The sequence below is a fragment of the Aethalodelphis obliquidens genome, unplaced genomic scaffold, assembly GCF_003676395.1.
Source record: "Aethalodelphis obliquidens isolate GAN/ISIS:26980383/991018 unplaced genomic scaffold, ASM367639v1 scaffold69, whole genome shotgun sequence".
NCBI classification, from domain to species: domain Eukaryota; kingdom Metazoa; phylum Chordata; class Mammalia; order Artiodactyla; family Delphinidae; genus Aethalodelphis; species Aethalodelphis obliquidens.
In genome coordinates, this window is record NW_020838013.1 from 2,785,919 (window position 1) to 2,913,720 (window position 127,802).

The 127,802-nt window shown below is 50.3% G+C and overlaps 12 protein-coding genes and 1 long non-coding RNA gene across 19 annotated transcripts; 8 read left to right on the forward strand and 5 right to left on the reverse strand.

The window, feature by feature from the left end:
- Positions 1-5,215: 5,215 nt before the first annotated feature.
- LOC113611439 (sororin-like) lies at positions 5,216-10,633 on the reverse strand. The gene is made up of 6 exons (XM_027090375.1): positions 10,474-10,633; positions 10,161-10,255; positions 10,014-10,079; positions 9,892-9,927; positions 7,065-7,508; positions 5,216-6,872 (listed from the first exon to the last, which is right to left on the reverse strand). The coding sequence occupies exons 1-6, from the start codon at positions 10,517-10,519 to the stop codon at positions 6,792-6,794; spliced, it is 768 nt and encodes a 255-aa protein (XP_026946176.1). The 5' UTR covers positions 10,520-10,633; the 3' UTR covers positions 5,216-6,791.
- A 115-nt stretch (positions 10,634-10,748) lies between these two features.
- ZFPL1 (zinc finger protein like 1) lies at positions 10,749-14,865 on the forward strand. 2 transcript variants are annotated; one of them, XM_027090374.1, is made up of 8 exons: positions 10,749-10,909; positions 11,227-11,336; positions 11,647-11,758; positions 12,962-13,155; positions 13,248-13,320; positions 13,395-13,541; positions 13,791-13,914; positions 14,403-14,865. In XM_027090374.1, exons 2-8 carry the CDS (start codon positions 11,235-11,237, stop codon positions 14,587-14,589), a joined length of 939 nt encoding a protein of 312 aa, XP_026946175.1. In that variant the 5' UTR covers positions 10,749-10,909; positions 11,227-11,234; the 3' UTR covers positions 14,590-14,865. The 2 variants fall into 2 exon arrangements, with proteins under 2 accessions (XP_026946175.1, XP_026946174.1); XM_027090373.1 differs by lacking the exon at positions 10,749-10,909 and adding an exon at positions 11,004-11,141 and having other exon boundaries at positions 14,403-14,863.
- CATSPERH (catsper channel auxiliary subunit eta) lies at positions 14,834-20,499 on the reverse strand. 2 transcript variants are annotated; one of them, XM_027090378.1, is made up of 4 exons: positions 20,323-20,499; positions 15,293-15,564; positions 15,088-15,187; positions 14,834-14,987 (listed from the first exon to the last, which is right to left on the reverse strand). In XM_027090378.1, the coding sequence occupies exons 2-4, from the start codon at positions 15,464-15,466 to the stop codon at positions 14,911-14,913; spliced, it is 351 nt and encodes a 116-aa protein (XP_026946179.1). In that variant the 5' UTR covers positions 15,467-15,564; positions 20,323-20,499; the 3' UTR covers positions 14,834-14,910. The 2 variants fall into 2 exon arrangements, with proteins under 2 accessions (XP_026946179.1, XP_026946178.1); XM_027090377.1 differs by having other exon boundaries at positions 15,293-15,583; positions 20,323-20,497.
- Positions 20,500-20,550: 51 nt separating this feature from the next.
- On the forward strand, positions 20,551-44,332 carry VPS51 (VPS51 subunit of GARP complex). The gene is made up of 10 exons (XM_027090367.1): positions 20,551-20,902; positions 21,394-21,523; positions 40,309-40,455; positions 40,537-40,756; positions 40,859-41,576; positions 41,969-42,184; positions 42,384-42,602; positions 43,054-43,175; positions 43,267-43,354; positions 43,968-44,332. Exons 1-10 carry the CDS (start codon positions 20,678-20,680, stop codon positions 44,226-44,228), a joined length of 2,346 nt encoding a protein of 781 aa, XP_026946168.1. The 5' UTR covers positions 20,551-20,677; the 3' UTR covers positions 44,229-44,332.
- A 125-nt stretch (positions 44,333-44,457) lies between these two features.
- Positions 44,458-49,070, forward strand: TM7SF2 (transmembrane 7 superfamily member 2). Of its 3 annotated transcripts, none has more exons than XM_027090370.1 (10): positions 44,458-44,713; positions 45,066-45,326; positions 45,429-45,744; positions 45,899-46,093; positions 46,172-46,275; positions 47,481-47,600; positions 47,694-47,862; positions 48,069-48,149; positions 48,236-48,358; positions 48,678-49,070. In XM_027090370.1, the coding sequence occupies exons 2-10, from the start codon at positions 45,165-45,167 to the stop codon at positions 48,836-48,838; spliced, it is 1,431 nt and encodes a 476-aa protein (XP_026946171.1). In that variant the 5' UTR covers positions 44,458-44,713; positions 45,066-45,164; the 3' UTR covers positions 48,839-49,070. The 3 variants fall into 3 exon arrangements, with proteins under 3 accessions (XP_026946171.1, XP_026946170.1, XP_026946172.1); XM_027090369.1 differs by having other exon boundaries at positions 45,130-45,326; XM_027090371.1 differs by having other exon boundaries at positions 45,130-45,326; positions 45,429-45,483.
- Positions 49,071-49,214: 144 nt separating this feature from the next.
- Positions 49,215-52,735, reverse strand: ZNHIT2 (zinc finger HIT-type containing 2). Its single transcript, XM_027090372.1, has one exon. It carries the CDS (start codon positions 50,458-50,460, stop codon positions 49,261-49,263), a length of 1,200 nt encoding a protein of 399 aa, XP_026946173.1. The 5' UTR covers positions 50,461-52,735; the 3' UTR covers positions 49,215-49,260.
- A 113-nt stretch (positions 52,736-52,848) lies between these two features.
- FAU (FAU ubiquitin like and ribosomal protein S30 fusion) lies at positions 52,849-54,452 on the reverse strand. The gene is made up of 5 exons (XM_027090376.1): positions 54,265-54,452; positions 53,917-53,999; positions 53,686-53,830; positions 53,185-53,240; positions 52,849-53,019 (listed from the first exon to the last, which is right to left on the reverse strand). Exons 2-5 carry the CDS (start codon positions 53,989-53,991, stop codon positions 52,894-52,896), a joined length of 402 nt encoding a protein of 133 aa, XP_026946177.1. The 5' UTR covers positions 53,992-53,999; positions 54,265-54,452; the 3' UTR covers positions 52,849-52,893.
- Positions 54,453-54,525: 73 nt separating this feature from the next.
- MRPL49 (mitochondrial ribosomal protein L49) lies at positions 54,526-58,260 on the forward strand. Its single transcript, XM_027090797.1, has 4 exons — positions 54,526-54,638; positions 55,644-55,788; positions 56,614-56,738; positions 56,848-58,260. The coding sequence occupies exons 1-4, from the start codon at positions 54,561-54,563 to the stop codon at positions 56,992-56,994; spliced, it is 495 nt and encodes a 164-aa protein (XP_026946598.1). The 5' UTR covers positions 54,526-54,560; the 3' UTR covers positions 56,995-58,260.
- On the reverse strand, positions 58,173-65,350 carry SYVN1 (synoviolin 1). 2 transcript variants are annotated; one of them, XM_027090795.1, is made up of 16 exons: positions 65,223-65,350; positions 64,231-64,379; positions 63,913-64,005; positions 63,671-63,823; positions 63,500-63,548; positions 62,981-63,084; positions 62,205-62,331; positions 62,008-62,107; positions 61,865-61,930; positions 61,652-61,768; positions 61,394-61,557; positions 60,979-61,107; positions 60,729-60,881; positions 60,455-60,641; positions 59,478-59,629; positions 58,173-59,401 (listed from the first exon to the last, which is right to left on the reverse strand). In XM_027090795.1, exons 2-16 carry the CDS (start codon positions 64,360-64,362, stop codon positions 59,295-59,297), a joined length of 1,833 nt encoding a protein of 610 aa, XP_026946596.1. In that variant the 5' UTR covers positions 64,363-64,379; positions 65,223-65,350; the 3' UTR covers positions 58,173-59,294. The 2 variants fall into 2 exon arrangements, with proteins under 2 accessions (XP_026946596.1, XP_026946597.1); XM_027090796.1 differs by lacking the exon at positions 65,223-65,350 and adding an exon at positions 65,018-65,211.
- A 256-nt stretch (positions 65,351-65,606) lies between these two features.
- Positions 65,607-78,549, forward strand: LOC113611584 (uncharacterized). The gene is made up of 4 exons (XR_003429508.1): positions 65,607-65,911; positions 72,865-73,307; positions 77,999-78,051; positions 78,528-78,549. It is a non-coding gene; the product is annotated as an uncharacterized LOC113611584 (long non-coding RNA).
- Positions 78,550-87,267: 8,718 nt separating this feature from the next.
- On the forward strand, positions 87,268-91,152 carry SPDYC (speedy/RINGO cell cycle regulator family member C). Its single transcript, XM_027090388.1, has 6 exons — positions 87,268-88,181; positions 88,431-88,489; positions 88,752-88,837; positions 88,942-89,113; positions 89,197-89,539; positions 89,718-91,152. Exons 1-6 carry the CDS (start codon positions 88,040-88,042, stop codon positions 89,750-89,752), a joined length of 837 nt encoding a protein of 278 aa, XP_026946189.1. The 5' UTR covers positions 87,268-88,039; the 3' UTR covers positions 89,753-91,152.
- A 6,545-nt stretch (positions 91,153-97,697) lies between these two features.
- Positions 97,698-125,068, forward strand: CAPN1 (calpain 1). 2 transcript variants are annotated; one of them, XM_027090404.1, is made up of 22 exons: positions 97,698-98,228; positions 98,957-99,224; positions 99,344-99,413; positions 99,678-99,796; positions 101,312-101,445; positions 101,533-101,701; positions 102,547-102,630; positions 102,971-103,056; positions 103,413-103,487; positions 103,616-103,776; positions 118,088-118,272; positions 119,166-119,177; positions 119,970-120,181; positions 120,282-120,321; positions 120,898-120,963; positions 121,054-121,111; positions 121,902-121,966; positions 122,366-122,434; positions 122,692-122,770; positions 123,394-123,510; positions 123,802-123,860; positions 124,228-125,068. In XM_027090404.1, the coding sequence occupies exons 2-22, from the start codon at positions 98,958-98,960 to the stop codon at positions 124,252-124,254; spliced, it is 2,154 nt and encodes a 717-aa protein (XP_026946205.1). In that variant the 5' UTR covers positions 97,698-98,228; position 98,957; the 3' UTR covers positions 124,255-125,068. The 2 variants fall into 2 exon arrangements, with proteins under 2 accessions (XP_026946205.1, XP_026946204.1); XM_027090403.1 differs by lacking the exon at positions 97,698-98,228 and adding an exon at positions 98,332-98,711.
- Positions 125,069-125,558: 490 nt separating this feature from the next.
- LOC113611452 (solute carrier family 22 member 20-like) lies at positions 125,559-127,185 on the forward strand. The gene is given in 3 exon segments (XM_027090405.1): positions 125,559-126,925; positions 126,928-127,049; positions 127,051-127,185. Coding segments are annotated over 3 exon segments (327 nt in total). The 5' UTR covers positions 125,559-126,825; the 3' UTR covers positions 127,156-127,185.
- The last annotated feature ends 617 nt before the right edge of the window (positions 127,186-127,802 follow it).

Sequence of the window (127,802 nt, forward strand, 5' to 3'; positions counted from 1 at the left end):
GTTGGTACCCATCAGAGGAAACTGGGAGGCACGAACAGCTTCCTGGTTACCAGTTAGTAACCAGGAAGGATTGGAGAGGTGGATGACTGGAGATCTAGGTGTGTATCTGAACAATCAGCGATACAGGAAGTTGTAATAAGATAGGGAGTCGAGGGTCACTAGTTCTTTGACTTCCCTCGGTGCCCCCACCGGCCTTCAGCCTGGCTAACAGCTGACTGTACGCAAGCTCTCTCCCCGCAGTCCGTGGAGCTCTTCCCCAGAGAATGCCTGGGGTTCCCTTGGTGCCCCCTCAGGGTCCCACTAGCCAAGCTTAGACAGGTGCTTCATTCAGATTTAGAGAGAAGACAGCTCAGAGCTGAAAATCCATAAACCCGGGTTCAAGTCCTGCTCTGCCGTTCAAAGGTGGGGCAGCCCCAGGCACTAGGCTCAATTTCCTAGCCTCTAGAATGGGTATTCAACTCCACAAATATTTACAGAGCCCTGATTTTATTCAAGGCCTTGCTCTGAATGTGGGGAGGATACAAAAAGGAATTTCCTCCTTTAAGGAGTCAGTCATGGACTGAGTACAAGAATACTAGCAGTCAGTTATTACACTCTATCAGGTGCTGTGCATGTGACCATCAGCCTGGAAAACAATCCCCAGAGCAATTCTGTAATAGAGGTAGAATTAGCCCCACTCGGGACTTCCCTGGTGGCGTAGCGGTTAAGAATCCGCCTGTCAATGCAGGGGACACGGGTTTGATCCCTTGTCCAGGAAGATCCCACATGCCGCGGAGCAACTAAGCCCATGCGCCACAACTACTGAGCCTGCATTCTAGAGCCTGCGAGCCACAGCTACTGAGCCCACGCGCCACAACTACTGAAGCCCACACGCCTAGGGCTCGTGCTCTGCAACAAGAGGAGCCACTGCAATGAGAAGCCTGCGCACCACAACAAAGACCCAATGCAGCCAAAAATAAAGAAAGAAAGAAAGAATTAGCCCCACTTTTCATAAGAGAAAAGTGAGGCTTGAAGAAGCTAAGTGACTTGCCTATAATCTCAGAAGAGTCAAAGCCAGGGTTCAGACCCAGGGCTACCCGGGCCTCCACCTGATGGCTGTCAGAGAGTTTGACAACTTGCCAGCCAGGAGATGGAAATACGTGAGGGGAAGGCAGCCTGCTTGAAGCCCGTATGTTGGGAGGACCACCCGGGCCTTGGGCCAAGGCCTCACCTGAAGGTTGGCGGTTGCAGGGGCTCAGGACTCAGGCTGAGGAGGCGAGGGCCGTGGTTCGGGTAGGGAGCTGTCCTGTGGAAGAGGGAGGGTGCAGTCCACTCCCAGGGCCGTGGGGGTCAGTGTGAGCCCTGGGGCTGGAGCCAGGATTCATGCTGGGGGAGGCAGAGGCCCCATGCCTGAGTGCAGGCCACCCAGGGGCCACTGCTCCTGACTCCACCTGCACCTCTCTCTCCTCCAGGGCACCCAGAAGCTCTCAGCCCCTAGCTCCTACAGGAGGGTGTGAGCTGCTGTGGACCAGGCTGGAGGGAAACCACCACCCCTATTCATCCATGATGCGCCCGGATGCTGGGGGGACAGAGACAAATACGATTCTGCCTCCACGCTCGGAGCTAAGACTACCGTGTAAATGTGTGTGCCCCACAGACAGACTCGAGCTTACAGGAGCTGTGAGAGAGGTCCGGGAGTCAGAAAGGAGGGAGTGGTCAGGTCTCCCTGAAAACAACTACTGTTCACCAAGTACGTATCACGTACTAAGCACTTTACCTGTATCATCTCCTCTCTCACCTAAACCCCATGGGGTGGGGAAAGGTATCCCCCGCTTTTCCAAAGTTCACTTTATGCCAGTCACTTTTACAAAAGACCTAACATTAGCACCTGTTTTTGCTAACTGAAAGAAATCTGAAGACAATTTTCATTTTTAGGGAAAAAGCGAAAATAGCCTCCAGCATCAGTTTTGCCGTGTGCCGGTAGAGGCAGCTCACACCCCGAGCAGACAGCGTGGCCCCGCCAAGCGCCTCCACCGGGAACTGCACCTTACATCTCAGCATTGGGAGCGTCTGTGCTTTAACCTCGATTTATGCTGTGTATCCGTTAGCAAGCGGTTGTGACCTAAGGTAAATTGCGTCTTTGCTTACGCCATTTCGGCTTACAAAAGGTTCACAGGAATGCTCTACTTTCAGATAGCGGGGAAACCTGTACTATTATTGTTCTCATTTTACAGATAAGGAAACTGAGGCACAGAGAAATTAATTAACTTGCCTGGGGTCTCACATCTAGAAACTGGCAGCGCCAGGATCCAAAGTCCATTGAACTCCGGAATCTGTGCTGTTACCCACCATGCCGTTGCTGCAGAAGGGACAGGCAGGTAGGAAAGACTGAGCAGAGGTGACGCTTGAGCCAAAGCCAAACCTAATCAAGTCAGAACTCAGCAGGTGAGACAGCACTGGGAAGAGTAGGTGAGGCAGAGAGCAGTCTGAGCAAAGGCTGGGAGGGAGGACCTTGCAGCAGCTCAGGGTCTGCACCGGTTCTGTGGGCCTCAGACTGGAGATGTGGCCACCAGCCTCACCCTGGAGTCCTCATGAGCCCTGCCAAGCAGTCTGGAGCAACAGCGCTCTGGGTTGCAAACAAGAGAAAACAACATTGGTTAATTTGAGCAAAAAAGGACTTTATTGGAAGGATACTAGGGAGTCGCGGAACTCATAGAACAGACTCAAAGGGCAGGAAGTATGGGATGCTGGCTGCCAGGACCACATGAGGACCCTGCCACAGGAGCCAACGGTAGTGTTCTGCCATCTCCACACTGGACGGCGGAGGCCCAGGGCTGCCGCTGGACACGTGAGGCCACCACCTCGCTGAATCCTCAATTATCTTTCCCTCTCTTCCTGGTCCTCGTTCCAGGTCCTCATGCAAAATCTGATTGGCTGAGCTCAGGTGAGATGCCTATGTCCTGGTTGCTGGGATCACGGGGAGCAAGTGTCTGGCCTCTTCATGCCCATGGAGGGAAGTGGCGTCTTGCAGTCAGCGCATTTGTAGAGGTTGAGACTGGGCAGCCAAAACCCAATAACCATCCATTACACGACTGCACGGACAATGGGAAGTCGCCAAAGGGTTTTTTTTTTATTATTGTGGCAAAGTACATAAAATTTACCATTTTAAGCATTTTAAGTGTACAGTTCAGTAGCATTAAGCATACTCGCATTGCTGTGCAACCATCACCAGCATCCATCTCCAGAACTTTTTCATCTTCCCAAAGTGGAACTCCGTCCCTGTTAAACAAGAACTCCCCATTCCCCCCGCCCCAGTCCCTGGCGCCTACCATCCTACTGTCTGTCTTGATGCATTTGACTGTTTCAGGTATCTCATACAAATGGAGTCATACAATATTTGTCCTTTTGTGTCTCATTTCACTTAGCATGTCTTCAAGGTTCATCCATGTTGTAGCATGTGGCAGAACATCATTCCTTTTGAAGGCTGAATATTCTATTGTACTTCTATATTGCATTTTGTTTATCCATTCATCCATTGATGGGTATTTGTGTTATTTCCACCTTTTGGCAATTGTAAATAATGCTGCTATGAACATGGGTGTACAAATATCTTAAGACCCTGCTTCCAATTCTTTTGGGTATCGTACCCAGAAAGGAATTGTATCAAAGGGTTTTAAGCAGGGGAGAAACAGCATATTTTTGTCTCCTAGAAAACTCATTCTGGCCGCAGCGTGGACAGTTTGTAGAGGTGAGAGTAAAGGGAAGAAGACCCACTAGGCCAGAGCAACTGTCCAGTGGCCATGGGGATGGAGGGATGTTGAGGGTGGGGCTGATGGGATGGGGTAAAGGAGAGGGTAGAGCTGCAGAGGACCCCCAGTTTCCTGGCTTGTGCAACTTGGGCCAGCTGGTGGTGTTGCTAACATCAGGGGGAGCACAGGAAAAGGCAAGCTGGTGGATGAGCTGAATTTGCGATGACTTCTGAGTTGAGATACAATTTTTTTTTTTTAACATCTTTTGAGATACAGTTTTAGAAGACAGGTCTAGATTCCAGTTTGAAGCCCAGGAGGGAGGTATGGTTTGGAGATAGACTAGAAAGCCTTGAGCAAGGAGGCAGCCCAGAGAGAGCAAGCAGATCGGAAAGAGGGTCCAGGACTGGACCTGGGTGTCCTGATATTTCAGGGGAATCCAAGAAAGAGGGGCCAGCAGTGCCAGGGCCCCAAGAAGGTGTTTTCCGCTAAGGCTACAGAGGCCCGAGTCTTTAGCACTGGGCATTAGGCGGTCACTGGTTACTTCTGCCCAAGCAGTAAATGGAGTGATGAGGGCACCCAAAGTAAATGAAACAGAAGCAGAAAGCAGTTTTTGAACATTTTTCAAGGAGCTTAACCTTGAAAGGCATAACAGTAGCTGAAGACAGATGCTGGACAAAACTTTTTGGTTAGGATTAGGGTGGTTGTTTTTAACAATAAAATGAACATAAGCTTGTTTAAGGCTTGTAGGAGAAAGAGGAACACGGTCTCAGAGATGAGGGAACTGGATCAAAAGCCAAAATGCAAAGCTTGGCCTTGAAAAGAGGAGCCTGCTCTCCTCTGGGTAAGGGAAGGAGGTAGAAGTGGGGAGGTTTAGGGAGAATTAAAGAATTTAAAGGCCTTAATTTGTTCTAAGGACTAGGAGGCAAGGACAAGTGTAGGAAGGATGAGGGGAAGGACAGTGGTTGTGACACCTGCATCAAGGTGCACGTATGTCCCTGGGCCTCCTCTGGCCGAGTGCCATAATTCCTGGGAATCGCACCTTTGACTAGCTCCCCAGGGGGTTCTGCACCCACTGCTGTAGAGCACCCAGGTTGGACCAGTTGTGAGGAACTGGCTCCTTCACAGGAGTCTGTCAGGAAGAGGGGGCGGGGAATAAGAGCTGGACTCGGGGTGTGGTGGAGGGTTGGTTCCCAGGCACTAAGCGAAGCTCTTAGCAGCCTCACCGCAGACAGACTTCTTTCCTCCTGGGACAGGAGGGTACAGGGCTCCCCTTCTTAGAGGAGTGGGTGAGTGACTGGACAGAAAAAACAGACCTGGGGGTGGGGTGGGGGTGGGAGTGATCTACCACAGGCTACTGGAGATCTACCACAGGCTACTGGCAGCCCCCCATATAAAGGGACAACCCTGGTGACACAGTCCAAAGAAGGCATGGCTTCCTGGGTCCCACACCTTCAGCTCTGCCTTTGACACAACAAAGAAACAGTCTATGAACAGGCAGAAACTCTTTAATTGTTTTCTTTAAAAAACAAACCCCAGTTTTTCCTTAAACTCCATTCTTAGTTTTTCAGGGACAAAGAGAAGTTGCAATCATGACATCAACTCAACATCATTTGGCTACTCCCGATTCTGCAGGACTAAGACATTTCCCAGGAGTTGTCCCGCCAGCCAGCGAGGGCAATTGCAAAGAGTTTAACTAGCACCCACCAGGCCCGTGCCATTTCAGGGACCCTAACCAAGCAAGCACTCATCTTCCCTGATATTCTCTGCTATCCACTAGCCTCTCCACACTCCTCTTATCCCCTACTTCCATGAACCTGTAAACATCAAAAGGCACAGAGGCCTGGGCTATGGAGGAAGTTGTGGTTGGGCAGCCTTTGAAAGCTCACCTTTTAACAATATTGAGAAAAGAGAAACAGGGGCTAGGGGAGTGGGGATCCCCAGAGACAATGAGATGACCCCACCCTCCCCCTAGTTCAACTCCTAGCACCTACCTCAGGCAGTGTCCTCCTGTGAGAGGACACTAAGGAAGCTGAAAGTTAAAACTGCTATCAACCCTGGCCCCTTTCTGGCACGTGAGAAAAGCTTCCTAGAACTTTACGAAATGCTAATGTCACCAGGACCATTCAACCCCTAAGTTCTTCTTCTAGAGCTAAGTAGACGCTGAACACTTTGTTTTGTAAAAAACAGGTATGAGTGATAAGAGGGGGGGCCTCCTGCCATGGGCCCCTTCCTGCCCTCTGCAGTTATCCGTCCATATGCCCTGAGCCTCAGGTTCTGGGGGGTCTGGAGACACCTTCCCTCCCCAAGCGGCCACTGCTCCATCAACCTGCATTTAACCGAACATCTCAGCAACAGCACACAGAACTATAAAACACAGCTTCTGTGCAGCAGACATTTATAGTCTGAGACCCAACCAAGGCTTCCCTCCCTCCTTCAAAACTTAAGACTATAGGCTGAATATTCTGCTTCTTCCTCACAGACAGAATTGTCTCCAATCCATGGCGACAGTCCTCCCGGACCATCTACAGAATCTAAGAGGAAACCCAAGCCTCGTTACCTAGATGCACTCATGGCTGGGAACCAAGCCTCAGCAGAGGCAACTCAGTAGAGAAAGCCCGAGGCTGGCTGTGGCCCTCGGCATCCAGCTCTGGTGGGGCTGCCGCAGAGCGGCCACATTTCCCCACAAGAGCAGAGGTGCTCTCTCTCACCCCCAGCCCCCAGCCCTTTAACCTCTTCTGGCTGGGCCAGTGATTCCTACTCCCTAGTCTGAGGCCCGACTGGAAACAGGCTGGGATACTCTGGGACGTAGTGGGGAAAGGATGGTAGGTGACTGACTACAGGCAGGACACCAGTGCGGGGCTGGGCCAGGCGGGCCCCGTTTCCTCAAGCTGAAACGGCCGCTGCCGCTGTGCCAGCCCTCAGAGGACAGGCCTCATGTGCAGCAACAGCGCGTGCACAGGTAACAAGACCAGGGGAGGGGACCCCAAGTGTCTTCTCCACAGGGAGAGGGGACTATGTACAGGGGGAAGAGGGGAGTCTGGCCAGGGACAGCCCCACTTCATCTCATTCAACCAGGAGATCAAACTGCTCAGCAGCTTCAAACTCAGCATTCATGGCCGCGGCCCACTCATCCAGCTCCGATTTCTGGGGGAAGAGAAATGGGGGGCAGGTGAGTGGAGAAGCGGGCACATTGGCTGGAGCATTTCCACCCATACCCTGCAGGCGCCGCCTTTCTCCCGTGACAGCCAGGGCCGAGCCCCGGCCCTGCACGTGTCCCGGTGCGTCTCCCCGTGTGTCTGGCATGACGGCAGAGGAAGGCCCCTGCCCCTCACTCACCAAGATCTCCGGCACCTTCCTCTTCTTTCGTTTCTCTTTCACAGCCGGGGGAGAGATTCCAGGGAGAGTTGTGTCTGGGGCCCAGGGCTTCACAGGGACCCTGGGGACCTCAGTTAGCTTTGAACCCACCACAGGCGAGACTCCAGCCAAGTCTTCTGTGGCCAGCAGCCCCTCAAAGCCAGAGCAGGACCAGCGACCCGGGGTGGAGGTGGAGGCGGAGGCCGAGCCAGGAGTCTCCAGGCGGCTGTAGGATCGCCTGACTTTCTTGGACATTTCCAAGTCTCTGGCGTCCAGGTCTCCTTCCCTGGAGTCGGACTCAACATTCAGGGAGCACAGCGCAGGAGTGGAGGCGGAGGTGACCCGGACACTGCGTGTCGGGAAGACGTCCTCCCGAGTAGGCTCCTTGCTAGGAGGGTTGTTTTCTTTCTCCAAAAAAACAGCGATCTGTACCAGGACAGAAGAGAGAACGCCTCCCTGTTACTTGGCTGTGTTACTTACTTCAAGAAAGGCGCAAGGAGATTTAGGGCAGAAAGAAAGACCCACAGGACCTAAAATGTCCATCCAGTCAATAAGTCCTTACTGGCCATCTGCCAGGCACTGGGAGTAGAGCAGGGAATAAAACCGAGAAGACCCGTCTCCACAGTGCTGCCACTCTGGTGGGGAAGATAGAGAATAGGGAGAATCACGTCGTATGTTAAGCACTTTGGAAAAAAACAAGAGGACTGAGCATACTGGGTGGGGGAAGGGTTTGGAATTTTAAGTAGGTGTAGGTCAGTGTAGGCCTCACTGAGGTAGCACTGGAGCTATGACTTGAAGGAGATGAGGGAGTAAGTCATCTGGAGGAGAAATGTTCTAGGCAGAGAGAACAGAAGGTGCAAAAGTCCTGAGGTGAACGGGTACCAGTCAGGGTCAAGGAACAATAAGGCTAGCGTGGCTGAAGTGAGAGGGAGCGAGGCGAGGAACTGAGCATGGGGTTCGAGAGGTAATGGGGGTGTTATAGGGCATTTTGCAGGCCACTGTAAGGGGAGACCCATGGAGCCCCTTGCTCCGAGACCCAGGGAGCCATGGCAAAGTTCTGAACAGGAAAGCACTTAATCTGACATGTGTATTAAGAGGTTCACACACTGGCTTCTCATAATTCCAGTCTCAGCTGAAGTGCTGCCTCCTCAGGGAGGCGGTCCCTTACCGTGGAACGGAGCAGCCCCTCCTCACCTTTGCTAGTCACCCTCTGTCACAATGACCTCTTTCCTGAACAGTGAGCATCACTATCTGATTGTGGCTGTTCGCTGGGTGACTGTGACGCCAACTAGAATGTGCGCGTCACATGTGAGCATCTTCATCTGTCTCGCTGACCTTGCCTGTGCCCAACACCTTCAGCAGAGCCCTGTGTGGAGCCGGTGTTCCATAAATAATCACTGAGTTAACTTTCACAAAACTTGACACTGAGCTTTGTGCCAACCAAGACAAGGCGAGAAACAAGACAAATTTAGGGCCCTTGTGGTTTAATAGAATTATATTGGTTATCAAGAGAGACATTTCCTGGCTACAGATTCTGGGGAATCTGCCCCATAAGTCTTAGTAAAAGGGATACTGAACAAAATGGGAGTCACCCAGACGACTTCTTCTTCAATCCCTACAGCCAAGCAGTCATCGAAGTCCTTGTGCATTTTTTGTTCAATATCTCATGAATCTATCATTCAACCAACAAGAAAGAGTGGCCACCATAGGGGAGACAGAAGTCCCTGCCCCTAAGACAACAAACATGCAAACAAAATACTCTCGGCTATTCATAAGGCCTATGGAGAAATGTATCAGGCAGGCTTCGGGGAGGCAGTGCCCTTTGAGCTGAGTCCTATGTGATGCGGTGGTCACGCGGTGAGCCAGGGGAAGAAGCAGCACTCTGCCTTTACCTAACTTCAGGCTCCCACCATCTCACTTCGGGATTCCTTTCATGCCCGCCCACCTGGTCTGGGGGTCCCCAGAAGGCTTTCTGCAATCCATTCTCCACCCAGACCCTAAAGAGATCTTTCTAAAATACCCAAGCCTGCCTCAGTCACTACCTTAAGACTCTCCAAAGCTGCCCACAGAACAAAGGATGAAGTCGAAGCTCATCCTCATGCCTCATCAGGATCTGCTCTGGCTTGGCACGCTCCCTCCCCTGACAAGGTCTGGGGCAGACACATCAAAGCTGCTGTTCCCCAAACCTCATGCTTTTCCTTGTGGACTCCAGGCATCTGCAAACACAGCTTCCTTTGCCTAGAACACTCCTAACTTGTCTTCAAAGACTCAGTTTAAACACTTCTTCTGTGAAACATTCCCTGAGCTACCTGGTCTGGGTTAGGTGCCTTTACAGCATCTAGTACTTTCTTCACTGCAGTCCTCAGCACACTATGTTATCACTTATTTGTCTTTCTCCCCACTTGACTGTAAGCCCCGTGAGCCACTCAAAGGCAGTTAGTATTTCTCATTCATTATATCTTCAGGTACAGATCTCCTTTTAATGAGACATCCTTAACAATAACTTCTGCTAAAACAGTTAAGGACATTATACTACACTGAGAACAATAGACGAGGAAGAAGAAAGTAGTTAAGACACAGCTCAACTTTTAAAGGAAAATGGTAGAGAATACAGGGCATCAATAGTTAAACGCACCAAGTGTGCAGGAAGTAAGCAAGACTGGCGATACACATAGGTGTCCAAAGGCAAACTGTTTCAAAATACAGCAAACAGCTCCCTGGGCAGACGTGAGCAGCCATTATATTCCGCCTCAGCTCTAGACTGTCTGTCCTGGATTTCCCTTAACTAAGAAAATGAAAATGAACTTACCCGGGGGCTCCTTCGAGGCGAATGAACAGACGGGATCTGTGGAGACAACACTAGTTGATCACATCAACACTAGTTGATCCCACTTCTGGCTCCCCACCTACAACCCCTCTCTCTGTCCTCACCTCTACAGTATGGGCCACGATCTTCTTCAAGACGATGGGCTTTCTGACGGGAGTCGCCTGGGGTGCCTGGAGAAGAGGGGTGAACTTGAGCTCTACATTAGCCCAGGGGCCTCCGGGGCAGGAGGAACTGAGGAACCCGGGGCTCACCTTAGGCCAGATTTCCGGGAGGATGCTTGGGAGATCAGAGCCTGATTTCCGCTGGGACCTCCGCAGAGACTGAGTGGAAGTTGGGGCGCTGGGCCCTGGAAAGAGACAAATTTAGCAGGTAGGGGAGGACTCTAGACCTCAGAGTCTAGAAAGAACAGGAGCTGAAGAGAGCGAGAGTTCCCAAACAGGCCCTTTGGGGGCGCCTTCTCGGGAGGGGGACGAGCCTCCTAGGGCGGTGGGGGGAGGGCCTTCCTCACGGAACTGCGTCCCACAAACTGCTCAGCCCCATCTCTCCCGCGCGCCCTCCGCTCACCGGAGCACTGGGCGGCCCCTCCGGACCGGGTTCGCCTCTGGGACATGTCTAGCCTTGGTCTCGAGCTCTACTGCCGCAGCCGCCGCAGCCACCGCCGCCAGGGCTCGCGCCAACCCGAAGGGCAAACGTTCGAATTACCCGCCTTACCCGGGAGGAAGTGGAAGTGACGTAAAGCGGGAGGGCCGCCGACCTCTGGTCACCCCTTTTCCACCCGCCTCCACGTCTAGCGTCTGCAGGGGCGGGGCCAGAGGCGAGCTGGTGTCATCAGCGCGCGCCGCACCCGGAAGAGACGTGGCAGTGGAGGGATAATCGGAGGGTTCTGAGCTGGAGGGAGCCGAGCGAGAACTCGGCTGAGTGCTGTCTGACCTTCCGCACCTCGGACCGGCGCTCGCGCCCTGGGGACGAGTGCCGCAGCCGATTCGTAACACACAGTGGGGTCTGTGGGGAAGGTGGGGGCGGGGCTTGGAGGGGGTGGGGCTCGGGAGGGGCCCCTAGGGGCGGGGCCGGTGGTATCGGAGAGACTGATGGAGGGGCCTGGCCAGGTTTGGGATGCGGGAGGCATCTGGGGTCTCCGGAGGTGGGATTTATGCAGGGGGCGTGGCCGGAATGGAGAGGGACGGTGGGCAAGAGTTTGGGGTTGGGGCGAGTACGAGAGGTGTCTAGGGCAGGTAAGAGTGGAAACAACTGGGCTGGTGAGTGCGTTGTGGCGGCCACCAGAACCTGGTTCCCTGCCAACTCAGACCCCTTCCTCAGGGTCGACTATGGGGCTTTGCAAGTGCCCCAAGAGGAAGGTGACCAACCTATTCTGCTTCGAACACCGGGTCAACGTCTGCGAGCACTGCCTGGTAGCCAATCACGCCAAGGTGAGTGTTCAGAGGAACGGCTGAGCAGGGCACTAGGTGGGCAGGCAGTATTGACTTCCTCCAAATCCATGAAGGGCCTGGCCCTAGAATGGAAGCTCCACAAGGACAAGGACTTAGTTTATTTTGTTCACTGTTGTATCCCCAGTGCTTAAGTCAGAGTATGGCACACTGTGTGTGCTCAATAAATGTTTATTGATTGGTCGAACAGAAGTATCAATCTCCTCTGTGATGAGAAAAAGAGGCATCTGGGCTTTGGGGAGATGGGCTGTGGAGTTCTTGCTCCAGTTGTGACCTCTTTCTCCCACTTCAGTGCATCGTCCAGTCCTACCTGCAGTGGCTCCAAGATAGCGATTACAACCCCAATTGCCGCCTCTGCAACATACCCCTGGCCTCCCGGGAGACGACCCGCCTGGTCTGTTATGGTGAGGCCTGGGCACCTTATGGGGGGATCAGGACAGGCCCAGCGTGACCAGTTTCCAGGCACTCCCCAAGCAGCAGGACAGTGACCTCTCAAGTCTGGGAGGCTGGAGCCCCAGGTTCTGGTCCAGCTAGGTTACTTACCTGCTGTGTGAGCTCAGGCAAGTCATTTCCCCTTAAGAGGCCTTAGTGTTTTTCCCTAAAAATTAAAGCTTCTAGCTTCTTCCCTGCCAATCTCTAGGGTTGAGCGAGAGCAGTCAAACTTGTGGGTGTGGTTGTAGCTGTGAGCAGTAGCTGGCCATACCAGCAGTGAGCTGAAAGCATGGGGCTTTCAGACATTCAGGATCCATTTCTGATTCCAAGATTAAACAGAGAGGAACTGCATTCCTCACAGTAATGTCAGCTAAAGGAAGTCAGCAGGGGCATGTGTCATGACCTTGACCTGACTCTGGTGTAAGAGCCTTAGCTCCACTTTTTGAAGGAACTAGTGTAAAAGAGTGCGCTCCATGTATGTGTTTCTCACTGTGTGTTTATATGTGCATGAACTGAACGTGCATTGTGTCTTTACATAAGTGTTAGTGTATTCATTAGTACTATGGGTGAATGAATGGGTAACTGTTGTATGTGAACATATAAGCACAGGTGTGTTGTGGGGTTGCAGGAGAATTCCTAGGTGAGGGTGCGTAAGTGTTAGCAAACGTGAGTGTATAGATGTGTATGTGAGAGTTAGTCTGCCCGTATGTGTGGATGTAGGGGATGGCACCTGCGTTTGACATGTATATAAACACGTGTATATCTGTGCCCATGGATGTGTACACCCATACGTGTTCCTGTGTGTATGTCTAGTAACCTTTTCTGAAACTGTTCTTGATGAGCTGTTAGCCCAATGAGCTTGTGATGAGTGCGAGTCCAGAGAGGACTCATGGAAAGGGTAGGTGGCATCTTCTTCCCACCCACCCCCACCCCCTAGTGGGCTGGGAAGTTTGGTAGCATCTGCCTTAACTTAGTCAGATAGTGGTGGCCAGGAAGGCCAAAGTCTTAGGGAATACTGAGGAAGTGGACCTGGGGTGAGGATGGGCAAGAGAAGGCCCTGGGCTTACACTTATGTGTGCATGTATCTCTGCAGCAGGCTGGGGGCTCTTGCTGGGCTAGGGGTCCTAAGTGTCTGCTTCTTCATGTCTTTCCTCCACTACTTCATGGGCCCTCAGATCTCTTCCACTGGGCCTGCCTCAATGAACGTGCTGCCCAGCTACCCCAAAACACAGCACCTGCTGGCTACCAGTGCCCCAGCTGCAGTGGCCCCATCTTCCCTCCAACCAACCTGGCCGGCCCCGTGGCCTCCGCACTGAGAGAGAAACTGGCCACAGTCAACTGGGCCCGGGCAGGACTGGGTCTTCCTCTGGTGAGAGCCTGTATCCCCTGGGTCCCACCTGGGCCAGGTGGGTGGGTGGGGACAGCACTGGGCAGGCTGGTGACATCTGTTCTTTCCTCCAGATTGACGAGGTGGTGAGCCCAGAGCCTGAGCCCCTCAACACTTCCGACTTCTCTGACTGGTCCAGCTTTAATGGTAAGTGGTGGTCTCCACCTGCTGTTGGGGCCCTTGCCTCCCTGCTCTGCTGACAGCTCTCTTCCTGCCCACAGCCAGTGGTAGCCCCAAACAAGAGGAGACAGCCAGCGCTTCTGCTGCCCCAGCCTTCTACAGCCAAGTCCCCCGGCCCCCTGCTTCCCCGAGCCGACCCGAGCAGCACATGGTGATCCACATGGGCAATCCCGAGCCTCTGACTCACGGTGAGCCGGGGAACTGTCCAGGCCAGAGGAGGATAGAATGGGAGTGGGGTGCTTTGCGTGGAGGGAGCTCGGGGGTCTGGACACCCACCCACAGGGACCCTTCCTCACTGCATCACAGACGTTACCTCCCCACAATTCCGAGATGCTGTTAGGCTGAGAAGGGCCGGGATCTCCTGCCCTCCCCTCTCCCCACCCCGCTATGGGCCAGTTTTCCTGAGCCTGTGGATGCCGGTGGCTCTGCCCCTGCAGCCTCAGCCCCAAGGAAGGTGTATGACACGCGGGATGATGACCGGGCGCCAGGCCTCCATGGGGATTGTGATGATGACAAGTACCGTCGCCGGCCTGCCCTGGGCTGGCTGGCCCAGCTGCTCAGGTACATGGGGTCAGGTGGGGCAGGATGCCAGGAAGGGGGAGGAGGGGAAGTGAGAGCCAGAGACCCTGGCAGGGCTATTTCATGACAAAAGGGGCTTGTTCTGGGTAATAGTGGGACCTGGTATAGGGGCTGTGCACCGAAGCCTGGGCTTGGGTCTGCCCCCCTCTGGGTGTTTCCTTGCGTGCTACGTATGAGGTTCGGACTCGGGCTCTTTGAGGCCCCTTCCTGCTCTGACACCCCCCAATCTTTGTGACTCTCCTTATGCCCGACACATTCCAGTTTCAGAACACAGTTGTTGCCTCAGCTGGTTTGAGCTGCATAGTCAGCCTGGTAGTGGGCAGGCGCAGGGATGACCACCCTTGAGGAAACCAGGCTCAGGGATGGTGGCGCTGGGGCCGGAAGACGAGCGTCATGGCTGGGGCTCCTCTCCCGGCTGCAGGGGCTGCCAGGGACTGGAGGCCTGACCTGACTTCCCCTCATCCCCCCAGGAGCCGGGCTGGGTCTCGTAAGCGGCCGCTGACCTTGCTCCAGCGGGCAGGGCTGCTGCTGCTCCTGGGGCTGCTGGGCTTCCTGGCCCTCCTTGCGCTCATGTCTCGCCTGGGCCGGGCTGCGGCTGACAGCGATCCCAACCTGGACCCGCTCATGAACCCTCACATCCGTGTGGGTCCCTCCTGAGCCCCTGCTTATGGCTGGGCCAGCCTAGGAGCTGGGGGCCTGAGGGTGGGTAGAGGGGGAGGTCCAGGGGCCCTTCTCTGCTCCTCTTCCTCAAGCCTGAGACACTAAGATCCCAGGCCCAAAGCCAAGTCCACCAGAGTGGCTGCAGGCTAGGCCTGGGGTTCCTGCAGATCAAACATTTGTCTTGACCTTCTCCTCCTGGGTCTCCAGCTTTCCCCCTCCCTCCCCCAAAGGAGCTGACAGGTGGAAATAAATTACAGACTTTATTAAAACACCCGAAGCAGCCTTTTCCTTCCCCCTTCTCAGCCTGGGCCCCAAGCCTCAGTGGTACTCTTCCCGGTACTCTATGGCCAGAAACTCCAGGGACAGGCGGTTGAAGAACATGGCTCCGTTGAGCACTGGGCAGAGGAGAGAGCCCCCATCAGCCTTGCCTGCCCCCTCCTTGCTGCATCTCAGGGTTCCAGAGCTCCCCCCTCCCGCTGCGTACACCCTACTCACTCAGGACGGTCAGGGAAAAGCATCGACGAAACTTGTCATGTGTCATCTCAGCGTAGAGTGACCCCATGGCGGCCCAGCAGATGCCGATCACCTGGGAGAACTGTAGGCCCCATCCCGTGGGAGAGTGGCCCCCTGACACACAGGGGGGTTTCCATCAGCCCCTGGGCCTCCTCTGACCAGCCCTCGAGCCCCTGCCCTGGCCTACCATCAGGACAACTGTGTAGCGGAAGCTCATGCGGTCATAGTGGTGGGTGATACAGAAGTTGTGCACGTCACTGGCGAAGACGGTCAGGTGTACGAAGAAGAGCATCAGAGCAGCCATGGTGAGAATCATGCCTTGTGGGAAGAAGAGCACGGCCACGCGGTCCCGCCACCGCATCCTGGCGGCAGCACAGACTCAAGGCAGCTGGTACAGCTTGAGCAAGCGGACACTGCCCAGGAGGAGCAGCCGACCCCTCCGGTTCTGGAGCGCACAGTCTGGAATAGCCGTAGGATTCTAGAATCAGGAGGACATAGAGAACAAGATTCTCGAGCACAGGCTGTTTCCAGCCAATACAGGAGTGTTTCATGGGTGGCCAGGGCAGCTCTGAACTGTGGAGGGGGGCTGGGCTAAAGGTACAGAGCAGCGGGGCCCTACCGTGTTGAGGGAGGGACAGTGTACCTCACCATCCCAGCCCACACACTTTGTGCTCTTGGGCAAATCTTTTCACTAAGTCCTCAACAGTTCCACGCAGGAGGTAGTGTGGGCACATTCTGCAGATGAAGAACTGGGGCTCAGAAAAGCGAAGGGGGGACTTCCTTGGTGGCACAGTGGTTAAGAATCCACCTGCCAATGCAGGGGACACAGGTTCGAGCCCTGGTCCGGGGAGATCCCGCATGCCATGGAACAACTAATCCTGTGTGCCACAACTACTGAGCCTGCAAGCCACAGCTATTGAAGCACACATGCCTAGAGCCCATGCTTCATAACAAGAGAAGCCACCGCAATGAGAAGCACACGCTCCACAACGAAGAGTAGCCCCTGCTCGCCGCAACTAGAGAAAGCCCGCGCACAGCAACGAACACCCAACACAGCCAAAAAAAAAAAAAAAAATGTGAAGGGGCATGTAGGTCCTCAGCAAGTCTTAGGCAGATGAGAGGTCAGGTGTAATCTCTCCTAATGAGATCTCTCCAGTAGAACTGGAGGATGTAGCCAGGTGAGGGCAGGCCTGGGCTGGATCACAAACTCTAAGTATTTGTTCCAGCCCCTAATGGGGAGGAAGTAAGGGAAGGGACAACAGATTCTCCATAGCTGTCCCAGGACCTTCCCACATCCTCCCCAGGTGGGCCCTGGAGAGCAACTGGCTTTTCCATCTTCTCCCCAGATGTTCTTCCAACACATGATGCTGACCAGCTCTCCCCTCTGCTGCCTTCCAGCCCTCAGCATCTTAACACTCATTGTCTCTACCATTCCAAGAGTCCCATGAGAAAGCTGGGACTGGTGGCACAAATCCTATTTTACACACAAGCCTGGGGCACAGAGAGGGATTGTCAGCTCAAGTTTTCGCAGCCAATGAGTGAGGGAATCAGTACTAAGACTAATATCCACTTCTACCTGAGGCTGTGGAATGGGTAGGGACAATTAGATGACAAGAAAAAAACATTTCCTCTGTACGTGTGAGAGGTGAGAACTCCAGGACTGTCAACAAAATAAGTCAGAAAACTGGCCAGAAATGGTGTGGAGGGACATGCAAACTCCCAGGAACTAAAGTATTGTAGAAGAGTTGATGTTGAACTTGGCCAGCCCCATTGCCTCCTGCCTGACTGTCTGCCCCAGAAGTCAGGTCCCAGGTCAGGTCAAGACCGGAAGTCTCCTGCCTGGAAGCAGTAAGGTTAAATAAAGCCTGACACCACCATCCATTATTGCTGCCCAGTGTCATTAATCACAAGAGACCCTCAGACCCCCATCTTAACACATTGAAGGGGTGATGCCCGATGCCCAGCTGTGTTCACACCATTGAAACAATTGTTTGCACTTTAGTTCTCATTTGAATACAAACGAATGTTTTTATGTTAGGGCTTCTACCTGAATGTCATTTAAAAAAAAAATTACCCCCAGGGGCTTCCCTGGTGGCGCAGTGGTTGAGAGTCCACCTGCCGATGCAGGGGACACGGGTTCATGCCCCGGTCCGGGAGGATCCCACATGCCGCGGAGCGGCTGGGCCAGTGAGCCATGGCCGCTGAGCCTGCGCGTCCGGAGCCTGTGCTCCGCAACGGGAGAGGCCACAACAGTGAGAGGCCCGCATAACGCAAAAAAAAAAATTAATTAATTAATTAAAAATTACCCCCATAGTGTATGAATATGTTCTTGTAAAAGATTTGCATCATACACAGGCATACAGAGGAGAATGTACCAGTCTCCCCCCTCCACCCCCACACCTACGGAGGTAACCCCTTCAACAGTTCGGTGAGTGGGCATCTTTTGAGTTCCTTCTTTTTAAAAAAATTTTTTTAAATTTATTATTATTATAATTTTTGGGTTTTTTTGCGGTATGCTTGCCTCTCACTGTCGTGGCCTCTCCCGTTGCGGAACACAGGCTCCGAACGCGCAGGCTCAGCGGCCACGGCTCACGGGCCCAGCCACTCCACGGCACGTGGGATCTTCCCGGACCAGGGCACGAACCCGTGTCCCCTGCATCAGCAGGCGGACTCTCAACCACTGCGCCACCAGGGAAGCCCTATGATTATTATTTTATTTGTTTAATTTATTTATTTTTGGCTGCGTTGGATCTTCGTTGCTGAACGCGGGCTTTCTCTAGCTGCTGCAGGGGCTACTCGTTGCGGTGCGCAGGCTTCTCATTGTAGTGGCTTCTCTTGTTGTGGAACATGAGCTCCAGGCACATGGGCTTCAGTAGTTGTGGCATGCGGGCTCTAGAGCGCAGGCTCAGTAGCTGTGGCACACGGGCTTAGTTGCTCCGCGGCATGTGGGATCTTCCTGTACCAGGACTTGAGCCCGTGTCCCCTGCATTGGCAGGCGGATTCTTAACCACTGTGCCACCAGGAAGCCCTGAGTCCCTTCTTGATGTTAACTTCATACACCTACGTGTACATCTACATGCATAATTTAAAAAACAAAATCACACCATGTGTACTGTCAAAGTATAATTTTCAGAAAGTTAAAAATATGATCTCTAAATAAAGAATAAACATGTAACTAAGATGTCTTAACTCATCGGTGAAGGGTTCCCCCTCAGTAAGGTAGGAATGCGTCTTGAGGAGCTGGATATGGATAGGCATTTAAAGAGAAATATTAGAACATGATTACTAGGTTAGATACAAAATTGGCTGGTGTCCTACAGGGCAAACAAACCAAATTTTGAGGTTATTTTTCCATTGGATATAGATGTTTTGCATCTCTTTGGGACAATATCTAAATAGCAAGATCAAACAAATGTACACTCCTATAGGTAATTAAATAATCCTTGGGTGGGCTTGTGAAACAATGCCCCAGTATGATATTGGAAGGTCATGCTACCGTCTGTATTCCAAATTTTGGATAATTTTTCTTAACAGTATTCTGCAACTTTTTTTTGAAGTTTATAGATTTCTTGGAGTAGATCTACATCTTTCTACTCTTTTTAAAGACTATATTTATTCAGGCTGTGCTGGGGCTTAGTTGCGGTGGGATCTTCGTTGCAGCATGTTTAGTTTCGGCACGTGGGATCTTTAGTTGTGGCATGCGGACTTCTTAGTTGCGGCATGAGAACTCTTAGTTGCAGCAGGCATGTGGGATCTAGTTCCCTGACCAAGGATCGAACCCGGGCCCCCTGCATTGGGAGCGCAGAGTCCCACCCACTGGACCAACCAGGGAAGCCCCTAAATCTTTATACTCTTTTCTTCATTTTTCTTAAGATTATAGCTTGATAAGCTTAAATCTTCATGTATATTTTTTATACAGCCTCTGAGTATCCCATAGAGTCAGGGGTCAGCAAACTTCTGTGAAAAACAAGATAGTAAATGTTACAGGTTTTGCCAGCCGTACGTCTCTGTTGCAATGACTCAACTCTGCTGTTGTAGTTAAAAGTAGGCATAGGGCTTCCCTGGTGGTGCAGTGGTTAAGAATCTGCCTGCCAATGCAGGGGACGTGTTTGAGCCCTGGTCTGGGAAGATCCCACATGCCGCGGAGCAACTACGCCCGTGTGCCACAACTACTGAGTGTGCACTCTAGAGCCCGCAAGCTGCAACTACTGAGCCCGCGTGCCACAACTACTGGAGCCTGTGTGCCACAACTACGGGAGCCTGCGTGCCACAACTACTGAAGCCTGCATGCCTAGAGCCCGTGCTCCACAACAAAAGAAGCCACCGCAATGAGAAGCCCGCGCACCACAATGAAGAGTAGCCCCCGCTCGCCGTAACTAGAGAAAGCCCGCGCGCAGCAACAAAGACCCAAGGCAGCCAAAAATAAATAAATTAAAAAACCAAAAGCAGGCATAGATAATATGTAAATGCATGGGCATGGATGTGTTCCCATGGACACTGAAATATGAATTTCATATGATTTTCACATCATGAAATGCCATTTTTTTTCAACCATTTAAAAAAGAAAAAAAAAAAAAGCTTACAGGCCATATGAAAACAGGTGGTGGGCTGTGTTTGTCTGGCAGGACCCCTGCCAAAGAATAAAGTGGTTTCCATTCCATCCCTGGCCCCCCCAGCCCATCATAAGTAATGTTTCAAGGACCACACTGACACAGTCTTTTTCTCCTTTTCATCCATTCAAACTTGGCGTGTCTCAGTTTGAACTGCAAGTCTTTCCCTATCTTCAGCTCTTCACCTGGGTGAACAGCTGTACCTTTGTCCCAATCGGAAACCTGAGAATTATCCTCAACATCTCCACCTAACCCCTCCGTCAGCACATCCCATCAGTCACTTAAGATGTGCCAACTGTGTCTTCTAAGCGGCGTATAATAGGAGTTCTCAAGTTCAGGTGCACCAGAACTGCTTGACTTAAAAAAAATAAGCTAGGTCTGAGGGGAGCCCAGAGTCTTTGCAACACGCCACAAGTAATTCTGAAGGCAATTCTGATGCACGTCAGAGGACCAGGCCTTGAGAAACACTGCGCTAGAGCCACTGTGCAGCACTGTACATGCATTTAATCCTCGCAGCTCCCTTGTGAAATATGTACCCCAATATTAGGAATGGGGGAAACTGAGCTGCTACCCCCGTAACAAGGCAGTGGCAGGATGCCAGACATACCCTCTCTGGCTCCACGGCCCGCGCTCCGTCCACTGCATCTAGGGACATATTCCGCAGCCCCTGTCTGCGGGGGTGCAGGGTTGGAAGCCACGACTCGTCCTCCTTCTGGGAGGACAGCGACTCGACCAGTTCCACAAAATCCTTCCTGCAAAGCTGGGGGAACCCAGGGCTCTGGCGGAACCTCTTCGCTCGGGGAGGAAAGGTGCGGGGGAACTCCAGTCTCGAAGGACCCAGGGCTGCAGGGGGACGTTTCACCCGAAGGACTGCCTTGTTTCAACAACAACTTTATGGCTCCCGGAAGTACCTCCTCCCTATCCCCTGCCCAGCTTCACTCCTGTGGGCTGCACTTGGAGCCATGGCGGCGGCAACCGCAGGACGTGGCCCGGGCTGTGGACCTGGGGACTCCCCAGAGGGGCCCGAGGCGGAGGCTCCGGAGCGTCGGCGGAAGGCGCACGGGATGCTGAAGCTTTACTACGGCCTCTCGGAGGTGGAGGCGGCGGGGCGCTCCGCGGGGCCGGACCCCTTGGACCCTACAGATCTCAATGGGGCGCACTTCGACCCGGAAGTGTATCTGGACAAGGTGTGTGTATCGGGAGGGGGAACAGGCCCCCGATATATTGCACCCCACATCACGCCTGCGACTTTGTTGCGGGGGGGAGGGTGGGGCGAGGGAAGAGGTGTTCATAAAAGCAGGATGACCCTGGGCCGGGCAATAGGGGCAGAGCTGGAAGATAAGGGGTCGTGGGCAGACTTGGACTGGCCTGAGATGGTGCGAAGTCTGAGGTCTCCTGGGCTGAGGTTCTGATAGACCCGATATAGGGGGCGTGGCCCAGGCGCTGACAGGCGTAGGACTGGGCCTTGGCTGCAGCTGAGTATTTCAAATGCCGACAAACCCCAAATAGGGTCTGACCTGGTAACTCCTGAGCTATGCCACTTATAGGTTCCTTGTCTGATATTCCTGGCAGGGGTGGGATCAGGGTTTTCTTGCACCAAAAGCCTACCAGTTAGGGGCAAGGCTGGGGGACATGAGTGCCCCCTTGTCCTGGATACTAACCACATAATTTCCTCCAGCTGCGAAGAGAGTGCCCACTGGCCCAGCTGATGGACAGTGAGACGGACATGGTGCGGCAGATCCGGGCTCTAGACAGCGACATGCAGACCCTGGTCTATGAGAACTACAACAAGTTCATCTCAGCCACAGGTGATTCCTACTGGGGCACACTCCTCACAGTCCCACATCCCCCAGTTTCTCCTATGTTGGGGAAGCCAGTAGAGGATTTAGACAGAGCAGACCCAGATTCTAGTCCTGCCCTGACACTAATGCACTCTCATCTTTCTCGCTCAGAGCTTTCGTGGTTTGATGACTATTGAGGTGATAACTGTTCTCAGAGGGTTGTTTTGAGGACCAAAGGGGAGAAAAGGACAAAATGATATTTTAAAAAGAAATGAATTTACCTGAAGTACTTAGAATCTCTGACACTAAGGTTGTGTCACTAATCTCTGACACTAACCATGCCTAAGTAATGGTTAGTTTCTCTCATTAGTGGTAGCTTTCTTCTCTGTTTCAGGTCTTTCTCGAGAATGGGCTTATCTCTCTTTCATTCTCTCTTTTTTTTTCTTTCTTTTCTTCCTTTCTCTCTCTCCTTCTTTCCTTCCTTCCTTCCCCTTTCCCCTTTTCCCTTTCTCTCTTTTTAAATGAAGCAGAGATAGAAAATGTATGACATTAAGGGACAAACATCATATAAAGGTTTTTTTTTTTTTCCCTTCTGTCCCCTTTATTCTCTGTTCAAGATGGTACTAGACAATGTTCAGTATCATCCACACTAGCTTTTGTCCTGTGTTGGTGAAATGCACTGTTCAGATTTTTGGGACCCACATGTACTTAGTCCTAGAGGCAGATCCTGCAGGTCTACCTGCAGTCTATGGGAATGTCTGTCCTCTGAGTGAGATGAACAGAAGAATGGGGTGACCTGACTGTTGTTTTAAAAGGATCCCTCTGTCCACTTGTTGAGAGTGGACTATAGGGAGGCAAGGATGGCAGAGACACCCATTAGGAGGCTATTATAACAGTCCAGGCAAGATGCTGGTTGTATGGACCAGGGTGGTAACCGAGGAAAAGTAGAATGGCTCAAGATTCTTAAAAATTTGTTAGTTGAGGGATCTGGAATTCAGAGAAGGCTGGAACTTGAGGTACATGGAACAAGATGATCTCTCCTGGGGGGAGTGTACAGAGAGAAGAGGTCTGAGGACTGAAGCCTGGTGCATCCTAACATTCAGAAGTCATGAAAAGAAGGAAAATCTCACAAATCTTCTTTCTCAAAGAAACAAACATTTGGGAATGTTTGAGAACGACCCAGACCATGGCTGTCTTAGAAGATAACGAAGAAGGCATTCCAAGAAATGGAATTGATAAGCTTGACCAATACATTAGCTCACGGAGTGCTCATCAGTGGTGCAAGAGAGGGAAGAACTGCAGAAGCAAAGTCCTCAGGAAAGAGGGAGGGGATTGAGCAGTGCACATTGGAGAGGCTGGCCTTAACAGGAGGTCAAGAGCTCATCTACTGTAGCAGGAGGGAAAGCAGACTGTGGGCAGAGCTAGTCAGGTGGATAGGTGTGGTAGAGTTTAACTAGAGACCTTTCAGAACACATTAAGGAATTTTCCATTTATCTAAAGAGTACTTAGCTAATCAAAGTGTTTAGACAAATGAGTGATGTGATGTGTGTTTTGAAAAGATCCCTCTTGTCCCTGGCTACATTGAAAGGAATAGATTGGAGAGGTGGCTGGAGTGAGGCCATTTCAGCAGTCCAGACCAGAGATTCTGGGAGCTAACACCAGGATGATAATGGGGGGGATGGACAGTGATGAGTGAATTGAGAAGTGTTAGGAGGCAACATCGACAGGACATGCTGTTGAGGAGCTTTGGGTGTACAGAATGACCTAAGTTTCAACTTGAACAGTGGATGGTGGATGTGGTGCCCAAGAAACTGCAAGAAGATCAGGTGTAGGAAAAGGAACATAATGAGCTAGGTTTTGTTTTGTTTTGTTTTTTTAAGGGGAGCAAGGCATGAGATAAACCTGGATGAGCCTGTGGGGCCAGATCATGAAGGCCTTTGTAGACAAAATAAGAAGGATTTTGGTCTTAATCATAAGAACTCTAGAGATCCATGTCAGATAATCACAGCATCTCAGTATGGAAGGAAGCTTGAGGGGGTCTAGTCCAATCCATCTCTTCTTTCCTCAGAGTATCTCTAAGGAGTGGCCTTCTGACTCTTGCTAGAAGTGGGGAACCTTTACCTAGTGGTGAGAACTCATAACTCTTTGAAAGAACTTTGAGGCTAAGGGAGCTAGGTTTTGAGGTTTTGGAGCTGTGCATAAGGAGCTAACAAGAAGGCAGATGCATATGTGGCTCTGGAGCTCAGAAGAGAGATCTGAGCTAGAGGAATAAGCCTTGGAGGCAGCTGTGAAGAGGAGGAGAGTTTAAAGGGAAGTGTGGGCAGGGTTGCTTAAGAATGGGATAGAGCCTGAGAAAAGAAGAGAGCCCAGGACAGAGCTTGGAGGAGCACCTCCGTTTGATGGCCATGGGGAGGAGGAGGGTGAGCCTGTGATGGAGACAGGAGTGGTCATAGAGGGAGAGTGGTGTCAGTATGAATATACATTAATTCAACTGATTCATTCATTTATTCAATCGCTTGTCAAATATTTGCCTGTGTGCCAAGTACTATTCTAGGCACCAGGGATATAGCAGTAAATAAGACAGTTTCTCAGCTGTCACAGAATGTACATTCTAGAGAAAGAGACAGATAATGAAGAAAGAAAATAAGATCAGTTCACTTCAACAAGAGCTCTGTAGAAAATGAAACAGGATAATATATTAGAGAGTGGGTGGTTGGGACTGATATAGAGAGAGTGGCAGAGAAAGACTTTTCTAAAGAGGTCACAGTTAAGGTGAATGATGAAAAGTTGACGATGGGAGGATTTGGGGGCGGAGTGGCCCAGGCTGAGGAAACAACTTGTGCAAAGGCCCTGGAAACTCTACGACCAGAGCAGGGAGAGCAAGAGTGTGGGGGTGAAGGGAGCGGGGTCTGACTGCATAGGATATACAACAGGGGTGGTGAGGTTTTTCTTTTCTTTTCTTTTCTTTTTTAGGTTTTCTGAAAGGACCAAAAAGTAAATATTTTAGGCTTTGTGGGCCATCTGGTTTCTGTCACAACTACTTATCTCTGCCATTATCATGAAAGCAACTACAGACAGTATAAATGAATGAGCATGGCTGTATTCCAGCAAAACTCATTTACAAAAACAGCCCTGGCATCCAGAGTGACGTCAGCAAAAATAGTGGAGTAAGTGCATTTGAAAATATCCCCTCCATGAAAGCAGCCCTGAACTGGCCAGAATGGTTACAATAAGCTTTCTTAGAACTCTGGAAAGTAACCAGAGGTGTGCAGCAATCAGAGGAGCATTTATTCAAGAAAAAGAGCTGAATCATGGTAAAAATAATGAATCCTATGGTATTTTAGCTTGTCCTAGCCCCACCGTTTTCTCTTAGCAGTAGCCTTGAAAAATAGCCCATACCCCTAATACTAGAGGGAGCAGAACAAGGCTGGAGTTCTTTCAAAGCCTCATGCCCAAAGAATTGTCATTATTTAACCTGTCTGGTGGTTTCCTGAAACAGTCTACCCCATAGGTTTGTCTTGACCTGGAGGTCACCCAGTGCTAAAAGTCTCTCACCAGGGCTTCCCTGGAGGCGCAGTGGTTGAGAGTCCACCTGCCGATGCAGGGGACACGGGTTCGTGCCCCGGTCCGGGAAGATCCCACATGCCGCAGAGCGGCTATGCCCGTGAGCCATGGCCGCTGAGCCTGCGCGTTGGAGCCTGTGCTCCATAATGGGAGAGGCCGCAACAGTGAGAGGCCCGCGTACCGCAAAAAAATTTTAAAAAAGTCTCTCACCAGAGTTGTTTGTCAAAAACAATTACAGGCAAATGGTGTGTCTGTCTGCAGTGATAGATAACACTTGGGCAAACAATAGTACCAACCCAAACGCTTAAAAGGAAAAGCTGAGGAATGAGATGTCCCTAGGGGCTTTGACAAGCTCTGACACATTATTAGGAATCTTGAAGGCCACAAATGTGTGCAGTAGTACACATACTTAGAAAGACCTGAGAGACTTCCCTGGTGGCGCAGTGGTTAAGAATCTGCCTGCCAATGCAGGAGTCACAGGTTCGAGCCCTGATCCAGGAAGATCCCATGTGCCACAGAGCAACTAAGCCTGTGTGCCACAACTACTGAGCCTGCGCTCTAGAGCCCATGAGCCACAACTACTGAACCCATGTGCCACCACTACTGAAGCCCATATGCCTAGAGCCCATGCTTCCAATGAGAAAAGCCACCACAATGAGAAGCCTGTGTACTACAACGAAGAGTAGCCCCCGCTTGCCACAACCAGAGAAAAGCCCGCATACAGCAACAAAGACCCAACGCAGCCAAAAATAAAATAAAATAAATTAATTAAAGAAAAAATCCACCTGCCAGTGCAGGGGACACGGGTTCAAGCCCTGGTCTGGGAAGATCCCACATGCTGCAGAGCAGCTAAGCCCATGTGCCCCAACTACTGAGCCTGTGCTCTAGAGCCTGCGAGCCACAGCTACTGCACACCCTGAAGCCTGTGCTCAGCAACAAAGAGAAGCCACCGCAATGAGAAGCCCGTACACCACAACAAAGAGTAGCTCCCGCTCGCTGCAACTAGAGAAGGCCTGTGCGCAGCAATGAAGACCCAACACAGCCAAAAATAAATAAATAAATAAATAAAATAAATGTATTAAAAAAAAAAAGGAAAGAAAGAAAGACCTGAGAACGTCCTAAGCTCTCACTTCTGGCTTACTTCAGGCTCAGTGCAAGCAGGAAGTGAAGGTTAAGGGAGAGTTGTAAACCTCCTGGCTGAGTGTTTAAGGTATGCCCCAACACACACACACACACACACACACACACACACACACACACACACAGCCCCTCAGTAAATACTAGGAGATTTATTAGTACTAGATATTTAAGGAGATCCTTGTCCAGTCATTAGCTAATCACTAAGCTAACCAAGTAAAGGTTTCAGTGGCTAGACACAGCAAAGAATACAAACTTTACAGAGTTGGTTCAGAAACAAATTAGTACAGGTTTAGTAACTCTGAAAAATAATTAAACAAACAATAGCAACAAGGAGCAACAACAAACCCTGGGGAGGAGAGAGGATCTGGTTTCTAGAGTTGCCATGTTATATCAATATTATCTAACATGTCTGTTTTTTCAATAAAAATTGATGAGGCATGCAAATAAAGTAGAAAGTTGGACCCATACACAAAAAGCAGTAGAACCTGTCCCTGAAGAAGCCCAGAAGTTGAATTTACTACGTAAAGATTTAAATCCACTATTTTAAATATGTTCAGAGACCTACAGGAAGCTGTATCTAAAGAACTAAAGGAAGGCATAAGAATGTTTCACCAAATACAGAATATCAAAGAGAAGAAATTATTTAACAAAAGAACCAACTAGAAATGATGAAGTACCACAATGAAAATGAAAAATTCACTAGAGGGTCTCTATAACAGATTTGAACAAGCAGAGAAAGAATCAGCAAACTTCAAGATAGGTCAGTTGAAATTATTCAGTATGAGGAATAGAAAGAAAAAAGGATGAAGAAAATTGAACAGAGCCTTAGAGACATGTGAGACACCAAGTGTACCCACATATGCATAATGGGAAGAGTGAGAGGAGAGAGAAAGTAGCAGAGGAATATATGAAGAAATAATGGCCCAAACCTACCCAAATTTACCGAAAAACATTAATCTACACATCCAAGAAGCACAACAAACTCCAAGTGGGATAAATGCAGGGAGATTCACACCTAGGCATATCACAGTGAAACTGCTAAAAAAAAAAAGAGAGAGAGAAACTTGAAAGCATCAAGAGAAAAGTGACTCATCACATACAAGTGATACTCAATAAGATTAACAGCTGATTTCTGGTCAGAAACCATGGAGGTCAGAAGGCAGTGGATTCACATTTCAAAGTGCTGAATGAAACAAATGTCAACAAAGAATTATATACCCAGTAAAAATATCCTGTAAAAAAGAAAGAGAGGGACTTCCTTGGTGGCACAGTGGATAAGACTCCGCGCTCCCAATGCAGGGGGCCCGGGTTCGATCCCTGGTCAGGGAACTAGATCCCACATGCATGCCGCAACTAAATTTGCATGCCACAACTAAGGAGCTCACGTGCCTCAACAAAGGAGCTGGTGAGCCGCAACTAAAGGAGCCCTGGAACCGCAACTAAGGAGCCCACCTGCCGCAACTAAGGAGCCCACATGCTGCAACTAAGACCCAGTGCAACTAACTAACAATAAATAAATATTTTTTTAAAAAAGAAAGAAATTAAGACATTCGCAGATAAGTAAAAACTGAGTTCATTATTAGTAGATCTTTACAAGTAAAACTAATTTATTAATAGTTATATATAATAGCAAGTTTAACTGGTTAATACTAGACAATATTTATTGAGTGTTTAATATAAAACTACACTGATTGAACTGCTTACATATATTAATTAATTTAATTCTTACACATCTATGAAGTAGTTAACTATATCTCCATTTTACAGATAGGGAAACTGAGGTAATGAGATGCTAAATAACTTGGTCAAAATCTTATAGATAAGACATAATGTTTAATGCCTTGTTTCAAACGCAAAACAAGTCCAAAAATAACTTTAAAAAATCAGATTTTTTTGTTCTAGTACCTGTAGAAGGAACTGCATTTCTATAAAAGACAAACATTATGCATAATAAATAAATCCCTAAATGAATAAGTTTTATGTTAGACTGTTGTTTAACAAGTGAAAAATAAAATCATGACAATCAGAGAGTAGACAAATAGACTAAAAAAAAATACTGCCATAAAGGAGAAATAATAATTCAGGAAAATCTAGTAACCTGGGACCACTTGGTGTAGGAACCAGCAGCTCTGTCAACATCTGCAGTCACTGGCAAATCATTATCTTTGCAAAAAGTTTATAAAGTTTATCCAGAGTCAAGAAAACAGTCTAAATTATATCCACAATATTATATTTAAGAAAATAGAGGCAAGATTTATATATTCAAAACATATTTAATGAAAACCCCTGCCACTCACTTCCTACAGGGGAAAAAAATCCTTAGTATTTGTGTGAGTGTCCTGTGGTTGCTATAACAAACTGTCACAATTTTGGTGACTTAAAATAACAGAAATTTTAAGAAACTAACAGAAATTATGGTCTCATAGTTCTGGAGGCCAGAAGCTCAAAATCAAGTTGTCAGCAGGGCTGCACTCCCTTCAAAGGCTCTAGGGGAGACTCTCTCATGCCTCTTCCAGGTTCTGGTTGACTTAAAACATTTCTTGCAGTTGCACCACTCTAACCTCTGCCTCTGTCTCCACATGGCCTTCTCCTGTGTCGGTGTCTTTATTTCTTTAATGTCAAGTGGCAGTGAGGTGGCTAGATGATAGGTCAGATTTTGCCCTCTAGTCCCATTAGTTGTGGCTGGGAGTGAAGAGGTGGCAGTCGATGACTTTATGGTGTAAAACCTTTCTATTGCAGGAGAGAGACTTGTGGATCAGGAATTGGAATATGGCCAGGGCAGGTAACAGTGCTTTGACACCCGCTAGTATTGGAGGGTCTCCTGCTAAGGTGGGGGCCGGCTTTGGCTCACTGTAGGGACAAGGACACTGGCAGTGGCAGTTCTTACTGGCGTGAGCCCTCGTGAAGGCTGCCGTTTTCTCACCCATATCTGGCCCCACATAACAACCTGTAGGCTTCTGTAAATTGAATAGAATTGAGTCCAGAAATAAACCTGTACATCTGTGGTCAGTTAATTTTTTTTATAAGGATGCCACAGTTACTCAACAGGGAGACTAGGTTTTTCAACACATGGTTGGGATACCTGGATAGCCGTATCAAAAGATTGAAATTGGATCCCTACCTCACACGCTATACAAAAATTGACTCAAAATGGATCATAGACCTAAATATAACAGCTAAAACTAAACACTCTTAGAAGAAAACATGGGTGTAAGTCTTCATGTCCTTGGATTAGACAAGAGTTTGTTAGATATGACACTGTGATTTGTGATTTATAATAAGAAATATACATTTGGTCTTTGTGCACCACCCCTGGAATAGCTCCTAACCCCTTGTAATTTCCTATATAAGAGCCTTGTTAACAGTATTTAGTTTTGTTTCCAGTTCCTGAAATAGCTCTAGTGAAATAAAGTGACATGGATGTCTTTTGGTATTTATATAACAAGCCCGTTTCAACCACACCTGAGTTTATGTTAATGAGGTGATATTTGGAAAACTCCTAGATAACCCACGGATGGGGGCAGGTTGCCAGCAGAACCAACCATGTGATTAGAGGGTTGGAACTTTCAGCCCTACCCCCCAGGCCTCCAGGAAGGGGAGAGGGGCTGGGGATTGAATTCAGTCACCAATGGCTCATGGTTTAATCAATTATGTCTATGTGGTGAAGTCTCCATAAGCACCCAAAAGGATGGGTTGGTGAACCATGTGGAGGTGTTGGGAAAGTAGCATGGCCAGAGAGGAAATGGAAACTCTGTACCCCTTCCCACATGCCTTGCCCTATACATCTCTCCCATCTAGCTGTTCCTGAGTTGTTTCCTTTTGTAATAAAACAGTAATCTAGTAAGTAAACTGTTTTCCTGAGTTTGCTGAGCTGCTCTAACAAATTAATTGAACCTGAGGAGGGGGTCATGGGAACCTCCAATTTAGAGCCAATCAGTCAGAATCATAGCTGACAACCTGGACTTGTGATTGAAATCTAAAGTGAGAGAGGATAGTTTTGTGGGACTGAGTCCGTAACCTATGAGATCTGATGCTAACTCCCGGTAGATGGTGTCAGAATTAAGTTAAATCATAGGATGCCCAGCTGATGTCACAGAATTGCTTGATGAGTGGAAAACCCACACATCTGGTGTCAGGTGTGAAGTAGTGTTGAGAGTAGAGACACACAGGAGTGGGTTTTTACTTTATAGACACCAAAAGCACAAGTAATCAAAGGAAAAAAATTGGATAAATTGAACTTAATCAAAATTAAAATCTTGTGCTTCAAAGGACACTATAGAGAAAGTGAAAGGACAGCTCACAGAATGGGAGAAAATATTTGCAAATCATATAGCTAATAAGGGTCTAATATCCAGAATATGTAAAGAACTTTGATTAAGTCAGCACTAAAAAGACAACCCTGTTTAAAAATGGGCAGGGGCTTCCCTGGTGGCGTAGTTGTTAAGAGTCTGCCTGCCAGTGCAGAGGACATGGGTTCAAGCCCTGGTCCGGGGAGATCCCACATGCTGCGGAGCAGCTAAGCCTGTGCACCACAACTACCGAGCCTGTGCTCTAGAGCCTGCGAGCCACAACTACTGAGCCCACGTGCTACAACTACTGAAGCCCACACGCCCAGAGCCTGTGCTTCGCAACAAGAGAAGCCACCGCAGTGAGAAGCCCGTGCACCACAACGAAGAGTAGTCCCCACTCACCGCAACTAGAGAAAGCCTGCACGCAGCAATGAAGAGTCAATGCAGCCGAAAATAAATAAATAAATAAAATAAATTTTTTTAAAAATGGGCAAAAGATTTGAATAGACATTTCTCCAAAGAAGATATACAAATGACCAACGAGCACATGTAGAGGTGCTCAACATCACTGGTTATTAGGGAAATGCAAGTCAAAATCACAATGAGATAACCACTGCACACCCACTAGGTTTTCCAGAAAACGGAATAAAACAAATGTTGGTGAAGATGTGGAGGATTTGGAACCCTCTGCATTCCTGGTGGGAATGCCAAATGGTGTACCCGAAAACAGTTTGGCCATTCTTCAAAAGGCTAAGCATGGAGTTATCATGAGGCCCAGCAGTTCCACTCCTAGGAATATACCGAAGAGAATTGAAAACATATGTTTACAAAAACACATACACAGTTGTTCATAGCAGCGTTATTCATGACAGCCAAAAAGTGAAAGCAGCCCAAATGGCCACCAAGTGATGAATGGAAAACAGGTGTGGTCTATTCCATACAATGAAATATTATTCTGCCATAAAAAAGTACGATGTACTAATACATGCTACAACTTAGATGAGCCTTGAAAACATGCTAAGAGGGAGGAGATATGGGAACATATGTATATGTATAACTGATTCACTTTGTTATAAAGCAGAAACTAACACACCATTGTAAAGCAATTGTACTCCAATAAAGATGTTAAAAAAATAAAAAAAAAAAGAAAACATGCTAAGTGAAAGAAGCCAGACACAAAAGGCCACATAGTGTATGTAATTCCATTTATTTTATTTTTTTGGTATTATTATTTATTTATTATATTTATTTTTGACTTCGTCGGGTCTTAGTTGTGGCACGCGGGATTTTTGTTGAGGCGTGCACGATTTTTCGTTATGGCGTGTGGGCTCTTCCTTATGGTGCGTGGGCTTCTCTCTAGTTGTGGTGTGCAAGTTTTCTCTAGTTGTGGCGCACAGGCTCCAGAGCACGTGGGCTCTGTAGTTTGTGGCACATGGGCTTAGTTGCCCCACGGCATGTGGGATCTTAGTTCCCTGACCAGGGATTGAACCCACCTCCCCTGCATTGTAAGGCAGATCCTTTACCACTGGACCACCAGGGAACTCCCTAATTCCATTTATTTTAAATGTACAGAATAGGCAAATCCATGGAGACAGAAAATAGATGAATGGTTGCCAGGGACGGAGGTGAGAGTGAAATAGGGAGTGACTGCTAAGGGATACAAGGTTTCTTTCTGGGGTGATGAAATAAAGAATTGGATAGTAATGTTGGTTGTGCCATCTTGTGCATATAATAAATATACTAAGAACCACTGAATTTTATGCTATGTCCATTATAGCCCAGTTGAAAATCAAAAAGCCAAACCGCTATCAAGCCAGGTTTGACCCGCAGGGTATATAGTTTGCCAACCTTTGGCCTAGACACTGCGTTTGTTTATGTAATAATGCATTTATCTGTTCCAAAATTGGAAAGGTCCCAAAGGTTGTATAGTGAAAAGGCTCTTCCCATTCCTTTCCCCAGGTAAAGACAAAACAGTCTTTAATGGTAAACTTTACTGAAGATTAACAGAAAAGTACACAGGTCATAGTGGCCAGCCTCTGGAATTTCACAAATGGAACACCTCTGTGCAGTCAGCACCCCGGTCAATCAACAGCATGACCAACAAGGCCCCCTCCAGCCTCCTACCAATTACCACCCACTCCTCCCAAGGAGAGTTTGCTCTAGTTGCAAACTACTTATCTTAGCAAGCCTGAAAGAGTTCGGGGATGTACAGTGTAGTCTTTATTACTCAGTGGTGTGGATGGTTTTTTGTTTTGCCGTGGTGCAACTTTTATTTCCATTTAAATGGCTCTGTGGCTGTGCATTCAACAGCAATGCCACCAGTACTAGGTTTTCTTTTTTTCTGTTTTAATGACAACTTAGTTTTTGGATTTTTTTTTTTCCCTTTGAAAGTCAGATTCAAGTTTCCTTTCTGATATAGTACCTAAATGTCACGGTCCCAAACACCCACTCCAAAACGAATCGGCTCCTCTGATGGTAGCATTTGACAGCCCTGGAAGGAGGTTGTGTCATAGGTTAAATGGTTTGTAAGCAAAAACAAGAATTCACTGGGGGAGGACGAAACGCCTCATGAACTTCCAAGCCTCTTCATGATCGTCAGCCCGTGAGCCTTCTGGTACCTGAGCTTCCATCTTTTGCCTTTGCTCTGGTTTTATTCAGTTGGTTTTTTTGTTTTGTTTTTTTGGCTGCATTGGGTCTTTGTTGCTGCGCCTGGGCTTTCTCTAGTTGGCCGCAAGTGGGGGCTACTCTTCGTTGCGGTGTCTGGGCTTCTCATTGCGGTGGCTTCTCTTGCTGTGGAGCATGGGCTGTAGGCGCATGGGCTTCAGTAGTTGTGGCTTGAGAGCTCTTGAGCACAGGCTCAGTAGTTGTGGTGCACGGGCTTAGTTGCTCCAAGGCATGTGGGATCTTCCCGGACCAGAGGTCGAACCTGTGTTCCCTGCGTTGGCAGGCAGATTGTTAACCACAGCGCCACGAGGAAAGTCCCTTTTATTCAGTTTTTAACTGCACGGCACTGTCTGTGCTATGTCCATTAATTCATTATTTGTGAATTGGCAACAGTCACTATTTTCCAAAAAAATATAAGTAACTCCAACCAGTAGCCCCAAAGAGTAGTACAGATGTTTCATATTATGGGACTTTATTTTTTTAGTTACCTTCCTCTCTGTGGAATCTAAGAAGGGTGAATGGTCTTGTCCCACAGACTGTGTTGCTAACATGAGAAGTTCATTTTGTGATTCTTGGTCTACCTCTTCGTGTAACTGTTTAAAAAATCTCTTAATTGTTCTGTAGGTGTTAGCTCTGTGAGTTCTTGTGCATTTTTTTGTTTGATTTTTTCCAGCTATTTTTTCCCTGCATATTTTGTGTCTGTCTGTTCCTTTTTATTGTCATTATCATTGATGTTTTTCTCCTCACTTTGCCCAAGTTGGGTTGCTGCCCCAATCCTGCTCAGAGAACATTCCCACAGTCCAGGAGCCACACACAGGCCAGGTGTGGGTGTGCGAAGGCTCACAAGTGACTGCTGTTAGATATTGCCATATTCTTTTCCGTAGAAAATGACCTGTTTGCACAACCACCAGCAAATAGGAGAACAGCTCTTTCCATACACCCTGGCCAACACTAAGTTACTAAAATTTTCAGTCTTTAACAATCTGAAAAGTAGTATCTCTGTAGTTTTTTTTAATAAGGTTATTTTTTTACATATTTATTTATTTGGTTGCACCAGGTCTTAGTTGCTGCACGTGGGCTCCTTAGTTGTGGCAGGCAGTCTCCTTAGTTGCAGCTCATCAGCTCCTTAGTTGCGGCACATGGGCTTCTTAGTTGTGGCATGTGAACTCTTAGTTGCGGCATGCATGTGGGATCTAGTTCCCTGATCAGGAATCAAACCTGGGCCCCTTGCATTGGGAGCGCAGAGCCTTATCCACTGTGCCACCAGGGAAGTCCCTCTGTATAGTTTTAATTTAATTTCTCTTGTGAGGTTGAACATTCTTTGTATGCTTAAGAGCTATTTGATATCCTTGTCTGTGATGTCCTTTTCCTATTTTTCTATAGAGTTGTTCTTTTCTTCTTTTTCTTTTTGGCCATGCTGGGCAGTTTGCGGGATCTTAGTTCCCCCCCCAGGGGTTGAACCCAGGCCCCAGCTGTGAAAGTGCCAAGTCCTGACCACTAGACCTCCAAGGAACTCCTGAGTTGTTCTTTTCCATAATGATTTGTAAGAGTTCTTCACATATTAGGGAAATGTAGCCCTGTATGGTATGATTTGCAGTTCTTTTAAAGTTCGTTTTGATTTAGCTCATGGTGGTTTTTGTTGATCAAACAATTTTATTAATCTCTTCTTTGATAACTTCTGAGTTTGAGGTGTTTCTAAGCAAGACCTTTTCCATTCCTAATATTATTTTAAAATTCTCCCTGACTTTCTTCATGTACTTTTGTGATTACATTTTAAAATCACATTTAAACTTTGATCCCTCTGCTCTGTGTGTATATATAAGGTGTGAGGTCTGAGTCCAACTATATATATATATATATATATTTTTTTTTTTTTTTTTTTTTTTTGCGGTACGCAGGCCTCTCACTGTTGTGGCCTCTTCCGTTGCGGAGCACAGGCTCCGGACGCGCAGGCCCAGCGGCCATGGCTCACGGGCCCAGCCGCTCCACGGCATGTGGGATCCTCCCGGACTAGGGCACGAACCCGTGTCCCCTGCATCAGCAGGTGGACTCTCAACCACTGCGCCACCAGGGAAGCCCCCAACTATATTTTTATTTTAAATGGCTTTCCAGTTGTCCCAACACTATTTAATAATTCATCTTTTCCCCACTGACTTGAAATGTTACCTTTATCATAATAGTAAATTTCTTTATGTTACTAGATTTTTGAAAAACCTTCTGTTTTGTTCAATTTATCTCTAATTGTCCATGTACCAGTGCCACACACTTTAAGTTACTGTAGCTATAAAACTGCACGTTTTAAATTCTAGTAAAGCTAGTTCCTTCTTACTCTTTTTCACTTCCAAATTTTAGTTCCCCCTTCTTATTTTTCCACCTGTTCATCAAATTATACTTTTTAAAAAAAAGGAGGGGGGTCTCTTAAAATTTTACTGGATCAAGTTAAATTTCTAGGGAGAATCAACATCTTAGGTTTGGGGGCTTCCTGTCCAAGAATGTGGTATGTCTTCACACTTCTTCAGGCCTTCTAGTATGTTCCTCAGCTTATAAAGGTTTCTTTATGTAAATGTTGAACATTTCTTAAATTTATTTCTAGATATTTTGATCTTTTAAAATTACTATTTAAAATGGGTCATTTTCTACTGTATCTTCTTATTACTATGTGTGAATGTTGTTGCTTAATTCTATAGGTTTTTTATATTAATTTCATGTTCAGTCACCTTACTAATCTCTTATTGTTTGTAGTAGTATTTTCAGTGATTTGTTTTTTAGAGTTTTCAATTTATGCAATTATATCATCTACAAATAGTGATAATTTTACCTCCTTTACAATTTTTGTATCTCTGTAATATATTACCTGAGTAATTGTGTTGGCTAGTACCCCAGAACAATGTCAGACAGCAGTGGTGATCATGAACCTCCTTGCCATGTTTCTGATTTTAATGGGAATTGCTTCTAGCATTGCCTCATTAAACATGATGCTGGTGTTTGGAGGCTAGGGAAATATTCAGCTGTTCATATTTTATTGAGAGTTTTTTTTTAAAAATCAAGAATAGCCGTTGAATCGTCTTTCTTTCATCTCTTAATATAGTGAATTATTATCGAGATCCTCTCATATTGAGCCGTCCTTGCATTCCTGAAATAAAAACCATTTGGACATATTTGTCAATTATTCTTTTAATACATTGCTGGATTCTGTTTGTTAATTTATATGTGTATCTCCATTTATTTAATTAACTTAATGTATCTATGCATCTCAATTCATAAGATATGAATGTGTCACTTTCATTTTTGAGCTATTTTTGTCACATTTTTGTATCAGTGTTATGTTTCTTCCACAAAGTTAATGGGAACGCTTTTCTAATTTTCTCTGCTTGAGTACTTCTTACACAGAGCTTTGGAATGAGCTGTCCTTCAGAGCTATGGCAGCACCCCCATGACATCCTCTGGCACCTTTGTGGGGGGGGAAGGAGAATCTTTCTTTTTTTTTTTTTTTAATTTTTAAATTTTTGGCTGCATTGGGTCTTCATTGCTGCACGCGGGCTTTCTCTAGTTGTGGTGAGCGGGGGCTACTCTGTTGCGGTGCACAGGCTTCTCATTGCGGTGGCTTCTCTTGTTGCAGAGCATGGGCTCTACGCGTGCGGGCTTCAGTAGTTGCAGCATGTGGCCTCAGTAGTTGTGGCTCGCGGTTCTAGAGCACAGGCTCAGTAGCTGTGGCGCACAGGCTTAGTTGCTCCATGGCATCTGGGATCTTTCCAGACCAGGGCTCGAACCCGTTTCCCCTGCATTGGTAGGCAGATTCTTAACCACTGCAACACCAGGGAAGTCCTGGAGAATCTTTCTTTGACAACATTCTCAGTTCTCTCTGTTCATGTATTCTTGCTCTTCTGGAATCCATTTAGGTAAATTCTGTTTTTTTGTGGCAAATTATCCATTTCATCTAGGTTTTCAATTTCTTTACACAGAATTGAGCTAAGTTGTATCTTGTGATTTTTTTAAATATCTGTGTATTTGTGATTGTTTCTCCCCTTATTTCTTATTTTGTGTATGTTTTTTTCCCCACTTAAAGATTAGGGTAGCTCACATTTTATATATTTTGTTTTTCATTTTTTTTCAGTGACCCTGACCTTTGATCTATTTATTAGTTCTCCCATTTAAAAAAATAAATTAATTTCTGCTTTTAGCTTTATTCCTGCTTTCTTTTTTATTTTTCTGCTTTCTTTTTCTGGTTTCTTTTGTAGTGCTTTTTCTAACTTCTTGAGTTGAATGTTTATTCTAATTAGTACTATAAGAATTTAGGACTGCTTTCCTGTGAACATTGCTTCAGCTATATCCTATAGGTTCTTATAGTGTTTTGATTATTGTTATTTTTTACATATACAGAAATTTCAGCTTTGATTTCCTTTTTGATCCAGTAGTTGATAATAATGAGGTTTTCTCTAAATAATGGGATCTCTTTATTTTCTAGTTTTGTTATTAATCTCCAATTTCATTGCATTGTGATCAGGGAATGCTTTCTGTACCATTTAGTTTCTTTTCTTCTGTAAATTTATTGAGATTTTTTGTATGACCTAATATGTGGTAAGGTTTTGGTGTATTTTATGGAATCTTGAAAAGAATAAAAATCAAATAGGTCTTCCATATTAATGATATTATTTAGGACTTCTGTAGCTTCATTTGGTTTTTATCCTTTTGGTCTGTCACGGATTGACAGAAGTGGATTAAAGTCTCCTATAATAGATATGTTTCTGCTTCATCCTCATTGCTTTCATTTATGCATATTGATGGTGAGTTCCAGAGTGGAATTAGGGAAATTAGTTGGGAAATGTTAGTAGTAGTTGGACAAGAGATGATGGTGGCTTGGAAAGAAAATGTTGGAGGTAAACCTTATGCAACTTGCCGGTGGACTGAATGTAAGGTAAAGGAGAGATAAGAATCAAAGATGACTCTTAAGAAATGGCCAGGAGGGCTTCCCTGGTGGCACAGTGGTTAAGAATCCGCCTGCCAATGCAGGGGACACGGGTTCGAGCCCTGGTCCGGGAAGATCCCACATGCCACGGAGCAACTAAGCCCACAAGCCACAACTACTGAGCCTGAGCTCTAGAGCCTGTGAGCCACAACTACTGAGCCCGTGTGCCACAACTACTGAAGCCCGCATGCCTGGAGCCTGTGCTTCGCCAGAAGAGAAGCCACTGCAATGAGAGGCCTGCGCACCGCAACCAAGAATGACCCCCGCTCGCCGCAACTAGAGAAAAGCCCGCGTGCAGCAACGAAGACCCAACCCAACGCAGCCAAAAATAAATTAATTAAATTAATTAATTAAAAAAAACAAGTAAAGAAATAAATGAACAGGAGCCAAAATGGAAAAGGTTAGTGGAGGAACAGGTTTGGGGAAAGTCAAGAATTCTGTTTTGCGTATGGACACCAAGGCGGGAAAGTGGTGGGGAGGGGTGGTGGTGGGATGAACTGGGAGATTGGGATTGACATGTGTACACTAATATGTATAAAATAGATAACTAATAAGAACCTGCTGTATAAAAATAAATAAAATAAAATTCAAAAAGTTTTTAAAAATTCTGTTTTCAACATATCATATTTGAGGTGCCTGTTTGCCATCCACATCAGGATATTAAGTAAGTTGTTAGGCAGGGCTTTGGTCAGGACTGGAGGCAGAAATGTCCAAGTCATCACAGCCGTGGGACAGGATGAGACTCCCTCAGGGATCTATTCACTCTGCAGGTTTGGAAGGCGTTGATGTTTGCTTGTATTTTCTCTGTGAAGTGTGAATCAAGGTCACCATTTGAGAGTTGGGGGCATGTACTGGCGTTTTGAGAACTGAGGACAAAATGTTATTTTGGAAAATGGAAACACAAGACTCACTAGAAGGTTTGGAAGGACAGCTGACCAGTGTGCAGTGCTGCTTTGGGACTTAAAGTCCTAACTTAAAAGGGAGGCCAGTTGGTATGATTTTGTGGCTCATTTTCAGCTGTCATTCTTAGGGAGTGGGTTGGTAATTGGGCTTAACCTGTGGTAGGGTTCTGCCGACAAATAACGGGGGCCAGGGGGCAAGAGATGCAAGGGGGCTTGCAAATGGGTGCTGATGCTCGTGGAGGACCACAGATTCTAAGAGGAGTGAGGAAGGAAGTGCAGCCATGAGAGGTATTACAAACAGTGACCAAGTGGTAGGGCCGCTGGGTCTGGAGTTACTGAAAAGGCCAAAGGATTGTTAGGGCGGGGTCAACAGGGTGAATGATCAGAAGGTTGTGAGGCTTGAAGCTAAGGTTTTAGAGGATGCAGTTCTTAGCAAGGGCAGGGAGAGTGTGGCACAGATGAGGCAGATGCAAGAATGGATGGAGTTGAGGAGGTCAGCAAACGGAGAGTCAAGAATGTCCAAAGGCTCATCCTTGTGTATGCTGATGTCCACGAGGAGGTGTGGCCGTGATCTGGAACTGAGGGGCGTGGCAAAGAGGACAGTAGGGATGGCAACAAGAAGGGGTGTAGTTTGATGTCATGGTCTTCAAAGAAGCTGGGGTCTCAAAGAGAGGAGGAGTAGAAGCTATCTAGAAGTGTTAAGGGGCCAGGCCCTGAGGCATCTGGGTTGAAAGGAAGAACAGCCTCCTTAGGCAGGTTTCTGTCAGGACCAAAGGGAAAGAACCCTTCAGGGAAGGTCAACCATGTTCTAGAAGGCAGAGTGAAAGGGTTAGGGAATTCTGGGAAAGAGGTAAGACTGAACTAGTATTTACTGTGTGTCCCATGGCAGGCAGGGTGCTGGGCATGGAGGATGCCCTTGGGAACGAGCAGACAGGTCCCTGCCAAGTGCCCTGGGCCCTCCTTTGGATCTGGGCATCTTCTGAGATCAAGGACTGCGGCTTCATGGGCATCTCCCCACTGCACTGGGGCTAGGGGCACACACGGGGTGTTCAGAAAACGTCTGCTGCACTGACATAATGACACCTCACCCCCATTTATAGTGACCAAGCACCACTGCAGTCCTTTTCAAGCACCTAATCATCAATGTGACCCTCGAGGAGTGAGCTCAGGCGCGTTTGGGAAGGGGGCGAGTGTGTGTGAGGGCATTTGGACTACCTCTCAAGCTGAGTGTTCTGCCTGTGCCCCTAGTCATCTGCCTTTCCCCCTCTTGCGCCCTTGTCCTCCTAGACACTATCCGGAAGATGAAGAACGATTTCCGGAAGATGGAGGATGAGATGGACCGGTTGGCCACCAACATGGCAGTGATCACGGACTTCAGCGCGCGCATCAGCGCCACGCTGCAGGACCGCCACGAGCGCATCACCAAGCTGGCAGGTGCGGCCCGCCCCAGAGCGGGTGCTAAAGTGGGCCACCCCCAGGGAGTTGGGGCTAACACCACCTCCCCCTGTCCCCCAGGGGTCCACGCGCTGCTACGAAAGCTGCAGTTCCTCTTCGAGCTGCCCTCGCGCCTCACCAAGTGCGTGGAGCTGGGCGCCTACGGGCAGGCGGTGCGCTACCAAGGCCGCGCGCGGGCCGTGCTGCAGCAGTACCAGCACCTGCCCTCATTCCGCGCCATCCAGGACGACTGCCAGGTCATCACGGCCCGCCTGGCCCAGCAGCTACGGCAGCGCTTCAGGTGTGGGCTCTGGGCCCTCATGCCACACCCGCTGGTCTCCTGGGTCTGCCCCCGCCCCGAATTCTGTCTTCTTGCCCTTCACCTCCCTCTCCCTTCCCGCAGGGAGGGTGGCTCTGGCGCCCCTGAGCAAGCCGAGTGCGTGGAGCTGCTGCTGGCCCTGGGCGAGCCTGCGGAGGAGCTGTGCGAGGAGTTCCTGGCTCACGGCCGAGCGCGGCTGGAGGAGGAGCTGAGGAGCCTGGAGGCGGAGCTGGGGCCCTCCCCTCCGGCCCCCGACGTGTTAGAATTCACTGACCGCGGCGGCAGCGGCTTCGTCGGGGGCCTCTGCCAGGTGGCGGCGGCCTACCAGGAGCTGTTTGCGGCCCAGGGCCCGGCGGGTGCCGAGAAGCTGGCAGCCTTTGCGCGGGAGCTGGGCAGCCGCTACTTTGCGCTGGTGGAGCGGCGGCTGGCTCAGGAGCAGGGTGGCAGTGACAACTCCCTGCTCGTTAGGGCGCTGGACCGCTTCCACCGGCGCCTGCGGGCGCCCGGGGCCCTGCTGGCCGCTGCCGGGCTGGCAGAGGCCGCCACAGAGATCGTGGAGCGAGTGGCCCGCGAGCGCCTGGGCCAGCACCTGCAGGGCCTGCAGTCGGCCTTCCTGGGCTGCCTGACGGACGTGCGGCAGGCGCTGGCCGCCCCTCGAGTTGCTGGGAAGGAAGGCCCCGGCCTGGCCGAGCTGCTGGCCAACGTGGCCAGCTCCACCCTGAGCCACATTAAGGCCTCGCTGGCCTCTGTGCACCTCTTCACTGCCAAGGAGGTGTCTTTCTCCAACAAGCCCTACTTCCGGGTACGATCTTCCCCTGGGCATCCTTTTTCTTTTTTTCCTTCCTTTTCAGGGCATTCTTTCGTTTATCTTGCATGCAGGTTGGCAGCTACCAGGGCACACAGTCCTCGCCCCAGGCAGTCTGGATGTGGTTTCAGGCTGCCTTGAGAAAGGCTGGCATAGCCTGGAGGGGTGGGGCAGGCTCTGAGGGCATCTGCAAGCAGGGTCCCCAGTGCTGGCTTTGCCCCCCTGCACTCCCTTCCCACAGCAGGGGAGCTGCTCTGGGGTTCTGGAATGCGGGGTGAAACTGTCCCTTGGAGAGAGGCCAGGGCACTTCAAGTCCCAGTAGAAGGTCACTAGCAGCCTCTGCCTGGAAGGTTGGACCTGCTGTGTATCTGGGGCGCTCCTCCTCACAGGGCGAGTTCTGCAGCCAGGGTGTCCGTGAGAGCCTCATCGTGGGCTTCATCCGCTCCATGTGCCAGACAGCTCAGAACTTCTGTGAGAGCCCTGGGGAGAAGGGGGGCGCCACGCCGCCTGCCCTGCTCCTGCTGCTTTCCCGCCTCTGCCTGGACTACGAGACCGCCACCATCTCCTACATCCTCACCCTCACCGACGAACAGTTTCTGGTGCAGGTGAACTGCTAGCTCAGAGCAGGGTGGGGGGAGGTGATGCTAGGAACACAGGAGGCTGGGCAGTGCCCTCATGGTCAGGGCTGCCTGTGCCCAACTCAGCCTGCCCCTTGCCCAGCCTGTGCCCAGCTCCTGGTGGCCAGTGGCTGCAGAGCTGCCCCCAGTACCCACTGCCTGTCTGTCCTCTGCATCCCTGGCTCAGGACCAGTCTCCAGTGACACCTGTGAGCACACTGTGTGCGGAGGCCAGGGAGACGGCACGGCGGCTGCTAACCCACTATGTGAAGGTGCAGGGCCTGGTCATATCGCAGATGCTGCGCAAGAGTGTGGAGACGCGGGACTGGCTCAGTACCCTGGAGCCTCGGAACGTGCGTGCTGTCATGAAGCGGGTGGTGGAGGACACGACAGCTATCGACGTGCAGGTGCTGCCCTGGGCTGGCCAGGGGAACTCTGACGTGGGCTGGGGGTGCTGGGGGAACAGGCCTCTGAGGATCATGACAGGAGGGGCCAGGCAGTGCCTGCATCTACGGCCTTCCTCCTCAGCCATGGTGGCCTCATCACCCGCATTTCAGCTAGGAGGAGGAAGCTGAGGCCCAGAGTCACCCAGGAAATCAGGTCAGGGTTGGCCCTGAAGATTTGGCCTCAGTACCAACTCTTATGTTCCACTCTTGCCCCACTCCACTGGTTCTGTAAACAGTGACTGGGTACCAACTAGGTACAGGCCCTAACTACCCTGTGGTTTTTATAACGGTTGTGATTCTTACAACAAATGAGTGTGTAACTTAGGGCATCCTTGGCCCTTGCCCAAGGCACCTGGTGGGCTGCATGTTCCCCGTGCCCTGGCCTCCTTGCAGTTCCTCCTTCCACCACCAGGTGGGGCTCCTGTATGAGGAGGGTGTTCGCAAGGCCCAGAGCAGCGACTCTAGCAAGAGGACCTTCTCCGTTTACAGCAGCTCTCGGCAGCAGGGCCGTTATGCACCCAGCTACACACCCAGGTCTGGCTGGTCAGGGTAGGCGCAGGGAGGATGGAGAAAGGAGGACCGGGGTGCAGGGGTGGGCTCTGATTGCTTGTCTCCTCCCATTCAGTGCCCCAATGGACACCAACCTCTTGAGCAACATCCAGAAGCTGTTCTCTGAGCGTATTGACGTGTTCAGTCCTGTGGAGTTCAATAAGGTCTGAAGTCCATAGTGACCCTGCCTTCCCAGGGCCCCTTGGGAAGGTTGGCTGAAGCAGCCCCGCACTGGCCCAGGGAGCCCTAGGACTCTGACTCCCCCCCCCCCCACCCCGTCTCTGTTTCTGAGAGATGTTTCTAGGAGTGAGTGGTCATCCAGAGCCCCGCCATCACCATCTCATAGCCCTCTGCCCGCGTCTGGGTGATAATCTAGTATACCTCTTGGCCCTCGTCCTTATCCCTACCATAGCCCTGGGTCCTCCCCAGGGATTCCTAGTCACACCATGGGCCCTGCCCCAACCCAGCCCGTGCTCAGGGACCTGATACTCTCCCTCCAACTTAGTAAGCTTTTCCCCTCCCCATATCAGTGCTGACCCCCATCTCTGCCTCAGGTTGCTGGGCCCTCCCCGTCCACTCTCCTCCAGATGATGGGGCCAACCTTGTGTGGTCCCTCTCTCTTACCTGGGTCCTGGGACTTTCCACCCCATCACAGCTACTGGCATTTTGCCGTCTCCTTGGCCCCTGCACAGAACGTGGGTGCCCTTCCTCGGGGATCTAGTGCCCCTCCCCAACACCTGCTGTAGTGGGTCTGCATCCCTGTGTCCCTACGTGCAGGTGTCGGTGCTGACCGGCATCATCAAAATCAGCCTGAAGACACTGCTGGAGTGCGTGCGGCTGCGCACCTTCGGGCGCTTCGGGCTGCAGCAGGTGCAGGTGGACTGCCACTTCCTGCAGCTCTACCTGTGGCGCTTTGTGGCTGATGAGGAGCTTGTGCACCTGCTGCTGGACGAAGTGGTGGCCTCAGCTGCCCTGCGCTGCCCGGACCCAGTGCCCATGGAACCCAGTGTCGTCGAGGTCATCTGTGAGCGTGGCTAGGCCCGGTCACACCAATCCACTCATCCCCTGGTGGCCCGCCCTGGTGGCCCGCCCTGGTGGCCCTTCCCCTCGGGGCCTGCCTAATAAAGACGTGTTGTCTCCTGCTCCCTGTCGCCTGCATGGGCGGGGCTTGTGGGGGGAGGGAGGTGGAGCTGTGAGCCTGAGACTACAGAGGCGGCTTTGGAGGCGGTCCTGTTGGTCTCGCCCCTGAGAGACGATTGGCTGACCTGCTGGGCCCAGGATGGGCCGGGGGCGGGTCCATTTAAAGACCTCGGGACAAAAGCGGTCGCTGTCTGTGCTCCGTGCCGAGACAGGTGCAAGCCCAGCTGGGCTGGGTCCTCCGTGTCACCGAGCCCATCTCCTGGGGGATGGGGTGGGCTGTGTTTTCTTGACGGATTTTTGAGAGCCCCCAACCCCCGGCGGAGCGGAGGATACCATGGTCCCTCAGGGCTCCCGGGCTGAGCTGGAATTCGGAGGACCCCTGGGTAATGGGGCAGAGAGAGGGGGTATTTGGGGCCAGAGCTATGTGAGGGAGAACTGGAGGGTTGAGCTATGAGCGGGGATGGGGGCAGGGTCTGAGGATGAAAGGCTTTGACGGGTATCGGGAGTCAGGATCTAGGAGTGTGCGGGGAAGCGTCTGGAGAGGGGGCTGAGGAGGAGCCAGTTCTGGCGGCTGCAGAGCAGGGGATATGTGGCATGGAGGACCGGGCGAACTAGGGGGAACGCGAGCAGGACCCTCGAGGGGACCAAGACAGTAGTCATAGAAGGGGGCCGAGCGCTGAGAACGGGGTGTGGAAGGCGGCGATGGGAATGCTGACGGGGCCCTGGCTATGACAGGGCGCCTGTGGGGGTCCGGGAGAGTTGGAGAGTGGACCCCCGACGCGGCTGCCCCCTTCCCCAGGCGCTGCGGCACTGCTGCTGCTGCTCCCCGCCACCATGTTCCACCTGCTACTGGTAGCCCGCTCGGGCCCGGCGCGCCTCCTGGGCCCACCCCCTTACCTGCCGGAACTCGAGGAGCTGTGGAGCCCTTGGGCGCTGTTGCTGTGTCTCACCTGGCTCGGCCTGCAGGCGGCGCTCTACCTCTTGCCGGCGCGCAAGGTGCGGACTCGGCTCGCGGACGCGCGGGGGAGGCGGGCGGAGAGAGGGGGCTCGGCGAGAAGAAAGACAGCCTCAACCCTTAGCGCCCTTTTGTGCCCACAGGTGGCCGAGGGGCAGGAACTGAAGGACAAGAGTCGACTGAGCTACCCCATTAACGGTGCTTGGGGGCTGGGTCCTTGCGCGGAGTTGTGGGGATGGGGTTGGAGCCCCAGGCCCGGTGGGGAGGTCTGTGGAGATGAGCCCGCGACCCCAATTTCTATTTTGTGCCTCTTTTACGCCCAGGACGTAGGGGGTTCCACTGGCTCCCTCCACACCCTTCCTCCCTCCACTCCCAGCATTGCTGCCACTCTATGCACCAGAGAAGTGGCTGGGGTGACCCTCCGAAAGCTAAAGTGTCTGACTAATGGCTCGGGACAAGGTCTGCGACCTCCCTGGGCTTTAGGATGTGTGTGTGTGCGTGTGCGTGTGCGTGTGCGTGTGTGTGTGTGTGTGTGTGTGTGTGTGTGTATTTGGGGGGTGGGGGGGAGGGGGAGGGGCGCAATCCCCAGGTCTCACTGTGTGCTGTGGTTCAGGCTTCCAGGCCCTGGTGCTGACAGCCCTGTTGGTGGGCCTGGGAGTGTTAGCCGGGCTGCCCCTGAGCGCGCTCCCGGAAATGCTCCTGCCCTTGGCCTTTGCGGCCACCCTCATCGCCTTCATCTTCAGCCTCCTTCTCTATCTGAAGGCTCTGGTAGCCCCTGCCTCTGCCCTGGCACCCGGGGGGAACTCAGGTGAGAGGAGTCCCAGTAGGGTGTAGATGGAGGCAGATGGGGGTGCTTGCGTGCACCTCACCCTCCATTATTCTCTAGGCAATCCCATTTACGACTTTTTCCTGGGACGGGAGCTCAACCCGCGCATCTGTTCCTTTGACTTCAAATATTTCTGCGAACTGCGGCCTGGCCTCATCGGCTGGGTATGCTGGGCATGGCTAAGTGGGCTTCCAGCCAGGAGGAGGGGTGGGATGGGTGAGCAGTGCCTGGGCAGGGCAGGGCCAATATTGTGCTGACATAAATCATTAATCATTCATTCCACAAATAATTTGTTGAGTCCACATGTACCCAAGCACTGCTCTAGGTACTGGGAGACAAAAGAAAGAAAAGTTACAGGAAAGAAAGAAAAAAAATCTCTGTCTTCATGAAGCCTGCATTCTAGTGGGGAAAGACAGACAAAAAATAAGTAGAATACGTATCGCATGTCAGGGGATGCTAAGTGCTACGGAGAAAGAGCAGCGAGGGAGTTGGGGGAGCAGGTGCAATTTTAACTAAAGCCATCAAGCGCAAAATCTATTTCGAGAAGAGTGATCCTGTGCTGCTTGCTGACCAAAGCGGTGCAGAACTTCAAACTGGTCACTGGGTTTAGCAACCTGTCTGTCACTGGTAGCCTTGAAAACAGGCCAACTGTGTTTTTTTGGTTATAATCACCCATACTGGACTGGTCAAGATTTCCTGAAGGGTTTCTTGGGCAAGGTCCCTGTCACCTTGGAAACTACCTCATCCAGAGACGGGAGTAGTGCTGGGCGCCCGTCACAGATCTGGTCTTCAAGGCTGTTTCCTCATGTGTGAAATGGGATAAAGTAAGAGCTTCCTCCCAGGATTACTGTGAGGATTAGAGGTGGTAACCTGATTGGCAGCCTCAAGCCCAGTGCTACCAGAATGGGGGTGCTCAGTACAGGCTGGCTGCCAGCTAATCATTATCGAGCACTTACTAGGTGCTTAGTGCTTCACACACATTATGGTCCATGATTATCTCCCTTTTCTACATGGAGGTGGGGAAAATACGCTTTAGAGAGGGTAAGCAGCTTGCACAGGTGGCAAAGCTGAGATTCAAAACCAGGTCTGTTTTAACTCTCAAGCCTGAAGTATGCAGTCGCTCCCTACAGCGCTCTCCCAAAGGGAACACTGCAGGACACGGCAAGAGAAAACAGGTCAGGAGGTGGTCCAGTGCGGTCTCTCTGCCCCTGGGTACAGGGGCCGGAGCCACTCAACAAAGGCCTGGAGAGTTAGTGACGGACAGCTGAGAGAAGGGGACAGGCTGGCCACTGCCTTTCCAGGCGCTGCCACATCTGTGGAGACGGACTGGGAACAGACTGCCCTGTCTCACCCTCTGTGTAACCCCCAGGTCCTCATCAACCTGGCCTTGCTGATGCAGGAAGCAGAACTTCGGGGGAGTCCCTCACTGGCCATGTGGCTGGTCAATGGCTTCCAGCTACTATATGTGGGTGATGCCCTTTGGCACGAGGTGAGGCAGGACTGGGCTAGGGAGGGAGAGGGTGCTTCCCACGAGAGGACCTCGTGGGGACTGAGCCAGTGTGTCTGGGTCCTGTCCCGGCAGGAGGCGGTCCTCACCACCATGGACATCATACATGACGGGTTTGGCTTCATGCTGGCCTTTGGGGACCTCGCCTGGGTACCCTTCACCTACAGCCTGCAGGCCCAGTTCCTGCTGTACCACCCAGAGCCCCTGGGGTTGCCCCTGGCCTCGGTCATCTGCCTCATCAATGGTCAGTCAGGAAGGGGCAGCGCTCTCCCTCCCCCTTTCATTCGTTCACTATTTATTCAGCACCCACTAGGTAGGTGCTAAGCCTCACACCCTTCTTTAAAGCCAAGGGCTGGGTCCTGGCTCTCCTGGCAGACTGAGTCCAGGCTGTGGGTAGTTGGTCAGGGTCAGAGAGAAGGCCCCTGACTGCCTGCTCACACTTTCTCCCAGCTGTTGGTTACTACATCTTCCGTGGAGCCAATTCTCAGAAAAACACCTTCCGGAAGAATCCTTCTGATCCCAGAGTGGCTGGTGAGCTGGGTTTCTGGGGTGCCATGAAGTGAGGTTGGGCAGCTGGACTTCCAGGGGGTCCCCCATCCCACTACGTCTTTCCCCAGACCTTGAGACCATCTCTACAGCCACAGGGCGACGGCTGCTGGTGTCTGGGTGGTGGGGTATGGTCCGCCATCCCAACTACCTTGGAGACCTCATCATGGCTCTGGCCTGGTCCTTGCCCTGCGGTGAGTGGTTTGGGTTGGCGCACGGCAGGGGCCGTTAAGTGTGTGAGGGGCAGAGGTGGAGTGGTGAGCACAGGATGCCCAGTCTGGGTGTGGAATGGAGAACAGGGCTGCACCCCAGTGGGGGGAGTAGTCAGGGAGCTGGGGATGGACTCAGGGTGTGGCTGGGCCAGACCTCTGTGACAGCCTAGCACGCCAGCACTCCCTGCAGACCATGGACCTTTCACCATGGAGCCCTGAGGGCCCCGTGAGCCATCAGCTGTGGAAACCTTTGTGAACCGGAGGGCTGGCTGAGTGGTCACAGAGACCCCTTTCCCCACAGGGGTGTCCCACCTGTTGCCCTACTTCTACCTCCTTTACTTCACTGCGCTGTTGGTACACCGTGAGGCCCGGGATGAGCAGCAGTGTCTGCGGAAGTATGGCCTGGCCTGGCACGCATACTGCCGGCGTGTGCCCTACCGAATCGTGCCCTACATCTACTGAAGCAGCTCCACGTGTCCCAGGTCAGGCCACGTGCCCACCCAGCTGCCAGCACACCCAGCACCAGGAGCCTGGACTCACCTGGCACTCAAGGGCCTGCACCCTACCCTGCTCTGAGCTCCGACAGGCAGGGGTGAACAGCCTGATAGGTGGTTGGAGCAAAAGGGGAAAACGAAGACAAAATGGAGTGGAGGGGCTGCTCTTCCTCCTTGGATAAACATCTGGAATGCCTGGTGCTGCTTCTCTCCCTTTCTGGGGCCAGGTTGCTTAAAAACGGGCTGGGTCAGCCCCGATCAGGGAGAAGCTGACAGGTGCTCTGTGGCCACAAGCGTCTGGGGGTGGGTGGCACAGCAGCTGGCACTCAGAAATGGGCACTGGCGACAGGGCAGACCAGTCACAGCTTTATTAATGACAGAGTGTCCAGTTCAGTCAAGGAGCTCCTCAATGAGAGTCCTCCGGGCAGGTGGCAGGGGGCCTCCCCAGAGCTGCTCCAGCTCCCCAGTGAGGGCTGCCACCTCCACGGCTGCCACAGCGTGGGCTCGGTGGGCCCTGGCGCAGTCTAGAGCCAGGGGTGTGAGGGCCTCCTCATTTTCGTTGGTCCAAGACAGCAGGAACTGGCACTTCTTTCGGGCCCGGTAGAGGCAATCTCGTTCCTCAGGGGCCACAGCTCGTTTCCGGGCTCGGCCCAGGGTCTGTGTCAGGTCCCCCAGTGCTGCCAACGTGTAGCCTTTCTGGTTGGCCGGGCCCTCACCCAGCAGGATGAGGGCGGCCTCGCGCATGGCACCCCGTGTGCCCAGGGGTCCGGGGGGATGCTCGCCTGCCTCCAGCACGTGGGCTGCGGCCTGCAGGGCCTCCTCGGTAGAGGTGAAGACTTGCTGGGCGCCCAGGACTCCAGAAACGCTGAGCAGCGTGGCACAGAACTCAGAGAGCAGAGCCTCGTCGCCGCCGTGATACAGGGCAAGAGTGTGTGCGTAGGCGAACAGCACGTTGGGCAGCTGGAAGCGCACGAGCGGCGACGCCCGGCCCCTGCTCAGGCTGGCCAGCGTGGGGATGAGGGTGGGCACGGCGGGAGGGCAGGCCCCGGGGACGTCTCCGAGAATTGGCTCGGCAGCCGCAGGCTCATCCTTCTCGGGTTCCGGTGGCGTCCTCGCAGGGGAGGGCTCCAGCTCCTCGGCGTCACAGCCCGGGGCATCACCCAGCTCCTCCAGAAGCCGCGGCCCGGCGCCGCGAACCCACCACCATGGCCGCCACGGGGGCAGCAGCCGCCCGGCCTCGCCTCGGCTCAGCAGCCGCTCGAAGGCCGCCTTCTCGGCCGGTGCCAGCCGCTCCCAGAGTCCTGAGAGGCCGCCGGGCGCCGGACCAGGCCTGAGGCCTGCGTCCTCGGGCTCGTCCTCGGTCTCACGTTGCTGACGCAGCCGCAGTAGGGCGCTGGCCAGGCGGCTGGGAGAGGCGCTGCGGCCGCGCAGCTCTCCCAGCACCTGGTCACGGTAGAAGTCTTCGGCGCAGGTGCCATGCGCCCGGTAGCAGCGCAGCGAGCAGTAGGGCACGTTACAGCGAGGGCAGGTGTAGCGCGCTGGCTGGGCCTCCCGGGTGGGGCAGAAACCACAAGGCCCGGCCGGCTCCATGGCAACTGGCGCCGCACACCACACGGGAACGCACAAGGGCAGCAGATCACAATCTTCCGGCGCTTCTCGGTTACTTCCGCCTCTTTGCGGGGCCGACGGAGTGCTTAGTCAAAGCTCTTCGAGGATTCTCGTCAGTTTCCGCCCACACTCGGAAGCCAAGCCCCACCCATCTCTTGAGCCGCGCTTGGGCTATGCGCCGGAACCGGTGGGGAGGTACGAGCTCAGCCCCGGCTTCGGCGGAGCTCGGCCCTGCGCGGTGGGAGCGTAGGGAAAGTGCTTCCGGCGGACGCTTCGCCGGTACCAGCTCGCGCCCTAGTGGTTACCTTTTGGGCACTATAAAGCGCTGCGGCAAAACCCAATCTTTGCTAACCTTAATCTACTCTGGGCCACTAATTGTGCTAAACCCATGGGAGATGAGGCGTCCCTGCGCTGAAGGGGCAGCCATTCTACTAGAGGACACAGACAAAGGGGAGGGTGGAAGAAGGCCAAGGCGGGGTGCCTAGACTAGGTGTGTTGGGGGCATTTCCCTCTTGAGAAGAAGCGTTAACAAATATTTGAGCTCTTGCTCGACTTCCTCATCCAACTTTAAAGCGCAAACTTCACACTAGGCAGCGAAAACACACTGAAGAGAAAAATGAGATGAGGTTCCTGCCCTAATGGGCCTTACAGTTTGTGGTAGAGTGCAGGTGACGACTCACAAACTGTGCCAAGCGCTGTGAAGACTTGATCCATGGCACCCCTAAAAGTAAGCTCTGGTTCTTTGGTCCCTCACCTCACTCATACCCAGCCCGACCTCTAGTCAGCTCTGCCTTCGAAATACCTTGTCTCTATCTCAGTTTGGGTCATCCGTTTCCCTACCACGACCTGGATGGATTTGAAGAGTCTGCTCAGTTTTGCATCCCCTTCACCACTGGTGGTCTAAGCTACTTGCTCAACTGGATGACACCAGCTTAACTGGTTTCCTTTTTTCTTGCCAGCTCTCCAGAAAAGTCAGCCAGAGAAAATACTAGATCACCAGTCAGATCACATCAGGCCCTTGCTTAAAACCCTGACCTGCACTTGGACTCAAACCAAACTCCTCTCCACATCTGACAAGACCCTGCAGGATCTGCCACTCACCTTTGCACACAGGTCTCTTAGCTGGAACTCTCACCATCTCACCACTTGATCAGCTCCTGTTTCAGGTCTCACACACATCCCATCGTCAGAGACCTCCCCTAGGACAGTTACCTACCTGTCACACTCCCTTCTATCACAGCACCCTGCTTACTTTGTGAGATCATTAACGCTTGTAACTAGTTTCCTTGCTTTCCGCACAAGAATCTAAACTCCTAAAAGGGATGGGGGCCAATGTCTTTCTAGGAAGCTCACTGTAGAACTCAAAAATAGCCAATATATTTGTGCACTTTCTAGAGGGCAGGTGCTGATCTAAGCACTTCCCATAAAATCCTCAAAGCAACTCGCAAGAGATGATGGCAATGGACTTCCCTGGTGGTCCAGTGGTTAGGACTCGGCGCTTTCACTGCTGGGGCCCCGGGTCGATCCCTAGTGGGGGAACTAAGATTTCACATGCTGTATGGCACAGCCCAAAAAGTGTCAGCCAGCCAGTGAATAAATGGAACAGGGATCCAAACTCAAGGCAGTCCAAGTCTAGAGCCCAAGGTCTTTACCCCGTAGTATGCTGTATTCCAAGAACCAGCAGGTTCAAAAAGCTTAGCAGAATGAATGAATGGGTATGCATGTGTTGCTAGGAGGAAACTTGAATCAGCCCCAGAGAACTCCAATTCTGGGAACACTGCAACAATCAACTGCGCCACCTCACCTGTGATTAGGTTAGCAAGGCCCATCAGGTAATCAGAACAAATAAGATCACTGCAGTACTAACGTAATCAGGCAATACTTTCTGAAGCTGGGGCAGACCAGATTCCTGGTCTGGATTCTACTAAAGCCACAGCTGGTTCCAAGTGCACGGAAATGGCACACTGGTGTTCCCTGATACATCTTCTACTCGATCAATCTCCTCTCCATTGCTGCCCCTATAAAATCTCTCCCACAACGATGGTTCCTGCTATCTTCTGTTTAAAAGAAAAAGACCAAAAAAAGAAAGTATTTGGAAGTTAATTATCAAGTTATTTAGCATTGGGATTGGAATTTTCCTCAACTCTCCATCTGAAGGGCTGGCATTTATGGTTACCAATTTTCATAGGAAGCTTTTTTTGTTGTTGTAGTTTACCACTCATCCACCTCCACCCACACATCCCTGCCAAGCTGCTGACTCTTGACACCGCCAAGAAAACCAAAATGAGGCCTCACTGTTCTTCATACCACCAGCCTGAGAAGCCACATCTATCCCTGAGGCTCTGCACATGAAGATGAAACAATGAGATGATTGGGTAAGTGACTTTATTAGAGAAAGCCAAGATGACAACACACTTAAGAGTTGGCATTGGGGCCCTTCTTCTTGCCAAAGGTAGGCACAACGTTGACAAAGCGCCGGTTGTACTGCATACGCCTCTTGGCCCGGCCCGTCTTCTTCTTCTTTTTCTCTTGTTTGGCCACCTGGGAAAAGGGAGGGATGATCAAACCTGGGGTGCCTCTTCCATGCCTTCCCTCAGGTTCATCGCCAGGAAGGGAGAAAGCAAACAGGGCAAGGGCCAAGGGTTTTGGCTTAGCTGTGCCACAAGAAAACAAAGTCCAAACAACACCACTAATACTCTCACTTACCTTCGGTGTCTGACCTCTTACTTTCCCGGCTCGGGCCAGGGAACCATGGACTTTACCTGTGATAGGAAAGGAGAACAGCAAGCAGTTAGAACAAGAAGGCCCCACCCAGCAGAACCCTTTCTCCCTCAACTCAAGTTTAAAGGCAAGATGGGCCCAAACAGGGAATGAAAACAAAGTCACAAAGACTTGAAATCTAAGAATGTCTAGTCTGGTACATTCTGGGGTGTCACTTCAGAATTTTCCAACTACTGACCTTAAGGCCTAAAGAGCACTTTGGAGATCTGGTCCGACCTCCTGATTTTAGTGAGTAAATTAGGACACAGACAAGGGTTTTATCTAGTAAGTGACTGAAATAGAATGACACTCTGGCTCAGTCTCCCATGGACCTCTCAAAAAGTTCGTTCTGAGAGATGTAAACAGGAAGAACCACCCTGGACTGAGCACACACCCTACACCCATGAGCTTACAAAGCAGTTCAAAACACAGACCTCCCCAACTCACCTCCAAGCATGCGGCCGGCTACTTCCAGAGTGCTCAGAGCCTCCACCCCACACTGGCCCAGGGTAGCCTCATCCTCTAGGGGTGTGCCTGCCATAAGCAGGACTTGATCTTCTGGAGCGATGCCCTCCAACGAGGCTACGTGAGCCTACAGGGAAAAACGAGACTCAGCGTTCCCGCGGCGGGCGAGGATGAAAAACACAGAAGACCCCAGGGAGCACCACGGAGCCTTACCTTGATCTGGGCGACCGTCTCCTGGACGGTCACCTCGAGAGTGTGTAGCTCCTGGGCGCGGACAAAGAGCTGCATGTTGGCGACTGAAAAAAAAAGGGGGGGTGCTGTTAAGAGAAAAAATACTCTGGGCGAGAGGAGGGTCAGAAAATGGGTGGCAGGCCGGGGACGACGGCGCCGAAAAGTAGGTGGTCTCGGGGTCTCACGTGGGTAAGGCCGGGCCTGCCAGGGAGGTCGGACGGGGACTGGCCTGGCCCCCAGAGCAGCCCTTCTTCCCCCGTTTTTCCCGCGTCCTCCAACCTCGCGGCCAACCTGCGAGCCCTTCGGATCCATCCGTGGCACAAACCTTACCTGAACCGCGGATACCGCTGCCGCTACCGCGAAGATGGAGTCGAGAAAGAGGAAGGAGCTAGGGCGGGTACGGCCTCGTCGCCTGCTGCGTGTCACGTCACTGCTGAGCGACCGACAAGGCCTCTGACTTTTGTACCGCCCTAGGCCGCCTGGCTCCGCCTCTTTGTGCTTTGCGCAGGCGTTCTCTCGGTCCCGGGGTGGGTGGGGGTGGGGTGGGGGTGGGCGCCGGGCGAGCCGGAAGGGGCGGGACCAGGTTGGTTGCGCGCGCAGAAAGCGAGTGTACGGGGGAGTTCAAGATGGCAGCCACCATGTTTCGGGCTGTGCAGCGAGGCTGGAGGACCGGTGTCCTGCCGGGCTGCGGGCTGCGGCTACTGGTGAGAGCGCTGACCCTGAAGCTGGGGGCAGAGGGCTGGGTGGAGGCTCACCGTATTTCTTGTAGTCTAAAAACCGCGTCCCTATCTAGGGGGCACTTTTCTGGAGCTCAGATAAAAGATTGACAGGGAAGGTGGCAGGGCTTGGAGCGCGTTTCGGAGTGTGGGGCTTGAAATATGATTGGAGGACAACTTGAGTTAGTTGGAACTGGGAGGTGCTGCACATAGACTCTCGCTGCCTATTTTTTTGAAGGGGAAACCGTACCAGAGTGTGGGAATTGGCCCCAGATCGTTGGCGACACTTCTGAGAACCTAGGACTCACGATATATAGGCCACTTCATCTTCTCATTCTCATTGTAACCCTGGGGCCTATCAGGAGTCCAGGGTATCTGTTGGGAGAAGTATAGGAGGACAGACTCCGGAATGTGACCTTAGGTAGATTGTTTGCTAATGTCTTAATCTTTCTTGGATGTACACCGGGGGGTAATAAAATACCTGACTTGTCGAATTAAGTTGTAAGCACTTAGTGCCTGGTGGTGTCCATATGAGGCCGAAATATTCCAGGTGAGGGAGGGTCACATCGGATGAGTGTGAGTGGGAAATTTTCACGATTGCTGAAAGAGCCTAACCCAGAACTAGAATATTTCAGTAGAATCTTCACAGGAAACTTTAAAATACTGAAGAATGCCGTATTGGTCACACTTACGGTTACCCAGCTTTTCAGATGTATACACACACTTCTCATTTGAGTCCCACAAAAATCCTGAGGGAGGCAGGCCCTTCCGAGTTCCTGAACTTCTTTTTCAGACCTACTTGTACCCTGCACTCTAGCAAACTGAAGTCTGGTGCTTTCCTACCTCCAGCCTTTTATATTTATACTATTCTCTCTGCTTGTCATGTTTCTTTTTTCTACTTAACTGAAGTTCTCCCTATTCTGGGGTGGTGGGTGGGGCGTGGGGGATGGGTAGGCTGATGGAGAGATTTTTTTTTCCCCCCCTCGGAGCCAGACCCAGGGGCCTCCTGATTACCCCAGCTTCGTGGAGTCTGTGGATGAATACCGTTTTGTGGAGCGCCTGTTACCCCCCACCAGCATCCCAAAGCCCCCAAAGCATGAACATTATCCCACTTCTAGTGGCTGGCAGCCCCCCAGAGGTGAGCTGGGTGATGGGGATGGCTTGAAGGCTGCAGGGAAACATCCCCCTACCTAGAGATCTATCTGCCCTGGCTGAGGCTCTGTACTCCCCAGAGGGTTCAGGACTTGTGTTGAGATCTCTCAGAGCTAGCATCTGTCTTACGTTCAACAAAGGGCCAGGGATCGGAGACCTGTTTGGCTAATACCCATCCATCCACACTACTGGGGTGAGGGCTTCCCATGTGGGAAAAGTGAAGCATAGAGAGAAGACCCAAGAATTTGGACCCCCACCTCCACCCCCGGCCATAATTGAGAACACAGCTTGGGAGGTGGGCAGTTCTGGGTCCAAATTTGGCTTTGCTGTCTATTGCCAGTATGGTTGAGTTAGTCACTTAGCTTCTCCCAACCTCAGCTGCAGCAAAATAGAGATCATCTGCTCAGCACATAAAGCATGTCATGCAGAGCCCAGCCTGTGGTAGGTGTTCAGTTCTTATAAACCCCCATCCCTTTGTGCCAGAGATTGATTTTAGCCTCCCCTACCCAGTGGAGAAGGGCAAGGATTGGCTCCAGAGGGGGACTCAAAGATCCCGGGAGGCATAGCCCTGACCTCATTTCTTCTTGAGCACCTTCTGGTGCCAGGCCTGTGCTGGGCCTTGAGGTACCAGGGTGAACAAGCTGGTCCTGGCTCTAAACTTAGGGAAAGAGCAGGTCTCCTGATCTGAAGTCTGGAGGTGGCTTTGCTGTTAGGTTCACTGACCCCCTGCACACTCTGAGGAGAAAGGCCTTGGCTGAGGTGAGATGAAGTCTGGGAACATTTGACTTATCACTGTCCCTCTCTGTCATAGACCCCCCACCCAACCTGCCCTACTTTGTGCGACGCTCTCGTATGCACAACATCCCAGTCTACAAGGACATCACGCATGGAAACCGTCAGATGACTGTGATCCGGAAGGTGGAGGGGGACATTTGGGTAAGTGGGTGGGTGGGTCAGGGTCCGGTTCTGACCTTTCAGGGCTGAAGGGATGGGAACCCTCTAGAGGGAAAGGTCTTACCAGGCCTGATTCATCATCTTCCCCCAGGCCCTGCAGAAGGATGTGGAAGATTTTCTGAGCCCGCTGCTGGGGAAGACACCTATCACCCAGGTCAATGAGGTGACAGGTACCCTTCGGGTCAAGGGCTACTTTGATCAGCAGCTCAAAGCCTGGCTTCTGGAGAAGGGCTTCTGAAGCCCAGCTGAGCAGCCTGCACGACCAGCGTCCCCCTGCGGCTGGAGTGCCGGGGATCTCAGGAGGAGGGGAGTGGCTGTTGAGGCAGCTAGGGGAAAGGGGCACAGAGACCAGGGCTGAGGGCCTTGGAGCAGGCCTTGTTTGCATAAAGGAGGAAATGGGACTGTATAGGTGCCAGCACGGGGGGAGGGCTGTCTAATATTGGAGACCCACCAGGAACGGCCAAGCTAGGGGGGAGCATTAATTCCTCCGCCCCCCCACTTTGGCGTGTTCCTGCTTTCCCTTCATTGGAGCTCCTTGGACTCAGCTATTCAAGCTGTAGAGGTGATTGACTGCCCCTCTGTTGGAAGCAGTAGCCCAGCCCAGTTTACGGGAGGGTAGCACAGGGCAGACCCATTGGGCACATTCCTTCCTTGGCCCGCAGACCCTCACTGCGGCAGAAAAATCCCTGAGCCCTTGCTCTAGGTCATACCTGACTTGGTAGAGGCTACAGAGAACACAACACGACTCAGACGTGGGTCCTGGAGGTCTTCAGTTCCAACTGTAGTGCACGTCAGCCCCTTGGCTCATTCCTTTTACCCATGGAGAGGCAAAAAGGCCAGTTACCTCTATTCCATTCCATATTAAGAGTTGGGTCTGACTGGGTTTCCAGCTCCAGCAAATTAAGTGATTAGCTTTAGCTGGTCTGCCCACAAGGGGCTCCTTGAGAGCTCCTAGCAGCCCAGCACAGGGCCATCCTTCCCAGGTTGCTGACCTAGTATCAAGGCTGGACAGGGGGTTTGCAGGCAGGAAGATGCTGACCTTTTGTCCCTGCCATCCCATCCCACCCCGGCCAAGGAACCTTCACACCTGCCCCATCCTTGGGAGTCACAAGGGCCAAAAGCCAGAGTTCCCACCCCATCTCAGCAGCAAGCTGGCTTAAGACAGGGTTCAGAGCCTGGCTCCCCTACTTGCTCTGACCTAAGGCAGGGTACTTAACCTTTCTGGGGTTCAGTTTCTTCATATATAAAATGGGTATATCTTTCTAATACCTTAATATTCAACATTGTGCCCAAGAACAGTGCTGGCTTGTGTAAGTAAACCCTCACTCCTGGAGATTCCAGGCCACTCTCGAGTCTATGGCCTGAGTTAAGAAAAAGGAGCATGGCACACTGATCCTATCACACCAGTTCCACCAGTCATTAATGCAAGTTTTTATTTGGCTGTATATACAATTTAAGCTATTAAAATTTGTACAATATTTACAAATTAAATAATCATCTGAAACTGTCTCCAGCAACTCCTGTAACACAACACTGAGGGGCAAAAGGCAGGGGCAGGCAATGCCTTGGCTCCTGTCGTCCCCACCTGGCCCAGAGCCTTTTCTAAACTGGAAAGACAGGGAGCTTGGCACTCCTGCTCCCCTTTCCTGGGGTCAAGCATTCAAATTCAAAGACAAAATTTAAGCCAAAAGACAATAGCAAGGAAGTAATTCCAATTCTTCTAAACTCAAGAAAAATTCTGTAAGTTAAGAAGTTGCCTTCTGTAGGTTCTGGGGCTTGCAGTGGTTCAGAAGCAGACACAAGAGCCCTCAGCCTAGACTGAGGTTGCACAGTGGCTGCTGGGTGAGACCAGGGACAGTCTCACCTCAGACAAACTGCAGGGAGAAAAGGGCCTGGGGGGGAGGGGCAGAGCAGGGCCCTTCAGTGCTGCCGGCCTGCTTCTCCACCCCAGACACTCCTTTCCCTGAGCTGTGTGGTTGCCAGTAAGACATGGAAATGCCACAGGGCACAAGGGGCACAGCCACCACCACAAAGGGCTCCTGGGGAGTTCGGGTAAGAAAATGACATCAGTACCAGTCTTCGTGGGTGGGCCCGGGAGCAAGTTCCTGGCCTACCTCCAGCCCCTTGAGTCCACACTTGGGAACAGGAGCTAATACTGTTCGGCACTGCAGCGTGACTCCACACACAAGGGGGGCTCGGAGGGGCTCCCCTTCTCCCAGAAAGGGACTGGGTGGGTCAGAGGGCTTCTCAGACACTGCACCTTTCTGTCTTCGTGGCCCCAGCAGAACACAGGGCTGAAGGGTTGGAGAGGAAGGCTGGAACTGACCCAAGATCCCCATGGCTGCCTGGGACTGTAAGGGCTGGAGTCAACTGGGGCCTCAGGCCTCTTTCCACTTGGTCAGATGCCACCTCCTCTGTGTCAGAGCTGGGGGTTACTACTCCCTGGTGCAGACAGAGAGGGAGCTGCCACTTGGTGGCAGGACGTGTTCCAGCGCGGACTGCTCAAGAGTGGGGGCAGGGGCCAGGACTGGGGCAGTGTCAGTGGGCAACAGGGGACTCCAACTTCTGCAGGCGACGGCGGCGGAGCTCTGCTGCGTCAGGCTCCCCATCCTCAGGCAGCTCCTCGGTGCCCGCTGACTCAGGAGCTGGGGACAGAGAGGTCCAGAAGCGGAACCCAGAGAAGTCCCCTGCCCCACCCCACTGTAGGCTGACCGCAACTACCTGAAGGCTTTTCAGGTTCAGGGGCTGGTGGGGAGGCTCCCAGGGATGGGGTGGTGGCCTCAGAGCTGGGGGTGCTGGTGGAGAAGGCAGCAGCGACAGCTGTAGGGGCAGTCTCCTCAGTGGGGTTGGCTGAGGTGGCAGGCCGGGGGGGCCTAGGAAGAGAAGGGACAAGAGGAGGGCCTTGGCATCCTGGCACGACTCGAGAGATTCTGCCCTCCGTGAGCCTTGCGGGGTGCACTCCAGCACCGATGTGCCTCGCAGCCCCAGTGACGCAGACACGACTGAACACGTTGACTGATTCTTGGAATTCTATACCACAGATTGATTGTAAACCACTTGCGGGCAGGGACCGTTGGCCTTGTTCACTGTTATACTGCAGGGTTGCCACTCTGAGATGCCAGGCACCTTCTAGAGTACCAGCTAAGACAGTGCACTGAATAACACAAAGCACGCAAGTCTCAGACTCAAGCTCCCCTCCAAGTCTGTACCGACATTGCTGGGTGCCAGCACTTTGTCTATATCCCCTGCGAATAGGAATCAGAACTCTATTCAAATAAGGTAATGGAGGTCACAGAGCAAGTGAGTAATAAGATCAGGACTTGAATTCGGGCCAAGCTGGCTCCAAGCGACTTTGTATTTGCTGTCTCAGATCAGGAGCAGTGACTCCCAGTCAAAGTGTTGCCCTGTGTCAAGAGAGTATACGTGATTAAAGTACTGGGAATTATATACGAGGACAAGATTCAAGGATAGCTCTCTGATAAACACCACTCCTCCTCAGATCCAGACAGGCCTTCTGCAGTGGGAAGATAAAAAGGAATCAAGAACCCCGACACCTTGGGTGTGCCTAGAGATAGAATGCCCGAATCGACACGTATCACAGGGTGGCAGGGGAGAAAAAGGCCCAGAACCACTGCTGGGGGCCTTCTCTCGGCAGCCCCACACCCCTGCTGCCCACCCTGGCCCCCGTGTAGGCATACCCGAGGGAGGCGAGCACGGTGAGGTACTGGTTGATCTGCAGCATGGCGGCATCCAGCAGCGTGTGGATGTTGCGCAGGCTCTGTAGCCGGGCCTCCAGGTGCTGCCGCTCGTGGCCTTCCAGAGCCCGCAGCTCCTCTGGGGTCAGCCCAGCAAAGCCGGCAGGAGGCACAGGCATCGGGGGGAAGGCTGGAGAGAGAGAGAGGCTCAGCCTGGGCTGCCTGGGCCTGACACCCCCACACCTCCCAAAACAACCCCACGAGCGGCCCAGCTTACCAAAAGGTGGAGGCAGCGGCATGCCCATCCACGGGGGAGGGAAGGGGAAGCCTGGGGCAGGGCCAGCGTCAGGGGTGGAGGCCGAGCCAGGTGCTGGGGCAGAGGCAGCAGAACCAGCTGTGGTTGTGGCTGCTCCACTGGGCCGAGAAAGGGCTGCGAAAGAGCAAGAACAGGAAGTTAGTCCGTGCTGAGGGGCCTCTGCTTCCCTTCCTTCCACCGCCCTGGCTGGCGTGCTACCCAAAAGACTCACCTGCACTGGTGGACGGAGGGGCCACAGCGTCTCCAGAGCTGGGGGGAGGTGGGACAGGAGGAAAGGGGCCCATGGGGGGCCACAGCGGGAACATGCCTGGGGGGAAGGGAGGCAGGAGGCCCTGGGCGACTGCAGAGAGAGGACGGGGTGGTGAGAAAAGGTCCAAACTGAGATAGAGCCAAATCGCAGGCAAGGGACCAGGTATTGGGGCTCTGTCCTCTGCTCCCACAGGCCCTCTCTGAGCCCAGCACGGATCAGACATGACGGCAATCATCTGCGTCTCTTCCCGTGACCAGCCCCCCGGCCCCAGACTGAGCTTCGAGGGCAGGGACTCTGATTCACCTCCGCATTTCCCACTCCCAGTCTGGGGCGAGAACCCAGCAGTGTGCTGGATGGCCAGATGAGTGCCACTCACAGTTGGGGGGCTGGGGCAGGAGTGGTGGGGGGTGGGGGGCAGGTGGTGGCCCCTGATCCGCAGGCTCAGGGGGCGGTGGTGACTGGGTCGGCAGCGACGCCCGAAGGACATCCATACGGCAGGTGGGGCAGGTCTGCTGCCGCTGGAACCAGGAGCGCAAGCAGCTGGGGGTCAAGACCAGGCAACAGTTAGCAGGTGCCTCGGGGTCTGCCTTCCAAAGCCGCTCCCTCATGTGCAGGCTGCTCAGGGCATCTCCACCTGGTGTGGAAAATGTGGTTGCAGGGCAGTCTCTTGGCACCAGTCACCATCTCTTCTCGGCAGATGATGCAGACGTTGTCCATCGCCTGGAGTTCCTCTGGGGTGGCGTCTGGATACCTGGTTAGGACAGACCAAGGACACGTCAAGACCAGAGCTGGAGGCAGGGGCACCTGGGGCACAGCCTGGGCGAGCAGCTAGGACACGCCCACTTACAGTGTGTTCATGTTGCGGATAGCTCGGCGAGACATGATGGCATCTGTCACAGCTTTCTTGAACTGCCTGAAAAGACAGTTTCAGTAGAAGGAGGGAGACGGAGGGGAGGGGTCAGAGCTGTGGCAGGGCAGGGCTAGGCTCACCTCATGGCCAGGTACATAGGCCGGATGGCAAAGAGAGGGAAAGTGTGCACCTTGATCATGATGGTCATGAAAGCCATGTACAGCAGAACCTTGATAAAGCCTGGGGGCAAGGGGTGCAGAGAGTGACAGGTCACAGGGCCTGGTAGGCAGGGCTGGGGACACTGGTGCAGGTCAGGGGAGGTCCAGGCCTGTCTCACCTGTAAACAGCTCCGTGTAGAGCATGTACACGGCCTTATTGTCCCAGGGATTCTCGCTCTGGAGGTCCACAGAGTGCAGCACGTACTTGATGAAGATGGTGAGCACCATAGTCATCAGGATGGCATACTGGGGGTGGGGGGGTGGACATATGAACACAGGCCCCGGGCTCCAGCCAAACCGCTGTCCCCAGGCCTGTGCACAGCGGAGGGCCACGGTACAAGCACAGGCTTGGACACAGCCGGGGTCCTCCTAGCTTCTCCACTCACTAGCTAGTGTGACTTTCAGCAACTCGTAGACCTCTCTGAACCTCAGTTTGCTTGTCTGTAAATGACAGAATTAACTGTTCCTTTATAACAACGTTGTTTTGCTGATTGAAAGAGATGCAGGTCAAGTGCTCAGCACAGGGCCCGGCATACAGTAAGCACTCAACAGACGTGAACTGTTGTCACTGGACACGTTCTTCCTCTGCTGGGGACACACCTCCCCAGCTGTCCATCAAGCTAATTCCTTCTGTCCATCGACAGCCAGCTCCTCTGGCATCAACTTCCAGGAAGCCTTCCCTGAGCGCCAGGTCAGGGCTCCTCCTCCACACGCGCCTTTCTGCGCCGTCCCCGCTCTCCTAGGAGTGCGTAGAGGGCAGGGGCTGGGACTGACTGATGGCTGCTCCTTGGTGGCCCACACGGGCTGGCCACAGAGCAGGTGCTCGATAAAGGTTTGTCAGGGCACAACAGTGCCACCTTGGGCTTGTCCTCCCAACCTCCCAAGCCAGTTTTACCTCAAAGCCAAACACCAGCTGCACAGAGGCCCCACGGGTCAGGATGCTGTGATAGGCATGGCTGACGAAGAGGAAGTCCAGGATACCCAGGAGGAACATAAGGGCTGTGGGGACCCCCCAAATGGGAGGTTGGTGGGGTCAGCCCAGGGCCTGACAGCCACTTCCTGCTCTAAGACAGCTCCCACCCTCAAGCCCACCACGGCCCTAGCCATCTAGTCAGGTGGGTACACTCCACTGAACCCGGCCCCCTGGGAACTCCAGTTCTGCCTAGGGGTGGCCCAAGCTCCAGGTGAGGAGGCAAAGAGCTAAGGGGCTAGGCAGTTGAGAAGCCCTGGAGTGGAACAGGCAGAGATGATGCAAATTAACTTCCTAAATTATCTTTCCTGTACAGCTGAGGGCCGAGGGCAGCCTGTGCTCTACGGTACAGGTCCATGGTTAGTGACTTTTCATGTTCCAGTCCTTCATGGTGCCTCTTCTCCCTCCAGCTCCCTCCTCTCCGCTCCCATGGGTCTCACTCACACACAATGCGGCAGTGAAAGAGCCAGGAGATATTGGGGCTGCGTTCCATCTGAGGCAGAGGAGAGAGGGGGCCCGTCAGGAAGGCTGGGGCTCACTCCATGTCCCCAACCCAGCCATCACTCCACAAGCCAGCCCTCTGTCTGCTCCAGAGAACCCCCCGACCCAACTCACAAAGTCCACACGGTCCTCAGCCAGCCAGTGAAAACACTTGAGGAAGAGAAGGAGAGTGAAGAGTGCCACAAAGCGGGGGCTAAAGTCATCCCGAAAAACAGTGAAGGCCAGACAAGTCTCAGTGACAGCATACCAGGAACGTTCCAGGAGATGCTGCAGGTTGGGCAAGGAATGATGTGGAACTCAGACATTCTGCTTGCCCAGCTCCCTGCCCCTCACCTTTGGAGCCATGAACATCTCACCTCCATCTCTGCTGCCCTCAGCTGTCCGAAGAACACCTTGCCCATCACCTTGCCCAAGAGGAAGACAAGGACGAAGGCCTGGATGTACAGGACCTAGGAGTGAGGGGAGGCTATGGTTTGAGGTCACTTTCTGCTTTGCTCTGTCCGGGGCTCATCACTCAGGAGCCTCTCCACATCCCCATCACAATTTGTTCAAAGTTAGGCCTGGCAGCTACTTCACTTGTCTCCCACTTACCTGACCTTTAGCCCCACCCCTGTCTCAAACAGACTCCTCCTTCCCTCCCAGGGAGTTCCTCCCTCCCTGAGCCCTGAACTCACTGCCATGCTGGGGCTAGACTTGGTCAAGTACACCACGGTGGGGTAGAACTGGTGCTTGAGGTAGTAGGCATGAGCCACCACGGCCCCGGTCAGCGCCAGGCTGGCCGCCATCATCACGGCGGTGCGGAACATTGCCCTGGCCTAGGGACCTGCGGGGGGAAAGAACGGTGTGATGCCCAATACTGTGCACACCTAGCACAGCGCCTGAGACGCAGCGCTAGTAAACAGGAGAAAGCAAAGGAAACCTCACTTCGTCCTCACCATCATCGCATCAAGAATAGCATATACTCCCCCATTTTACAAATTAGAAGACTGAGACTCAAAGGGGTTAAGTGATCACACTGACGCAAGGCCAGCAGCCTGGGTTAGTCTTGTTTCAGATCTAGGGCTCTTTCCACGCCGCCTGCCAGACCGCCGCCTCCAGGGAAGAATGAGGAAAGGCAGCAAAGTCGGAGGAGGAGGGAACTGCTCCCAGTGTCCCTAAAGTGACGGTGATGGAGTGGGATGCAAAAGCAGAAATCTCCCGCAGCGGGAACGTGCGGCCTGGACCGGGAGAAGCCAAGGCGCTGGGGGGCGCAGCCGGGCAGGCGACAGCGCCGGTGACAGCTCCGCCAGGGTGGGCAGCTCCGACGCGCGCCCCGCGGGAGCGGGCGGGGTACGTCAGGTTGGAACCCTGGCGCTCCCCAACCCCCGGGCAGTGTCAACTCGGGGCACCGGAGAAACGGCCGACCGTCAGGATGCAGGGGCGGGACGGAGAGGGACCCGGGTCGCCTCCACGTTCGCGCACCTGTAAACGCCAGGAGCTGCGAGCGTCGCAGACGGGGCCGAGACTCTGAGAGCGGCCGCGCGGGAGCCTGTCTACGGCCAGATGACAGGCCGAAAGCGGGCGACGGGGCTGAGGGGGCGCGCCGACCCCGGAGACCTGAAGGGGAAAGATCCAGGTCCCGACTCCAACCCCAACCCGGGCCCGACCCCGGCCCCGGCCCACTCACCAGGTGCCCAGCACCGCGAGCCCGCTCAAACCCCGCGACTGCGGAGGCGACTCCGATTAACAACACTCCCCACCCACTGCGAGCCGGAACTTCGGGAGTGAGACACCTCACTTCCGGCGGGGCGGGGCGGGGAATGGATCGTACCAAGTGCTGCTTTCCCTTGCCCGCGCAGCGCGCTCCGCGCGGTGCCGGGAACAGTAGTCCCACCACGCAACTGGGGTTCGTGCTCACGGTTCTAGCGACAGATGGGAGAGGTGGTCTAAGCGGAATAGGCAATCCGGAGAGGATTACAGACTCCCTATTTATTAGTCACAGATGGTATCGTCTCCACCTCTGAGTGGACTCAACCTAGCGGAGGACTCTCAAAGCGGCTGGATTGGGGGGGGGGGGCATTGTGCGGGCCGTACCATTTGGAGGGGTGAGTATGCAAGGAACAGACATTACAGGCCTAAGAGAAATAAAGTGTCTTAGAGACTCATTCCAGGGGGATTCACAACAGTTTGACAAATCAGATGCTTTCTAAGAGAACTGGATTCAGGAAAGAAACATATGTCTCCTCCTAGATCACCCCCAAGTTGTGTGGGAGTGAGTTGGGTCCCCGTGGCCGCTACTGATTGCTCGAAATAGAGTTACGCGGACCAGTAAGAAAAAGAAAGGAAAATCGCTGGCCTATCGAAAGAGAAAAGCAGGTGAGCTAGGGGCGGAAGGTAGCGTTGCCTAGGGCCGGGTCCAACCCGGGTGGGCCGAGAGTAGAAAAGGTGCAATCCGTGGGCGGGTGTTCCGAGTCTGCCCCAGGGGACGTTTGTTGCACTCTGAGAGGGAGCTGTGCCTGGGACTGAGGAGAAGGCAGAGCTTTCATTCCGGCTAATCTTGGGATGGGAGTGTTCTGTGCAAAGGGATGGATTTCAACGTCGCAGGCCCGCACCCCTCCCCAAGCCTACAGCTTTGCTGTCCTTATATCATTCATTCCTGGGCCGTAGGCGCAGCTCCCCCTGGTCTTGGCTGTCTATGTCTGTCTATGTCTGCTTCGCAGCCAACCCAGTCGGCTCGTTGACAGAATGGAGCTAATGCACCCACTTTGTGCCTTGCGTTTTCCTCCATCATCTAATTTAATCATCAGTCACTAAAGTTAATAAGCTGGGTGGTGCTATCCTCATTTTACGTGGGACCAATTGAGGTTCAGAAATTTAACAAGTCCTGGCATTGGCACCAAATCTCTCTGACCCTATATTCGTGTACCGTTAACCTCAGTTACCTTTACCACCACCTGTTGACCTGAATTGGCCTGACCAGTTTAGCTTGTAACCTGTCACTGAGTTGGCTCCCCCATAAGGCTGTCTATGACTTTCTAGTGACTGCGTCCAGTAGCCAGCTTTCAGTTCTTGCCTGACTCAACCTCTCTCTCCTTAAAAGTCTCCTCCCTGAGCTTCTGTGACCCCACATGCCTCTGCTTTTCCCCCCAGCTATGTCTCTGTCCCCTTCCTTTTATTTAAATGCTGTCCACATTGGCCACTTCTGTCTGCTTTCCCTGCATGATCCTCTCTGCTCCTGTGGTTTCAATACCCCTGCCCTGTTGCTGATGACTCCCATGTGAGGTCTTCAGCTGGGCTCTCTCCTGCTTTAAAAAAAATTCAGTGTCCCTAGTCCTCCACCGCAACCCCAGCTCCAGAAACGTGGGCATCACACTCGCCATCTCCCTCTCGATCTGCCCCCCACATCCAAACTGGTAATTAAGTTATTTATTCAGTTGTCTGCCAATACGTATCCCATGCTGCCTGTTCTAGTAACTTAGGATGTCAGTGAACAAAGCAAAGATCTTTGCCTTTGTGTAGTTTCACCCTAGTAGATGGGGTGGACAATAAACCATATACATAATGTAAGTGCATTATCTAATATGTTGGAAGGTAAGAAGTGCTGTAGGGGAAAAGTAGAGCAGAACAAAGGGGACCAGGAGTGTGGAGGGGTGCTCGAAGCAGGTTGCAGTATCAGCGAGAAGATGACATTTGAGCAAAGAGTTGAAGGAGCTGAGTGGATGTCTGGGTAGAGTTGCAGCTAGGTAAGGGTGGACCAGTCCTGGTTTGTTGGAGGAGGTGAATGTGGCTGGAGTAGAAATAGCAAAAGGGTGAGCAGTAGGAGAGGGGGGCAGGGCCAGAAGGTGTTGGCCATTATAAGGACTTTGACTTTTACTCTGAGTGACATGATGAGCCATTGGAGGGTGTTGAGTAGAGGTGTAACATGTCCTACTCCAGCTCCTGTGCTGTGGGATGTTGTGGGGTGGAGGACAAGGGTTTGGAGCAAGGAGATCAATTAGGAGGCTCTTGCCGTACATCAGGCAAGATACTGGCTTAGAAAAAATGCACAACGTGAGAGTTGCAAGTTAAGTTTTATTTGGGTCAAAGTAAGGACTGCACCCCACGAGACAGCATTTCAGATAGCTCTGAGAAGCTGCTCCGAGGAGGCAAAGAGGGGGAGCCTGGTTATATAGACGTTTTGCAACAAAGGGCAGGTAGTCTGAACATCAAAAGATTATTGTTAATTAAAGAAAACCAGATATATCAAGTTAAGGAATTTAGTGCTTTTCTATGTATGGGAAGATGCAAGAGTCTGGGCTCAGTGAAATCATTCCTTTGATATGCACCTCAGCTAGCTGGGGCTAGTATCCTGTGTTTTCACATCCCGAGCTTCCTCAGGGCTCACTGGCTCATGTTGGAGGGCTGCAATTGTTGATGGCTGTGACATCCTTTGTTTACTGATATGGCAGGAAATATTCCAGTTATCAATATTCCATTTATCGATATGAAGTTCTATTGAGTCTACCTCCTGAGTGTCTCTAGAATTTATTCTTTCTCTTCCATCTTCATCTCCTAGTCCTAGTTCAGACCAGCATTATCTCATGCTTGGGCAAATGCAACAGTCACCTAACTGATCTCCTTTCCTACACTCTCCTCCCTATTAACTGTCCAAGCAGTGGCAAAAAAGATCCTCTGACATCTCAGTACATATCTTGCCTCCCTTTCCCAAACACTGCCCTTCAGGCCTATGCCCCACTTCTGGGGGCTCCCGATGCACCATACATACCATGACCCAAGTGGGACCCTCAACTTTTTTTAAAATTAATTAATTACTTTTGGGGTGCTGCGTTGGGTCTTCGTTGCTGCACGTGGGCTTTCTCTAGTTGTGTCGAGTGGGGGCTACTCTTTGTTGCAGTGCGCAGGCTTCTCCTTGCAGTGGCTTCTCTTGTTGAGGAGCACGGGCTCTAGGCACATGGGCTTCAGTAGTTGTGGCATGCAGGCTCAGTAGTTGTGGCACGCGGTCTTAGTTGCTCTGTGGCATGTGGGATCTTCCCAGTCCTGGGATAGAATGTGTGTCCCCTGCACTGGCAGGAGGATTCTTTATTTTTTATAAATTTATTTATTTAATTTATTTATTTTGGCTGCGTTGGGTCTTCGTTGCTGCGCACAGGCTTTCTCTAGTTGCGGTGAGTGGGGGCTACTCTTCGTTGTTGCGGTGCGTGGGCTTCTTATTGCGGTGGCTTCTCTTGTTGAGCATGGGTTCTAGGCACGTGGGCTTCAGTAGTTGCGGCATGCAGGCTCAGTAGTTGTGGCTCACAGGCTCTAGAGCACAGGCTCAGTAGTTTTGGCTCACGGGCTTAGTTGCTCCACGGCATGTGGGATCTTCCCAGACCAGGGCTCGAACCCGTGTCCCCTGCATTGGCAGGTGGATTCTCAACCAGTGCGCCACCAGGGAAGCCCTGGCAGGCAGATTCTTTATCCACTGCATCACCAGGGAAGTCCGACTCTCACCTTTTGTATAGGCCTTTCCTTCTCCAAAGACTGTCTTTCTCTTCAATTATCAACACAGTAAACATTGCTTAACTCCTCAGTCTGGATGGGGGCCCCTTCCATGCGTTCCCACAATGCTTTGTGTTTCCCCATCATGGGGCTTAGCAACCTGTGCTGACTTTAGCAATGAACTTAAATCTCACTTGCAGAGGCCCTGAGCTTAAGGATGGAGGCCTGAGCCTTTTTTCCTCACACTGAACAGAAGAAGTAGATTTCCAAGCAAAGAATATCACCAGTGTTAAAGAAGGTCATTTTATTATGATACAGGGGTCAGTCAATCAAGAAGATATATAACAATCCTAAACATTTGTGCACCTAATAACAGAACTTCAAATTACAAGTAACAACTGATTGAACTGCAGGGAGATATAGGCAAATCCATAATAATAGTCAAAGATTTTAATAATCTTCTTTCATTAATTGATACAACAACAAGTAGGCAGAGAACCAGCAAGGATAGAGTAGACTTAAGCAATACTATCAACCACTTGACCTGATTAACATTTACAGAACACTTCACCCAACAAGAGCAGAATACATGTTTTTACTAAATGTACATAAAACATTTACCATGACACACATATTTGGGGACATTAAACAAGACTCAATAAATTTAAAAGAATTCAACCCACATAAAGTATTTCTATGACAGCAATGGAATTAACTTAGAAATCAATAAGAGAAAGATGCTTGGAAAATCCCAAAATTTTCGGAAACAAAACACTTCTAAGTAAGTAATGGATTAAAGAATAAATCAAAATGGAAACTAGAAAGTCTTTTTAACTTAGTGAAAATGAAAACACACATAATAGGATTTGTGGGATTCCACTAAAGAATTTTGGGGAAATTTATAGTACTAAATTCTTATGTTAGAAAAGAAGAAAGGACTGCTTATGACCTCAGCTTCCACCTTAAGAAACTAGAAAGAGAAGAGAAAAATCAACCCCCAAAGAAGCAAAATAAAGGAAGTAATTAACTCCAAAAAGGAAATCAATGAAATAGAAAACAGAAACAAAAAAAATAGAGAAAATCAAAGAAACCAAAAGATGGTTCCTTGAAAAGATCAATAAAATTGACAGACTTCCTAACCAGATTGATCAGGAAAAAAAGAAAAAGATACAAATTACCAATATCAGGATTGAGAGAGGTGACATCGCTATAGATTCTACAGATATTAAAAGGGTAATAAGGGAATATCATGAACAATTTTATGCCAATAAATTAGACGAATTCTAAGATGAGGAGCAAGGCAAGGGTGTCTGCTTTTCCCACTTCCACTCAACATTATACTGGAGGTCCTTGCCAGGGCAATAAAGCAAGAAAAAAAAAAGCATACAGATTTTAAAAGAAGAAATAAAACTGTCTTGGTTCACAGACAACATAATTGTCTATACATATAATCCTAAGGAAGCCACAAAAAAGTTACTAGAACTAACAAGTGAGTTCAGCAAGGTTGTAGGATAGAAAGTCAATATACAAAAGAAACTGCATTTCTAAATACAGTAAACAATCAGAAATTAAAAATTTTAAAATACTTACAGAGCATTAAAATATGAAATGCTTAATGATAAAATTAATGTAAAAATATGCAAGACTTATACAGTGAAAAGTATAAAACATTGCCAAGAGAAATTAAATATATAAGTAAATGGAGAGGTATACTGTGTCTGTGGATCAGAACACTTAACACTTCTATGATGCCAATAAAATAGAGAAGATTAATGAAGTTCAAACCTGGCTCTTTGAATAAGCTAATAGGCAAAATTCTGGCAAGACTGATCAAGAACATAAAGTGAAGGTAAAAATGAACAATATAATGAATGAAAAAGGGAGATAACCACAGACACAATGGAGATTTAAAAATAATAAGTGTGGGGACTTCCCTGGTGGTGTAGTGGTTAAGAATCCACCTTCCAATGCAGGGCACGCGGGTTCAATCCCTGGTCAGGGAACTAGATCCCACATGCATGCTACAACCAAGAGTTCACATGCCACAACTAAGGAGCCCGCCTGCTGCAACTAAGACCCGGCGGCAACCAAAGAAAAAAAGAATATTCATCCTCTAACAAAAAAAAAAAATAATAAGGGTGTAGTAGGTGCAATTTTATGGCGACAAATTTGAAAACTTAGGTGAAAGTAACAATTTCCTAGAAAACAAAAGATGTGTAAAACTGACCCAACATGAAATAGAAAACATGACTAGACCAATAAATATACTTTTTAAAGTTGCTAAGGGAGTAGATATATTTTTTTGATATTTATTTATTTATTTGGCCGTGCTGGGTCTTAGTTGCGGCACATGGGATCTTCGTTGCAACAGGTGGGATCTTTAGTTGCGGCATGTGGGATCTAGTTCCCTGACCAGGGATGGAACCCAGGCCCCCTGCATTGGGAGCGCAGAGTCTTAACCTCTGGACCACCAAGGAAGTCCCTCATGCCTGTTTCATAGATGAGGAAACTGAGGCACAGAAAAGTTAAGTGACTTGCCCAAGGTTTGCACAGCTAATAGGAAAAGGCAAAGTCAGGATTTAAAGCAGGCAGTGTGATCCCACAGCCCCCCCTCACCCTGTGTACTTTGTAACATGTCCATTTTCTCAATCCCCGTGACAACGTGTTGTTTCATTCATGAGAAAGCGGAGGCTCAGAGAGGCTGAGGGACTTAGGCTCAGTCACCCTGGAGAGTGGCCGAGCTGGGACTGTCTGGTTGCCTCACACACCACAGCCCTCCTAGTCAGCTGCCAGGTCCCATTGCCTGGTCCCCACTCCCCCAGTGCCTGTGAGGAGTTCCACCCCCCAATTCAAGCAGTGTCAGGGGGCTGAGTCATTCCCAACAGTCTCTGGGCAAAGCCGCGGAACAGCCACCACAAGGCTAGACAGCTTGGCCGTCCTCGGAGGGCAGAGCCGGGTCAGAAGCCCAAGTCTCTGCCTGCTGAAGGGCGCAGGCAGCCAGGTGTGAGGCCATGTCAGGACGCAACTCGGGCCACCATGGGCTTCAGGGAAAGGGACATACATTACAGGGGACAGCACCTATCACCCAAGTCTAGTTCAGACAAAGAAAGGTGTGGCTTGGGTAGTCAGCTGGCACCCGGCCAATCAACACACTTTTAATGGAACCTGTTATGTGTCAGACACGGGGCTGGGTGCTGGGAACTCAGGTGTGAGTAAAAAGACACCTTCCGCCCTCCTGAGCCTTCTTGCCCAGGGTAAGAAATCTGGGGCACACACCTTTCCTCCTACGTCTCGCTTGCTCCTGCCTCCTTCCCCTTAGAATAGATGGAGTTTCCCTCTTCCCATGGATTCAGTTGTTTATTCATCCAACAAGTATATAGTGAGTCCCCGCCATCAGCCAGGCCTTGTTCTAAGCGTAGAGAATGCATTTGTGAACAAAATAGATAAAAATCCCTGCCCTCACGGAGTGTACAGTCAATAAAAGACAACAAATACACAAAGAAACACACAGGGAAGTGAAGACTTTGGGAAATCAAGAGGGTAGGGGAGGTGGGGCAGATGAGGAGGACCCTGAGTGTTTGAAAGGAGGAGAGACAGTTCTATCTGAGCAGGAGGTGTGTACAGATGTGGATTCAGGTAGATTCAGGGGCAGGAAAAGAGAAAGAGTGTTGGAGGTGAGGAGTGAGAAGTTGTGATTAGTTATCTCAGAAAGAGGGAGTAGGAACTTTGTATCGAGCTGCATTAGGAGTGCCAGGAAGCATGAGTGTCCAAAGAATTTTATGACCTTAGAGCCCTGAGTTCAAAGTGAAGCAACCCTCTGGTTATCTGATTTGTTTTCTCCTCTGTTGCAGGTACCAAGTAGGTGGATGGAAGGGTTCAGCCAGAGTTGGAGTCTCCTAGGCGTGGTAGTTTTAGGATATGTCCATACATTCATGATACCTCTCTTTTCAAGAGGTGGACCCTAATTCCCCTCCCCTTGAGTATAAGCTGGACTCAGTGATTTGCTCCTAACGAATAGAATAAAAGTGATGGTGTGAGACTTTGGAGGCCTGGTCACGAAAGGCACTTTGGCTTCCTGCTTGCTCTGTCTTGGGTCAATCGCTCTGGAGGAAGCCAGCCGCCATGGCATGAAGACACTCAAGCAGCCCTATGGACAGGTCCACATGCTGAGGAACTGAGGCCAACAGCCAACAACCATGGCAGTGACACTCTGGGAAGGGGATCCTTCAGCCCCAGCCAGGCCTTCAGACGACTGCAGCTCTGGCCAACTTCACTACAAATCTCATGAGAGACTGTGAGTCAGAACCTCCCAGCTAAGTTGCTCCTGAATTCCTGACCCACAGAACAGCGAGATGAAATGCTTTTTGAAAAAATTTAAACCCCAAACTTCTGGGGTAATTTTTACACAATAGTTAACTAATACCCCAGGTGTCTTGGATAGAGTGAGGAGCGATTGGAAGGTGGGCTTCTACCTGGTAATTCAAGAACCCAGGCTCCTTGTATCTGGTGGCCCTACCATTCCCTAGGGACCCTTGGAGTTACCTGGAAATCTTCTGCATTTGGCTGGAAGTCAAATAACAGTGAGGCAGATCGTAAGAGAGGGAGGTTTTCAAAGGCCATACCTGGTCATGAATAATAAAAAGTAATGAAAAATGGGATGAGGAACTGACTTTTAAGATGGAACGAAAAGATGATTAGAAGGTAGGAAGAGAGAAAGGAATAAAGGTCAGTGGGAAGACCTCTGGCCTGAAAGTCTGGGTGTATTTTAGGAAGTAAAGAGAATCCCTGGAGCTTGGGGAGAGAGGCTGAGAATGGCTGAAAATGAGTCTGAGGAGGTGGGTGGAGCCAGATGGCGCAGGGTCTTGTAAACAGCCTCTTAGGACTTTATCCAGGGTCAGTGGGAAGAAACTGCGGGTTTCCGCAGGAGCGCCGGCCTGGAGGAGGGAGGGGAGCCTCAGCTGGAGCTGGAAGAGTGGTCAGGAAGCTGCTGCAGCCGCTCAGGGAGAGATAAAGACAGCCCGCTCCGGGCTGGGCAGGGTGGACGGAGATGCTGAAGGTATGAAGGGCCAGGAGGCAGCATTTGACTAAGTGTGTGTGTGGGTGTGTGTGTGTGTGTGTGTCGCGGGGGGAGCGGGCTGGCCAAGGGGAGGGAAAGGGCCCCAGCGGGCCCAGTCTTCTATGTGGAAGGTAGAATGATTCTCAAGGGCGGGGGAATCCCAGAGACAGCAGGTTTACAAGGCAGCATGTTGAGTTCACTTTGTAAAATAATGCAATATTTGATACGTACAAAATAATTGATGTCAAATATACATAAGCAATAGAGTGAAATAATAAACACCCAACTTGAGAAACAGACTATTAGCAACATCGCCGTCTCCCATCATGTCTCCGTCTCCCACCACAAGATACCACACCCCTAATTTTATTATTTTTTAAAATACCTTTATATAGTGTATTCCTTCAGATGTATCCTTTTTTTAATTTTATTTTTTAAATTTTTGGCCGAGCCACTCGGCGTATGAGATCTTAGTTCGCAACCAGGGATGGAACCAACACCCCCTGCAGGGGAAGCGGGGAGTCTTAACCACTGGACCGCCAGGGAAGTTCCCTATTATTTTTAAATATTAATTGTTTTTAAACTCATTACCTTGCTTTTATTTTTCTCATAAACCCAAGTGGTTATTTTATTATAAATATGCTTACAAAAATGTTCCAGTTAATTATTGAAAGGATTTTCTTTTTCAGTGCAAAATTTTTTTAATATACATTTAAAAAAAATAATATACATCTTTATTTTTGGCTGCGTTGGCTCTTCATTGCTGCACACGGGCTCTCTAGTTGCAAAGAGCGGGGGCTACTCTTCCTTGTGGTGGGCAGTCTTCTCATTGCAGTGGCTGCTCTTGTTGCAGAGCACAGGCTCTAGGCTCACGGGCTCAGTAGTTGTGGCTCACGGGCTCTAGAGCACAGGCTCAGTAGTTGTGGTGCATGGCCTTAGTTGCTCCACAGCATGTGGGATCTTCCAGGACCAGGGCTCGCACTGGTGTCCCCTGCACTGACAGGCAGATTCTTTTTTTTTCTTTTTTTTTTTTTTTTGCGGTAAGTGGGCCTCTCACTGTTGTGGCCTCTCCCGTTGCGGAGCACAGGCTCCGGACGCGCAGGCTCAGCGGCCATGGCTCACGGGCCTAGCCACTGCGTGGCATGTGGGATCTTCCCAGACCGGGGCACGAACCCGTGTCCCCTGCATCGGCAGGCGGACTCTCAACCACTGCGCCACCAGGGAAGTCCCTTCAGTGCAAAATTGACTGCACTCCAGGTAAAGCTGCCAATAACTTGATCCACCTCAGCAACTGGCTCAGACTTTCCGCCCAGCCACTGCCCCTCCCATTGCTTTAACCACTTGTCGCCTACAGCCCCATGGGATCTGTATCACTGGGCAAGGCAAGATGTGCCTCGGCATTCATTGAGATGGTGCAATTTTTCTCCTCTAATCTATGAAGGGGGTAAATTACATTAATTTCCTTGTCTCTAACCTTGCAGTTTTGGAGTAAATCCAACTTGGGCACCGTGTGTTATCTTGTCTCTATATTACCAGGTTCAGTTTAATCATTTGCTTAGGGTATTTTACGTCCGTGTCTATGAGCCTGCAGTATTTCTTTCTTTTTTAGCTTTTGGTATCAAGTATGCTACCTTTATGACACGTGAGAGGGAAGGTCCCTCTCTATATATACCCTGGCAGGATTTGTACAAGATAGAATTGTTTGTTCTTTGAATGTTCGGTTAATCTTACTGTTGGAGCCATATAGGCCTGGGGTTTTCTTTGTGATAAGATTAAAAAAAAATTATTTGATTGAAGTGTAGTTGATTTACAATGCTGTGTTAGTTACTACTCTACAACAAAGTGATTCAATTATACATATATATACATTCTTTTTTCAAAATATGCTTTTCCATTATGGTTTATCATAGGATCTTGAATATAGTTCTATGTACTGTACAGCAGGACCTTGTTGTTTATCCATTCTATATGTTTGAGGTAAGATTTTATCTACTGATTCAATTTGTTTAATATTATAGGACAAATCAGGATGTATATTTCTACGTGTTTTAGTTTTGCTGAGTTTTATTTTTCTACAGAGACTTGTCTATCTTTATATAAATATAAATAAATTGTATAAAGTATAAAAGTTGGCATAAAGTTGTTCATAATATCTTCATATTTTTATTGTCGAACGTATCTCCCTTTTTATTCCTGTTAGTTAATTTGTGCCTTCTCTTTTATTAATTTTTTTATTTTCATTTTTTGTTGTGTCTTCTCTTTTAAAAATTACTCTGAATGCATCTTGTCAGAAGTTTGTCAATTTTATTGGTGTCATCAAAGAACCAAATTTTGACTTTTCTGGTTCTTTCCATTAGTATATGTTTTCTATTAATTTCTGCTCTTTATTACTTTATTCCTTCTATTTTTAATTAGGTATATTTTTCTGCTCTTTTTAAAAAGATACTTATTTTGAAATAACTTTAGAGTTACATAAAATTGCAAAAACAGTGCAGAATTCCTGTATACCCTTCACCAAACTTCTTTTGATGGGAACATCTTACACAAGCATATGACAGTTGTTGAAGCTAGGAAATTAACAGCGATATACTGGTATTAGCTAATCGATATATCTCATTTTAATTGTGCCAGTGGTCCCACTGATGCCTGGGACCAGGATCCAATCAGGATTCCAAATTGCGTGTAATCAGTAATTCATTGTTGTGTAATAAACACCCTAAAACTTAGCAGCTTAAAACAACAAACATTTATTATCTCCTAGTTTCTGTGGATCAGGAATTTGGGAGCTGCTTAGCTGGGTAGTTCTTGCTCAGGGTCTCTGATGACATTGTACTCATGATGTCAGCCAGGACTGAGGTCATCTGACGTCTTAACCAGACTGGGGGATCTGCTGTCAAGATGGCTTATTCACAGAAGAGCAGGAGGCCTTGGTACCTCACCACGTGGGTCTCTCCATAGTGATGCTTGAGTGGCCTCATGACAAGGCAGCTGCCTTCTCCCAGAGAAAGTAAGGTTGAAGTTGCAAAGTCTTTTATGATCTAGCTTCAGAAATCACAGGGTGTCATTTCCACAACGTCCTATTGGTAAACGGGTCAACCCTATTCCGTGAATACCAGGCTCACTCAGAGGCCACCTGGGAGGCTGGCTACCACAGCTGTCCTGTCTCCTTGGTCTTCTCCAATCTGGGGAAACATCTCAGATTTCTTTTTCTTCTATGAACTTGACACTTGTGGAAAGTATCGGCCAGTTATTTTGTAGAGTATCCCTCAGTTTGGATTTATCAGAAGTTTTGTAATGATTACTTTGAGGTTATTCATTTGGGAGAAGAATAAAACAGAAGTGGGGACTACCCTGGTGGCGCAGTGGTTAAGAATCCGCCTGCCAATGCAGGGGACACGGGTTCGAGCCCTGGTCCAGGAGGATCCCACATGCCATTAAGCCCGTGCACCACAACCACTGAAGCCCACGCACCCTAGAGTCTGCCTGCCGCAACTACTGAGCCCACGCACTGCGACTACTGAGCCTGCGTGCCACAACTAATGAAGCCTGCACACCTAAAGCCTGTGCTCTGCAACAAGAGAAGCCACCGCAGTGAGAAGCCTGCACACCACAATGAAGAGTAGCTCCTGCTCGCTGAAGCAAGAGAAAGCCTGCCGCAGCAACGAAGACTGAACGCAGCCAAAAATAAATAAAATTTAAAAAAGAAAGAATAAAACGGAAGTGATGTGTGCTTCTCAGTGAATCATATTGGATGGTATATGATGTAGGTTTGTTTTATTACTGGTCATGTTAACATTGATCACTTGGTTAGGGTGGTGTCTGCCAGGTTTCTCTTTTTCCATTTGTGATGAGTAAACATCACGGGGGGAGATACTTTGAGTGTATGCAAATACCTTGTTTCTCATCATACTTTTGTTTACTAACTTCAGCATCCATCAATGATTCACGCCTGCAACAATTACTACTGTGGTATTTGCTTAAGGTGAATTTATTTATTTATTTATTTTTGAATTTTCTTTATTTTTGATACCACAGGTTTTTATTACCTATCTATGTTATACATATTAGTGTATACATGTCAATCCCAATCTCCCAATCATCCCAATTCATTTTAAATTTTTAAAAAATTTTCTTGTTCCCATGGTTATTTTCCTCTTGTCATTTATTTGCTATATATGTGCTTTCCCCCATTTTCTTGAAAAATTAGCTAGTTGTTTGTCTATTTGTTAATTTTTCCAAATATTCAGGCCTAATTTCTGTTCTCTACGGCATTAATCTTTGCTTTTATCTTTATTCTTTCCCTCTTTGTGCTTTCTTTTGGTTTACTTTGATGTTCTTTTTCTAGTTTTCTTAGAGCTGGGAATTAAACTCATTTCTTTTCATTCTTTTCCTTTTAATGATATACGTGTTTAATCCTATGAATGTTATTCTAATCATTGCTTTAAATGTATCTCATAGGGCTTCCCTGGTTGCTCAGTGGTTAAGAATCCGCCTGCCAATGCAGGGGACACCAGTTCGAGCCCTGGTCTGGGAAGATCCCACATGCCACGGAGCAACTAAGCCCTGGCGCCACAACTACTGAGCCTGCGCTCTAGAGCCCCTGAGCCACAACTACTGAGCCCACGTGCCACAACTACTGAAGGCCATGTGCCTAGAGCCCATGCTCCGCAACAAGAGAAGCCACCACAATGAGAAGCCTCTGCATCGCAATGAAAAGTAGCCCCTGCTCGTCACAACTAGAGAAAGCCCATGTGCAGCAATGAAGACCCAACACAGCCAGCAATAAATGAATAAATAACTTTATTTTAAAAAATGTATCTCATAGAATCTGATATGTAGTATTTTCATTATCATTATTTTTTGGAATTTTGTATTCCAGTTTTTCACCTAATTAATTTGTTTTTGTCTTTGTTAATGATTTCTCATTTTATTACATTCTGCTCAGAGAATATTGTTTATAATATTTCCATTTTATTCAGCTTACTGATGATTTCTTTGTGACCTAATATATGATTAATTTTTTGTGATATTTTGTTTCTTTGGATTTATGGTCGTTTTTTTTCAGGGGGAAATTTCCTCAGTTAATGTGTACTGGATTTTATTTTCTGACTATTTTTTGGTTTTTAATAATAGTTCCAGATGGATCTGTTACTCCTTTTCTTGTTCATTTTTTGTGATATTGGGGTGTTTTACAAGATTCCTAGCTCTATAGCACACTCTTATGTCAATATAGCAAAGTCCAGACACTTCAGTGCATTTTTTTTCTTTTTTTTTTTTTTGCGGTACGTGGGCCTCTCACTGTTGTGGCCTCTCCCGTTGCGGAGCACAGGCTCTGGACGTGCAGGCTCAGCGGCCATGGCTCACGCGCCTAGCCGCTTCGCGGCATGTGGGATCTTCACGGACCGGGGCACGAACCCGTGTCCCCTGCATCGGCAGGCGGACTCTCAACCACTGAACCACCAGGGAAGCCCTACTTCAGTGCATTTTAATTTGTTTGTCTGGTTGGGGAAAGGGGTTTGTGTCCTCCAGTTTCTTTGTTTGTTTCTCTTTTGTCTTGCAAGACCCTAAATTTTTCCCTTTTGCTTTTTCCCCCTTCATCACTCAATTGCCCAAAGACTCTTCGACCATTTGGTGTTTTTATTTTTCCTTTCCCAGAACCTATGTATTTTAAAGACTGACGCTTCAAATCCCACATATCTTTTAGTCCCTTCCCTGTAGTCTGAACGCTGATCCCCCAGGGCATTTTCCTGTTATTTACAGACTGCAGATGACATCGTCTTCCTGATGGAGGTTCTAGATCGACCTTGGGCCCCATTGCCAACTCCCCTCTTCTGTCTCTTCCCCGTTTATCTTGGTACAGAGCCTGGTGGTAGGGCTGTGTGGGGCTGGAGCGCAAGAGGTCCGCACAACCCTGTGGGGGGCTTTCTTTTTATTTACAGTTATGTTGAAGTTTGGACATTCTCTGCTTTCAAGTTATGCTGAAGCTATGGCAGAGTTTTATTTCCCATTCTTGTTTCGATTTGCTTGGGAAGGAAGCACTGAGAGATGGGGACATAGGCAGCCGCCCCGGAAGTCCCGTTGCTTTTCCTTTGAAACTCAAAAAAAAGTTACAGAGGAACATTTTTTTTTCTTTTTTAAATTTGGCTGCGTTAGTTCCCCTACCAGAGGTTGAACCTGAGCCCTCAGCAGTGAAAGTGCGGAGTCCTACCAACTGGACCGCCAGGTAGTTCTCCTTCCTTTGTAACTTTAAAAAATATATATATATTTATTTAGGCTGTGCTGGGTCTTAGTTGTGGCACGTGGACTTCTCAGTTGCAACATGCATGCTGGGATCTAGTTCCCTGACCAGGGATCGAATCTGGGCCACCTGCATTGGGAGCCCGGAGTCTTACCCACTAGGGAAGTCCCTTCTTTGTAAGTTTTTTTTTAAATGAATTGATTAATTTATTTATTTTTCTTTTTGGCTCTGTTGCATCTTTGCTGCTGCATGCGGGCCCTCTCCAGTTGTGGTGAGCAGGGGATACTCTTTGTTGCCCTGCCCAGGCTTTTCATTGCGGTGGCTTCTCTTGCTGCGGCGCACAGGCTCTAGGCCCACGGGCTCAGTAGTTGTGGCTCACAGGCTCTAGAGCGCAGGCTCAGTAGTTGTGGAGCACGGGCTTAGCTGCTCCGCGGCATGTGGGATCTTCCCAGACCAGGGCTGGAACCCGTGTCCCCTGCATTGGCAGGTGGATTCTTAACCACTGCGCAACCAGGGAAGTCCCCCTCCTTTGTAACTTTTAAAGACGGAGTTTAGCTCATTTGTTTGGACCCTTTCTTATTTTCCAATATATACAGTTGAGGTCATAAATTTCTCTCTAAGAATTTTTAGCTGGGTCCTCCAACATGGATATACGATATTTTCATTACGACTGTAATCTAAAACAACACAAATTTATAATCTATTTTCTAATTTCTGTTGTGGTTTTTTTTCTCTTGGCCCAGACATCTCATAAAATGTTTCTTAATTTCAAAATAGGTAGGATTTTTTTTTAATCTGTCTGTTGACGATGTTTAACTTAATTATATTGTGGTAAAAAACGAACAAACGACAGACTGAATGATTTTAACTCTTTGAAATTAGTTCAGTTGCCTGATGATCTAGAATTTGATCGATTTATTGGGAAATGTTCTGCATACACTGTTCTGCATTTAGGTGCAATGGTCCACTAGGTCAGATTTGTTAACCATATTCTTCATATCTTTTATACCCTTGCTAATTTTTTCTTTTTTTTTGCCTGCATGTGCCATAGAATCTACAAATACGATTGTGATTTAATCTGCTTTTCCTTGTGGCTTTATTCTCTCTATATAAATCTTTATTGCTTATTAATCTTACTTTTAAGAATAAATAAATTTAAAATTGCTGTGTATTTTAAAAATCACTAAGTAAGCATGCTCTTTCTCCCTAGTAATGCTTTTAACCTGAAATTTATTTTTTTCTGATACTAATACTGTATAGCTATTCCAGCTTTTAGTAAGCATTTGCCTGATATTTTTTCCATCCTTCTGTTTCCAAACGTTTTATATCCTTATATTTATATGTATCTTTTATAAATACAGGCATACCTCAGAGATAGCGTGTGTTTGGTTCCAGACTACTGCAGTAAAGTGAATATTACAATAAAACAAGTCACAGATTTTTTGGTTTTTCAGTGCATATAGAAGTTATGTTACACTCTACTATTGTCTATTAAGTGTACAATAGCATTATGTCTAAAAAAAGGTACATACCCTTAATTTAAAAATACTTTATTGCTAAAAAATGGTAACCATCATCTGAGCCTTCAGGGAGTCATAGTCCTTTTGAAATAGCAACACCAATCACTGATCACAGGGACTCTCCTGGTGGCGCAGTGGTTAAGAATCTACCTACCAATGCAGGGGACACGGGTTTGAGCCCTGGTCCGGGAAGATCCCACATGCCGCGGAGCAGCTAAGCCCGTGCGCCACAACTACTGAGCCTGTGTGCCACAACTACTGAAGCCCGTGCGCCTAGATCCTGTGCTCCGCAACAAGAGAGGCCACCGCAGTGAGAAGTCTGTGCACCACAACGAGGAGTAGCCCCTGCTTGCTGCAACTGGAGAAAACCCACACGCAGCAAGGAAGACCCAACGGAGCCAAAGAGTCACTGATCACAGATCACCATAACAAATACAATAATAATGAAACAGTTTGAAGTTTTGCAAGAATTACCAAAATGTGACACAAAGACACGAAGTGAGTGAATGCTGTTGAAAAAATTACACTGATAGACTAGCTCGACACATGGTTGTGATAAAAGAAACGTTCACATATTGAGGTGTGGGGAAGTCATTCTGGCTTATACATGAGTTAACTTGAATTTTATGCTAACAAAAACAGCCTGTTTGTGGCCTATCAAACATACATTGTACATCTGCTTTAATTATTAAATAAAAAGACACATTGACCAGAAGTAAAGAATGTTTAAAATAATGTTTAAAATAATGATTAAATGCCTCTCTTCCTGGGATGTCGATGCTGATCCTCCTTTGATGATAAGACCGGTTCCCAGATGCTAAGGCCATACTGACTTGCTGTATACTTGCTGGTCTGTTTTTGTTTTTGTTTTTTTTTTTTTGAAACCGTGAAGAAATGTATTCCTGATTTGTTTAATGTTCTTTGTTCTGGCAAGATATAAAACCATGCTGAAAATCATGCTTCTCTGGAGCAGTTGCTCAGAGTAATCTGGAGAGCTGGCTTCCGGGCTCTAGCCCTCAGTTTGGCTCAAATAAAACTCTTTTCTAGGGTATTCCCTGGTGGTCCAATGGTTAGGACTCCACGCTTCCACTGCCAGGGGCAACTAAGATCCCACAACTAAGATCCTGCAAGCCGTGCGATGCAGCCAAGAAAAAAACAAACAACAACAAAACAAAACAACTCTTCTGTTCCTATTATAGATTGTTTATTCATTATTTGTGTTGACAGTTGTCACAAACCTTCGATTTGTAAAAAATGCAATATCTGTGAAGTGCAATAACGCAAAACGCAGTAAATGGACACATGCCTCTAACTCGTAGAGCAATTATTTTACAAATAGTATATTAGTTAGCTCAGTAGAAATTATGTTGTGATAAATGTAGTAGGCAGAATAATGATCTCCCAAATATGTGCACATCCCAGTTCCTGGAACCCATGAACGTATTATCTTGCACGGCAAAAGGGACTTCACAGATATGATTAAGGACCTTGAGATGGCGAGATTATCCTGGATTATCCAGGTGGGTTCAATGTAATCACAAGGGTCCTTAAAAGTGGGAAAGGAGTCAGGGTCAGAAGATGCTATTCTGCTGTCTTTGAAAATGGAGGAAGGAGGCCACAAGCCAAGGAATGTGGTGGCCACTGGAAGGAATTATACATTGCTGACACCTTGATTTTAGCAGAGTGAGACCCACTTTGGACTTCTGGCCTCCAGAACTATAAGATAATAGATTTGTATTATTTTAAGCCACTGAGTTTGTGGTAATTTGTTACAGCAGCAAATAGAAATCCAATACAATAATACCCAACTCCAAAATCTCAGTGGCTTTCAAAAACAAGTTTTTTTTTGTTAGAGGAATTAGAGAAAATGTTGTTTAACAAGAGTCTCCTTTTTTAAAAAGAAATTGAGGGCTTCCCTGGTGGTGCAGTGGTTAAGACTCCACCTGCCAATGCAGGGGACACGGGTTCGAGCCCTGGTCCGGGAAGATCCCACATGCCGCAGAGCAACTAAGCCCGCGAGCTACAACTACTGAGCCCGCGAGCCACAACTACTGAGCCCGTGAGCCACAATTACTGAGGCCACGTGCTGCAAAACTGAAACCTGTGCGCCTAAAGCCCGTGCTCCACAACAAGGGAAGCCACCGCAATGAGAAGCCCGCACACTGCAACTAAGAGTAGCCCACGCTCTCCTCAACTAGAGAAAGCCCGCATGCAGCAACAAAGACCTAACACAGCCAAAAGAAACAAACAAAAAAAAAACAGGCAAAACTAACTATGATGATAGAGGCCAGAATGGTGATTAACCTTGGCGGTGTGGGGAGGACTGGAGCCTAGGAGGGGGCATGAGGGGCTGCTGTGATGTGCTGTTTCTTCATCTGGTGCTGGCTCCACGGGAGTGTTCTGAAAATTCATCAAGCCAGTTCTTTCTTTCTTTTGGCCGTGCCATGCAGTTTGTGGGATCTTAGTTCCCCGACCAAGGATCGAACCTGGGCCCTCGGCAGTGAAAGCACAGAGTCTTAATCACTGGACCACCAGGGAATTCCCAAGCCAGTTAGTTAGTTTTTTTTTTTTTTTTAAGATTTATTTATTATTTATTTATTTAATTTTATTTTATTTTTGGCTGCATTGAGTCTTACTTGCGGTGTGCGGGCTCTTCGTTGCAGCGTGCAGGTTTCTCTCTTGTTGTGGCCCGCGCAGGCTCCAGGGCGCCTGGGCTCTATAGTTGTGGCGCGCAGGTTCCAGAGCACGTGGGCTCTGTAGTTTGCAGCACACAGGTTCTCTAGTTGAGGCGTGCGAGCTCAGTAGTTGTGGCGCTCGGGCTTAGTTGCCCCTCAGCATGTGGGATCTTAGTTCCCTGACCAGGGATTGAACTTGTGTCCCCTGCATTGTAAGGCAGATTCTTTACCACTGGACCACCAGGGAAGTCCCCAGTTAGTTATTTCTGATCTGTGCACTTTACTGTCTGGCTGCTGTGCTGTAATAAAAAGTTTACTTAAAGACAATGACTCTCAGGTTTGTTTGTTTGTTTTAAATTTTTTGATCAACTATTGGTAAGTAGATGGGGAAACTGAGGAAGGAACAGGTGCGTGGGGACAGATAATGAGGTACCTGGAGAAAACAAGTGGAGATGTCCAAGAGGCACCTGGAGGTACAGGTGTGGACTTGGAGGAGCATTAGGGCTGCGAGAAACTTTGGAACCCCTGGAGGGATTCAATGCCAGTGGAATAGACGAGGCAATTCAGGGAGCAAATCAGGGAGGGTGTGCAGAGGCAAGGGGCGCCAGAACCAGGCTTGAAAGGGTGGCTGCCCTCTGCCTCCTGGATCTGTGATCTATGGCAGTCCTCTGGCCACACCCACTCAGGGCTCATCCCCCTCATCTACAACTCCCATGCCCTGCCCACCTCCCCACCCACAGGCCTCTCTGCCCTAGCGTGGCCTCCTACACATCTGACCAGGGCAGCTTGGAAGCCCCAGGCCTCTGGCTCCTTCTTCTACAGTGGCCTGCCTTTGGCTGCCTCTTCTCTTGGGTTTTGTCTACTCTCTGGGGCTTCTTGAGGTCTTGGGGGATGGGAGAATCCTGCCTTTGAAACCCCTCCCACAATCCATACCAAAAAAAAAAAAAATTGATAATTGCACATCATCAAGATGAAAGACTTGCTCTGTGAAAACAATGTTAAGAAAATGAAAGGATGAGGGACTTCCCTGGTGGGCACTAGAATTCAAATTACCAGATGTTTTAAAGAGATGGGGTGCCAGTTTTCAATTCTGGTTTGAACACCACGTTACAAGGAACTATTTTTAAAAATAAAAAAGGATTATATGTATATGTATAACTGATTCACTTTGTTATAAAGCAGAAACTAACACACAATTGTAAAGCAATTATACTCCAATAAAGATGTAAAAAAATAAAAAAAATAAAAAAGGATTAAGGGAAAAGAACAAAAAATAAGAATATCAAAACCGTTGAATGCACCCGTTTGTTCCCGATAAACTCCAATCACATCTGCTCTCTCCATTCCCAGTTCTTTTGGAGTGTGATTATCAGCAATTCTCTGACCTTTGAAGAGAAACCTGAGTGAATTCATGGGAACTCCCTGTCCTTGACATTATGATTCTTTGAGTTTCTGGAGATGTGTTGTCATTTTCACTTTGAAGTGAATCTCACTGCCATCCTGTCTGATGACTTTGAGTTTTATATATTCTCCTTCCTTCTTAGCCCCCAAGTCCTCAGTTGAAGGTTTTGAAATGGGGTGGCATTTATTGAGTACTTAAAAGTGTGAACTTAAAAATGTTAAGGCAGGGACTTCCCTGGTGGCACAGTTGTTAAGAATCTGCCTTCCAATGCCGGGGATACGGGTTTGAACCCTGGTCTGGGAAGATTCCACATGCCGCGGAGCAACTAAGCCTGAGCGCCACAAGTACTGAGTCCGTGCTCGTGGAGCCCGTGCTCTGCGACAAGAGAAGCCACCTTAATGAGTAGCCCCCGTTCTCGGCAACTAGAGAAAGCCCGTGCACAGCAACAAAGACCCAACACAGCCAAAAATAAATAAATAAATTTATTCTTAAAAAGTTAAGGCAGTAAATATTGTTAAATTTATGTAATGTGTATTTTATCCCAGTAAAAAAAAAAATAGGGAAAAAATGTCACCTGTCCCATGTGGAAAGTAATGCAGGTTCTGACTGTGCAATACAACTGGCTGTAAAGCATAACTGAGCCAGTGAAGATGGAAAGGCTTAAGGTCTGCTGTGTGTGTGGCGGGGGCGGGGGGTGGCGGTGTGGAGAGGATGAGCTAGGTGGTCCTGGGCAAAGCCTTCCTCCCCCACCTTGGAGCTGCTGGCCGGGCTCCCCATACCCCTAAAAGACCTTGGGAGGAGGATGTGGCCCCTGGGAACTCTCACGCCAAGACCATCTCCTCTCTGGCTCCCAGGTTTGGGGATTCCTGGATCTGAAACAAACACAGACACATCCAGCGACCCTTCCCCAGCAAGGCCCAATCCCTGAATCACATCTTACTCATCAGCCGCTCGCCTCAGCCCAGGTCGGTAGCATTCCCGCCCCGCGCCTTGGCTCTGCATCTGTAAAGAGCCGAGAGGGGCTCCTGCTGCCTTTCAGGCTGTGGCGTCCAGCTAGCCTGCCTTCACCCCTCTTGTAGGTGATGAGATCAACCCTCTTGTAGGTGATGAGACTTTGGAGGAGCTTTTATCTTGGGGAGACGCAGCTGGGAGACGAGTGGTGGAAACTGACTGGATTTTCTCCAAGTAGAGGTGGGTGGTGATGGCGAGAAGCCCCACCCTTTCCCAGGAAGGGGCCTGATTGGTGGAGGGCTGCGGGGGCGGGGCAGCCCTGGGGCTATATAAATGCGCTGGCTGGGCTTGGAGTTACGCTGTAGGTTAACTCCTGAGCTCAGGTAATGCTTCTGGAGGGAAGAGGCTGGGCTGCTTGTGGGAAGCAAGATGGAGGCCCCTAGGTTGACCGAGGGGTGGTGGAGGGGTCCCTCCCCTAAGCCCCATAGTTGGAGTCTCTCTCTTCGTAGCTAAAAATGTTTGATGTGGCCCCACCTCAACTTGCCCTAAACCCCAGTATTTGTCCAATAACCTTCCTCTCTCTGGGCCTCAGTTTTCCTTCTGGGCGGTAAAGGGTTGCTGGTTCTTTCAGGGCTGCCGCTTTGGTGAAGGGTGAGGGGGTTGTTGTGAGGTGGGAGACAAGAGGAGCCGTTAAACTCTGGCTTTGGGGTCAGACAGGCTCCACCTTGAAGTGGCCGTGAGACCTCCATGCTTCAGTTTCCGTGTTTGCAAAATGGGTCTACTTACCAGGATGAAATAAGATAATGTCCTTAAAGTATTTAACACAGCTCCAGGCACTTAGGAAGCCCTCAGAGGTGTTTGTTGCTGCTGTTCTTCCTCTCTGGCCAGGTCTGGGGTGCCAGGAGGAGGGGGGAGGGTGCTGTAGCCTCCAGGAGCTCTGCTGCTTTTCTGCCCCCATCCCCGCCCCCTCCCCCCACCCGCTGCGCCACATCTCAGTTTCCTTCTGTTCTGAGCCCCCATTTCTCCATTTCCCATGCCTCTACTTCCTGGAGGTCATCTGTCAGGCCAGCACGCTGATCCCCTTGACTTCTGGGGGGCAGTGGGGTAAGTGTTAAGTCCTGGGGCTGCTTCCTTTACAGGTCACCCCGTCCCACCCCCCCTCACCCACCCCCACCCCCCAAGAGATGAGTGATGCCCAAGATCCTGCCACAATCCCTGCGGTTGGCACCCAGGTGAAGCTGAGGGGCTGGAGCCGTCAAGGGGAGGGGGGTGAGTCTTTCCATTTCCGCCGGCATGAGGAGCTCCAGGCCTTCCTCAGCCTTCTGGGTGAGTCCACTTGGGGGCTGGCACGGCAGGGGCCGTGGGGACCAAGCGTGAACAGGTGTGGGAGGTGGGATCTCAGCTTGCAGCCTCTGTCCCTGCTCTCCTCAGGTGGCCCCAGTTTGGCAGGTGGGGAGTGTCATGTCAGAAAGTGGGTTCAGGGGAGGCTTGGGCTTTGGAACGGCTACTGCCCCTCTTACCTTGTGTGTGTTGGGGTGGTAACCCCAGTCCACCGTTTCTCCTCTCTACCCCCAGAGCACAGTTTCCTCCAGGATTTCCTCTCCAAAGATCCCTGTTTCCAGATTTCAGATAAGGTGAGAGGGCACAGTGGGGGCAGAGGCCAGCCTCGCTTGGGGAAGATTGAATTAGTGGGGCTCCGGTGCTGCTAATTCGTTGGGTCCTCTGGTCTGGTGGAGGGAGCGCCTCCCTTCTAACCCTTCTCTTTGCAGGCCCCTCCCCACCATTTTACCCCAGAGTTTTTAGCCCCACCAGAACTTCCTTGGGTGCAGAAGGGGCTGGCGCAGCCCCTCCCCACCCAGTGCCTCACTCTAACTCTCCCCATTTCTGTGTCTGCAGTATCTCCTGGCCATGGTGCTGGTCTACTTCCGGCGCGCCAACCTGCAGCTCAGCGAGTACACCCACAGCAATCTGTTCCTGGCACTGTGAGTGGCCTGGGCGCGTGATGGGGACCCTGACTCGGAGTGGCAGGGTGGGGCAGGGCAGATGCTTACAGCCTCTGTTCCCTGCCCCCTGCCTCTGTGGCCAGGTACCTTGCAAATGACATGGAGGAAGACCTGGAGGACCCCAAAAGCGTGATTTTTCTGTGGGCCCTGGGCCAAGATTGGCATCATCGAGTGTCAGACTTCCTGTGTCAGAGGGACAAGCTGTGGGCACGGATGGGCTTCAGGGCCGTGGTGAGACGCCAGAGCTGCGAGGAGGTGAGGTCCCGCCAGCACCCTGGGGTGGGGAAAAGAGGCTGGACCTCCCACCTCCCATTTACCATCCACTCTTCTCATGCCAGGTCATGGCCAAGGAGCCGACCCACTGGGCCTGGACTCGGGAGAGGCATCCCCACCACGGCAGGGCTCAGAGGAGCTACCCAAAGGCCCAGATCCCCCTCCCCCGGGGCCCCGGCCTCTCGCCACCCCACTGTCCCCTGTGTGGCTTGCCCCCTTGCCACAGCCACCGCTGCCACCAGCCCTGCCCCTTGCCTGTCATATCCAAGTGCCCTTCCCAAAACCCTGAGCGGCACCGCCCTCCCTCCCAAGCTTGTCTCTCAGTGGCTGGAGACTCCTGGAGTGGGGCCTTCCTCATTGTCCTGCCCACCGAGCTGCAACTGGAGCCAGGCACCTACACCCTCCACAGTGAGTAGGGTACAGTAGGGGGAGCTGAGAGGGGCTGGGGGGCAGGTGCGGGGCCAGCAGAATGGGAAGGAGGGGCCTGGGGTCCAGCACACCTGGGCATGTGTCCAGCCCTGCCACCTCCCAGCCGCCTGGGCTTGGCGAGCTTCCTCTGAGCCTCTCTCCATCCTTCCTCCCGCAGTCTTCTCAAAGCTGCTGCCGTGCCCTCGGCGCTGACACTCGCAGGGTGAAGAACAGCCCGTCTGCTCCCTGCTGACCCAGTGCTCTACTGGCTGGGGCCCCTCCGGCCTCCTGTCTACTTGGCCTCAGGCTAGCAGGGCTGCCCATGCCCCCTGCCCCTTCCTCCCAACCTGCAACTTGTACGCACTCTGACCTGACTCCTCAAATAAATTCATGTCCACAGGACACCAACTGTGCTTAGGCCCTAGTCTGGGTCCCTGACCCAGGGTGGGGGCAGGGAGGGAGCTACCGGGAGAGGGGCATCTGCCACGTTTAGGTACCAGTGGTTGGAGACCCATGAGCACAGGTCCTGTAATAGCTCCTCTCCTCCCATTCGTGACCAGTCATCCTGAGCCTGTTTCCCCTTTTTAACATCCATGTGGATGGTGAGATCCACACAGTGCAGATGGGACTAAATGAGATGAGGTATCTGCAGTCCTTAGAAGAGGGTCTGGAACCTCCTGGACAAAAAAATGCTCAGAAGGAAAACGGCTCCATTGTCAGTCTAGAAATGCCTGCAGGGTCAGGTCTATTTAGGAATGAGCCTTGGTCCTTGCTCTGGGCGGCAATTGAATATAATGTAATTATTATAATACAAGACCCCCTCTCCCTTCCCCAAAGTAAGTTTGTTAATTGGGGAGCAGGGAAGACTCACCCGAGGAGCTGGCATTTCAACGGGGCCTTGAACAATGTCAGGTTTGCCCGTGCTCGGGTGGTGGTGTTGGGGTGCTGGTGGTGAGGAACAGTGTTCTTGGAAAGACAGTCCAGAGTAGTGATTAAGACTTGGTCTCTGGTGCCAGACAGCTTAAGTTCAAAGTCCAGGTTTATGTGTGACTTTAGCCTGTTATTTAATCTCCTCTACTGCCTCATCTGTAAAATGGGTATTACACTAAAAAGGGTGTCGGTTGAGATTTGAATGAGTTAATCCTAGAAGGGTTTAGAACTAGGTTTCAAGAGTAGAGCTCAAATGTGGGTGTTACTAGTAGAGGGAACTGCTGCCCAGAGAAAGGCTAGAGGGGAACGTACGTTTGGGGAGCGGCCGGAACACAAGACAGAGAAGTCTAAAGGGTCAGGTGGCAGAGGAATCTGGACGTGATTCCCCTGCCTCTCTATGAGTGGCTCCCAAGAAGTAAGGAGGTAAAGCCTGGAGACTGCGACTGTTAGAAGCCATGACGAGGACTGTAAAGTATTTGTAAGAGTTTTTCAAATAGGTAATATATTCACATGTATGTTTTGAATTTTGCACCAAGTGTCACCTTCTGCCCCTGACTCCCAGCCATCTGGTTCCCCTTCCGGGAAGCAATGAAAGTAATAATTCATGTCCTGCCAGAGAAAGAATCTGAATGTATATAACCAAATGTGGTATAATAAAAATATACATATTTGGTCTTTGTCCTTGGTTCCTGGCACAGAGCTCCTAAAACCCTTGGAATTTCCAGAGTTACAGGAGTGTCTTTTGTTATTCATAATGAGCTCCTTTGGATCATACCTGAGTTTATGCTAATGAGGTGACTCAGGATGGGGGAAAACTGATCTAGAGGGTGGGAACTTTCAGCTTCCCTACTTCCTCCAGGAGGGGGAGGGCACTGGAGATTTGGAGTTTGGGGGGAGGGTGGCTCCGCCTGCCCCCCCCCCCCACATCTTGCCTTATGAATCTCTTCTATTTGGTTGCTCCTGAGTATCCTTTATAAGAAACTGTTAACAGTAGGTAAAGCACCTTCCTAAGTGCTGAGAGCGTTCTACTGAATTATCAGGCCTGAGGAGGGGTGTTGTGGGATCCCCAAATTTGTAGTCGGCCACACAGGAGCGTGGGTCGCCTGGGCACTCCATCTGTGGCCGGCATCTTGTGGAACTGAGCCCTTAACCCACAGGGTCTGCGCTAACTCTGGCAACTGGTGTCCGAATTGAATTGTAGGCACCTAGATGGCGTTGGAGAGTTGGTGTGGACCCATCGCATGTATTTGGTATCCGGGGAAAAAAGCTATTTGGTGTGAGACGTGGTGTCAGAAAAAAGATACCACACCAAATATGCATATATGTCCCACCCCCATTTTTAAAACACTCCAGTGGGAGAATTCCATACATTCTACTGTGTACTTACCAACGTATTTTAAAGATGGTTCCTTGTCTGCACATTCCTTTCGACAGCTGTGTAGTATTCCTCTGTGTGGATGTACTATAATGTATCTTTTTTCCTATTGATTGGCATTTGTTTCCACACTTCTGCTATTCCAGACAGTGCTATAGAGAGTCACTAAGACTTTGTAAGAACAGCATTATTCAAATGTGAAAAGGTATCTGTAGAGTGAATTCCTAGAAGAATTGTTCAGCCAAAGGTCAAGTCAAAATTGAAGGACTTTGCCAAATGTCCCTCTGTTGGGGCTATGCCTGTACTGCCCTTCCCCCCCAACCTCTAGCAGAGCATGTGAAGGCTGTTTTCCAGAACACTCACCAATCAGTGAGGTACCAGATTGTTTTATGTTTGCCAAACTGCTAAGTAGAAAATGGTGTCTTGGTGAAGGTTTAATTTGTATTTTTCTTTTGAGTGAGCTCAAGCATTGTTTCATATGTTTAAGAGCTCTTTGTCTACTTTTTTGTGAACTGTCCTTGTCTTTGCCCATTTTGCCACTGTTTTTGGTACCTGACTCACATATAAGGAAAAGTAGCCTTTCAGGATGTAAATTGGAAGTCTTTTCTTTGGTTTATCATTTTAACTTTGCTATGCGGATTTTTTAGTGTAGTAAAATAAACTTTTGTGGCTGCTGGGTTTTGTGTCATAGTTGAAAAGACCTTTTCCACACTGAGATGATTAAAAGACTGTCTCCCTTAGCTGCTGGCTGTATTTTTGTTTTCATTTTTTACATTTAAATCATGAGTTCATCTGGAATTTATCATATACAAAATTCCTGCCCATTTTCCTAATGCCTTTTAGTGAAAAACTCATCTTTTCTCAGCAGATTTGAATTGCTGCTCTTATACTAAATTTCTATATGCATTTGGATCTATTTCTAGGTTTTTCTACCTTTCATTGATCTTTGTGCATCAGTACCTCTCTTCATTACATCTAATTATTATAGATTGGATTTAATATCTGGTAGGGTTAGTCTCCTGTCTTCAGGAGTCTCTTAGCTATTCTCTTTTTTTTTTTTTTAATTTATTTATTTTTGGTTGCATTGGGTCTTCATTGCTGTGCACGGGCTTTCCCTAGTTGCGGTGTGCGGGCTTCTCATTGTGGTGGCTTCTCTTGTTGCGGAGCACGGGCTCTAGGCTCATGGCCTTTAGTAGTTGTGGCTTGCAGGCTCTAGAGTGCAGGCTCAGTAGTTGTGGCACACGGGCCCAGTTGCTCTGCGGCATGTGGGATCTTCCCGGATCAGGGCTCGAACCCATGTCCCCTGTATGGGCAGGTGGATTCTTAACCACTGTGCCACCAGGGAAGTCCCTCTTGGCTATTCTTGCTTGTTCAATTTTCCATATGAAGTTTAAATCAGCTTTTCTAGTCCCTCTTCCCCTCAAACAATCTGTTAGAATTTTTAAAAATCTGTTAGAATTTTTAATTTTTTGGGCCACACCACGCGGCACGCGGGATCTTAGTTCCCCGACCAGGGATGGAACCTGCACTCCCTGCACTGGGAGCGCAGAGTCTTAACCACTGGATGGCCAGGGAAGTGCCTAGAATTGTTAATTTCGATAAATCTATAGATTACTTTAAGAACAGACATCTTTATGAAGCATCTTTTTGTTCAGAACGAAGTGTCTGTCCCCTGCCTCTACATACTTCTTTCAGGTGGCACCGATGGCCAGTGACTCCCAAATCTGTACCTCTATTCTGAGGGCTAGTCCCACCCCCAGGCATCTCCCCTTGGATGGGGGTGGGTCCCAAAGGTACCCCCCAAACCTGATCCTCCAGTATCCCCTCCAGATTAGTGTCCCCCACACCATTAATCCACCCAGATTCCTCCCTATCTCCCAAGAGCCATATCCAATCAGTGGCTAAGTTCTACAGGTGTTTTCAACAGCTTTATTGAGGTATAGTTGACATACAATAAACTATGTATACTTAAAAGGTACATTTTTGTTTTGACATGTATACCCCCATGAAACCATTATCACAATCAAGGTAATGAACGTATCCATCACCCCAAAAAGTTTCCTCAAGCCCCTTTGTAATCTCTCCCTCCCGCCCTTTCCCACCTGCCGGCCCCTCCAGGCACCACTGACCAGCTTTCTGTCACTAAATGGCCATCCTTTTCCTCGAATTCTCATAGAAATGGAATTATATAGAAGAATGTACTTTGGTCTGGTTTCTTACACTCAGTATAATTATTCTGAGATTCATCCATTGTTGTTCCTTTTCATTACTGGGTAGTATTCTATCGTATATATACGCACCACAATTTGCTTATCCGTTCACAATTTGTTGATGAACATTTGGTTGTGTCGAGTTTTGGCTGTTACAATTAAAACTGCTATGAATATTCACACACAAGTCTGTGTGGACACACGCTTTTATTTCCCTTGGGTAAATGCCTAGGAGTGGAATGGCTGGGTCGTGTCGTAGGTGTGTACTTAACTTTATTTTTCTTTTTTTAAGATAGACTATTTTTTTAGAGCAGTTTTAAGTTTACAGAAAAACTGCTCAGAAAGGGTAGAGAATTCCCATATCCCTTTTCCCACCTGCGCACAGTTTCTCCTATTAACATTTTGCATTAGTGTGGTATATTTGTTACAACTGATGAACCAATATTGATACATTGTTATTAAAGTCCATAGTTTACTTTAGGGTTCACTCTTAGTGTTGTACATTCTATGGGTTTTGCATAATGTTATGTATCCACCACTACAGTATCACACAGAAGAGTTTCACTGCCCTACAAATGCCCTGTGCTCCCTTCCCCCACCTTCCCTGAAATCTTGGCCATCACTGATCTCTTTACTGTCTTTAGTTTTACCTTTTCCAGAATGTCATATAGTTGGAATCATACACTATATAGTTTTCTTATACTGGCTTCTTTTTTAAAAAAATAAATTTAATTAATTAATTATTTAATTATTTTGGCTGCCTTGGGTCTTTGTTGCTGCGCGTGGGCTTTTCTCTGGTTGTGGCGAGCGGGGACTACTCTTCGTTGTGGTGTGCGGGCTTCTCATTGCGGTGGCTTCTCTCGTTGCAGAGCACGGTCTCTAGGTGCACGGGTTTCAGTAGTTGTGGCACGTGGGCTCAGTAGTTGTGGCTCGCGGGCTCTAGAGCGCAGGCTCAGTTGTTGTGGCACACGGGCTTAACTGCTCCGCGGCATGTGGGATCTTCCCGGACCACGGCTTGAACCCGTGTCCCCTGCATTGGCAGGTGGATTCTTAACCACTGTGCAACCAGGGAAGCCCCTATACTGGCTTCTTTTACTTAGCAATATGCATTTAAGCTTCTGGCATCTTTCTGTAGCTTGCTAGGTTATCTCTGTTTATTGCTGAATATATGTTTAACTTTTAAAGAAACTACCAAACTGTTTAACAAAGTGGTGGTATTCTGAATTCCCACCAGCAGCGTATGAGAGTTCCAACTCCTCCACATCCTTGCCAACACTTGGCATGGTCGGTCTTTTTAATTATAGCCATTCCAGGTTTGCAATGGTGGTCCTTCTAGTTGATTTAATTTGCACTTTACCAGTGAGTGAACATTTTTTCATGTGCTTATTTGCCATCCAATATCTTCTTCGGAAATGTCTATTCATATCTTTCAACCATTTTTATTGGATTATTTTTTTAAGTTGTAAAAGTTCTTTATATATTCTAAATACAAGTCCTTCATCAGATACACATATATATATTTGCAATTATTTCCTAGTCTGTGGCTTGTCTCTTCATTTTCATAATAGTGCCTTTTGAAAACAAAGTGTTTTATTTTGATAAAGTTCAACTTAATGTTTTCTTTTATTGTTTCAGTTTTTTGTGTCATATTTAAGACATCTTTGCCAAGCCCAAGATTGCTAAGATTTTTCCTATGCTTTCTTCTAGAGGTTTTATAGTCCTAGAGTATATATTTAGGTGTATAATCCAGTTAGAGTTACATTTTGATATGGTGTATCCTAAATAGTTATCAAATCCATCTATTTCCCACTTGTGTCTACCACCTCCCTAGTTTGATCCACCCACTCCCAGGCATCCTTCTCCTTCATTTGTACAAATCTGAGCAGCCTTCTATGTAGAACAAAACCCATCTTCCATGGCCGACCCAGACCTGCCACAACTCTTCTCTCCCTTTCTCTCTCTGTGCTCAAGCAACACTAAGAATATTTCAGTTCCTCCATATGCCAAGGCAATTAATTCCCCTCACTGGCATCTCCCCCACCCCTGCCATAACGCCCTTTGTCTGATTTATGCCTCTTCTAACACCTAGATTAGCTAAGGCTTCACTTATGGGCTTCCTTCACACCATTCTTCTTCTCAACCAATCGTGAGTCTAAAAGTTGAGGCAATGTCTGCTTCCTTCAGAGGGAGCCAAGGCCATAGGGCTTCACCACCTTATGCCCAGGTGAGCACAGTGCCTTGCACATACAGGAGGTGGTCAGTGCCCATGAACAGTCAAACGCAGTCAGCAGGAGTGACAGTTTGGTGGAAGTAATTCTGAGGACTGTGGGACACATAGGTTGAGCCAGAGGGCTTTGAGGGGAGGGGTGGTCTCTGCTACCTCTCCAGAGCATCTTTCCTCTCCCAGGCCCCTGCTCTCTGTGATCCAGTCACAAGGAACACTTGCAATTCCCCTTACTGGCCTGTTCCCCCAGCCTCTGGACCCTTGCACACGCAGTTCTTTCAGCTAAGAACACCCTATCCAGCACCTCACTGCCTGGTTAATTCCGACTTTTCCAATAGGATTCACCTTCCTTAATCCCCAAAGCTGAACCAGGAGAGCAGCCTCCTCTAGCACGTGCTGGTCTGCCTTAGTCATGGGTCTCTGTTAGGCAAAGACCTGTCGGCGGTTTAGTCAAGATTGGACACATTAATGCCCAGTGGTGAAGAGGAAAGAGCTCAGAAGCTGGTTCTAGCCCTGACTCACCAGTTGAAGGAGCTGAGCAAGCCGCACTCTCTTAGGCCTCAGTTTTCCTCATCTGTAAACTAGGAGTGAGAATGGAGTCAGATTAGATCAGTGGCTCTTAACCTTCTTGGGGTCATGCGCCCTCAGATCCTAGGAAGGCTATGCACCGTTTCCCCAACAAAATGCTTGTGTGTACATCATATAAGAGCTTCGACCTGCTGGGTCGGGGCCCCCAAGGTCAATCAAAAGCCCTGAGCTGGGGCACCGGACCGCTGCCGTCTCGCTCCCTCCTGCTTCTCGGCTCTCCACCTTCTGCATCTCGGGAGGTGGGGTCTCTCCGGGTCCCGGGTGGGCCTACTGTCCTGCTCGCAGTCTCTCCCGCCGCCTCCTGGGTAAAGCGGCACACGGGCATTCCCAGGTGGATGGGAGAGGGAGGGCTTGGAGGACAGGGCAGGGATGCCGGCCTCGCAACTTCCAGGTTCAAGAAACCTCAGAGAGTAAGAGAAAGATGGGCTTCCACAGTTCCTCATTTCATCACAGTCGCTGCGCAAATGGGGAAACTAAGGCCGAGAGGGGCAGGGACTTACCCAAGGTCACGCAGCCAGCCCGGGCGTGGGGGACCGGTTCCTCGAGCCCCGCCCGGCGCCCGGAGCCTGCGCCCCAGGGCGCGGGGGTGGCGTGGGGGGAAAGTCGGCCCTGCCCAGGAGCCGGTCTGCGGCTAGGACCCGGCAGGGTGGGGCTGCCGTTTGCAGAGCGTCCTGCAGGGGTCGTTTCGCCCGCCAGCCCGGCCCCTCCTCCGAGCAGCTGCCTCAGCCCGAGGTAATCTCGGCCCCGCGCTTAGGGCGCGCGGGGCCGGGGGCGGAGGGACAGCTGCGGCCCCGCGGAGGAGGGGCGCAGGGGGGACGGACCCGGGGCTGCGGGAGGCGGCGCCGCCGGGCCGGACTCCCGAGAATGCCCTCTGGGGGCGCCGCGTGGGGTGGGGCAGCCGGGCCCTGCAACTAGAGCTGTTGCCCCTGGTTAAAAATACCCCCTGTCCTGTCCTCTCCCTCCCCATCCCCCGCGGTGCCCTTCCGTCCGGGCCCCAGCCCTCCCCACCCCGACTGGCGCTGGCCCCTCCCCGGGGACAACTCTGCCTTTTACTAATTTGTCCTCTCGCGCAGTTGGCCCGGCGTCTGCGGAGGGAGGGGCGGGGAGACACCGTGAGTTAGAGAGACAGTCTGAGGAGGTGCCCGAGAGATAAGGGAGGGCAGAGAGGCAGCGGGGCTGGAGCCCGAGGAGGAGGAAGAGAAGGGGCAGAAGGAGGGAGGGAGGGAGGAGGGCGGAGGGGCCGCGGGAGGAGGGCGGGGAGGAGCGCTCTTCCTGGTTGGGCCCTGTCCTCAGCTGCCACCGGGGAAGCCAGCCGCAGGGACCGCAGCGACCGCAGCGACCCCCCGAACACTCCTCCCCCAGGTAAGGAGGTGGGTGGCCGGGCCGCTGTTCCCGAAGCCTGGCCACTGCTCCCGGGCTGAGGGGCTGCCTCTACCCCGGGCTCTCTGAGTGCCTGGAACTGGGGCAGGGGCTGGGGAAGCCGCACAGCTCCGGCGCCCGCCCCAGCCTGCGTTCCTCACTGCCTCCAGGGGCCGGGCTGCGCCGGGCTGGGGGAGGGCCGGAGGGGGAAGGACTGAGACGCAGCAGCCCTGATCATTCAACCTGTCTCAGGAGCTTGGGGAGGGGGACCACGACTGCCTGGAGTACTCAGCCCGCAAGCCAGGGAAAGGGGCCAGTGTACGGGAGCTCGGCTAGTTTGAGGAGGGGGGTTACAGGCAGGCAAACGGTCAGAGGCCTTCCCTGGGGTCTCCCACCTTCCTGGTTCCTTGTGCTATTTCGGGCTCCGCCCTTCCCCAACCTGACTAGCTGACCACAGGACTGCAGACCCAGGACAATGGGCATCTGGTAAAAGAGAGGTGGTAGCACTGGGTGGGGGTAGGGAGATGGTGGCCACCATACCTGGGGGGATGGGAAGCCCCCTCTCCAGGGTTCTGGGAGCAAAGGGAGGTGGCAGCCCTGATTCAGTGAGAGGAGCAGTGGGGGCGGGGAACCCCAGGTCTGGGGGGGAAGGAAAGCAGTGTTAGCAGACAGGAGTCCCAGCTCTAGTCCTGGGAAGGCCTGGGTTCGGAGCAGACCCATCTCTCCCACAGGATGACTGAGGAGGTCATCACTCCGGTGTACTGCACCGGGGTGTCTGCACAAGTGCAAAAGCAGCGGGCCAAGGAGCTGGGCCTGGGCCGCCATGAAAACGCCATCAAGTACCTGGGCCAGGATTATGATCAGCTGCGGGTTCACTGCCTGCAGAGTGGGGCCCTCTTCCGTGATGAGGCTTTCCCCCCAGTGCCCCAGAGCCTGGGCTTCAAGGACCTGGGCCCTAACTCCTCCAAAACCTATGGCATCAAGTGGAAGCGTCCCACGGTGAGAGGGGCCACCCTGGGTGGGATTCAGTTTACCCCCTTCCTGGGTGAGGAGTGGGAAGAGGACTCCAGGTCCCTAGGAGGGGCTGGCCCAGAGACAGGACTCTGGGTCTCTTGCAGGAGCTGTTCTCAAACCCCCAGTTCATCGTGGATGGAGCCACCCGCACAGACATCTGCCAGGGAGCACTGGGTAGGCCCTGGGGCGTTTTGAGTGTTTTTCCAAAGTAGTTCCCTATACCCGTTCCTTCCTGCTCTGCCTCAGCCCCTCCCTTCTGCAAGCCCAAGCGGGCTCTGGCTATCAGTGCTGGGGCTGGTTTGCCCAGATTCCTGGGTCTTTTCTGTAAGTTGAGGGGAGCCCTGCCCAGGGAACCCGTTTCTCCCCAGCATGGCACTCGTGTGCACCATTGGGCGCAGATTGGTAGATCAGGCCTGACGTGGCTCTTTCCCATCCCAGGGGACTGTTGGCTCCTGGCGGCCATCGCCTCCCTTACCCTCAATGACACCCTCCTGCACCGAGTAGTTCCACATGGCCAAAGCTTCCAGGATGGCTATGTCGGCATCTTCCATTTCCAGGTGAGGAGCCCCACATGCACCTTGGGCAAGGGGGGTGAGGGAGAGAGGGGTAGCAGGCACTGCAGGTGGTGGGGACACTGAAGTTAGGGTGGCTCAGGGCCACACCTTGCAGGGCCAGCCCTCCCTCTCAAAAGTATTGTGTGTGACCTCTTGATTCCATCTCCGATCCGTCATGTGTGAGAATCTGTCATGTGTGAAACGACTGGGCAGGTATTTCGGCTGGCAGCTTTCCTGGACGCTTGTGCACATCGGAGGAGAAAAGTGCTTAGAAGATTAGAAAGATCTCTGTGTTATATCCTGTGGGACAAATCCTTTTCCTCCTCAGGGTCTCAGTTTCCCTATCTGAGAAACAGAGAGTGTTCTGCCGGGAAAACCGACCAGCACATGTGGCCATCTACACCCTTGGCATCAGTCCACCCACCCACCCACTCCCAGCTCCGCCTGCACTTTGGCAATCGCCAGCCTCTTAGAGAGCCTTGCAGAAAAGAAAGACTCGGGATTAAGCCTATTTAAACCAGCGTTTCCTGATGTTGTTTGCGCACAGGGCCCATTTTTCAAATCACACTAATGAATTCTCAGTAGGCTGGTTTTGGGAGAGACACACCCCCAGGAAGCCTGGATGAGAATCCCTGGCCCCAGTGTCCTCTCCTTCCGCCTAGCCAGGGAGCCCCTTGCCCTACCTCGTCCTCACCCGCCTCGGCGCCTAAGGCTTGACTTGCAGGACCCACCGTGCGGTGGCAACTACTGTGGCCAAGTGCGGCACCTGCCAGCGTTGGCCCACCGGGGCGTGGCCTCACCGCCCTTTCCCCACCCTCTCCCTTCACTCCACCAATCCGCTCCTCCCCGGCCTCTGATTGGCCCGTTCACTCCTTCACAGACAGTGCGGTGGGCCCACCTCCTCCCCTCGCCCCCTTGTTCGGCGCACACACACAGCCCCGAATGCCAATGCCGTAGCACTGAGTCACTTTTGGCCTCGACGGGCCGACTCCTACCTCTCTGGGAAACTTGGCCTTCAAGGCATCTATGAAGCAAACCCTGCGGTTTGCTGTCCACCTTGTGGTTGAAGGATCTGGATGACACATTTTTATTCCACACCTAATTTACATAGGTATCCGCAGCCCCCCTACACACACACACACCCACACACACACACACCCACCCATGGCCTAGAATGGGGAGGGGGAAAGGCAGGGGTCATGGCCTTAAAAGGTTCCGGGAGAGCCAAGGCCCAAGGGCTTTGCAACCTCTCCATCCCTTGGTCTGTTTCAAAACATATCAACAATGCTGCCCTAAAGACTACCTTCCTAATCTTCTTTAGTTTTCCCATGAGGAAGGCATTGCTGTTCCCTTTTGTGGAGAGGGAAAGTGAGGCTCAGAGAGGATAAGGTGCTCAGATCCTGTGTCTAGGATGTATGACCTAGAATCAGGTGTCTAGTAAGTGGGCGAGCTGCTGAGGCTTAAGCTCGGGCCCCGGGGATCTCAAAGCAGGTACTCACTATGCTTCTCTTCCCCCAGCTGTGGCAGTTTGGGGAGTGGGTGGACGTGGTGGTGGATGACCTGCTGCCCACCAAGGACGGGAAGCTGGTGTTCGTGCACTCTGCCCAAGGTAACGAGTTCTGGAGTGCTCTGCTGGAGAAGGCCTATGCCAAGTGAGTAGGGGCCCAGCGAGAGCTCCAGGCCACCCCCAGAGTGTGGGGTCCCGCTTGGTACAGAGTGCTGACCGGGGCCTCCCACAGGGTGAATGGCAGCTACGAGGCCCTTTCAGGAGGCAGCACCTCCGAGGGCTTTGAGGACTTCACAGGTGGGGTCACTGAATGGTACGAGCTGCGGAAGGCACCCAGCGACCTCTACAGCATCATCCTCAAGGCGCTGGAGCGAGGCTCCCTGCTGGGCTGCTCCATTGATGTGAGTGCGCTCCATCCTGTGACCTGAACCTCCTAGTGGCTCCCTTTCCCTACCCAGCCCAGCCTCAGACTCGCTGCAGGCTTGGCTCCAGACCCCATCCTTCACCTCACACCATCCCCGGATCCTCACCCAGCCGCGCCCATCACTTCAGTCGCATCTTCCACCTCCATGCCTGGCGTCATCCTGGTCCCCAAAGCCTCAGACCTCAGCTTGTTTTCCTCACTTCAGCTCCTTGTTCCTGTCATCTAAGGCCTTGCCTGTCTGCTCTCCAGTTCGCAGCCTCAGACCTCAGCTCCTTCCTAGTGCCGGCTCCTGTGGGCCCCCGCTTCTTCCCGTACTCCATTCACTCCCTCAGTTGCTTTTCTGTTCCCACGACTCATCCTCAGACCTCCTTCATCCTTGATGTCACCCTCCACCCCCACCATCACTGCATCCTCCACTCCAGCCCCGCCCCCATGCTCTTCCCCAGTCCTACCCGACTCTAGTTTGTTTTCCTCCCTCTTCTCCGCCTCACTGTGTCCCTCCACATGAGGTCCTCTGAGGACCTCGTGGCTCTGTGGTGAGGCGAGGGGCTATGCATGGCTGTATGTGTGTGTTCATGCATGTTTGCACAGGGTCTGGCCAGCTCTGGCCAAAAGCAGTGTCAGTGGGGTGCCCAGGCCCCGCCACCAGTGGTAACATTGGTGGAGTAGCAGGCAGCACCCCTTCCAGGGGCTGAGATGGGGTCAGGGTTCCTGCCTATCACTTTGCATAGCTGTTGTGTGTGCAAGGGAACGCCAAGACTCGGGGTTCATCTCCTGACCGGGGATGGGGACACTGGCCATAGTATGTGTGTCTTTCTGCAGATCTCCAGCATTCTGGATATGGAGGCTGTCACCTTCAAAAAGCTAGTGAAGGGCCATGCCTACTCTGTGACCGGGGCCAAGCAGGTACTGCCCCACGTGGAGGTCTTCCCTGCAGGGCCGTCCCCGCTTCCTTGTCTCTCTGGCCCGTGGCCAGGGCTGTGGGAGAGGCCGACTCTTCCTTTGACCTCCTGCAGCACCTTTTCTATCTCCTGGGGACTCTCATCCAGAGATGTTTATCTTGTGCCCCCCCTAGTTTGTGCACATAGCTGCCTTCCTCAGCAGGTTACTCCCCATCAGGCTTCTCAGCTGTGCTTCCCATGGTGGGTGCTGGGTGCTGAGCTGGGCTCGGCTAGGGTGAGGTGGAGGGAAGGGGTGCTAAAAGTGTGTACCAGAAGCAGGCACTGATGGGAGCTCTGGGGAACAGGTGAACTACCAGGGCCAGATGGTGAACCTGATCCGGATGCGGAACCCCTGGGGCGAGGTGGAGTGGACAGGAGCCTGGAGTGACGGGTGAGGGGCCGCGGACACTGGCCAGGGAGGCTGGGGGAGGCTGTTCAGTGCCACTGGCATTTCTGCTGGGGGCTCTGCCAGCCCAGGGTGGGCTCAGGATTGGACAGAGGGGCCCATCTGCATGTGACTGGGTCTGAGGACCACCCTGACAGAGCTCAGGCTGTGCGGGCCGCTGTGCCCAGCCTGTGAGCATCGTCGGGGCATCTGACCCAGCCCCTATAAGACAGCTGGGACTGGGATCTCTGGACTTGGCCTGGAGGAGGCCTCCTGACCCGCGCCAGGGGAGGACAGGCCTCAGGGACAGAGGCTGGGCAGGTCAGTGGCCGGCAGCCCCTGGCAATGCCCTTTCCCCACAGCTCCCCGGAGTGGAACAACGTAGACCCTTATGTTCGGGAGCAGCTCCGGGTCAAGATGGAGGATGGGGAGTTCTGGTGAGCAGCCCCCTCTTCAGTCTTGGGGACAGGCACCCCAGCTCCCAATCCCCCCAAACCCAGCCGTGCCACGTCCCTCAGTGCCCTGGCTGGGGGCCCTGGCTCACCTCTCACCTCGACCCCCCCAGGATGTCCTTCCGAGACTTCATGCGTGAGTTCACCCGCCTGGAGATCTGCAACCTGACGCCCGACACGCTCAAGAGCCAGAGGTTCCGCAACTGGAACACCACCCTGTACGAGGGCACCTGGCGGCGGGGGAGCACCGCGGGGGGCTGCCGCAACTACCCAGGTGACCTGGCCTTGAGAGCGCAGGGGGGCGGGTCTGGGCCCTGCTGCCCCGGACATGTCTTCTCTCTGAGCCTCGGTTTCCTTGCCTGTAAGGTAGGGGTAGTTGTGCTGACCTCGTGAGTTTGCTTTGAGGATGAAATATTGAATGTCCTTGTAAATTCCAAAGAGCCACATTTGATTCCCTTGCTGGGGTCTGAGCCAGAGTGCTGACAAGGGGAGAAGGCTTCGTTGCCGTCCAGCCACCTTCCTGTCACTCCTCATTCCGAGACCTTCCTCCTGGCCCACTGTCTCCCTCATTGATTCTCTGTCACCTTTCCCTGGGCGTCTAGATCCGTGGGGTATCCTTCCTCTCCCATCTCGCCTTCTCTTCTTACCAGGCTAGAGTCCTCATCCTTACCAGGTTGGAGTCACCATTTTAATCTTCCCCCTGCAAACGCTCGAGTTTCCCGGCCCCTTTGTCCCTCTGCCCCATAACCCTAGTTGAACCCTCTCCACCGGCTCCAGAACCGCTGACTGTGCCTGGAGAGAAGTTACACACCTGGGGCAGTATTTTCCCTGTAAATTCACAGACGCAAACCTCAGTTGTGCACTTTGCATGACCCCAGCAGCTCCTATGAGTACGTTCCCACTCTCTCCTCAGACCTGCCTCCACTGTCACTCTCATCTGATTTCATGGGACACCCGTCCCATTCCCACCCCCAAATCCCCCAGCCTGACTGGACCTGTGCCCGCCTTTGCTGCCTTGCCGCCCGGGACAGTGGCAGAACTATCCCTGCTCGTGGGGACCCCGCACCTCTGCTCCGGACTCCCTTCTCCCTCACTCTGAAAGCCTCCCACTTCTTCATCTGTCACCTCTCACTCTGTGTCGTGATGAGAGAACTGCCTGCCTCAGAACAGTCGCCTGTCTCTCGACCCACTCCCCCACCCATTTCTCTGCTCCCCTTCAAAGTGAAATTTCTCAGCAGTGCTGCCCTCAGCGTTTCCTTGCTCGCTTCCAGTTCAGTGTTTAACCCCCTCCAGTCCAGCTTCCACCCCACCCCAGTGCTGCAGCGTCTCACTGGCCAGCTTCGGCTGTGCCGCGTCCACCACTACAGCTCTGCTCTCATGACCTGCCCCTGTTAGCAGTTCTCAGGCTGGCTCACAGCCCTCTGTTTTCATTCTTCTCCCTCACAGGGATCTAATTTCATCAGTTTTTCCCCAAACAGATGACCACTGTTCCCTGTACCACTTATTGAGAAGTCTATCCTTTCCCTGCAACGCCAGCCCCATCATACAGTTCCCACGTATGTGCGGGTCTGTTTCTGAGTTGCTTTTCTGTCCCTTGGCCTATCCCACTGCCAAGAGTGCATTGATTTAGTAGCTATAGATTTATAGGTCCTGAAATTGGACAGGATGAATTCCTTCTTCAGGAGTCTCTTAGCTCTTCGTGCTCCTTTTTTTGTTTTTTCTATGTGAATTTTAGGATCAGTTTACCAAGTCCTACAAAAAGCCCTTTTGAGATTTTACTTTGGAATTGGATTGACTCTGCAGACCCATTTGGGGAGAATTGACATCTTTACAATTTTGAATCTTCTTATCCAAGAATGTGGTATATCTCTTTATTTATTTAGGCCTTCTTTAATGTCTTTCATCATAAAGGGCTTATACATCTCTTGAAATTTATTCCTAGATACGTTATCATCTTGTTGCTGTTGTAAATGGTATCTCTTTTAAAATTACCTCTCCCAAGTAGTTGCTGATACTGTAGCATGCAGCTGGCCTTTTAAGTTTATGCTGTATCCAGCAAACTTGTTAAACTGTAGTTAACTTTACTCATTTTTCTGTAGATCCTTGTTGCTTTTCTAACTGACAGTATAGTATCTGAGAAGAGTGATGAATTTGTTTCTTTTCCAATTCTTATTATTTTTGTTGCATTTTCTTGTTTAATGTGCTGTCCAGGCCTGCAGCATGCTGACTAGCACTGGCTATGTCCTGGTATTACCCCTCTCTCAAAGGAAAAGAGTTTTTTTTGTTTTTTTTTTTGCTGTAGGCGGGCCTCTCACTCTTGTGGCCTCTCCCGTTGCGGAGCACAGGCTCCGGACGCGCAGGCTCAGCGGCCATGGCTCACGGGCCCAGCTGCTCTGTGGCATGTGGGATCTTCCCGGACCGGGGCACGAACCCGTGTCCCCTGCATCGGCAGGCGGACTCTCAACCATTGTGCTACAAGGGAAGCCCAAAGGAAAAGTTTTTACTAGTAATTGTTGACTGTAGATTTCATCACTAAAAACTTTTCTACTCTAGGTTTTTGGTTTTGTTTATACATTTATTTATTTATTTTCGGCTTTGTTTGGTCTTCGTTGCTGTGTGCAGGCTTTCTCTAGTTGCAGTGAGCGGGGTCTACTCTTCGTTGTGGTTTGCGGGCTTCTCCCTGCGGTGGCTTCTCTTGTTGTGGAGCACTGGCTCTAGGCGCTCAGGCTTCAGTAGTTGTGGCGCACGGGCTTAGCTGCTCCGCGGCATGTGGGATCTTCCCAGGCCAGGGCTCGAACCCGTGTCCCCTGCATTGGCAGGCAGATTCTTAACCACTGCACCACCAGGGAAGCCCCTTGTTTTCATTTTTGTATGAACCTTTTATCAGATTAATGAAGCTTAATGTTATTAAATACTTTATTATTAGAATTAGCTTTTTTCTTCTATCTGTTAAAAAGGTAAGTTACACTGATCACTTTTCTAATATTAAATTAACCTTACATTCCTGAGATTAAAAACAACAGAGTCAGGCTTCCCTGGTGGCGCAGTGGTTGAGAGTCGGCCTGCCGATGCAGGGGACACGGGTTCCTGCCCTGGTCCGGGAAGATCCCACATGCCGCAGAGCAGCTGGGCCCGTGAGCCATGGCCGCTGAGCCTACGTGTCTGGAGCCTGTGCTCCGCAACGGGAGAGGCCACAACAGTGAGAGGCCCGCGTACTGCAAAAAAAAAAGAAAAAAGAAAAGAAAACCAGAGTCATGACATAACTTTTTTTATACAATAATTTTACATCCATGTTCATGACTGAGGTTTGCCTATAGTTTTCCTTTCTCATACTTACCTTGTCTAGTTTTGGTATTGGTGCTGTATTTGGCTGGTAAAGTGAACTGGGAAATGTTTTCTCTTTTTCTGTTTTCTAGAAGAGTTTGTATAAGGTGGGTATGATTTTTTGCTTGAATGTTTGGTGGATCTGGTCTATAAAGTTGTCAGGCCTGCTCTTTTATTTGTGTGAAGATTAACTTTTGTTATTGAGTATCTTTAATGGTGATTGAATTATTCAGGTCTTCTATTTCCTCTTGAGACTCTTTTGATGAGTTTTATTTTCTAGAAGTTGATCCTTTGCATATTGTTTTCACAATTATTAGCGTGAAGTCATGCTTAATATACCATACCTCATCTGTAATGATATCATCTCTTTTATTGGTAATGTTGCTTGTTGGCATTGTCTCTTTTGTTTTTACTAATCCTGTGAGGGGTTTGTCAATATTAGTCTTTAAAGAGAAATGACTTTTTTACTTTATTGATCCTTTTTAGTTTTTTTTCTATATTATTAATCTTTGCTTTCTTGCTTGTTATCTCATTCCTCTGCTTTCTTTGGATTTATTTTTAGACTTTATAACATCTTTTTTTTCTTTCCAGTTTTATTGTGATGTAATTGACATTCAGCACTGTGTAAGATGCACAGCGTAATGATTTGACTCACATACATCATAAAATGATGACCACAGTAAGTTCAGTGAACATCTGTCATCTCATATAGATACACCATTAAAGAAATAGAAAAAATGTATCTTTTCCTTGTGATGAGCACTCTTAGGCTCTTAGGGTTTACTCTCTGCACAGCTTTCATATATAACGTATAGCAGTGTGAATTCTATTTAACATGTTGTACATTGCAGCCCTAGCACTTATTCACTTTAAAACTGGAAATGTGTACCTTTTGACCACCTTCATCCAATTCCCTCTGCCCCCACCCTTTGCCTCTGATCACCACAAATGTGATCTCTTTTCCTATGAGTTTGTTTGTTTGTTTGTTTTTGAAGGATAATTGAACTACAACGCTATGTGAGTTCCTGGTCCACAACATAGTGATTCGATATTTCTGTACATTTCAAAACCATCACTACAATAAATCTAGTTGTCGTCTGTCACCATACAAAGATATTACAAAACTACTGATTCTATTCCCCACACTGTACATTTCATATCTGTGACTCATTTATTTTGTAATTGAAACTTTGTACCTCTTAATCTCTCTTACCTATTTGTCTTCTCTCTCTCTCCCCCTCCTCTCTGGCAACCACCTGTTTGTTCTCTGTATCTCTGACTCTGTTACTGTTTAGCTGTGTTTTTTCATTTGTTTTGTTTTTTTAGATTCCACATATAAACAAAATCATCCAGTATTTGTCTTTTTGAATTAGTGTTTTCATTTTCTTTGGAAAAATACTCAGGAGTGGAATTGCTGGATATCATGGTAGTTCTATTTTTAATTTTTTGAGGAATCTCCATAGTGAGGAATTCCATTTTGAGGAGTCTCCATGTTCTCCATAGTGGCTGCACCAATTTACATTCCCACCAACAGTGCACAAGGGTTCCCTTTTCTCTACATCCCTGCCAACACTTATTTGTTGTCTTTTTAATAATAGCCATTCTGACAGGTGTGAGGTGAAATCTCATTGCGATGTTGATTAGTTACGTTGAGGATTTTTTCATGTGTTCTTTGGCCATCTGTATGTCTTCTTTGGAAAAATGGCTATTCAGTTCCTCTGTCCTTTTTTTTTTTTTTTTTTTTTTTGGTGTCCGGGGGCCTTCCTCTTTTGTTGTCTCTCCTTTTGGGGTGCACAGGCTCTGGACGTGCAGGGTCAGCGGCCATGGCTCACGGGCCCAGCCACTCCGCGGCATATGGGATCTTCCTGGACCAGGACACAAACCCATGTCCCCTGCATCGGCAGGTGGACTCTCAACCACTGCGCCACCAGGGAAGCCCGGGTTGTTTGTTTTTTTTGGTGTCGAGTTGTATGAATTCTCTGTATGTTTTGGCTATTAACTCCTCATCAGATATATCATTTGCAAATTTCTTCTCCTGTTCAGTAGGCAGTCTTTTCATTCTGTTGATAGTTTCCTTTGCTGTGCAAAAGCTTTTTAGTTTGATGTAGTCCCGTTTGTTTATTTTTGCTTTTTTTTCCCTTGCCTGAGGAGACATATCCAAAATAATATTACTAAGACCCATGTCAAAGAGCCTACTGCCTATGGCTTCTTCTAGAAGTTTTATGGTTTCAGGTCTTACCTTTAAATCTTTAATCCATTTTTAGTTTATTTTTGTATATGGTGTGAGAAAGTAGTTGAGTTTCATTTTTTTGCATGTAGCTGTCCAGATTTCCTAACATCATTTATTGAAGAGGCTGTCTTTTCCCCCATTTTGTATTCTTGACTCCTTTGTCATAAATTACCCATATAAGTGTGGGTTCATTTCTGGGCTCTCTTTTCTGTTCCATTGATCTATGTGTCTGTTTTTGTACCAGTACAATACTGTTTTGATTACTGTAGCTTTGTAGTATAGTTTGAAGTCAGGGAGTGTGATATCTACAGTTTTGTTCTTCTTTCTTAAGATTGTTTTGGCTATTCAAGACCTTTTGTGTTTCCATACAAACCTTAGAATTATTTGTTCTAGTCCTGTGAAAAATGTCATTGGTATTTTGATAGGGATTGCATTGAATCTGTAGATTGCCTTGGTAGTATGGTCATTTAAACAATATTAATTCTTCCAATCCATGAGCACAGTATATCTTTCCATTTGTGTCCTCTTCAATTTATTTTATTAGTGTCTTATAGCTTTCCAAGTACAGGTCTTTTACGTCCTTAGTTAGATTTATTCCTAGGTATCTTATTCTTTTTGATGCAATTGTAATTTTATGACTTCTTAAATTAGACACTTATTTCATTAATTTTTTTTTCTGTGTATGCACTTAAAATGATAAATTTCCCTCCAAGTGTACCTTTGAGTTACACAATTTTGATATGTAATGTTTTTAAGAATTGTAATACCATAAAATTCACACTTTTAATGTGTACAATTCAGTCATTTTAATATGTTCACAATGTTGTGTGATCATCACCATCACCTAACTCCAGAACATTTTCACTGCGCTCAAAAGAAACCCTGTATCCATTAGAAGTCACTCCCTAACCCTCTCACCCACCAGCCCTGTAATCACTAATCTAATTTCGTCTTTATAGATTTGTCTATTCTGGACGTTTCATATAAATGGAATCATGCAATATGTGGCCTTTTGTGCCTGGTTTTTTTCCCTTAGCATCATGTTTTCAAAGTTCATCCATGTTGTAGTGTGATCAGTACTTCATTTCATTCGTAGGGCTGAATAATATTCCATGATATGGATACACCATATTTTGCTTATTCATTCCAGAGTTGATGAATTGTTTCCAGTTTGGGGCTATTATCAGTAATGCTGCTCTGAACATTTATGTACATGTGTTTGTATGAGCATATGTTCTCTTGGGTCTAAAGTAGGAGTGAAATTTTTAGGTTGTATGGTAACTCCATGTTTAACTTTTTGAGGAACTGTAAACTGTTTTCCAAAGTGGCAGCCATTTTACTTTCCATTTTACATTCCTCCTAGCAGTGTATGAGGGTTCCAATTTCCCCACATCCTCATTAACACTTATTGTCCAACTTTTTTATTATAGCCATCCTAGCAGGTGTAAAGTGGTATCACATTGAAGTTTTGATTGGCATTTCCCTAATGACCAATAATGTTGAGTATATTTTCATGTATTTATTGGCCATTTGTATGTCTTTTTTGGATGGTCTGTTCAAATAGTTTGCCCATTTTTAAATGCAGGGTTTTTTTTGTTGTTTTTTGGGGTTTTTTTTTTCTCGCGGTACGCGGGCCTCTCACTGTTGTGGCCTCTCCCGTTGCGGAGCACAGGCTCTGGACGCACAGGCTCAGCGGCCATGGCTCATGGGCCCAGCCGCTGTGCGGCATGTGGGATCTTCCCGGACCGGGGCACGAACCCGCGTCCCCTGCATCGGCAGGTGGACTCTCAACCACTGCACCACCAGGGAAGCCCTGCCCATTTTTAGATCGGGTTGTCTTTTCATATATTTTTTAAGTATATATATATCTGTATATATTCTGGATGTGAGCCTTATGAGGTAGATGGTTTGTATGTATTTTCTCCCATTCTGTGGGTTGTCTTTTCATTTTCTTGATAGTGTCCTTTGAAGCACAGAAGGTTTTAATTTTGATGAAGCCCAATTTTTATTTTTTCCTTTTGTTTCTCATGCTTTTGGTGTCATAATCTAAGAATCCATTGCCAAATCCATGGTCATTTATCTTTGTGTCTTCTTCTGAGAGCATTATGATTTTAGCTCTCTTATATTTAGGTTATTGATCCATTTTGAGTTAATTTTTGTTTATGGTGTAAAATAGGTACCCAACTTATTTCTTGTGCCTGTGGAAACCCAGGTGTCCTAGCATCATTTGTTGAAATACTGTTCTTTCCCATTGAATGGTCTTGGCACCCATGTCAAAAAACAATTGGCCATTTATGTATGGGTTTACTTTTGGACTCTCAGTTGTGTTCTTTTAGTCTGTATGTCTATTTTTATTCCAGTACCACACCATTTTGATTATTATAGATTTGTAGTAAGTTTTGAAGTCAGGAGGTGTGAGTCTTCCAACTTTGTTCTTTTTCAAGATTGTTTTGGCTTCTGGGCCCCTTACAATTCCATATGAATTTGAGGATCTGCTTTTCACTTCTGTGGGAAAAGTTTGTTGGAATTTTAATAAGGATTGCATTGAATCTGAAGATCACTTTGGGTAGTATTGACATCTTAATAATATTAAGTCTTCCATTCCATGAAGATATGTGTTTTGACTTTTCTATGTCTTCTTTAATTTGTTTCAGCAGTGTTTTGTAATTTTCAGTGTACAAGTCTTTCAACTCCTTGGTTAAATTTATTCCTAGGTATTTTATAGTTTTGGATGCTATTATAAAGAAATTGTTTCCTTAATTTCCTTTTTGGATTTTTTCATTGTTGGTGTATAGAAACACAACTGATTTTTATATTCTAATGTAATCTGCAACTTTGCTGAATTTGTTATTAACTCTAAACTTTCTTATGGATTCTTCAGGTTTTTCTATATACAAGATAATGTCATTTGCAAGTAGAGATAGTTTTCTTCTTCCTTTTCAATTTGGATACTTTTTCTTTTTCTTGACTAACTGCTCTAGCTAGAACTTCCAATACAATGTTGAATAGTGGTGGTGCAAGTGGGCATCTTGTTCTTGATCTTGGGGGGAAGCTTTCTTTTTTTTCACCACTGAGTATGATATTAGCAGTGGGTTTTCCATAAATGCCCTTTATCATGTTGAGGAAGTTCCCTTTTATTCCTAAATTTCTGAATTTTTAAAAAAATTTATTTATTTAATTTATTTATTTTTGGCTGCACTGGGTCTTCATTGCTGTGCACGGGCTTTCTCTAGTTGGCGGCAAGCAGGGGCTACTCTTTGTTGTGGTGTGCAGGCTTCTCATTGCAGTGGTTTCTCTTGTTGCAGAGCACGGGCTCTAGGCACATGGGCTTCAGTATTTGTGGCATGCAGGCTCAGTAGTTGTGGCTCGTGAGCTCTAGAGCATAGGCTCAGTATTTGTGGCACATGGGCTTAGTTGCTCCACGGCATGTGGGATCTTCCCGGATCAGGGCTCGAACCCCATGTCCCCTGCATTGGCAGGCGGATTCTTAACTGCTGTGCCACCAGGGAAGTCCTGAATATTTTTATCATGAATTTGTTTTGGAGTTTGTAAAATGCCTTTTCCACGTCAGTTGAGATGGTCATGTGTTTTTTTTTCCCTTTGTCCTATTAACATGATGTATTACATTGGTTGATTTTCTTATGTTGAACCATTCTTGCATTCCTGAGATAAATCCTATTTCATAGTATGTAATCTTTTTAATATACTGTTGGATTTGGTTTGCTAGTATTTTGTTGAGGATTTTTGTATTGATATTCATAAATGTTACTGGTCTGTAATTTTCTTTTCTTGTGATGTTTTTATCTGGCTTTGGTATCAAGGTAATGCTGGCCCCGTAGAATGAGTTTATCAAAAGAAATAGTAATGTAAATGAGAAATCACATAGAATAGTAATTAAAGCACTGTGTACCTGTATTGAAAAAGAAAGAACTGAAAACAATTGCCTAATTTTCCACCTTAAGAAACTAGTAAACGAGCAAACTAAACCCAAAGCAAGCAGAAGAAAGCCAAATAAATGAAACAGAGAAACAATAGAGAAAAATCAATGAAACCAACAGTTGGTTCTTTGAAAAGCTCAGCAAAAAGTGCAAACCTTTAGCCCAACTGAACAAGAAAAAAGACAAGAAGGCTCAAATTACTAAAATCAGGAATTAAAGAGAGAACATCACTATCAACCCAACAGAAATAAATGATTTATAAGAAAATACTGTGAACCATTGTATGACAACAAATTAGATAACCTAGATGAAACCGACAAATTCCTAGAAAGAAACAAACTATGAAAATTGACTCAAGAAAAATAAAAATTCTGGATAGACCTGTAACACTTAAGAGACTGAATCAATAATCAAACCTCCCAGTTATTATTTTATTGTTGATTTTTAACTTAATTTCCTTGCAGTCAGAAAATATGATCTATATGAGATCATAGGTTTGAAATAAACAGAAGCTGATGCTATGGCCCAGCATGTGGTGAGTTTTCATGCATATTCACGTGTTCTTGAAAAGACTGGCTAACACATATATTGTGTTAGCACTCCTGTAAATATTTTAAATATAACAACCTGCTTAACTTTCACACTGACCCTATGAGGGATGTACTACGTTATCACTATTTTACAGATAAGGAAAATGAGACACAGAGTGATTAAGCAGTTTGCCAAAGTCACTACTAAGTGGCAGAGCTGGGATTTGAACCCTGTCAGTGTGAACCTGGAGTCTGTTCTCTTGACCAGTATACTGTTCTCTGAATGTTAGGGGGAATCTTCTATAATTGTTCATTATATCAAACTTATTGACTTTGTCTGCTTAATCTATCCATTATTGGAAGAGGGATAATAAAATCTCACACCATCTTGCTGGCTTTGCCAATTTCTCCCTTTATTTCGGTCAGTTATTTTTCTTTGCATATGTTGAGCTAGGTGCATCAAGTTTAAAATTGATATAAGTTCCTAGTGAATTAAACTTTTTTTTTTTGCTATCTAGTGACCACCTTCATCTTTAGTAATTCTTTTTACATTCAAGTCTGTTTCAGTCTGTGTTACTATGCTGTTGCAGTTTTCTGTTAGTTACTACTAGTACTTTTGTGGTATGTCTTGTTAAACCGTTTGATGTCCGATCTTTCTACAGCTCAGTGTTTTAGTTATCTCTCATAAATAGCATATAACTGATTTTTTTAATAGCTGAATTTGGAAAACATTGTCCTTTGATTGGAAAGTTTAATCCATTTACATTCATAGTGATTACTGATATATTTGTATTTATTTCAGCAGACTTACTATGCATTTTCGATTTGTCCCTCCTGCTGTGCCTTCTTTTGGGTTGAATTTTTTCTTTTCTCTTTGCTTGTTTTTCCCTCTGTGAGTTTGGAAGACAGAAGAGCTTGCTTAATAAGTTCCAAAGTTAGTTGATCAGTATCTTTACCCTCCACCTGAATAATGTAAAGACTTGAGAATATTTAAGTTGGATCACACCCTCCCTTTGTTCAATCTGCTATCCTTAGCTAGTATTTTAATTCTTAACAGTTTCCTGCCTGTCCTAAATTAGCACCATCATCATCCCCATTATTTGGTATAGCCCGTATTTGTTTGATTACCCACATAATATCAGTATTTTTGCTCATTACTCTCATGAATGGTGAGACCTTTCATCTGAGATCATTTTCTGTCTGTCTGAAATAGATCTTTTTGAATTTCTTTTACTGAGGGTCTTTTGGTGATAAACTTTCTCAGTACTTGTATAAAATGCCTTTATAGAGTGCTCATTCTTGACAATTCTCTGGATATAGAACTCTGAATTGACATTACTTTCACTTCCCTGAATATGCTATATTACTCTTCACTGTGCTTCCACTGTCACTATGTGAGTCGGGAGTCTGTCTACCATGCCTTCTGAAATGGTTTGTCTTTTCTGTCTTTTAAGATTCTTTTTCTTTGATATTCTACAATTTGACCATGATGTGTTGAGGTGGGGATTTCTTTTTATTATGCTTTGGATTTGTCGAGCTCCCTGTGTATGAAGATTGATGTCTTTCAACAGTTCTAGAAAATTGTTAGCCATGATCTTTTAGAATATCACCTTCCTACTCTCTTTATTTTCTTCTTTTGGAATGCCAATCAAATGTAAACTGGACCCCCTCAGTCAACCCTCCAGATCTCTTAACATCTCTTAAATGTTCCATCTCTGAATGTCCCTGCATTGCATTCTGGGTAGTTTCTTTAGATCCATTCTCAATGCACAAATTTTCTTTTTTGTTGTTGGTTAATCCTTCCGACAAATGCTTAATTTCACTTGAAAAATTTATTTCTGGAAGTGTTAATGGCTCTTTTTCTAATCTGTTCATCCTTGCTCATATATTTAAGCATCTCATTTATTTCTCTAAGTAGAGTAAGCCTAGTCTTTCATATTCCGTGTCTGATAATTTCAGTATCTGGAGTCCTGGTGAGTTGTTGTTTGTCGCTGCTCATCCTCAGCCGTCATGAGGTTCATCCATGGCGGCTGCTGGTTCTCAACCTTCTGAGGTTTTTGGCTTATTTGACCTAGAAGTTTATCTTCAGGAGTTGTTTGAGTTATTGGATGAAGTTAAGTTCCTCTAGTGTTTCTGCCAGTCACCTGGGATACTCCCGACCCAGGACTCTTAAAAATAAATTTTCTCTTTAATGTTCTTTTTTTGACCTCATGGGCAGCATGAATTAAGTCTGCAAGCTCACGAGAAGGCTGGCTCGTGGTTATAGATCCTCAGAGAATGTTCTACTTGCTCCCAGTGGTTTTGTTTTTCTTTCACACTTACACTGCTGGCATTCCTCACGGGGCTTCCAGTTTTATGGCTGTGATCTCCTACGGGACCTTATCTCCTGCCCCTGAGCCCAGGCAGGACTCAAGACCTCTAGGAGTCTGCAGAAATCCTTTGGCATTATTTACCTTTCATGGCTCCCAGTTTCCATTTTTTAAAACAGCTTTATTGAGATATAATTCACATACCACATAATTCACCCATTTACAGTGTAAAATCCAGTGTGGCCTTTACTTTATTCACAGAGTTGTGCACCCATTATTACATCAATTTTAGAGCGTTTTCATTACCCCCAAAAGAAAACCTATACCCCCTGGCTGTTACTCCCAAGCCCCTCCTCCCCCTCATTTCCAGGCTACCACTAATCTACTTTCTGTCTCTATGAATTTGCTTGTTCCCGACAATAATTTAATATAAATGGAATCATACAACACGTTGTCCTTTGTGACTGGCTTCTTTCACTTAGCATAATGTCTTCAAGGTTCATCCATGTTATGTAGCATGCGTCAGTACTTCATTCTTTTTAATTGCTGAATAATATTCCATTGTTTGGTTATATCACATTTTGTTTAAATTGGGTTGTTTCTACCATTTGGCAATTATAAATAATGCTACTTGGAACAGTCACATGTTTTGTGTGGGTGTATGTTGTCATTAATCTTGGATATACACACACACACACACCCCCAGAAGAGTGGAATCGCAGGGTCATATGGTAATTCTGTGTTTTACCATTTGAGGAACTGCCAGACTATTATGCAAAGTAGTTGCACCATTTTACGTTCCCACCGGCTATGCTTGAGGTTCTGATTTCTCCACATCCTCGCTTATTTTTTTAAATTTTTTAAAAATAAATTTATTTATTTTTGGCTGCGTTGGGTCTTCATTGCTGTGCATAAGCTTTCTCTAGCTGTGGCGAGCGGGGGCTACTCTTGGTTGCAGTGCACGGGCTTCTCATTGCAGTGGCTTCTCTTGTTGCGGAGCACAGGCTCTAGGCGTGTGGGCTTCAGTAGTTGTGGCACACAGGCTCAGTAGTTACGGCTCATGGGCTCTAGAGCACAGGCTCAGTAGTTGTGGTGCACGGGCTTAGTTGCTCCGCAGCATGTGGGATCTTCCCAGACCAGGGCTCAAACCCACGTCCCCTGCATTGGCAGGCGGATTCTTAACCACTGCGCCACCAGGGAAGTCCCCACATCCTTGCTTATTATCTATCTCTCTTTTTGATTAATGTTAATTTTGTATGTGGGGAGGGGGAAATGCTGGACTTATTGGTGCCTTTTAAAAGAAGTTTTGCATATTCTCTCCGGCACTTGGTTGTTTTAGTCAGGAGGATTGTTCAGGCAGCTGAATCACTAAATTGCCAGAAATGCAAGTCCCCCTCAGCGCTTGCAGCTCCATGGCCTCCTCTCAGACCCTGCTTTCTCTCGCCCTCTTCTAAGTCACTGTCCACACAGCAGCCACCTTCTTTTTTTTTTTTAATATTTATTTATTTGGTTGCGCTACGTCTTAGTTGCAGCAGGCAGGCTCCTTAGTTGCGGCTCCAGGGCTCCTTAGTTGCAGCTTGCCGGCTCCTTAGTTGCAACAGGCGGGTTCCTTAGTTACGGCAGGAGGGCTCCTTAGTTGTGGCACGTGAACTGTGAGTTGCAGCATGCATGTGGGATCTAGTTCCCTGACCAGGACTCACACCCGGGCCCCCTGTGCTGGGAGCACGAAAACTTAATCCACTGCGCCACCAGGGAAGTCCCTGCAGCCACCTTCTAAAATCCTGATCCAGTCATGCCCCTCCCAGTGTAAACCTGTCAGGGAGTCCTTTTGGTCTTTGATTCAATCCACACTTCTTATCACCGACCCTGCTTCCACCAACGTCTGCCAACCTCCCTGGATCCCCTGTGCTCACTGGAGCCCCAGATGTGGGTCTTTTCTTCTCCCTCTGCCTAGGCTTCCTAGGCTCAAATGTCACCTCGAAGATTCCTTCCCTGCCCGACTTCAGCTTGCTTTCTTTGTAATTGTTCCATTAACTAACCTGACTTGTTCATGCTTTGCCTCCGCTTCGTTCTGGAATGGGAGCTCATGAGGGCGGGGACCCTGTGTGTCCCTGTGGCACATCTGTCACTTGGCACACGGTGGCCACAGTAAAATTTGTTGAATGAATGAATGAATGAATGAAAACATGGGGGAGGGAAGGCTTGGGGGCACTGCTCTGCTTCTCCTCTGATCCTGCCTCCCTACGTCCTGCAGCCACCTTCTGGGTGAACCCCCAGTTCAAGATCCGGCTGGAGGAGACGGATGACCCGGACGACGACGACGACTACAGGAGTCGGGAGTCAGGCTGCAGCTTCCTGCTCGCCCTCATGCAGAAGCACCGCCGTAGGGAGCGCCGATTTGGCCGCGACATGGAGACCATAGGCTTCGCTGTCTACGAGGTGAGCGAGCGGGCGGATCGCCCAGCACCCGGCAGAGAAAGCGGTCTCCCGGCAAGCACCGCCAGGGGGCGCCAGGGGCGCCAGAGGACAAGGCGGCGCCCGCCCATCCAGAGCCGACTGGGGCCAGTCACACCCCTGAGGCAGGCAGCCCTAGACTGAGCCTCCGGGAGGCACCTGCTGAGGCCCTCCGCCAGGACTGGGGCAGCCGGGGGCCTAAAATTCATCCCGTGAGGCAGATGGAGGATGAGGAAGATGTTTAGCTAGGAGAGGGGAAGATTCTGCAATTCTCCCCTGTCCTTAGAGGCTGCATGGCTGCTTTTGGGCAGAGGGATCTGCCTTAGCTGACACCTGGGAGAAAGACTTTGACTCAGTTTCAGAAAGAAGTGGGCAAGTGGTCTTCCCTGAAGGAGTAGTGAGCTCCCTGTCTTGGAAGTATGTAAGCAGAGGCTGGCCGTGGAGGGCCCTGCTTCACGCACTGTATTCAAGACAGAAACTTCTGGATCTCCCTGGTGGGGGTAAAGGACAGTCGCAGCCTCAGCCCAGGCCCACGGCCCCTCATAGCAGATTGGGGTGGACCTCCAGTGTCCCCGGGCCGGAGGACTCTGCAGTTGGCCGCCCCATGGGGCAGCCCTGGAGGCTCTGGTTCAGAGCTGAGGTGCAGGGCATTCCAGGGACAGAGGGCCCTGCCTGGGCCTCCCTCCTGGGGTCCTGGGGTCCCTCTCTGGCATGAATACAGGTCTGGGTCAACACTGGCCCCTGTCCAGGACCCTGTCTCCTGGTCTCTTCATCCCATCATTTTCATCTTAAGAACTCAGGGCCGCTGCCCAGCACACACCACAGCATCTGCCCCTGGGCCGGGCAAGCATCTCTAACTTCCCTCGTCTCTCTGGCAGGTCCCTCCGGAGGTAGGTGTGGCATCTGACTCGCCTGGGTTTACACACCCTTGAACACACATGGCCCAATGGTGCCCAGAGGAGCAGGACGGCGGCAAGCCCACACGTAGAGAGCTAAGAAGTCTCCTCATCTTGGGGCTAACACAGTGCCCCCACCCCCCTGCCTGCTGTTCAGTGGGCAGAGCAAACACTGTCCTCCTGGGGGTCAGAGCAGGTAATAAGTAAGGGAGCTGGATTTGAACCCTGGCCCTCAGAGCCCCACCTGACGCGCACCCGTGAGGCTCTTCCTGTCTTACTGTTCACACTGAGGCCGTCTGGGGTGCTGGCTAGGAGCAGGTTGGTAGTGGGCTGAGTGTTCTGTACCCTTGGGCAAGTTGCTTAGGCTCTAAGCCTTGGCGTCAGTGTCTGTAAAATGAGTTGTCATGAGCGTTAAGTGAGGTGACGTGTAAAAGGCCCTGCAGTGTCTGACACAGGGGAAGCTCCAGGTAAGGATAATGAGAAAGTTATTTCATGGCGTCACAGTATCTACATTCACCTCATGGTGTCTCCTCCCCTCCACCCGGTGCGGTAGGCAGGGCTGTTACCCCCATTTCACAGATGAGGCAACAAGCACTGTGACTTGTCAGGGTCGGGTAGCCTGTGGGTGACGGAGCCGTGACACAGCTCTCCAGCCGCTTGGCCAGAACCTGGAGCCTGGGGTCTGGATCTGGGTCTGGTTCTGGCTGGATCTGGGTCTGGGGGCAGCTCCTAAGGGTGGGCTGAGCGGGCAGCTGCAGCCCCCGCTCCCTCCTTCCCTCCCGCCAGCTGATGGGCAGGCCGGCCGTGCACCTGAAGCGGGACTTCTTCCTGGCCAACGCGTCTCGGGCCCGCTCTGAGCAGTTCATCAACCTGCGGGAGGTCAGCACCCGCTTCCGCCTGCCACCCGGGGAGTATGTGGTGGTGCCGTCCACCTTCGAGCCCAACAAGGAGGGCGACTTTGTGCTGCGTTTCTTCTCAGAGAAGAGTGCTGGGACCCAGTGAGTAGAAGGGCCCCCCACCCCGCTCTCTGCGTGCCCCCCACGCCCCTCCTGCCCCCCCCCACTGCTGACTGGCCCCCTGTCTCCCCACCCTCTGCAGAGAGCTGGATGACCAGATCCAGGCCAATCTCCCTGACGAGGTACGTGCCCTGGCCCCACCAGCCACCCTCCTCCTCTCCCTCACTCTGGGTGTCCTGTGCCCTGGGCTCCGGCTGGCAGTGCAGAGCCCCTCCTGGCAGGAGCCGTAAGAGTAATACTGATCCCTCATTTGCCCAGCACTTTACAGTTTGCAAAGGACTTTGTCATAATAATGGCACAGGGTCCCCGGGTTCTTGCTCTCTGCTGGGTCTGTGCTGAGCTCTTTACCTGGGTCACCCCGTTTCCTCCATAACAGCTGTGTCAGGGTACTGTCACTACCCTCTCAGTGGGAAACTCAAGTTCAGAGAGGTTAAGGAACTTGCCCAAGGTCATGCAGCAGGGAATCAAAGCCTCACTGTTCATCATTGAGCTGACCTTCACTCTCCACATTTAGGCCACAGAGGCCTGGACAGGGATAGAGTAGGGGCCAGGTTCCCGTTTTACAGATGAGAAGAGTGAGGCTCAGAGGTGAAGTGACACATAGCTGATGAGTGGTCCCAGCCCTGCCTCCAGCAGCTGCCCATGCAGGGGCCAGGCTGGGGTGCCCCTGACCTGCTCTCCCCCGCTTCTCCATCCAGCAAGTACTCTCAGAAGAGGAGATTGATGAGAACTTCAAATCCCTCTTCAGACAACTGGCAGGGGAGGTAGGCTGGGCGTGGTGGCCGGGTGGTCGGGGGCACCGAGGGGCAGCCTTTCCCCAGAGTGGAAAAGGCTCCTCCTCCCTCTTCCCCCAGGACATGGAGATCAGCGTCAAGGAGCTGCAGACCATCCTCAACAGGATCATCGGCAAACGTGAGCATTCCTGAGCGGCTGCTCTCCACCCCGTGTCCTGCTTCCCACCCCCCCTACCCCCCACCTCTGTTCCTCCAAACTCCAGAATCTAGCCTTCTGCTCCCACCCTGGGCTGAACCCAACCCCTTGGTCTCCGTGGGTGGGGCACCCTCCACCACCTTTCTGAGCCCTGCTCACCCCCTTTTTCCTCCCAAACTCCTCATGCCGTCTTGCTGCTCTCTGTGCCTGAGTGCTGTGCCTGGTGTGATTAGAAGCTTAGCCGGCTGCTGACAGCACCTTAGGGCCAGTGTGTGGGCGCCCCTTCCTCCAGAAGGCAGGTGGCCGGCTTCACTCCCCAATGTGCAAAACTGAAGGCAACCGCCCTTCAACCTTCCCTTTGCCCCCGCCTCTGACCTCTCACCTCCGACCTCTGTGCATGCTGCTCCCTCAGCCCAGAACCCCTCTCCTGCTCTTCTCACCCTCGGGGCCTGCAGCAAACCCCACCCCTGCCGTGACCGCCTATGCTGCACGTTGCTACTGTGTTTCTTTCACTTATACTTAGCACTGTTCCTTTTCACTCGGGTCTAATGGTGGTGTTGACGTGCCTGTTGGGACACCGGCTTGACTGCTAAAATACCTTAAACTCTTTTTTCTGATGATGGAAACAATCCTACATACCTACTAGCCTAGACTTTACACACCAGGGGACAGAAATGGTGCCTCCCGGACCCTTGTCCCACCAATGTGCCCAGCACGGGGCAGCCCCAGGAAGCTGGCTGGGTTGAGGTGTTGGGACTGGTTTCTCTTGCAGACAAAGACCTGCGGACCAAGGGCTTCAGCCTGGAGTCCTGCCGCAGCATGGTGAACCTCATGGACGTATCCTCCCTTTGCTTTTGCCTCCTGAGCCGGCCTTTGGGGTGGGATGTAGGCATGGGGAGAGCCCTGAGTGACCCATCCCAGGAGCAGCGCAGAGAAAGGGACAAGTGTGGACAGACCAGTTCCTTCCTGGCATCTTCCTGTTGATCGGGGTGGGGCGGGGACCGAGGCACAGGCCTGTGTTGAGTGAGAGGCGGGCAGGGCCTCGTCTGCAGGTGACCCTGAGGCTGGTGCTCTGTTTGCGCCCCTCCCAGCCACCCCGATTCAGGCCTGGCCCCAGGCAGCTGTCTGCGGGCTCCTGCCCCTTCTCCCCTCCCCCTCCTCGTCTTGCTCTCCCCGGTGCTCACTCACCCAGTGCCTGGTTTAAGCAGTGGAGTTTCCTTCTTAATGGCCGCCCAGCGTGACGGCAACGGGAAGCTGGGCCTGGTGGAGTTCAACATCCTGTGGAACCGCATCCGGAATTACCTGGTAGGTGGTCCCTGCTGGCAGCACCCTCCCCTCCTCTGCAGCCTCAGTCACAGCGGGCGGCCGGGCTCTGGCTCCCAGACCAGCTGTGTGGACTAGGCCCTTGCCCTGGGTCTGCCTCTCCGAGCCCACGTATCCCAGTGGCTGACCCCCTTCGGGCCTCTCCCCTCCACCCTCGTCAGCCCTCCACCCTGGGCAGATGGGAAGGGCTGGATGCTCGCCAAGCCCTCACCCTCTGCCCCCCACCCCCACCCCCCCAGTCAATTTTCCGGAAGTTTGACCTGGACAAGTCGGGCAGCATGAGTGCCTACGAGATGCGGATGGCCATCGAGTCTGCAGGTGAGGCCTGAGGGCTGGTGGCACTCGTGGAGCCCCAGGGAGATGGCCCTGGCTCGCTTCTCTGACAGCTACCCAGGGCGGTGGCCCACCCACTAGCCCTTGTCCCTGGGGGGGTGATGGCAATGGTGGTGAAGCAGTAACAGCCATCTACTGCCTTTCTCTCCTGGTGACTGAGCCAGGCACTTTATCAGCATTTCCTTTTGTTCTGACTGCAGCCTCATGAGAATAGGGTCTTTTATTATCCCATTGAGCAGAGAAAAGTGCAGCTCAGAGAGGGGTAGTGACTGGCCTGAGGCCACACAGCCAGGGAGGAGTGGAGCTGGCCTCCAGAGCTTCCAAAGGGAGCAATGCAGGGCTCATCCTCAGTCCCATGTCAGGATGAGGCCAGGGCATTCAGAACAAATGAAACTGGACCCTGGGCCCTGATGGCCAGCACCTGCTTCCCTGGGGCAGTCTGGGTCCTCAAGCTCCCTCTGGACCAGCACTTGCCCAGCTCCCGGCCCTGCCCAGGAGGTCTTCATGCCCCCCAGCCCTGGGGCTCACCCTGCCCAGCGTCAGTCCCCCTCTCCGCCCCCTCTGGCCCGGCTGCACGTCACTGGCCCTCACCTGCTCTCCTGCGCCAGGCTTCAAGCTCAACAAGAAGCTGTACGAGCTCATCATCACCCGCTACTCGGAACCCGACCTGGCTGTGGACTTTGATAACTTCGTGTGCTGCCTAGTGCGGCTGGAGACCATGTTCCGTGAGTGTCCCCGTCGGCTTCCCCCTCCAGCTCAGTCCCCAACTCGTCCCCAACGAGGGTCTTGGGGAGGTGGGGTCCAGGCAGGCTGAGTGCCAGGCGACATGGAGTTGGGTGGGAACTCTGGAGGGGGCTCTCGAGCAGCAGGAAGGGCTGCCTCCCGGCTGTGAGGGTGAGAGAGCTTGCGGCGCTGTGGGGAGGTGGGGGTGAGGCAGGAGGTGGGGCCTGGTCCTGGCCCTGCCTGAAGGTCCCACTGAGTTCTCAGCCCCATGTCATCATTTCTTGAACACACAGGGTTTTTCAAGACTCTGGACACGGATCTGGATGGAGTCGTGACCTTTGACTTGTTTAAGGTGGGGCTGTCCTCCGGTCCGGTTGGGGAAGGTACCCAGGGGCAGTGTTTTCTTACCCTCCTGGGCTGGAGGCTGCGGCCTCAGCGCCAGCCCTAAGGCCGGCCACCTGGGTCCTGCAAGGACACACTTGGGTGTCTGGGTCCTGGGGAGGATGGGCCAGACCCCTGGAGGCCTGTACAGGAGCCAGCAGCCTGGGCTCCCAGGGGTCGAGGAGGTAAGAGAGTGCCCCGCCCCCTCCCCGGGAGGGTCCCTCTCCCACCTGCCCTCAGGGGGGTGAGGAGATGGTGACTCCTGAGCCATGGAGCTGGGAGGCCGGACTTGGGGTTTCTGCCCTGGCTGACCCCTCTCTCCGCCCTCTGCCTGGCAGTGGTTACAGCTGACCATGTTCGCATGAGGGGCTCTTGCACGAGCCCCTTGCTGTGCTTCTCTGCCCTCCTCGTCTGCCGGGCCGTGCCTTCCCGCCACGCCACACCAGGCCCCGCCACACCAGGCCCCACCACACCAGGCCCCGCCAGCTGCAAGTGCCTTCCTTGGAGCAGGAGGCGGCCTCGTCCTCCTCGTCCTCCTCGTCCTCCTCGTCCTCACTTCCCGGCTGCCCCGGTTCCTTTGTTCTGGGCAGAGCTGCGTGGCCCTCCCTGCCTCCACTGGCCACGGGCTCAGATGGACTCCCCCAGCCCCTCTGGTTGCCAAACTGGGAAGGCAGCTTTTGCTAGTTCCTGCCTCACATGGGGCCCCAGGGGGAGCTGACGGCCCCAGGCCTCTGGACATCCTGATGTGTCCCCTCCCCTCCCTCCACAGGCCACCCATTCCACCCCCAAGCCCACCACGCCCCAGCTGCAGCCTTTAAACTATAACCACTAGCTCTGCACAGCCTGCTGTCTAGCCGTGCGGAGCGCTCTCCCAGCTGGGGCGTCCTCCGCAGGGCTGGGAATGAATGCCTGTTCCTTCCTGTGCCGAAGCCAGTGCCCCCCTCTGCCCCACATTCCCCCCAGCCCTGTCCACACTTGCCGACCAGGAGCGGCCTGGCCTGCGGGGTGGTCAGGCCTTCCCTCCCTCCCTCCCTCCTTTTTTATATTGGTGATTTTAAAGGGGCCTCTGTGGGGACTGATGTACCACCTATGGGGGTGCCAGAGGCACCTGGGCATGGGGTGGGGCAGTCTCATGTTTCCATGCAGAGAAACCCCAAATAATAAAGGAAACGGCCCCACCTTTGACTCTGGAGTGTGTTTCTGCCTACACCTGCTGCCCAGGAGGGCACAGCAAGCCTTGTCCTGCAGGGACTCTGCTCAGGGCCTCACACCCGCCCCTGCCCTGTCCTCCATCCCCTTCCCCATCGCCCTGGAGGCTCACACCTCTGCTGGAGTCCTGGGCATCTGGGAGGGGAGGATGGGGTACCCCCTGCAGGGACGGGGCCATACTGCTGAGGTCCCACATAGCCCTGCTGGTCCTACATGCCCTGCTCCTCTAAGCCCTGACCCCTTCTTTCCCCACACACTCTGCCCGTGCAGCTCTGGCTCAAACCCAAACCCCTACTTAGCGCAAACCTGACCCCAGGAAGCTCCCCAGAACACGGAGCCTCCTTTAAGTCTTCTCGGGGGTGGGGGAGGGGAGTTGCCCCTGTGACCCAGACACCTGCAGCTTATATAAGCTGCTCCAGCCCACCACCACCACCACCACCACCACCACCCCCCACCACCCCCACCCCCCACCCCCCACCCCCCGGGATCCCAGCTCTTCTTACCAGAGAGAAGACAAAGAGTAGGTTGACGTGGGGGTAGAGGAGGGGCTGGGACAGCGTGGGGAGGGGTGAGCCGCAAACCAGGGCAGCGTCTGCAGAGCAAAGACTGAAGGAGCCCAGCTGGGGGGTGGGGGCTGCCCTCGGCCACCAGGAGCCCCAGGTGGAGCCCTGAGTGGCAGACTGTCGGGCACAGGGCCTGGAATCTGCCTTTTGCCTTTGGGAGTCCCTGGGCAAGTCCTGCTGGGCCTCAGCCTCCTCCTCAGTAAGAGGAGTGGTCCATCACTTCCCGGAATCCTGGGCTGGTTTGTGAGAGGGGCCAGGTGGAGGGGCGGGGAGCCTGGTACACCAGGCCCCACCCGCTTAGCTCTGTATTGGGTTTCCTTTCATGAGAGGTTGGAACACTGCGGGTCTGGATGAGCAGAGACCCTGCCCCCTCCCACACCCCCAGCCTGAGAGTACCTGGGATGGGGGCAGGGAGAGTAGGGCTTCCTCTTGGTTGCCCTATTTGGGCATTTTTCAAGGACTTTTTTCCAAGTGTCTCCTATGCAGCCTCTGACTTCCAGGGAAGTGGGGGAGGGGCAAGCAGCTGTAATCACTGGCACCCCCTTACGTGACCTCCAAGCATTTAAGGCTCCGGCGTCAAGGGAGCCCAGGGACAGGACTGGGTCCCATGTGCTGAGGCTGGAATTGCGCGTCTTTTTTTTTTTTTTTTGGCCACATCACTCGGCTTGTGGGATCCTAGTTCCCCGACCAAGGATCGAACCCGCGTCCCCCGCATTGGAGATGCAGAGTCTCAACCTCTAGACTGCCAGGGAAGTCCCCTGGAATTGGGCTCTTGAAGATGCCTCAGAGTGGCCTCCAGAGAAAAGGGGAGGGTGACGATGGTGCCACATTTACTGCTGGGGTCCCCCCTGCGAGGACCATGGGCAGGGGGCTGAGCCTGGAGATCTGGGCAGTGGGATATGAGGCGGCCCTCTAGGACCCCTCGCTTTTCTAACTCGGAGGTGAGAGGCTGGGAGAAATGAGGAGAAAGGGCCTGGCAGGAGGGGGAGGCCTGCAGACCTGGGGACACCCGAGGCCTCCTGTGAGGTGTAACCCGACCCCTCTGAGTTGTGGGACGCGGGCATCTGAGGTCCTAACCCTGGCCTGTTCCTCCACCTCTCAGGGCCCCGTCCCAGCCCCTTCACATAAGGCTCCGAGGCTGGGCCTCAGGTCTGGCCCGTGGCCATGGCCTTCACAGACCCGCTGGACGCCCTGGGTGGCGTGGGTGGCTTCCAGCTGGTCTGCACGGCCCTGCTGCTGCCCTGCAGCCTGCTGGCCGGCCACAACTGAACTTCACGGCCGCCGTGCCCCGCCACTACTGCCAAAGGCCCGCCAACCACACTGCGGCCACTGTCAATGGCTCAGGGGCCCGGCTGAGGGCCACCGTACCCCTGGACCTGCTTGGGGCCCCCCGAGCCATGCCGGCACTTCATGCAGCCTCAGTGGGCCCTCCTGGGCCCCAACACCTCCGTCCACAGGGCGGCCACCAAGGGCCGCAAGGACGACTCAGTCTAGGACCACAGTGTTTTCCGTCCACCATGGTGATGGAGGTCGGGGTGGGGGAGGGGGCGGGGGGGGCGTGGGGCTGCTGCCTGAGGCCGAGGCTAGAGCGTCCCTCCCTTCCCCGCGGTGGGATCTGGTGTGTGAGGCCCGCGCCCTCTGAGACCTGGCTCAGTCCGTCTACATGACCGGGGTGCTGGTGGGCGCCGCGGGTCCCAGCCTCCCGCGCCTCTTCATTAACTTTTCTTTATTAAAGTTTGTGTATTTTAAAATAGATAATACATACAATACATTCACAAGGTTCAAAATTCCTGAAGGTACAAGCGGGTATGCAAGGAAGCGTTCTCCCCTCTGCCCCACACTCCAGTAATTTCTACAGGGCAGCCTGGTTTCCATGTATCTTACAGAGATTTTTTATGATTTTATACAATCTAGGTGAACATGTACATGTGCTCCATCCCCCTTTTCTATACAAATGCTGACACACCCATGCATGGTTTTGTATCTGGCTTTTAACCTCATTCGTGACCTCTGCGTATTCCTTCAGAAAAAGCTCTCCTGTCCTCCCTGTGTCTGGGCTGCATCCCACTGTGCAGATGAGCCACAGCTGACCAAAAGAGCCCCTGAGGGGGGCTTCCCAGGTGGCGCAGTGGTTGAGAGTC

Excerpts from the sequence above, each read along its gene's own strand:
- LOC113611439 (XM_027090375.1), bottom strand. The coding sequence starts at position 10,519 with ATGTCCCAGAGGCGAACCCGGTCCGGAGGGGCCGCCCAGTGCTCCG. Across the intron at positions 10,256-10,473 it reads AGGGGCCGCCCAGTGCTCCG|GGCCCAGCGCCCCAACTTCC; the intron begins GTGAGCGGAGGG and ends GTCTCTTTCCAG. Across the intron at positions 7,509-9,891 it reads CGCCTCGAAGGAGCCCCCGG|ATCGCTGTTTTTTTGGAGAA; the intron begins GTAAGTTCATTT and ends GTCCTGGTACAG.
- ZFPL1 (XM_027090373.1), top strand. The coding sequence starts at position 11,060 with ATGCAGGGGGCGTGGCCGGAATGGAGAGGGACGGTGGGCAAGAGTTTG. Across the intron at positions 11,337-11,646 it reads TGGTAGCCAATCACGCCAAG|TGCATCGTCCAGTCCTACCT; the intron begins GTGAGTGTTCAG and ends CTCCCACTTCAG. Across the intron at positions 13,321-13,394 it reads TGACTGGTCCAGCTTTAATG|CCAGTGGTAGCCCCAAACAA; the intron begins GTAAGTGGTGGT and ends TCCTGCCCACAG.
- CATSPERH (XM_027090378.1), bottom strand. The coding sequence starts at position 15,466 with ATGCGGTGGCGGGACCGCGTGGCCGTGCTCTTCTTCCCACAAGGCATG. Across the intron at positions 15,188-15,292 it reads GCTACACAGTTGTCCTGATG|TTCTCCCAGGTGATCGGCAT; the intron begins GTAGGCCAGGGC and ends TGGGGCCTACAG. Across the intron at positions 14,988-15,087 it reads CTTTTCCCTGACCGTCCTGA|TGCTCAACGGAGCCATGTTC; the intron begins GTGAGTAGGGTG and ends TCCTCTGCCCAG.
- VPS51 (XM_027090367.1), top strand. The coding sequence starts at position 20,678 with ATGGCGGCGGCAACCGCAGGACGTGGCCCGGGCTGTGGACCTGGGGAC. Across the intron at positions 40,456-40,536 it reads GCGCATCACCAAGCTGGCAG|GGGTCCACGCGCTGCTACGA; the intron begins GTGCGGCCCGCC and ends CCTGTCCCCCAG. Across the intron at positions 43,176-43,266 it reads GCACCCAGCTACACACCCAG|TGCCCCAATGGACACCAACC; the intron begins GTCTGGCTGGTC and ends CCTCCCATTCAG.
- TM7SF2 (XM_027090369.1), top strand. The coding sequence starts at position 44,665 with ATGGTCCCTCAGGGCTCCCGGGCTGAGCTGGAATTCGGAGGACCCCTG. Across the intron at positions 46,094-46,171 it reads GGCACCCGGGGGGAACTCAG|GCAATCCCATTTACGACTTT; the intron begins GTGAGAGGAGTC and ends ATTATTCTCTAG. Across the intron at positions 46,276-47,480 it reads GGCCTGGCCTCATCGGCTGG|GTCCTCATCAACCTGGCCTT; the intron begins GTATGCTGGGCA and ends TGTAACCCCCAG.
- ZNHIT2 (XM_027090372.1), bottom strand. The coding sequence starts at position 50,460 with ATGGAGCCGGCCGGGCCTTGTGGTTTCTGCCCCACCCGGGAGGCCCAG.
- FAU (XM_027090376.1), bottom strand. The coding sequence starts at position 53,991 with ATGCAGCTCTTTGTCCGCGCCCAGGAGCTACACACTCTCGAGGTGACC. Across the intron at positions 53,831-53,916 it reads AGACGGTCGCCCAGATCAAG|GCTCACGTAGCCTCGTTGGA; the intron begins GTAAGGCTCCGT and ends TTTTCCCTGTAG. Across the intron at positions 53,020-53,184 it reads TAAGAGGTCAGACACCGAAG|GTGGCCAAACAAGAGAAAAA; the intron begins GTAAGTGAGAGT and ends CCCTTTTCCCAG.
- MRPL49 (XM_027090797.1), top strand. The coding sequence starts at position 54,561 with ATGGCAGCCACCATGTTTCGGGCTGTGCAGCGAGGCTGGAGGACCGGT. Across the intron at positions 55,789-56,613 it reads TGGCTGGCAGCCCCCCAGAG|ACCCCCCACCCAACCTGCCC; the intron begins GTGAGCTGGGTG and ends TCTCTGTCATAG. Across the intron at positions 56,739-56,847 it reads AGGTGGAGGGGGACATTTGG|GCCCTGCAGAAGGATGTGGA; the intron begins GTAAGTGGGTGG and ends ATCTTCCCCCAG.
- SYVN1 (XM_027090795.1), bottom strand. The coding sequence starts at position 64,362 with ATGTTCCGCACCGCCGTGATGATGGCGGCCAGCCTGGCGCTGACCGGG. Across the intron at positions 63,824-63,912 it reads TGAGGGCAGCAGAGATGGAG|CATCTCCTGGAACGTTCCTG; the intron begins GTGAGATGTTCA and ends CCCAACCTGCAG. Across the intron at positions 59,402-59,477 it reads TGAACCTGAAAAGCCTTCAG|CTCCTGAGTCAGCGGGCACC; the intron begins GTAGTTGCGGTC and ends CTCTGTCCCCAG.
- SPDYC (XM_027090388.1), top strand. The coding sequence starts at position 88,040 with ATGAGTGATGCCCAAGATCCTGCCACAATCCCTGCGGTTGGCACCCAG. Across the intron at positions 88,838-88,941 it reads AGCAATCTGTTCCTGGCACT|GTACCTTGCAAATGACATGG; the intron begins GTGAGTGGCCTG and ends CTCTGTGGCCAG. Across the intron at positions 89,540-89,717 it reads AGGCACCTACACCCTCCACA|TCTTCTCAAAGCTGCTGCCG; the intron begins GTGAGTAGGGTA and ends TTCCTCCCGCAG.
- CAPN1 (XM_027090403.1), top strand. Across the intron at positions 102,631-102,970 it reads CTGTGACCGGGGCCAAGCAG|GTGAACTACCAGGGCCAGAT; the intron begins GTACTGCCCCAC and ends TCTGGGGAACAG. Across the intron at positions 122,435-122,691 it reads ACCGCATCCGGAATTACCTG|TCAATTTTCCGGAAGTTTGA; the intron begins GTAGGTGGTCCC and ends CCACCCCCCCAG.